A 144,179-nucleotide genomic window follows, 5' to 3' on the forward strand; every position below is an offset into this window, starting at 1 on the left:
CCCCGGTTGCTCGGTAATTTTATGAATAGGAGAGAGTAAATCACTGTTTCTTTATTGTGCGCGGCTTTAAGAGAATAGACAGTGAAAGCTTGTTATGAGCGCTACCGGGGCATGCCCCGGCTAGGCATTCGCAAAGCGAAAACACGGAAGAGAATTCGATTTTCGCAGAGACTTCGCTATATATGGGCATTTACAAGCGAAAGGACAAGAAGAATACGATTTTTGCTGTGATTTCGGTATATATAGATTGCTGTTCGTCTATAAATGGTAAAGAATTGTTATTTAACAGAATTTTAGGTGGGGCAATGCCCCAGTTGCCCTATAGGACGAGCCGCCACTGCAATTCGTCCCAATAAGGTGGACAATTTTCAAGTTGAAGACTGAATTATCGTATATAATATTAGTAATCGCATTATATTACTATTCATTTTTAATCCTCTCTCATCCCCCGATAGTCAGATTTACCTGCGGAGCTGGGGGCAGGTCATTCATAATCATAACATCCGGTATGTAGTTGTATTTACTGTGTTGTTAATTCGTGACCTCCGGTCTGTTATATAATCAGAAGATATTGTGGTCACCAAAACGTAGATGACGAGAAGAAAAACTTTTCGTGAGACGCACACAAAAATGCTTGTAATGTCTTCATTCCTCTGGTTGACCCGGGTGGCATTTCTATTGTGGGCTCAGATTATAAGGATAGGACTATTAGTCACGCACACCCAGCGCGGCTATTTACAATGGACACATGCTGAAAGTTTTGGCCAAGGTCTTTCTTTAGTAATACAGTTCTTGGAGTTGTACGTTAACCGAAACTGCATTTGTATTTTGGTATGTCGTGGCGCAGCACCCAAATGCCTATTGCTGTAAATGATGCATACTTTCTTCATGGGGGTGAGAGGTATGCATTTCAGAATCAAGCCATCAAGAGACATTTTAATCGTGAAGCCCGAAACAAAGTTCAAGTTAATCAAATCTCACGAAAATACTCTATAATTTATGTTAGTTCTACTACTACTACTACTACTACTACTACTACTACGCTCTCACCAACCTGTTTGGGGTGCGACTGTTACGGACCTGGCAAGAATGCAAATCGTTGGATGCGATAAATCGTCCCCTAGAAAGTTCGGCAATGGGTACATCATGACTAAAGCAAGTTTTTGCAACTTTTTTTTACAGCTTCCGGCAGCTTCCTAAATACTCGTAAGATATGTAGAATGCTGTTTTGAGCTGTTTGAAGGAATCTTATAGTGCAACTTTTTGTAACTTTTGTCCATTTCTTTCATGCAACTCCTTGCAACTTTTTCGGTTTTGGTGAAATACACGGCCAAAATCGACTGAAACACCGTAAATCAGCACCGAAGTACGGGTATTTCGCAGTGTTGGGATCAAGTCACTACCTTCGAGTCACGAGTCATTTCGAGTCATTGCACATTTTGACTCGAGTCAAGTCAAGTCAATCGATTTTCGAAGGTGACTCGAGTCAAGTCAAGTCACTCGATTTTTGGAGGTGACTCGAGTCAAGTCACGAGTCAAGTCACAATTCAAGTCAAGTTGCCTTTTCGAGGTATGAGACATGAATAGGCCTACGTCATTGCATTTTACTAGCTGTCTGAAATACAGATTGAGTGGTCATTGATTCTGAACCCATGAACGAATATAGAGTTAAATATACACGCAAGAAGGCGCTGTATTGCTCACATACACGTAGAACTGTTCAACTACGTAAGTAATTGCATAGCCTCAGTTTTTTTGTTACCAGCCAAAATAGAGAAACCAATTGATAAGATGCAATACAATATGCAATACAATTCGAGCCCGCGCCGATGGTTGAGGAGTATATTATAAACTATATTCGAATTCAATTTCAATAAAGCAAGAGGTTTAGGCTAAGGTGAGAACAGAGAACATAAATGGATATTTTGCTATTACATTACTTTATTACTAGTTTACGACAACGTAAACTGTAGGTTTCGATCACTTCGTTTGCGGTCAATTTATTTGTGAGAGAACAATGGAGGATCAGTAAAACACGATCATTGAATGATTGGGCGCTTTCAAGGGTTACACCAGAGTTTCGCGAACAATCCGAACATATGGAAGATACAGTGATTTTTATCGAAACCGATCTTGATGACTTGAAATTGACTCGTGAATTTTGGTTCGAGTCACGAGTCAATCCACATTTCTGATACGCCGAGTCAAGTCAAGTCAAGTCATTTTAGCAAAGTGACTCGAGTCAAGTCAAGTCATACGAAAAAGGTGACTCGAGTCTGACTCGAGTCAAGTCATGACTCGAGTCATCCCAACACTGGTATTTCGGGAGCTGAGCCGGTAAATTGACCTTTTTTTTAGTCAACCGAGCAAAATGTGGTCTTTTAATGCAACTTTTGTCAAAAATAAATAAATAATGCAACTATCCGCGGATTTAGCTGCCACAAAAACTTGCCGTAATTATGACGTAGCAAGCAAATGGCGCATCATTTATTGAGCAAGTTGTTGTTATCTCGTTAGGCCAGTGGTCCCCAACCTGTGGTACGTGAAGGTCGACCAGGTGGTACGCGAGTAGATTCTGTTTTTTTATAGTGACCGAAGGAAGTTGTTAGTTCAGCTGGATTGATTTTGAAGTTTTTTGGCTAGTGGTGAAAAAACAATTCCATGCATCTCATCAACCCGGGCTGGTAATGCCTAGTTTAATAGAATTTGTTATTACTAGGGCGATTTTGCTTTACAAAATTGAGCTTTAAGTAAAAAAATTGTCAAAATTGTTTGCAAACTCCAAATTTTGTGGACCTCTCCATTTCGTTTGTATCGTAGATTTTGATATTTACAGCTTTTTGCCCACTTTATAAGCCTACCGTTGTAGGCGGCCCATTGTCTGCTCATCGTGGATCATAAACTATCAAACGAAACAAATAAGTTGACAATTGATATAGTGTTTATGCTCAGCGTACCGCAATATCATAACTGAAGCAAGACTGCTTGACATTGCATGGTTATTTTATCAAGAAGCGCATGATGAAACATTGTGATGCATGACAACATTGTCAGTATGAAGTAGGGTGGAGTGAAAATGACTTTTTTTTTCAAATCAAAAAAGGCCTTCCTCAATCCTGACAAATGACCTAAAACTTCAATTAAAAGTGACTTCAGGGTGTTGCCCCCATTTTCCAGCCGCCAACCCCCCAATTTCTGCGCGTGGGGGGGTAAAATGGCCCATCTCGGCAACCGCTGGCCGTAGAGTCATGATATATAACTCAAAATCTGCGGAAGCATCATGTTTCTATCTGTCTTCTGAAGAAAGTTTTATCTATTGTGAACACAAAATGAGTTATAGCCAAAAAACAATATATACGCACATTTTTGTTGAAATTCAGCATTTATTCTGACGAATTGTGATCTGTCATCAGTTTTTTTGAAACTAAAAGTAACACACTGACAATACCGAATAATGGGCCCATAATACAAATATATTCACAACACAGTCCTTTTAAAATCGGTTCAAAACATAATGAAACACCCACATTTAACGGCTTATTGAAAATGCATTTTTGTGTCAATTTTTTTCATCAGTTTACTAGACTACATTTTTTGGCAATTGAGAGTCCATCTCGCCTTTCAAATCCCGAAACTTGTGCTGATGCTTCTGTTTCGAGCTTTACATGTCGTTCCACTGTTTGATTGTGGCATGGATGAAACAAATTCAGAGGCTTCTCGCGGCATTCTTCTAGCTCTGCATCAGTTAAGTGCTCAATCGTTGGAGGAAGTTGTTGATAAGGTTCAGTATCAACCAATTCGTGGTATGCCTTGGCTTTGGGACACAGAATAAACGAATAGGACTCCAGTTCAATTGGTTGGAACTGCTATGACTTTCAATGTCCACGAGTGAATTTTATTCAGCGGCATGTTTTCGAAACGCAAGCACCTTGGTCACACCCTTATTTCGTATGTCTTCATTATCATCTACCAGCATTGCAATCATAATATTTTCAGGGTGTGCGGAATAACCGTTTCTTATCACCACATTCGAAGCAATTTTTCGAACGTTTCGGTCAGAGAAATTCAAAACCTGTTTAATCAAGTTGAAGATGTTTGTTTCCCTTGATTTCAAACCAAGTCGGAAAATATACTTCAAGGCAAAAACAAACTGTTACATAATACCGTAAAACTCTGCACTGCATCCTTAAGTTAGCCATCTTGAATACGCAACCGGTGGTCCAACCTCCAAGTAAGCCAGATCATCATCAGCATTTCCTTGAATAATTGCCCAGCACATTTATAAGCATATAACTGGTCCTTACTTAAGTCACTAACAATTTCCGATGGGAGCTTTTGAAAGGCCATAAGTGGTGGCGAGAGCTTTTTGAATTGAGTAACTGGCCAACAAGATACACTTCCACGTAGTGTTTTTCAATTGGGTGTGACCAATGTGCTGGCGATTCGAAAACATGCTGCTGAATAAAATTCACTCCTGGACATTGAGAGTCATAGCCAGGCCGTGTTATTTTTGGCATATGCCAAAACTGCCAAAAATAACTTATTTTTGGCATTTTTTGATTTTTATTTTTGGCAGTTTTGGCATCGTCCTCTAAATAGATAGTTTCAGCCTCGAATAAGTCACAAAAACGCTTTATTTGGGCTAGTTTGTCAAAAGACACCACAACATGTGCAGCATCCACGTATAATCAGTGCCAACAAACAATAAGAAGAAAAAACCTAACGATTTCATAGGGTAATAATATCAAACGAAACACAAAATGTGCAGTATCCATCGGAATCGGTGCCAATAAGCAAAAAAAAAAAGAAAAGCCTAACAAACACGCTCAACAGCTGATTGTTACAGCTGTTGAATAGACTTAAATCGTTTGCACTGTAACAGTGCATCCAAACTCGGGTCAGCTAAGTTTCTCCTAAATTCATTTCTCGCCCAGAGAATTTGGGAAATATCGGTTTCAACAGTAGCCGTTGAGGGAAAGAATGTTGCCAGTCATCCACAAAAGGTTTTCAGAGCTTCAAAATCTTTGGAGGGCCGAACCGGCTTCCATGCATCATGAAAAGAGATCACTTCGCAAGTGCCATCGATCTCATCGCGGAAAGAATTTTCTTCCCGATCCTTTTCCAGGAATTTCCTGTGTTGTCTCTCAACACATTCTATTTAGTAGCCCGACTATCATTTCTCCTTCAGTCTACCGATATATTTTCGGAGGACTTTTGTCACTTCAGGTGACTTTAATATTACCAACTCGCATGGAAGAGTCCTGGGAAGGTTAGCTTGTTTAAGAACATTGACGCAACAAGACTGTCTGGCAAAAACGAGACTATGCAGCCCAGAAATAGCCAGACAGTTTGTTGGGTCACAAGTTCAACTCTATCACAATACAAAAATCGTGGTTGATTTTGGGGGTTCCAGTTCCATGAGCAGAATATAATTTATATTTTAATAATTAGCACTGCGGCAGCTTCTCATTGATACCCGCTTCATCAAATTTAGCGCTCGACAAGCCGATCAAAACTGGTCGTAAAATTGCCTTTGAACAAATGGAAAGTATGACGTAAACCAAATGCAGTCAGCCGTTCAATTTCGCTGTGCCCACACCATTTAGGACACCATGCTTTCACCCCTAATGGGTGGACATGACCCAGATTAAGAAACCTGCCTTTCAGAAACGCTCTTCTCGCTTGTAACGCGGTCCTGTTAACACAACACCATGAACAAAATACACTATTTGGCAGGCCGTGTTATTTTTGGCATATGCCAAAAATTGTTTATTTTTGGCATTTTCAGATTTTTATTTTTGGCAGTTTTGGCATCTGGCTCCTGAAATGCTAAAAATAACACGGCCTGGTCATAGCGGTTCCAACCAATTGAACTGCGGTCCTGTTCGTTTATTCTGCGTCCCAAAGTTGAACTTGGAAGCAAAGGTATACCACGAGTTGGTTGATATTGAACCTTATATCAACAACTTTCTCCAGCGATTGAGCACTTAACTGATGCAGAGTTGGAAGAATGCCGCGAGAAGCCTCTGATTTTGTTTCATCCATGCCACAATCAAACAATGCATGGAACATCATGTAAAGCTCGTAACAGAAGCATCAGGACAAGATTCGGGATTTCAAAGACGAGATGGCCTCATTCGCCGAAAAATTAAGTCTCGTAAACTGATGAAAAAACTTGACAAAAGAATGCATTTTTAATAAGTCGTTAAATAAGAGTGTTTCATGATGATGTTTTGAACCGATTTTAAAGGACTGTGTTGTGAATATATTTTTAATATGGCTATAACCAGGCCGTGTTATTTTTGGCATTTCAGGAGCCAGATGCCAAAACTGCCAAAAATAAAAATTTGAAAATGCCAAAAATAAGCAATTTTTGGCATATGCCAAAAATAACGCGGCCTGCCAAATAGTGTATTTCGTTCATGGTGTTGTGTCAACAGGACCGCGTTACAAGCGAGAAGAGCGTTTGTGAAAGGCAGGTTTCTTAATCTGGGTCCAGCCCACCCATTAGGGGTGAAAGCATGGTGTCCCAAATCGTGTGGGCACAGCGTGATTGAACGGCTGACTGCATTTGGTTCACGCCATACTTTCCATTTGTCCAAAGGCAATTTTACGACCATTTTTGACCGGCTTGTCGAGCACTAAATTTGATAAAACGGGTATCAATGAGAAGCTGCCGCAGTACTGATTATTAAAATATGAATTATATTCTGCTCATGGTGCTGGAACCCCCAAAATCAACCACGATTTTTGCATTGTGATCGAGTTGAACATTGTGACGCAACAAACTGTCTGGCTATTTCTGAGCTGCATAGTCTCGTTTTGCCAGACAGTCTTGTTGCGTCAATGTTCTTAAACAAGCTAACCTTTCCAGGACTCTTCCATGCGAGTTGGTAATATTAAAGCCACCTGAAGTGACAAAAGTCCTCCGAAAATATATCGGTAGACTGAAGGAGAAATGATAGTCGGGCTACTAAATAGAATGTGTTGAGAGACAACACAGGAAACTTCCGGAAAAGGATCGGGAAGAGAATTCTTTCCGCGATGAGATCGATGGCACTGGCGAAGTAGTCTCTTTTCATGATGCCCTCCAAAGATTTTGAAGCTCTGAAAACCTTTTGTGGATGACTGGCAACAATCATTCCCTCAACGGCTACTGTTGAAGCCGATATTTCCCAGATTCGCTGGGCGAGAAATGAATTTGGGAGAAACTTAGGTGACCTGTGTTTGAAAGCACTGTTACAGTGCAAACGATTTAAGTCTATTCAACAGCTGTAACAATCAGCTGTTGAGCGTGTTTGTTAGGCTTTTCTTTCTTTTTTTTTGCTTATTGGCACCGAGTCCGATGGATACTGCACATTTTGTGGTTTCGTTTGATATTATTAACCTATGAAATCGTTAGGTTTTTTCTTCTTCTTATTGTTTGTTGGCACTGCCCAGTAAACACAGTACAGACCAAAGATGTAGAAAGCGGAGTCCGATATAGTAGATATTAGAGCTCGGCAGGTAGTAGAAAGGGGGATTTTGTGTCGACTCAATTCAATGTCTTTTCCATGTCCTTCAATAATGTAAATATTATGTAGATGCTACAGCCTTTAAACATGGTGAGTAGAATGTAGATCCTACATTAGAAGAATATCCTGATATAATAACCTACCACTGGGCATAACCTGATCACGGCTGCGTACACACACACACACCACATTATCTACTACATATTAATCACATTTGCGGTAATTTATTCCAAAACGGAATTGGCAAGTAAATAATGCCGGTGTAAAAAATGAAACGAACGATGACTACTTCAGCAATCTTTGAAAACAGCCACTAACACAAAAAGAATTCTTGACTAAAATTTCTTCACATTCTGTCAAAAATGATCAATTCAACAATCCAAATGAATCAGTTATTTGGCAGCTAGTTGGAGAGATATATACTCAATTCTAGAAAGTGGAATGATACTCTGCCAGGAAAGCTGAAGACCTAACAATATTGCGTACAGAGAACAAAACATTTGAGTGGCTGCACTGGTATGGACATTAACAAATTATTAGAATTGACAGCAAGATAACCAGCAAGACATTAAAATGAGAATTAGTGCAGTTTCTTAGGCTGTAGCGATACTCAGCCAGGAAAGTAATTGACCTAGCAGAGAGCAAAACGTTGTAAGTAAAGCGAGCGAAACCTCCGACAAATGATAAAACATTAGAATCGACAGTCTTACTAGAAGCAGAATAACAATCATGAGGGGTTAGAGAACAGAAGCCGGGAAGTGACCATCAGAAATTACTGAATACTGGCCGAACAGATCCATGACCACTAACAAATGGTCTTTTAATAGACAATATTGATACCAAATGACACCACCCCTATTTCACCGCAACATTTAGCAAATACAGCGCTGGAGTCAACCTTATATAACCGCTAACCAAACGCCCATTAGTTTTCTCACCTACTACTACGCGCTTCGCGGATGGAAATACGCATTAAAGCGAACGGACGCGACTTGTCACACTCTTGCTATTTCTGCTCCTTTTTTTTCTTCGTTCCTCTTCTCTGTCGCTTCCGCTTCAGGCCGCGTTTACGGATCGTGAATTCCCGGCTTAATGGTGATTCTTCCTCCAATGGTCAGCACCTTGAAAATTGAGAACAATGTTGTTGCAAAATGCATGACAATTTGAAAGTTACATCATTCTAATTATTCCAGTTATGGCCGTGAATCGTTACAAGTGCGGTAACCATAAGAATTATTACTATACTTCAACTACAAATACAATATATTGTATAAAATAATTACCAATTCTTTTACGTTGATCGAGTCCCAAATAGATGAAATATGCATGAAATATGTATAATTTGACAGATTCCGAAATCTTCTCAAAGTGCACATTTCAAAAATTTGATATCAAGACTCCCAACATTTTACAATTCGAAGTTGGATGGCTTTACCAATACAATTACAGTTTGTATCGCAATTAACAATTATGTAGAGAACGCTGCGAGACATGAGAGTAGGCCTACCCTAAAACGTTTCTCTGACATGGACATTAGGGCTCTTAAAAAAATGACTTTTTTTCTCAAATCGTTCTGGCTACTTGATAAAATTGTTAGGTTTTTTCTGAAATCGTTCTGGCTACTTGATAAAATTGTTAGATTACCTAATTCAAGCCTACACACCAAATTTGGTTCAATTCCAACCAGTAGCCGCATTGCTACAGGAAAAGAAATTTTATATTTATTATATAAAAATAAATAGAAAAAATTTGAAAATTTTCTGTTCACCCCATGAAAGTGTTAGGTTATGTATAGAAACGATGTTCATCAAATTTGGTTCGATTCAAACAAGTGGAAGCGGAGTTATTGCCATCGAAAAATTTGGACTTGAATAAAATAGTATTTACGGTGGGCACCACTATAATAAATAAATAAAGAATTGTGTCACGCTGTCATACTGTTTTACGCGACCGTTGTTATACACTGCATTGTTGCTGTGCTCTGGCTCCATTGATGTTATTTCTACATTCGACATTAATGCGTCATAATTCTCCATCTGATTTTGAATTCAACTCTGTTTTGCGTCCTTTATCGTGCCGGTAGCTCTTTAATTGGCGCGCGAAAAGTTCTTCGGGTTTCAATAACGTTTATCATGAAGGTACTTTTGAAAGCAGTATTAAAATTTTGTACCACCAACCAGTTATTTAATTACTATTTATCTTCAAAGTAAATGCTCATTGCATGAAGCAGGGTTGTAAGACTCGAGTCACGATTTTTTGTTGACTCGACTTGACTCAGGTCATCTTCTCAAAGTACGGAAATGAATCGACTCATTGCGCATGACTTGAGACTCAGACGGCCAAGACCGACATTTCATGATTATTTCAAAGAATAGTACAGCAAATCGCTATTGGGATTTCGCCATTGATACTGGTATTTGAAAATGCGGCCAGAAACTGCTAAAAGTAAGGAAAATTCGTATATTATAAATGCGACCCACTCGATATCACAAAAAAATATAATAAGTTGGTTTAACAAGACCTAAATTGGAAACTAAGCAGCTAACACAATGACTTATACTCTGGCTCGAGTCATAATACCATAACTCGGACTCGGCCCTCTGCTCGCTGACTTGACTTGACTCGGTGGTGAATTGAAAATGACTCGAGTCAAAACTATAAAAGTGAAATTGACTTGCGACCCGGAGCCTTGTGACTTGGTTACAACCCTGGCATGAAGCCTCAATAGTTACATGAGTGGGGTGACTAGACAAAGAACACAGTCACATTTGCAGCATATCATGAATGTCTTTTACTATATGTGATCTTGTTCAAATGGAGGTTGATGAAAGTGTATTTCCCATTCTTTCCGACTCTGCTATAATTACACCAGACTGGCAACCTTCTTCATGATGCTTCTTGCTGACTGACCAATATTGTCGCCGCCAACGGTACGAGTGCAAATGTCTGATATGTCAATATAGGAACAGAATTAGTTGACTGTTCATGACCGTCCACGCTCAGAGTTGCATCTCAAAGATGCTAAAATAAGCCTAAATATAATCCAAGCAATACGATCGTCCACTTTGACTGACTGAATTTCTGAAAATAATAAACATAACACCTTGATAGTTTCCACATCTTACGTTTATATATACCGTCTGCTATCGGCACAACAAAGTATTTAAAAATAACAAAACAGATTCAACATACCACATATTTTGCAAAGGCTTATGCTTTCATTCAATATGTCATCAAACTTCTTTAAATCCTCCTTTGTGGTGAGTGGCTTTGGAATTCTTCTAGGATCAATTCCGATATCGTTTTATCATATACAATCTATGGCGGAATAAAAGTTTCGGATAAGTTCTAAAACGAGCACAATTTTCCACACAAAAGTCAATTGCCACACGAAATGCCAAATGCTACGGTCCCATTTTACAAGGTATGGCGAGGTAACGTAGTTGTACGTTCCATTATAGCTAAACACCAATGAATTGCGGGTTCGAGCCTGACACGTCGACTCCATAATTCCTACCGAAGTGTTGGCCGTTTATCTAGGCTCCTCCTCGCCATCTGATCCGCATAGCCATGTCTTAAAAAGCCTAGGAGTGGGCCGTGCTATAAGTGGGCAGATGGTTGCCGATGATCTCGGCACTTGGTGAACTCGGCTATTAATATGAATTATTAAACTAATAATAGTATTATCAAGTGATTCATCAATCTTGTAAGGATGTCAGGGCATCCGTAGATCACGCAGTCACGGCGTGATTAGATCACGGATTGCGTAGCCGCAGGAAATGACGCAGCGCTCATATACCGACCACGCGCGGTCTGCTTGGAATCGATGGCGCGAGTGACGGGCCTGTGTCGTGCAAGTTTTGAGAAGATGGATCTTGTCGTTGTATGTGAGATCGAAGCTGTGGAACATCAAGCGGCGCTTCTTCGTTTATCGATCACAAGCCAGTGTTCCTCATCAACAAATGTTTCGCATGATCACGTCAAAATAAACTATTTTTTGCTTTTGGAGAGACGATTCCACTCTGGGTTAGGGTGTCTCGATAACAGGGTTGAAGGATCCCAAGATTACGAGATCTACCGCGAGCCACGACACGTTTAAATTTCCTTTTTGATACTGTTCATTCATTTAAATGCATTTCTAATGCGAAGGTGTTCTAGTGCCAATTCCTCCAAGGGCCGAGTTCACCAAGTGAAGAGTGTCGCGTTATTTCCCCGCGGTTACGCAATCTGTGATCTAATCACGCCGTGACTGTGTGATCTACGCATGCCCTGACCCCCGTACAACATTGCCAACCACTCAAAGTGCCAAGTTCACCAGAAAACAGTCCAGTAACCAATCATGGTGACCGGTACCGCTACGAGATCTACCACGGCCGAATTCACCAAGTGCCGAGTTTGTGCGGCCGAATTCACCAAGTGCCGAGTTCACTGGTAATCGGGCAGATACGGAATAATAATAAGAACCGGCCTGGTGTAAAATGACCAGTGTAGTCGAACCACCACCATGAACACCACAAACAAACAAACATCTAACATGGAAAAGAAATTACCTTTACAGCCTTTGACAAACACAGTTAACATTGAAACCAGCAATTTAGGTCTTATTCGAAAGCAGAATAACAAATGTTTTACCGGACATATCAAATCAAATGTTGTAAAGTTCATGTAAAATAGCCCAAAATATTATCTTACTGTGACCATATTCTATCAATATGGACTGGCTAGCGAAATTCTCTGGGCCAACATAAACAAGCTGCGTTTGGTTTCAACGATTAATAATCTTGTCACTGGATTCGAGGTATAATTGCATTCAAATATCAAATTTTGCTCCATTAATCAACATCAAGTTGAAAATGTCCATTCTTGCACCAACTTTTATAAAATCAGGATGCCAGTACCAAGGCAGGTAACCTACGAATCAGTGTTCTACAGGTATGTATCTATATGACTTATAGGCCTAGAAAATTCAAGCATAAATATTATGATATAGGTATAGAAGGTAGGCCTACCGGTAATTCAGATGTTTGAAGCGACTTGGACAACTAGATAATTCTAGTGGTCTAATTTCACTAAATTAGAGCGAAATGCCAGTAATATAATTGTAATCTAATTCGGAAAAAACGGTTTAGCTCTATAATTCTAACCTGGAAACGTTGAGACTTTTCTACAGTTATGTCTACGCCTGGTTTGAAGAAAGTCAAACAGCTCTAGGCGTCATATACTACAGGCAATTCGAAATACCCCATAAGCTATATGCTACTGCATATATACCTTTTACCCGCTACCTCATTCAGTCACAATTCCTATATATTTACGGCATTTACCATACAGAAAGAGCGAACTATGCCTGGCTGCTACCTGTTGCGAGTCAAATCTTTGTCACGCGCGATGACGTAAATTTGAATCGCCGATATATTCTAGAAGTCACGCATCGATAATCATATTCCTAAACGTACAACATCTCATTATTTAGTTATTCTCTGAATAAAACTATTCTCCATACTCGTTGAACATACGAGATTACCGAAAGAGCGAATATATATCTAATGAAGATCATATATATCAGAAGAAAACGAAACTGTTCGGCCTTAGAGCAACAACACGAATATTCAACACCGGTGACATCCTCACGCAATAAAACGAAGGTAGAACATTGTTTTCTAATGGATATAACGAAGTACCGCTTGAGATCGAACAAAACTGGATAGTGATTTATCGTAATTGAATGTAACACAAACATTATCCTTTCTACATCTTTTAGACATACCCGCAAGCGATAGAAAATTCGCATTATTAGGTTAACAACGCGATATAATGAAGTCTAACGCATGCCATGGAACAACACCGAGTTGGAATTTATTCTGATTGAATATAACCACAAGACAACCCTACTACGTATTTTAGACATTCCCCCGACACTTAGAAAATCAGAACCTAATCGAGATGATCCCGGATTATCCTTTTACGGTTTTGTGTTTGCTGGGTGATTATACGTGGATGCTGCACATTTTGTGGTGTCTTTTGACAAACTAGCCCAAATAAAGCGTTTTTGTGACTAATTCGAGGCTGAAACTATCTATTTAGGGGACGATGCCAGAACTGCCAAAAATAAAAATCGAAAAATGCCAAAAATAAGTTATTTTTGGCAGTTTTGGCATATGCCAAAAATAACACGGCCTGGCTATAACTCATTTTGTGTTCACAATAGAGAAAACTTTCTCCAGAAGACGGATAGAAACATGATGCTTCCGCAGATTTTGAGCTATATATCATTACTCTAAGACCAGTGGTTGCCGAGATGGGCTATTTTACCCCCCCCCCACGCGCAGAAATTGGGGGGTTGATGGCTGGAAAATGGGGGCAACACCCTAAAGTCACTTTTAATTGAAGTTTTAGGTCATTTGTCAGGATTGAGGAAGGCCTTTTTTTATTTGAAAAAAAAAGTCATTTTCACTCCACCCTAGTATGAAGCAACGTGTTGTGTCACCAGCAGTGTACGCACAGCTTCAGTGTTGTCAGACAGACACTTTCGGCCCGAGAATGTAAGAATGTATATTTCGTTGTACTACAATTAATTTTAATTAACTCTACCATAATACGTGGTGTAACTACTGGGCCAGATATCGTTAAAATAAAGTTTTTTCATGTCAAAAGTTGTCGGTTTTTAGGTGAAACACGCTTTTTCGTAAGGACAGGCAGTCCCTACCAGAAACGAATATAAGTAGTACGATTGCGTATGTGAGGTCAAAATCCTCCGATTTTTAGGTCAAAAATCGCCCTACGGCGTGCGTAAATTATGTAGGTGTTACGCGAGCACTGTATAGAACCTCGAAGTGGTACGTGGGTGCAGGCGCGTATCCAGAGCGCGAAAAAGGGGGGGTTGCGTTACAAATTTGGCTATTGTGACGTCATCATTGCGATCACTCGTGTCCACACCGTGGCAAATATATCTAGTTTAATAACAGGGATTTGTGGTGAGTGGGAGATGTACGAACAGACATTGCCTGAAAATCGCGTTTCTTTTACGGTATGATTGAAAGAAATTCGTAAATGCTCATGAGCCGGCAAACGCCGCCCGTCTTCAAGCGCCTAGTTCCGGCCAGAGACGCGCGATTCTGTTGGGTTTTCACGATATTATGCGCACGGTCGGTAGGATCGCAGCGGACGAACAAGCGCGGAATTAGGCGGTAGCATAGACGGCGGCGATCGCGATCGCCACAGAGAGGTGTGGTGTGAACAGTGTACGTCGTACACGAATCTGTGCTTTTCGATGGCTTTACTAGCCGTACGGCTGAGCGTGTAGTACGCGCGAAGATAATTAGACTTTAATTGCAAGCACGCAAGTCACTCAATTAATACGGAGTACACACCGGGATAATAGCTTGATCGACAGAGAAACTTGTCAGCCGATATAATTAGGTTAACTTTACTACTAAGCCTACTCAATTCCCCCGTTCAGCGACAACATAGGCCTGTATTTGGACGACAGCAAGTCACCTAACAATCGGGAACGTGGATTGCTAGACTGGTATTTTGAAATGTAAATGTCAATCGTAGGTCATTTCTCGCCAATAATCGCGAATACAATGTGGATTTGAGAATAGCATTGCCGTACTAGTGCCGTCGTGTCTGCGTCTAGCTGATCAATCAGTCAGACTCGAGTCACGATTTTTTTGTGACTCGACTTGACTCTAGTCATTTTCTTGAAATGGGAAAATGACTCGACTCGACTCGAGTCAATATTTTGATTGACTCGCCTTATTTTATATGACTTGAAGGTGAAGAAAGTTGCGAATCACAATGGTTAGATCAACGCATGTGACGAATTCTGTCGACATCGCTATTTATCACCACTGCTTTCGTTGCACTCGCCTGATATCAGATATGCGCCGCCGTAAAAGCAAAAGACAATGGTACATAGTAGCAAAGAGCAATGCATTGTACAAAATCTTCCAGTGATGAAGAGGTAATAGATCCTCCGCCATCAAAGTACTCAAGACATTTCAATTATACAAGCAAACAATCGAAGCAATTAAGTCCAATTAGCGCCAAGGAAATGACTATCAGATGGTCAAGTAGCCTACTTGGAAGAGACTGATAGCTCATGTGTAGATATGAAGGCGATGATTCCTTGCATTTTTGGCCGACTAGAATGGATGAGTATCTAATGCTCTTCAGTGTGGTTCAAACTATTTTTTCATATCCAAAATATTCCACTCTAATAACTCCGCTTCTTCTAGTTGGAATTGAGCCAAATTTTCTATGAATCATATTTTTACACAATTTAACAATATCATGAGGTAGCCGGTATATTTTGAAAGTCTCTATTTGTAATTAATCCAAAATATTTTCTCTTAGCATTGCTTTCTACTGGTTGGAATTAAGCCAAATTTAAGATCTTTTAGATAATCTAACAATTTTAAGAAGTAGCCTCTTTTTTGAGATTCTGTCCTCATTTTTGGGAATTTTTTTGGTAAATGTAGGGCAAATTCGACTAAGACAACAGTAAATCAGCACTATAGTAACGCTCCGGCGACTATTTCGACAGCTGAGCAGGAAAGTTGACCTTTTTTCTGGTCAACCACCTGATATGATGTGAAAGCAAAACTGTACCTCTACATAAGCGTTTATCTGTTGATTCTTTACCAGCTTGTATCTAGCTAGACGTGAATTCGTAGGTTCTCTATCAGATAGTATGTAGACGTGAATTCGTTTATTCTCTATAAGCTATTTGTGAGCGGTCGTCGATGTGCTCGCAATAAAAACTGAATGCTTTTATTTGTGAAATATCAGACTGACAAGACAGATATTTGATTTAAAGTTCTAAGATTAGTAACGTTATCGTATTGGCGGCCTGTCTCGTCTATCTGTAGCATCGGTATATGAGGCCAGGAACTGCCTGTTATCTGCCTAACTAAATAAACTTGTGCCAACACTATGATAAGGACAAAATAAGCATGTTTGGCAAGCAAGGAATTCGATATCACCCAAGCAGGATTGAAAACATAAGTTGAACATGACTTCAATACTGTGACTTGGACTCGACTCGAGTCATAACACTATGACTCGGACTTGACCCTTAAAACGGTGACTTGGACTCGGACTCGAGTCGGTGATGAATTGAAAATGACTCGACTCGACTCGAGTCAAAACCACAAAAGTCAGATTGACTCGTGACTCGGAACCATGTGACTTGGTTACAACCCTGCTAATATGTATGCCTCTTTTCTTCAAGATTCGCGAGGAAAATAGATTCAGCTTCGAAAGACTCAACCACGCTTTCACATCTGGACCGAAAGATAAATTTGAACATTTCGAAATCTATGGAGTTGATTTCGAGCTTAGTAACATGGTTGAGTGGATAAGAGAGAACGATGTCCTACTTGCAAGCACCGCTAAAATTGTCGTTGTCAAAGTGCTTGAAGCTTTCTTTGGAATTGCTTCAGTCGCAAATGCTTTTACGCGGAAGATGTAGCGTTACGATAATATGTGAACCATATAGGTGTTTAAACAGGTCACTGTTTTCGTTGTCAGAAGTAACGCGAATTTTCTCTCGAATTCGAGTTGAATGTAGAACCAACATCATGAATTTCTACTAGAAGTAGCGGTTTCTAAGTAAGAATTTTAGGCCTAGATATAACAAAAAAACTGAAATGAAAGCAAAGGTAGTCTATAATCTAATCATAACCACTTGAAGAGCTTTTTGGAGGTACATATCTTCGGAATATACAATTGAATAGTATATTCAATATGAACATACTATTACAGTGGCTCTCAATCTTCTTGTCTTCGCGAACTCTTTTGGACCGCCATGGACCCCCCCCCACAGGCTGGTGATAAACAGCAACAAAATGACTTTTATTGAAAATTCATACTATTTCTGCAGAAGTCTGGTGTACTTTTAGTAGGCCTATTTCAAAGTGAATTAGTAAGCTAGTAGTAAGGTTTGGATCATTTGTTAGTAGTTATATAGATCGGTCAGGATGCGCCATTGGTTCTTATGGGCGGGGTCGCATGCTAACGAGAAACCGGGGGTGGCATGCTAACGTTTTCGTCTTATGGCGGGGGTGGCATGCTAACGTTTTCGTCTTATGGCGGGGGTGGCATGCTAACGTTTTCGTCTTATGGCAGGGGTGGTGAGCGGCTATTGCGTCTTATGGCGGGGGTGGTGAGCGGCTCTTATTTCTTATGGCGGGGGTCGTGAGCGGCTGGAAAACCGGGGGTGGTGAGCGGCACTTATTTCTTATGGCGGGGGTGGTGAGCGGCACTTAATTCTTATGGCGGGGGTGGTGAGCGGCTATTGTGTCTTGTGGTCGCACGGTAACCCTTTACAGTATAGGGATCGGTCGCACGCGGCTTCGTTGTTGGTATGTCGTACTTTCGGGTATAGACATCTCTCGTGTGGTGGCTTATGGTTGCGGTGACAAGTCGTACTTTCAGGTATTTAGTTTGTCACAGAGCCGGCGTAGACGGCGATTCGAATATCAACAATAACCGCGTTCGCAAACTAACACTTCAAAAAGATGTGAAATATTTGTAAAATCCTACGATCACTCACAAGATACCACTTCCGGCATATCGATCTATCACTCAATACACAACCGAAGTTGAATTATAATTGAATGCGTAAATTTATCACCTCGACATCAAAATTCGAAAACAACAACTTGATGCTTTATGTTCTCACTCTAATTTCGTGATAAGTGTAATAAGTGTCGAATAACAGATACACCACCGGCGAGACTTGAATACCAACAAATTGTCACTTATTTCTATTCTAGCCGTAATCCTCTGTGAAGTGAACGCTTATTCAAAAGGGCGTGATATAATTTTAAAATCCGACGACCACTCACCGGATAATGCTTCAGACATAGCAATCCCTCATGCCCGCTCACAAGGTAATATTTCGGTAATTAGTTTGTCCCAGAACCGTCGCAGACGGTGATTCGAAAACCAACAATTTTCCCTCATGCCCGCTCACAAGGTAATGTTTCGGTAATTAGTTTGTACCAGAACCGTCGCAGACGGTGATTCGAAAACCAACAATTTGTCACTTGCCCGCGATCGCTATATGTTTCACACCTCTCGAATAGTGGCTGACTTTAGTTGCGTGATAAGATCCATGAAAATATTCAATCAATGTGTTAGTTTGTCAACTTGAGATGTAACTCACTACACAAATCAAGTTGAATCGTATTTGAATGTATTGATTCGACCCAACTCAAATCCTTTGACAAATCCTATAAACGCGATCTGTTGAATCGAACGTAACCTGAATATTACTGACGCCAACATTCACCCGCATCGGATCATTCACACATTCCACGCCGCTGTTTTATCACTTATAGAATCAATACCAACTATCTCTAACCCGATAATATTCAATCATTTTGGTAATTAGCCAACTTTAAATCCATTCGCGGGATGTACTAAAGGTAAATCCAAATAATCCAGAATGAAATATTTGGACTTTGACATTGCGCGAATTGAAATATGTTTGACAAACATGACTACCAACTTTCACCCAGTCACATTTCGAGATTATACGCACATTGATTTGAAACAAGTAATGAAACATTACAACTCTATTCGCGACCTGTCTTTACGTTTGTCAAAGAGAGTTTCAGTAATTACTATCGCGATATTTTAATGTGTTACTACACACAATAGAATCAATCAATGAAATATCGCCCATTGTTGTAAACATTTCCAACTTGACAACCGCTTGCAGATAACACGATCGAGTTGCAATGCGATGAGTTGAATCGGAATATTTCAACCTACTTAGTCATATCGCGATTTGAAGTAGGATTGCCAGACAGGTTGGGTAAACTTTCACTCCACTGCGTTTCAGATTAATTTAATCACACGATCACCATCTCGCTGTCTTCACACTTACACAATCGCGTACTGTTCCCACTCGCAACTTCGGTACGATATTTCAACTTGTCACAATAACTGATTATTCACATGTTGATTTGAAACAAAAGAAACCTTGAACAAGTTATCTGGGTATTTTTTGTCACAATTGAGTTAATGGAAATAGTATTACACCTCGAAATTTTAACATCTTACCATACTCAAAAGAGTCAATCATGAAAACCTTGTCAACTAAATCCGTTGGTAACTTACCAGACCAACTAGACAGTACCCGTACAGAAAGAAGACAAGATTACGCGAGTACATACAATCGCTACAAACTAAAATCCATAGCAAGTTCGGTTGTAGTCATATACCGCCAAATCGTCTTTTTTTGTTCAACTGTAAAAGTCGTTACTATTCTGTAAGATAAAGTAATTACTACTCGGTATATTTTATAAACCAAAGTAAATACTACTCGGTGTGTGGTTTGACATTAACATATTACATTTGAGTATACGAGATTTGAATGTCTGACCAACGTAGTTGAGAATTCATTTCTTGCAATCGAACGCACGCGTTATATTGAAAATGTTCACGATGTAAACATATGAATTGACACATTGATTTTGACATATGAGATTTTGTAATAGTCGATCATGACTTGATTATTAAATTATGACATTATTAGACCAGGGTTGTGTTGAAGGTTATTACGATACCAACAAACTTTTCAGAAACATTGTTATTAGCATATCGATTTGTGAAACTAGATTAACATGTCTGAAATGTTTTGATTGGGAAGATTAAGCCGTGTTCGTAAAAACCACGCAGCGTATTGTGGATATCAGGAAATATTTTACAAATGTAATTGTCTCCACTAACCAAGACTAAAGATGAAACACCAATTTCCTTTGCTGAACAATAACCGGTACAATACTTTATCATCGTAATCTGCGGTGAGAATTGAAACACTTTCGCACATTACCCGGTGTCAAGATATCACACTAGGTGAATAGACATACCGCCGCTTGATTAATACCTAATCCGTTCGCACCATTTCACATACTTTGATCATTACAAAAGTAAATTGGAATATGTTTGCTAGATGCATTCAATTCAGTTAGAAATGTCTGGTACACAACAATCGTAATATCAAGGAAGTACTTGCTACACTGTAATTCACTTAACGTGTTTTGCATTGTTGTTCATTTGTAGTATTGATTGTTTTTGAACCCCCAAATAATAATTCCCGACATGAAACCAAACCGCTGAAAGTCGTTACCATCACAACGAAACAATTTGTACGATGTTTGCCAAATGTATCATATATAGTTAGGTGTACTAGTATTATTTGTCTAACACATACACCGACAATGCAATCGAAAATTTTTCCGTTGTCATTCGCTAAAGTAAATGTCATCGCAATACTCTGTCACTAAAAGACGTTACTTGTATGTGATTGAATCCCTAACAATTATCTCACTAAACCGAACTCCAAAGAAATTTTACTCACTCGACGGATATGAAACAGTGTCGCTTAATCGGTCCATATCGTTTTTCTAAAGGCAAATCATATCCATCCTATAGAAAACAATTTTCACTAGCTTGGTAATGAAACCGAAGTCTTCATTCGATATTTTGTTTGTGTCAAATACTTTGCAATAAACACACTGGAGTGGTTGAGCTTTACATCATCAGACTGTAATCTGTAAATCAAGCTTACATCCGATTTGTAACTGTATTGTTTACCTAACCGAGTTGTATGCACAGTTTGATATTTTTGTCATTTAGTGATTGCAAAACATACACTTCGAATCACTCCATTGATCGTAATTTCCATCATCGTGATAATCGAAGTACATTTTTTTCGAGTTCATAACAACCGGTTTTTCTATGACATGATAAATTTTTGACAAGTTTTGCTTAGAATATTGGTGCATACCGCGAAAAATAATATACCACTCATATTGATACTGTTAATCGGTATTTTTTCCGTTGTCGATTTTCAAACGAGTAAAATTTATTACTTGAGTTGTTCTGCTTACTATATTTAAATGTAAACTCGCCCGTCTTTCAACAACAAACAATGTTAAAAAAGTATGCAATCAAACACAACAAGTTTTACTTTAGGACACTAATCATTATCCCACATAACTCATTTCTTACCGAAGACATATGAAATATATTCATGTTACACGAAAATATTCGCTCATGCTACAAACCTGTACAATGATTGGTGGTGCTTTCAAACTGTTTCGATACCTCAAGAACTTTATTGTCTGAATGGCTGTTCATGTATCTTAACAATCAAGTAGTTCAACACAGAACTAGTACTAACAGAAACACCAGAGTTGTTTACACAAAAGTTTGCATGTGTACAGTATGCGAATACCATGTGTAAGTCCAGCCCAATTGTGGTATCCATCCGAGTTTAGTTAACACAATTTACGACACCGAGGTCGCGTCATCTTTCGTAAGACAACAATCCAACCAAGGCTTCAGGATATGTCCATGTCATAGCAATAAATCAGCTACTCCAACAGCAGAGTACATATGTTTTCTAAATACGGTGCTTACATCTTATACACAATTCATCACATGGTTGTCCTCACAACAAAACAGCTAGAAGATATTATCATACAAAATGGTCGTTATAGTTTGCACACCAATGGTACATCGTACAAGTAACAAGTCTCGAGAATCCAGTTATTCAAAAAACGTGAAAGTATTTCTACGCCAAGTCGTTATGTTGACGAAAGCGTATATTGTAATATCATGATCGATTTGTATTCGTTGACCGCAAAATGTCACTACTCTAAATAATTATTTTTCACTCAAACACAAAAACCTACTTGTCGCCATTCGTTTTCATCAAGCACGAGTTCAATAAACTTACTTACTACGACATGAATTGTTATTTTATGTTGTGTAAATAGGTAATAATTAATTCAAGTAACACTATATCAACATCATCGAGCTGTGCGAATAGATTTACATGTGGTCTTGTGGTTTTAATCGAAGTACACAGTACGGTCTAATGTAGAGTCATCTCTATTGTACAGCAACTCGGTAATCGAAATGCATTAAAATTTAAACAGCGATCTTGTTTCATCACGCGAAAAATATGTTCACTATCGCGATACTCTGCACAGGACGTGTAAATCCTTTTCACACTCGTAATAGTATACCAACGGCTACCGGCGACAACGTTTAACAACACCAACGACACTAAACATACGATACCTACCCAAGTAAAATTTCCATTTTCACCCGGAGGTCAGCCGGTACCTGAGTAAAAAATACCATTGTCCTTTGGAGATTTATCGTTTACCCAGTGTATCAATACATTTTCTCTTGGGGGTCTATCGTTTCCTAGAGTAACAAACCCCTTTTCCTTTGGAATTTTTTTTTTCCCTGGGTAACAAACCTTTTTCACTTGGAAATATATTTTTTCTCTGGGCAACAAACAATTTTCCCTTGGAAATATATTTTTTCTCCAGGTAACAAACCTTTTTCGCTTGGAAAGATATTTTTCCCTGAGCAACAAACCATTTTCACTCGGTGGTCCGTCGTTTACCTGAGTAAAAATATCATTTTCCTTTGGAGATCTGGCGTTTACCCAGTGTAACAACACATTTTCTCTTGGTCATCTAGCTTTTCCCAGAGTAACAAAACTATTTTCATTTTGAAATCTGACAAACACACCTGACAATTTGATATTTTTGTATATTGTTACAACGGATAGCGACAAACTATACACCAACAACAACTCCAATACATTTGTGTAATCGCATATTCACTTGTGCTGATGTAACCCATCAAAATCATCGGTTACCCACATGCAATGTGCTGTTGTACATCGACGTTTATGTTTTTGGAAAATTGGACAATAGGCTTCGATAGTTCTGTGATGTCCGGGTTCGTGCTTTGGATTTTCCAGAGTCAAAATGTCTGAATAAAACACCTCCTTGACGATGGTTGGTATGTGGATAACGGTGTTCGGAAAACGGTTGGATTTATGTCACCCATCGCGATAACAATTCCAGGTCGAGTTTTCCCCCGCGTGTTTACTATATTGTGTCTTTATTGGTCATGTATGTCTCGACATTCAGTTTGAAATCGGAAACCCTGATAAAGTATGTAACCGGATCCGGATATCAACTCTGAATCGATAAACCAATGAACAATATTCAAAGTAAACATGTTACACCCTGTGTTTCCACGAAAAAATACCATCCAGACATACGTCGCGCTTGCTTGCCCACATCAGTATACGCGTAAATGGAGGTGTGTGACACTGCATGCAATGTGTTGGTATACAAACATCGATCCACAGACATTATCATAGCCGGTAGTTTTGATGTAGATCGAATGTCATCACACCCGATAACAATGTCATACCAATAAGCCACATTGCAATGACTCTGAGTCCGCGCTATTACATCGATATTTCCACACCGTTCACTGATTTACTCGATGGTGTTATCGTGTTGTAACATTACAAGATAGTCATGGCCCTATCTCCGGACAGACCACCCAGATCAATTGGATACATCGATCAATATCCGTCGCGTTGTCGACACCGAAGTTTTCTGCTGAGACTGCAGCGTTTGACCAATGTGAACTATCGAATCACGGGTGCTCGAAATGATTGTCTTTCACACGATGCATGGATGTCGCTACTCCCACATAACTACTCCAGATAAATATCGTGAACAGTGATTCTGCAAATCTCGGACTGATACTGTGATCCAATAAGGTGTGTTTCTGTGGAATGAAGACTGCAATCGTACACCACAATAGAAATCATAAAACACATCATCGTAAGGGTCCAGTTCGTCCGGTGACATTTCGAAACGGTCGTCGCCACAAGAGATCGGTATCATTTTGAAACGACATCGTCACAAGTCTATTGACGTCGATTCTGTTGGTCATGTCAATCCGTTTCACAATCCACCGTTTTTCAACTCCCCGCACCATAGTGTTACGACACAGACAAGAAGCGTCGGTGGAAATAATAAAACACGGAAAGCACACTTTGGTGTTATTTGACATGGATTTTACACCCGACGAACCTTACATTCGAGCGATGCATTGGAATGACGCTTGTATCATTGACGTAGAAGGAACAGAAATGTATCGATTTATTGGTTTCGTACATATCCAAGAAAAACCAGGGTATGTGATTGTGCGTGGTTCGCATATTCGACTATGAACGCTCTATTGGTATATGCTGTATAGTTCACTTTCACCGTCGTGCGAATAACGGTTGTTATTCACCGTCGTGCGAATAACGGTTGTTATTCACCGTCGTGCGAATAACGGTTCCATGTTTGTGTGTCTGTATGTCATGCTTCAGATTGACTCAGAGTCATTGCAATGTGGCTTATTGGTATGACATTGTTATCGGGTGTGATGACATTCGATCTACATCAAAACTACCGGCTATGATAATGTCTGTGGATCGATGTTTGTATACCAACACATTGCATGCAGTGTCACACACCTCCATTTACGCGTATACTGATGTGGGCAAACAAGCGCGACGTATGTCTGGATGGTATTTTTTCGTGGAAACACAGGGTGTAACATGTTTACTTTGAATATTGTTCATTGGTTTATCGATTCAGAGTTGATATCCGGATCCGGTTACATACTTTATCAGGGTTTCCGATTTCAAACTGAATGTCGAGACATACATGACCAATAAAGACACAATATAGTAAACACGCGGGGGAAAACTCGACCTGGAATTGTTATCGCGATGGGTGACATAAATCCAACCGTTTTCCGAACACCGTTATCCACATACCAACCATAGTCAAGGAGGTGTTTTATTCAGACATTTTGACTCTGGAAAATCCAAAGCACGAACCCGGACATCACAGAACTATCGAAGCCTATTGTCCAATTTTCCAAAAACATAAACGTCGATGTACAACAGCACATTGCATGTGGGTAACCGATGATTTTGATGGGTTGCATCAGCACAAGTGAATATGCGATTACACAAATGTATTGGAGTTGTTGTTGGTGTATATTTTGTCGCTATCCGTTGTAACAATATACAAAAATATCAAATTGTCAAGTGTGTTTGTCAGATTTCAAAATGAAAATAGTTTTGTTACTCTGGGAAAAGCTAGATGACCAAGAGAAAATGTGTTGTTACACTGGGTAAACGCCAGATCTCCAAAGGAAAATGATATTTTTACTCAGGTAAACGACGGACCACCGAGTGAAAATGGTTTGTTGCTCAGGGAAAAATATCTTTCCAAGCGAAAAAGGTTTGTTACCTGGAGAAAAAATATATTTCCAAGGGAAAATTGTTTGTTACCCAGAGAAAAAATATATTTCCAAGTGAAAAAGGTTTGTTACCCAGGGAAAAAAAAAATTTTCCAAAGGAAAAGGGGTTTGTTACTCTAGGAAACGATAGACCCCCCAAGAGAAAATGTATTGATACACTGGGTAAACGATAAATCTCCAAAGGACAATGGTATTTTTTACTCAGGTACCGGCTGACCTCCGGGTGAAAATGGAAATTTTACTTTGGTAGGTATCGTATGTTTAGTGTCGTTGGTGTTGTTAAACGTTGTCGCCGGTAGCCGTTGGTATACTATTACGAGTGTGAAAAGGATTTACACGTCCTGTGCAGAGTATCGCGATAGTGAACATATTTTTCGCGTGATGAAACAAGATCGCTGTTTAAATTTTAATGCATTTCGATTACCGAGTTGCTGTACAATAGAGATGACTCTACATTAGACCGTACTGTGTACTTCGATTAAAACCACAAGACCACATGTAAATCTATTCGCACAGCTCGATGATGTTGATATAGTGTTACTTGAATTAATTATTACCTATTTACACAACATAAAATAACAATTCATGTCGTAGTAAGTAAGTTTATTGAACTCGTGCTTGATGAAAACGAATGGCGACAAGTAGGTTTTTGTGTTTGAGTGAAAAATAATTATTTAGAGTAGTGACATTTTGCGGTCAACGAATACAAATCGATCATGATATTACAATATACGCTTTCGTCAACATAACGACTTGGCGTAGAAATACTTTCACGTTTTTTGAATAACTGGATTCTCGAGACTTGTTACTTGTACGATGTACCATTGGTGTGCAAACTATAACGACCATTTTGTATGATAATATCTTCTAGCTGTTTTGTTGTGAGGACAACCATGTGATGAATTGTGTGTAAGATGTAAGCACCGTATTTAGAAAACATATGTACTCTGCTGTTGGAGTAGCTGATTTATTGCTATGACATGGACATATCCTGAAGCCTTGGTTGGATTGTTGTCTTACGAAAGATGACGCGACCTCGGTGTCGTAAATTGTGTTAACTAAACTCGGATGGATACCACAATTGGGCTGGACTTACACATGGTATTCGCATACTGTACACATGCAAACTTTTGTGTAAACAACTCTGGTGTTTCTGTTAGTACTAGTTCTGTGTTGAACTACTTGATTGTTAAGATACATGAACAGCCATTCAGACAATAAAGTTCTTGAGGTATCGAAACAGTTTGAAAGCACCACCAATCATTGTACAGGTTTGTAGCATGAGCGAATATTTTCGTGTAACATGAATATATTTCATATGTCTTCGGTAAGAAATGAGTTATGTGGGATAATGATTAGTGTCCTAAAGTAAAACTTGTTGTGTTTGATTGCATACTTTTTTAACATTGTTTGTTGTTGAAAGACGGGCGAGTTTACATTTAAATATAGTAAGCAGAACAACTCAAGTAATAAATTTTACTCGTTTGAAAATCGACAACGGAAAAAATACCGATTAACAGTATCAATATGAGTGGTATATTATTTTTCGCGGTATGCACCAATATTCTAAGCAAAACTTGTCAAAAATTTATCATGTCATAGAAAAACCGGTTGTTATGAACTCGAAAAAAATGTACTTCGATTATCACGATGATGGAAATTACGATCAATGGAGTGATTCGAAGTGTATGTTTTGCAATCACTAAATGACAAAAATATCAAACTGTGCATACAACTCGGTTAGGTAAACAATACAGTTACAAATCGGATGTAAGCTTGATTTACAGATTACAGTCTGATGATGTAAAGCTCAACCACTCCAGTGTGTTTATTGCAAAGTATTTGACACAAACAAAATATCGAATGAAGACTTCGGTTTCATTACCAAGCTAGTGAAAATTGTTTTCTATAGGATGGATATGATTTGCCTTTAGAAAAACGATATGGACCGATTAAGCGACACTGTTTCATATCCGTCGAGTGAGTAAAATTTCTTTGGAGTTCGGTTTAGTGAGATAATTGTTAGGGATTCAATCACATACAAGTAACGTCTTTTAGTGACAGAGTATTGCGATGACATTTACTTTAGCGAATGACAACGGAAAAATTTTCGATTGCATTGTCGGTGTATGTGTTAGACAAATAATACTAGTACACCTAACTATATATGATACATTTGGCAAACATCGTACAAATTGTTTCGTTGTGATGGTAACGACTTTCAGCGGTTTGGTTTCATGTCGGGAATTATTATTTGGGGGTTCAAAAACAATCAATACTACAAATGAACAACAATGCAAAACACGTTAAGTGAATTACAGTGTAGCAAGTACTTCCTTGATATTACGATTGTTGTGTACCAGACATTTCTAACTGAATTGAATGCATCTAGCAAACATATTCCAATTTACTTTTGTAATGATCAAAGTATGTGAAATGGTGCGAACGGATTAGGTATTAATCTAGCGGCGGTATGTCAATTCACCTAGTGTGATATCTTGACACCGGGTAATGTGCGAAAGTGTTTCAATTCTCACCGCAGATTACGATGATAAAGTATTGTACCGGTTATTGTTCAGCAAAGGAAATTGGTGTTTCATCTTTAGTCTTGGTTAGTGGAGACAATTACATTTGTAAAATATTTCCTGATATCCACAATACGCTGCGTGGTTTTTACGAACACGGCTTAATCTTCCCAATCAAAACATTTCAGACATGTTAATCTAGTTTCACAAATCGATATGCTAATAACAATGTTTCTGAAAAGTTTGTTGGTATCGTAATAACCTTCAACACAACCCTGGTCTAATAATGTCATAATTTAATAATCAAGTCATGATCGACTATTACAAAATCTCATATGTCAAAATCAATGTGTCAATTCATATGTTTACATCGTGAACATTTTCAATATAACGCGTGCGTTCGATTGCAAGAAATGAATTCTCAACTACGTTGGTCAGACATTCAAATCTCGTATACTCAAATGTAATATGTTAATGTCAAACCACACACCGAGTAGTATTTACTTTGGTTTATAAAATATACCGAGTAGTAATTACTTTATCTTACAGAATAGTAACGACTTTTACAGTTGAACAAAAAAAGACGATTTGGCGGTATATGACTACAACCGAACTTGCTATGGATTTTAGTTTGTAGCGATTGTATGTACTCGCGTAATCTTGTCTTCTTTCTGTACGGGTACTGTCTAGTTGGTCTGGTAAGTTACCAACGGATTTAGTTGACAAGGTTTTCATGATTGACTCTTTTGAGTATGGTAAGATGTTAAAATTTCGAGGTGTAATACTATTTCCATTAACTCAATTGTGACAAAAAATACCCAGATAACTTGTTCAAGGTTTCTTTTGTTTCAAATCAACATGTGAATAATCAGTTATTGTGACAAGTTGAAATATCGTACCGAAGTTGCGAGTGGGAACAGTACGCGATTGTGTAAGTGTGAAGACAGCGAGATGGTGATCGTGTGATTAAATTAATCTGAAACGCAGTGGAGTGAAAGTTTACCCAACCTGTCTGGCAATCCTACTTCAAATCGCGATATGACTAAGTAGGTTGAAATATTCCGATTCAACTCATCGCATTGCAACTCGATCGTGTTATCTGCAAGCGGTTGTCAAGTTGGAAATGTTTACAACAATGGGCGATATTTCATTGATTGATTCTATTGTGTGTAGTAACACATTAAAATATCGCGATAGTAATTACTGAAACTCTCTTTGACAAACGTAAAGACAGGTCGCGAATAGAGTTGTAATGTTTCATTACTTGTTTCAAATCAATGTGCGTATAATCTCGAAATGTGACTGGGTGAAAGTTGGTAGTCATGTTTGTCAAACATATTTCAATTCGCGCAATGTCAAAGTCCAAATATTTCATTCTGGATTATTTGGATTTACCTTTAGTACATCCCGCGAATGGATTTAAAGTTGGCTAATTACCAAAATGATTGAATATTATCGGGTTAGAGATAGTTGGTATTGATTCTATAAGTGTTAAAACAGCGGCGTGGAATGTGTGAATGATCCGATGCGGGTGAATGTTGGCGTCAGTAATATTCAGGTTACGTTCGATTCAACAGATCGCGTTTATAGGATTTGTCAAAGGATTTGAGTTGGGTCGAATCAATACATTCAAATACGATTCAACTTGATTTGTGTAGTGAGTTACATCTCAAGTTGACAAACTAACACATTGATTGAATATTTTCATGGATCTTATCACGCAACTAAAGTCAGCCACTATTCGAGAGGTGTGAAACATATAGCGATCGCGGGCAAGTGACAAATTGTTGGTTTTCGAATCACCGTCTGCGACGGTTCTGGGACAAACTAATTACCGAAATATTACCTTGTGGGCGGGCATGAGGGCAAATTGTTGGTTTTCGAATCACCGCCTGCGACGGTTCTGGGACAAACTAATTACCGAAATATTACCTTGTGAGCGGGCATGAGGGATTGCTATGTCTGAAGCATTATCCGGTGAGTGGTCGTCGGATTTTAAAATTATATCACGCCCTTTTGAAAAAGCGTTCACTTCACAGAGGATTAGGGTTAGAGCGGAAATAAGTGACAATTTGTCGCTATTCAAGTTACCGACACTGGAGGTCTGTTATTCGTTACTTGTTAAATCTTACCAGCGAAATCAAGTTCTGTGACAAACTGATTACTAAAATTTCACCGCGTGAGCGATCGGTATGGTTATGACACCAAGTCGTGAAAGATGGTTATGTCCGAGATATTATCTTGTCAGTGATCGCGGGGTTTTGCAAATATTTCACACCTTTTTGAATAAGCGTTAACTTCACAAAGGATTACGGCTAGAATAGAAATAAGTGACAATTTGTTGGTATTCAAGTCTCGCCGGTGGTGTATTTGTTATTCGACACTTATTACACTTATCACGAAATTAGAGTGAGAACATAAAGCATCAAGTTGTTGTTTTCGAATTTTGATGTCGAGGTGATAAATTTACGCATTCAATTATAATTCAACTTCGGTTGTGTATTGAGTGATAGATCGATATGCCGGAAGTGGTGTCTTGTGAGTGATCGTAGGATTTTACAAATATTTCACATATTTTTGAAGTGTTAGTTTGCGAACGCGGTTATTGTTGATATTCGAATCGCCGTCTACGCCGGCTCTGTGACAAACTAAATACCTGAAAGTACGACTTGTCACCGCAACCATAAGCCACCACACGAGAGATGTCTATACCCGAAAGTACGACATACCAACAACGAAGCCGCGTGCGACCGATCCCTATACTGAAAAGGGTTACCGTGCGACCACAAGACACAATAGCCGCTCACCACCCCCGCCATAAGAATTAAGTGCCGCTCACCACCCCCGCCATAAGAAATAAGAGCCGCTCACCACCCCCGCCATAAGACGCAATAGCCGCTCACCACCCCCGCCATAAGACGAAAACGTTAGCATGCCACCCCCGCCATAAGACGAAAACGTTAGCATGCCACCCCCGCCATAAGACGAAAACGTTAGCATGCCACCCCCGGTTTCTCGTTAGCATGCGACCCCGCCCATAAGAACCAATGGCGCATCATGACCGATCTATATAACTACTTTTGTTGCCAGCCCTGAGGATATTTAGGTTCAATGTTCATCGCTCACCACTTGTGTATTTAGCACTATGTATTGATAATAACTTGCTTCCGAGAAATAAATAACATTCATTATACTTTAGATGATACCTTTCTCAGATATTCTATTATGTGTATTTAGGACTAAGGCGACTTTATAATATTAATGCGTGCACTTTCGAGAAATAAGGACGTTGATAAGATTCAGATTCTGCGTAAATTTCGCGTGATCAACTATGTATCATATTTTTTGTATATTTCAGATTATGTATGTTCGCGAACACTTCAGTATCGCATAGATAAATGCATCATCACTAATTAATTACTTGAATGCTACTTGATAATATTAAACCCAAGTAACGTAGTCAAACGCATAAAAGAATTTACTCATCTATGAACGATTTTATGTGTATTTGGCACCAGGGCTCTGGAGCCGGAGCCGTGCATTTTCACTGGAGCTGGAGCCGGAGCTCCACTTAAAATCAGCCGGAGCTGGAGCAATTTATTTGAGGGGTAGCTCCGGCTCCGACGTATTTCATAAGATGCTATTTATGCAACAACCATATCTGCTGAGTTCAGATAATTCAACAGCAGGCCATCGCGAAATTAAGAATCTTTTCCTCTTTGGCGCTACCTTTTCCGACCAGCCATGTTCCTTGGGATTTAACAGCAGAGCAGTCATATGTTCAATTTTCATACATGAGTGCTGAACCTCGGCATGCTAAATATGCCTATGAATATTGTGGGTATTCGGCATACCCGCAATTTCATCACCAGCACAACCTTGTTGGCCAATTGTACGGTTCGAAAATAATGATCACTATGTATTATGCGAAATGGGAGAGAGGATAAAAATGTGATTTCGTTGCACATGTAGATATGAAGAGCACGAGCCGAGAAATTCCATCTCATCGTTGCTATGAATCGGATGAGCAAATACTCGTTCTTTTGTGATAGTTCTGTAATCGGGCCGCGAAATTGGACAGTGGTATTGTGTATGCCAGTGCTCTTCAACCTTTTTCGACGTGGTACACCCTTTTAACGTTTGCTCACAACTCGTACACCCCTGTTCATTAGGGGTCTTCAAAAATGACCTTTTTCCTCAAATCGTACTGGCTACTTGATAAAATTGTTAGGTTACCTAACTTAAGCCTACACACCAAATTTGGTTCAATTCCAACCAGTAGCCGCATGGCTACGGGAGAAGAAAGTTTATATTTATTATATAAAAATATATAACGAAAAATGTGAAATTTTTCTGTTGTCTATAAAAATGATGTTCTTCAAATTTAATTCAATTCCAACCAGTAGAAGCGGAGTTATTGCCGTCAAAAAAAATTGGATTTGAATAAAATAGTATTTGGTCACAGAGTTTATTCGCAGCCAGTTAGGCCGCCCGCCACGCAAATTGGAATTTATTTCGTGTCAGCCCCAAAACAGCATGGCATTACGAACGATAATGAACCTAAATTCAACAGTATTGGGGAGAAAGTAAGTAAAGCTACTGCTGCAGAAGCGGTAATTCAGATCAGCGATGATTGCAGGCGCACCAGCCTACTGCGTATCAGGCCTGCCCCACACCACACACAGTCGATAGTAGCACATGGGCTGGAAGAGATGTCAGTAACCTCAGATCGTATGCCGCTATACACAGTCTATTGTCGCTAATTGGCATCACTAGTAACAAAATACTAAATTGCAAATGTATGGCGAAAGATTGGATATAAAATCGGCATTTTAAAACAAAAGGGTTCCGATTTCAACATGGAAGCTGTTTCGACCCTGGCTAGCTACGTCACTTCATTCATGTGCATTGCGGTATTTATTAACGCCGGGTAGGAAGTACCGATTCAAGAAGTTTGAGCTATCGCGGCGGTTTCCTCAAAAATCACTTAAAGACAAATGACTATAGCTCAGACCTGGGCAAAGTGCGGCCCGCGAAGCCATCCTGTGCGGCCCGCGAAAGGTTGCTTGGAATTCTTAACATACAACCTGCTTTTTAAATGATGATGCGTGGACTAAAATTTAGGCTGTATCAACTAAACAGACAATTCGTTTGCTTTGAAGCCTGTTCATTAATATGTCACGACTACGCTTCCTACATACCTTTCATGCGTACTCCAGATTCAAAATAAAGGCATTGTGGCAAAGTATGAGCAACAATTAAATCCATAAGAAATCACTCTTTCCATAGTTTAGGTCAAACCTTCTTAGTTGCGATTGTCACATTACGCATTATACGGTACGAGTTTCAAATCGTAACGTGAGGCGTTTCCAAATCTGTAGTTGGTAAAACCAGTCAATCAGTGCTCGCGACTGCTATATGACTCATCATCATCATACCTAATATCTATCACCCATAAAGGATGAAAGTTCATGTCAAAAAGAGGAAATCGAAAGCTGAAATTCATAGAGGGTTTAGCGCACTAATATTTGTATACTGGAGTTAGGGGTAGACCCGTCATTTTAGTTTTTGCCAATCATGTCGGCGGAAGTAAGGGTTTGAATTATGACAAAAACACAAATCTCTCGGTCAAGAGAGGGCGAACTTCAGGAAAACTGCAAACTTCGCTCAACATCAAGGCTATTCGGAACACTACTCGGAATACAGCGACCAAAGCGACCAAGCTTTGTACTATCCCATATACATTTCAGAGCAGTGGCTCTCGAACTGGGGGCTGCGAAAGTATCTGAAGGGAGGCGCGAAGCCGAAGGTAAATGTATTTTTTTTCGCGCCCTGCGCGATTTACTCCAAGCTCATAGTATAGTTATTGCTCTGTGTATTGTCCAAATTTGATATTATAGAATTCCCTCATCAACAACTATAACCTTCCATGGCATTAAACCATCCGTTGGATTGGGCGTGAACATTTTCACTATCATGAAGCGGGACGTTCCTAAAATAAGTTCGAGAACAACTGTTTTGGTGTCTTAATAGAAGAACGTCGATAGGGGTTTAAATAGAGTTAAAAACATATCATATTTAACATTGTTTCGAATCATGACGGCAGATAGCTATTTCATTAATTAACCGCCACTTTCTCATTAGCTAACATCAACACTGAGCAGCATATATTAACAATATAATTTAGAAATTGAAACACACTGGATAATATAGCTAAAAACTTCCACTCGGCCCGCCAAAGTATTTTCTACTTCTCATTTGGCCCGCGGAGTAAAATAATTGCCCACCCCTGCTATAGCTGAACACATGTTTGTTAACTGCATACTTTTCAACACCAAACGGAACCATTGGTCTGTTGCCGACGGCTAAATGAATAGGAGAAATATTTGCTTATGACATCACAATCAAGCGGTGTACAGTATTACCCAGGGATATAGAAGTCTAGGAGATCTAGATATCCCCGAGTATTACCTTTGAGATAACATCGTACCATATTGCTCATTAACCTGTGCGTCAACCTGTACTGACCCATAAACCTGCCTTTGTGATAGCTAGCCATCGGCTCATTGTAATTCGGATCTGGTACACCCCTGTACACCCCATCCGAGCGGTACACCCTTTGCAAATTCTGGTACACCCTAGGGTGTACGACCACCCCGGTTGAAGAGCACTGGTGTATGCAGTTATACATGCGAATGGGAATTCATTACTGCGCATGATCGTCATTCACTCCAGTGAGGATTTTCGAGCGTAAATAGGGGATGGCAGAAGAGTAGCCCAAAACGCCGTTACACTTAGCAAACAATTGTCGCGGTGCGAGCTACTCAATGCGATATCCGGACCCCATGGTATTTTATGTTGGAGACAAATTACTGATTTGAATCGCGATTTCCAATTTGTAATCATCTGTCTCGTAAATTCATTCTTGATGTTTGCTTGATACTCTAGTATTCCCGCATTATCGCACATTGTGACTTGTAAATGTGCAATGTGCTTACGGCATAGTTTAATTCGTTATGGGCATGGCGCAGTGTTTAATTCGATTATCCGATTCGTTAAAAGGGGAAAATATTATATTCCGATAAACTTCATATACACCGGATGGACTGGTAACGAGTGAGCCAGTATCGAACGTCAAACCATAGGTCATTTGAACAATTTGGTACAAATCGAATTTCTATTGATGATGTCGTGATATCCGCCCACATTGCTCTCACCACAGTTACAGTTGAATAATATAATCGCACATTTAAAGATTGAATTGAGCTGTATGGCTTAATGTTAACGAGTGCAGTGCCAGTGTTAAAACAACCCATCAGAATTTTAATGCTGTACACAGAAATGGCATGGAGTAAAGTGCGTTCTAGTGCAACTGTGATGTTATCGACAATTTCCAAGTGTTCATTATGACGTTACAAGCCGGCATTTTGACACCTATATATTTGTCGCTGCTGCATCCGATGTTACTGACGGCTGACAGATTCTATAGATTACTATAGATGACTAACCTACGGGTAAATTACTAATCTATTTAGACCAGGGGGTCAACCTTTTCGGCTAAAGAGCCACATGAAATTGACGAACGAGTGCGCTGCCCACTATCCGCACCAGGCGCGTAAAATTTTCAAAGTTAATAATATTTTTACTTGGGTATATTGTGGGTCGACTGTATACCGCTTGCTGGGCTCAGTTTGCAAGGACAGGACTATTCGGCATCTGCACATATCGATATCGAAGATTTCCGCTAATACGACAATCCATTTTTGTCTACATTTCATCGTCGACGATCTATCTGCGAGCTAGAACGCGAGAAGAATTTCTCTCGTAATTGCAAATATCAGGGTTGTAATGACTCGAGTCACGATTTTTTTGTGACTCGACTTGACTCGAGTCATTTTCTTGAAATGGGAAAATGACTCGACTCGACTCGAGTCAATATTTGGAATGACTCGACTTGTACTCGAGTCATTACGCATGACTCGACTCAAGTCATTGACTCGGCTTATTTTATGTGACTTGAAGGTGAAGAAAGTTGCGAATCACAATGGTTAGATCAACGCATGTGACGAATTCGGTCGACATCGCTATTTGTCACCATCGCTTTCGTTGCAATCGTCTGATATCAGATATGCGCCGCCGTAAAAACAAAAGACAATGGTACATAGTAGCAAAGAGCAATGCATTGTACAAAATCATCCAGTGATGAAGAGGTAATAGATCCTCCGCCAACAAAGTACTCAAGACATTTCAATTATACAAGCAAACAATCGAAGCAAAGTCCAATTAGAGCCAAAGAAATGACTATCAGATGGTCAAGTAGCCTACTTGGAAGAGACTGATAAGCTCATGCCCAGCAAACACAAAACTTATTAAAGATATTTTTTAAACATCTTCCATGAGTTCAAAAGATGTCCTTCAATGAAGTGCAAAATATATACATTTGTCGACAGAAATGGATATATATAAGATGTCCTGTTGGACATCTTCAAAGATATCCTGATGGAGATCCTCAAAGATATCCTGATAAACATCCTCAACGATATCCTATAAGATATTTTTTGTACAATTCGACCCTGTGTGACCCTGAACCCTGGTTGGCTAAACCTGCTATATGCTGCACTTCACACATGAACGAATACGAATCGTCAGTTTTAAAAATCATGTATGGCTTTTTGTTCTGTATTGTACCAGTTCAAAATACAAAAAAATGCACTTGACTAGTCCTCGACGAAAAATTGGAATAAAAATGGATGAAGAATGAAGGTAAAATAATAGTCCCGGACATAACATACGTTAGCAAGAAGTAGGCAGCAAGAGGTAGGCCTTTTTGTTCAGAAGGAAACTAATTGCCAATTTTAAAAATCAGCATGTATATGGCTTTCTGTTCTGTATGAAATCAGTACAAAACACGAAAAAAAACATGGATGAAGAAAATACGTTAGCAAGAATTGGGCCTTGATACAGAACTGTGCAATCACTTCAGCAAATACTTCTGCCTCCTCGATAGCAGTCTTGCTCCTGTTTCTCCTTTATCGTCGTCCTATAACATAAATGAATTGATTACCTTGATTGATTAGCAGTAGAGCAATAGTCATTATATGTGTTTGTTTGTGAGTAATGTGGGACGGTCATGTCAAGTCACATTCATCCAAGGATTCCGAACCGTCTTTAGGAAGTCACGACGAACTTGGTGGAGTGTGACAGCCAAGTCAAACTTTACCATCTACTTCGACGAAATTGTCGATTTAACTCTGCGCGCCAAATTTGGCTCAATTCCAACATATAAAAGCTAATAAACCAGGGGTTCTCAGCCATCTTTTGGCCGTGGCCCATTTTCGGGTGTGAAAATGTTCTTGAGACCCATCTCTTACGACAGAATAGAGTCGTAGTCCTTTTCAATGTGTGGTAATCGCCACCACCAATTTGCATATTTCTCTATAAGCACCTTTTTATCTTACTAATCATATTTAAATGTAGACCTACAGGGACAAAAAATCGCGCAAAGCACGACAAAAATCTACTTCAACAAACGACAAACAAAGTAATTTTGGGTTCAGTCGAGCTCCCCTAATTGGGTGTTTGAAGTGTGATGGCCCTGGAAGATCGTATAACTTATAGTTATCGTTCTGGGCCAGATTCAAACATTTCTTTGGTGAACGGGATACTATAGCTAGCTGTAAAATGTACCTAATATATATACCAGCGAAGTTTCAAATCCCTAATTTTGTATCTCAATGATTTGACATCTACACGTTGGAATTGAGCCATATTTGCCATGCATCTTGTTCGCCACCGAAATAGCCGACCCAATGCTCCCTCTAATTTTTGACGAGTCTGCACACACTTACCAACTCACAGTAGTGCATAACGACTAAAAAAAAATGACATCACTTCAGATTTTTTCTGTGCGCAGAGACCAACTAAGCACTGTGCAATTGCGCACGTGCGCAGTGCAGCTTAGAGGGAACATGGGTCAGGCAATAGCAATCTGAGCAACCCACGCGGTACGAATGCGACCAGTTGAGGATGAACTTGCTTCCCGTGTAGAAATGTGAATTGAAAGGAGTTTGAAATGAGTGACGGATTATTGGCAAAAAAGTTTTGGAGACATTGGTTCCACCGCTAAATCTGAGCAAGTGTAACGAGATGATCAAAAATTTATGCAAGCAAGACCAACAATTTTGACAAAATTAAATGACTACAATTTTTTTAAAATTACATCACGTCAAAGTTTGGGAACCACTGGTATAGTGTTCTGAAGATGAATGGTAGCGGCCCTGGAGGTAGCAACGATTCACTTACTGTCAAATGATATGATAAAGAACGCAGCTGTCACACAGACGTCAGATTCATAAACAAACTTACCTTGCAAGCTCCAGTAACAGTTAGAAATCGTCCCACTTTAGTTGTAATTGTTGTACTTTCGGCCGTAGGATTAGCCACTTTACATGCTCCTTCAAAGATAATATAAGTAGATCAGGGGCTGCATTACAAAACAATGCGGCAAATCGGAATCTCCGCCAGCGGTAACAATCTCTCTCGAATGTGATCACCCCATAGTGTCAAAATTGGTATTTCAAAACATTCCAGACTCAACACCGAGTTGCGCAATCAACGCACTTGTTTGTGATTTTGCCATGTCGGCAATGTCAGTAGAAGATGACTTCAAATGAGGGCTTATAAGGCTGTGTGGTCAGCAACGATTTGCAATTTAGCTGCGATGATCTTTCACAAGAAGGGAAAGCGAAATACTTTAACTCTGTAAAAATGCTCTCGAAGGCATTGTTGTCGAGGTTTTTGTAATCTTGATTGTAATATCAGTAACAACTTACGTGTAATAGTCTTGTAAAGATTAAAATTTTGAAAACTTCTTTTTTGTCCATTTTTGCTTCTTTGACCTTTTAGGCTGAACAATTGCCACACATCTTTTACAGCTATGCTTGTCATGATATTTCTGACCGTTGAAGTCAATTGTTCACCGTGAAGTCCTTTCAAAGCAGATACCTGTAGTACAAAATACAAATGGCTCTGCCTTACGACAGTGGTGTGTACCAGAATGAAAAATAACTAGATAAGCCCAAAAAATAAGTAGGGTTTCGATATTTTTCGAATTCACTAATATAGCATCAATTCATCATGGTAAAGTGCATGCATAAATGACGATTATACCCCCAAACCCCCCTCTGGCTACGCGCCTGCATAAACATCAAATAACTTGATGGAACGTTGATCTTGACGAGAGGTAAATCAGGGTGGGCAACTTCTCCAGTCGGCAGGCCGGATATAGGAAAATTAAGTACTTGGGCACCGGATTGCTGAATCGATGCATTATTCGTCCATTTATCCACAAGGAATATATCGTATTTAATGAATGTATTTTAACGACAGCCATGTCACTTCAAAGCCATTTCTCGCCGATAATGGCGAATACAATGTGGATTTGAGAATAACATTGTCATGTAGGCAATCTCGATACTGAATTCATGCGGCCTGCGTCCTCTACCAAATTCGAAAAGTGGCCTGCAACCCATTTTGAGTTGGCGCCCCTGGCATAAGCGGTGCCTTACAAAAACCTAGAAGTGTGCCGTGCTACAAGTCGGCGGTTAAGGAATCAAAAATAGGAAATATCAGCCTGCTGACCATTGTAGTCGACAAAAATCATGATTACCACAGACCACATTAGGTTTGATTGCATCGTCAATGCCGATAATGCAAGTCTTCTCGCTTCAACGAACTTACGCGTAAGCTCCACTCTCGCAACGCTGCGCATACACGTATAATATAATAAGATAGTCACTAAAATTTGACGTAGTAAGTAATTAGTGGGGAATCTCGGCAAACTGGGGCGGGGCATTATCATGTAGGACAGAAAACTGTCGGCGGGCCGGACAAAATCACTTCGCGGGCCGTATGCTGCCTGCCCCTGGGTTAGATACTCCGACTAAGTTTGCTCTAATCGACAAAATCATACCAGTTCAGACTTCTTGCAATCGCCGTCAGTCAAGTTCTTTTCCAGTTGTTCCAGCTGAGATACGGTTTGACAGGGGTTTTCAATAAGATCTTCAAGCAAGATTGGGGCTGTTGTACTGTGTTTATTTTTTGAGTCGTTGATGATGTGACCTTTAATTAGATCCATCATCTGGTTCATCTGCTTGGAGCTGAGGTCCATCATCTGGTTCGTCTGCAACTTGATGTCTTTACGCATCAGAGAAATATATAGAGTGGTCACTGTGTGCATATGTTGGAGGTGATGAAGAACATGGAGGAGCTAAAAAATTATTTGAATTCAAGAAAACTGGATTGATCATATGCGATAAACTTACCATTACTTTGTGATAGGCCTTGTTGTTGACAGTCAGCATTTTGCAGTTCAACATTGCTTACAAATGAAGGATCGTCTGGAAAATAGAGCGACTCTATTGCTTAAATTCGAGAATGAATCAAAGTGTTAGGAGCTTACTGCATTGGTTGATTCCCTGCAACTGGCCGCTACATTCAATGTTGGGATCATGCTGTTCTTGAACACTCACCTCACTTGATGATGGCAAACTTGCATTTGAAGCATCATTAACAAGAGCACTCTTGCTTGTCACACTTTCATCGCCAGAATCAGGAGGTGACCGCACTCTTGGAGTTGGTATAGGTGTCTGAATACTTGGATTACGTTTTTTCTTTGAAGGAACAGCATCATCTACAAAGTATGAAAATTATACATATGTCACTTCTGCGTATAACATATTAGGCAGAATAACAGTGTAGGCTATACCTTGATTATCAGATGACATGGACTTGTCAAAAAATCTTTTGGCGGCTGACGTTTTCGGTTAGGCCACTGTAGGTCCTTATCTGAAACGGAGGGCAAGCTACTATTGTCTGCAACTGCCCTCATATCACGAAAGGCCTTGACCCATAAATCTAAAACAGATGGATAATATAGATGGTAAGTTTCCAGATTTATCAAACTACTGGATTTGTAAACAGCGCAACTAGATCTAGAATTACTCAAATTTGAAAACTCGCATAAACTTGAAAAAACGATATTGTATCGCACACGCAAACATAGAACTGCTAATGAAATACTGTACGCAAGTAACTGTATATATAGCTTAGTGGTTCCCAACCTTTTTCGGTGTCAGGGCCAAATTCAGAATTTCAGAGTATATAGTTGGGGCCGCACGAATTCGTGACTGCTTTAGATCAATAAAAAGTTCACAAAATAGAGTAAAATCGAGGAGAACTGCTGCTGGGTTTTGCCTCAGCGTATTCAACCGTGAGCCACGTGTTGTACATCTATTCGTAGATTAGTTATCAATACCTATATACAGTAGTGACATAACGTTAGCACTCTACTCAGAACTTTTCTGCAATCCTAATTAACAACTCCAGACTCCAAGCTAAGCAAGAGAATTTTATAAATATAAATTTTATTTTATATCATAAATCGATTTCTTTAAATTTTTGTGGGGGACGCAAGACGGCTAGCTCTGGGCCGCGGTTGGGAATCACTGGTATATAGCTACATGCTACAGTCTCATTTTTGTCATGACTCAAGTCATCTCAACACTGGTACTGAGTAACGGTAAACCTTCACAAATTATGAGTTGACTTACCGGATGTCGGATGAGCATTTGATACGTATTTTGTACAGAGTCCAATTGCCCGTGTCATATTTCACTTGATGATGATGAAACGATCCGTTCCGTCAAATCGGCGGTTCTAGCTCGCTTGAACCGAGCCACTCTTTTTGGTACTGCCTACGTCTGTGCTTCCCGCGTCTTATTTTATATCTGGGCATTACCACGTTGTAGCTGAGCTCCCACTACACTATTATAGACAAAAGTACAAGAACATTCGATCACAATGAATGATTTTAGCGACCACCATCTGATGATATTATATAATCCAGCACTGCCACAATAGCTTATATGATATTCGCAAAAGTGCAAACCAAGTTCTATACTTTGTGACATTATACCATTCACTATATACCTATGTTTCGTATCAAGCATATATAAATTACCATCTACAGTTCAGTTTTCAGTAATCCTCTGAAGGAATATGGTTGGTTGAGCCTTAATTTACCACGATTAATTCCAGAACGCAACTAAGCCTAACATACGACTGCGTAGCTGTAAGCCTCCATTACGAGAGCGCTTTGTCTGCCAGTATTTCGCGCCGAAACTTATGTGAACTCGCAAGGGAGAAATGGCCTCTCGTTTACACTCCGGATCAGAAGCCGGAGTCGTAGCAGGATTTCAGCCGGACTGGATGCGGATTCTGAATTTATTTCGACAGTCGGATTTTGGCAACATTCTTAATTATAATCTTAAATACGATATCATGATTTTGGCAGAAGTTTTTTGGACGCAGAACCGGAAATTCTTCAGCCGGATTCTCCGGACTTTCAACTTCCCTTCCAAAATTTGGGAACCGACCAATTCCAATCAAATAAAACCCAACCACCGAAAGCAGCGGAGGTGGCGGAGCGCGAGGATGCGGGCTAATATGATATTTAATTTTAGTCTGCAAAATTGCAAGAAAGAGCGTGACACTAGGTGGAACATACGGTAGTGACACAGGTGATTAATCGCCCCATGAGAGTAAAAGTTCAATATAATCTACTGTACATTTATAAACACCACTCTACCATAATAGGAAGCAATAATCGAATTTGATATTCCTAACAAATATATTTTCAGCATTCGACAAAATTTGGCCAAGAAAAGTTGTGGTTCAGCACAAGGTATGCACATAGCGATTTACAACGTAGCTACGTTGCAAATTGCTATGGTATGCACATGATATGATTTGGACTTGACTGGACAAGAACAAGATATATTTAAGTCGTGCTTCAGCACAAGGTATGGACAAGATATGATTTGGACTTGACTGGACAAGAACAAGATATATTTAAGCCGTGCTTCAGCACAAGGTATGGACAAGATATGATTTGGACTTGACTGGACAAGAACAAGATATATTGATGTCGTGCTTCAGCACACAAGGTATGGACAAGATATGATTTGGACTTGACTGGACAAGAAAAAGATATAGTTAATTCGTGCTTCAGCACAAGGTATGGACAAGATACGATTTGGACTTGACTGGTCCAGAACAAGATATATTTAAGCCGTGCTTCAGCACAAGGTATGGACAAGATATGATTTGGACTTGACTGGACAAGAACAAGATATATTGATGTCGTGCTTCAGCACACAAGGTATGGACAAGATACGATTTGGACTTGACTGGACAAGAAAAAGATATAGTTAATTCGTGCTTCAGCACAAGGTATGGACAAGATACGATTTGGACTTGACTGGACAAGAACAAGATATATTTAAGTCGTGCTTCAGCACAAGGTTTGCACAAAGATATGATTTGAACATGACTGGAGATGAAAAAGATATATTTAAGTCGTGCTTCAGCACAAAGCATGCACAAGATATGATTTGAACCTGGCTGGACAAGAAAAAAATATCCTGACAGGTTCAAAAGACATCTAGTGTTTGCTGGGTGTGTAGATATGAAGGCGATGATTCTTTGCATTTTTGGCGACTACAATGGATGAGTATCTAATGCTCTTCAGTGTGGTTCAAAATTGCTTCTCAATTCCTGCATCTAATGCACGAGAGGAACGTGTATCCAGTGGATGTGGATTATTCTAAGGCCATGCCGCCTCAACATATATTAGAATCTCATTTCCACTTTAGTATTTTCCAAGTGTAACTCATTGATTTGATCTGCTGTCTGTGAAAACACACAATGCCCTCCGTCCGTTTGACGTTTTGTTAGGTATGTGCATTGTGCACGTGATAATAATGAATGGCTAATGCTGTGTGATATTTGTACAATAGGGCCGATCAAAAATACCTTCTTTTTTATTCTACTGGGTGGCTACTTGATAAAATTGCTACGTTGCATAAAAAGAACACTGAATCTGGCCTAATTTGAAAAAGTGGAATCAATGATATGAGAGGAGAAAATTTTGGATTTGAAAATACATGGAGTATTTTTAGTGAGAAATGATTTCATATAATATAATTACATACTAGCAGTAAGTCGACTATTTTTTCATATCCAAAATATTCCACTCTAATTACTCCGCTTCTTCTAGTTGGAATTGAGCCAAATTTTCTATGAATCATATTTTTACACAATCTAACAATGTCATGAGGTAGTCGGTATATTTCGAAAGTCTCTATTTGTAATTAATCCAAAATATTTTCTCTTAGCATTGCTTTCTACTGGTTGGAATTAAGCCAAATTTAAGTTCTTTTAGATAATCTAACAATTTTAATAAGTAGCCTCTTTTTTGAGATTTTGTCCTCATTTTTGAGAATTTTTTTGGTAAATGTAGGGCAAATTCGACTAAGACAACAGTAAATCGGCACTAAAGTAACACTCCGACGACTATTTCGGCAGCTGATCAGGAAAGTTGACCTTTTTTCTGGTCAACCACCTGATATGATGTGAAAGCAAAACTGTACCTCTACATAAGCGTTTATCTGTTGATTCTTTACCAGCTTGTATCTAGCTAGACGTGAATTCGTAGGTCCTCTATCAGATAGTATGTAGACGTGAATTCGTTAATTCTCTATAAGCTATTTGTGAGCGGTCGTCGATGTGCTCGTAATAAAAACTGAATGCTTTTATTTGTGATATATCAGACTGACAAGACTGATATTTGATTTAAAGTTCTAAGATTAGTAACGTTATCGTATTGGCGGCCTGTCTCGTCTATCTGTAGCATCGGTATATGAGGCCAGGAACTGTCTGTTATCTGCCTAACTAAATAAACTTGTGCCAAGACTATGATAGGGACAAAATAAGCATGTTTGGCAAGCAAGGAATTCGATATCACCCAAGCAGGATTGAAAACATAAGTTGAACATGACTTCAATACTGTGACTTGGACTCGACTCGAGTCATAACACCATGACTCGGACTTGACCCTTAAAACGGTGACTTGGACTCGGACTCGAGTCGGTGATGAATTGAAAATGACTCGACTCGAGTCAAAACCACAAAAGTCAGATTGACTCGTGACTCGGAACCATGTGACTTGGTTACAACCCTGGCAAATATAGTTCGACTCAATCGGCTAAATCAAGAGTTTTTTCATTTTCAGGAGGGGGTAGACTGCAAAGAAAAAAAACGTGTGACTATTAAACACGCGAAGCGTGAAGAACAATTTTACTTACTCTTTTAGTTTATTGTAATGTAAGACGATTTACTAAAAATGTGACTGGACCCTGGATCTACCAATGCGTCGTAACTGAGTCATCAACATCCCAAGTGTTGAAGTCAGACAAATCATATTTTTGGTTAGCCTTTCAAGTTCACAATCTGAGCAATTCAATTTCGATGATATAATGGGAAGTTGGCTCCCGGGCTACTCAAAGCCTTCTCACGGGCCACATATGGCCCAGACGCCGCGGGTTACCCACCCCTGATATAGACAAACACCTTCGATAGTTTTCAGAGCCGGAGCAGTGATAATAATGCGGCTCTGGAGCCGGAGCTATTGTATGATAAAAGGAAGAGCTGGAGCAATGCAAATTTACGGCGGCTCCGAAGCCCTGTTTGGCACTATGTATTGATAATGACTTGCTTCCTAGAAATAAATAACATTCATTGTACGTTAGCTGATACTTTCTTCAGACATTCTCTCTTTTCCACTGACATCTGCAATATGGAATCGTAGTATGGGGAAATGCATGTACAACATTTTTGTGCAGAATTCGAACCCTGCAAAACCGTGCGATACGGCTGATCTCATCTGTACCTTTACGTACCAATTTATCGCCTTACTACCGTAAGCATCGAATTTTGCGAGTTGATGAACTGTATCGCTTCGAAGTATCAAAAGTTGTTCACAAATATTTTTCCAATAGTCTCCCTCCTGTGTTTGATGACTTTTTCATACCTGCTAAACATGTCCATTCCCATTACACGAGATCTTCGTCTAAAGGAAACGTCTACTTACCCCAACCCAATAGCAACCTAACTAAGAGATCTATCGACTACTCGGGACCTATCATCTGGAATGCATTACCATCACATATCCGTGAATTGCCTTATAATAGATTTAAAAAAGCCCTACTTGATCACCTCTTGTCGTTACACTAACACTGTTGCCCTACCTCGCCCAGACATTGCTTCATTGATAATTTGCTACCATTGTTTAATTTTTTTCTATTTTCCTTTCCTAACTAAACATTTTTTTACAGCCAGACTGTTCTGAGTCAAGTGTACCTGTTTGATGCTGGTGTGATCAGACTAGATGACCTTCACGGTCTTATCGATCATTCCTATCTAATACCGAACACTGTGCACGCATATTTTCTGTATCACATTCACTGCCGTTTGTTATGTATTTTGGTTCGATGAAAATAAAGACTCTCTCTCTCTCTCTCTCTCATTCTATTTAGAACCCCTTTCAAATATCTTTTGTGTATTTCAGACTAAGTATGTTCAGTTCACGAAGACTGTGGTATCACATGAATAATAAATGCATTATCACTAATTAATTACTGGAATGCGACTTGATAATATTAATCCTTAGTAACAGTTAAAGGCATAACAGAATTTACGCAAAAGTCGGTATTGCTGTGTGATGATTTTGATATTGTTCCATACTGATTGGGAGATAGTAGGCCTACACTTAATTCCGTGAAATATATAGGAAATAATTATACTGAACTCTTACACTTCTATTAAAGTTCTCTATCCCAGCGTTATAACGGTAGGGACAAACTAGTCGCATGCACGCCTTTCGAAAAGACTTTTACACTATGAATTTTGTAAAATGAATTCTAATCTTTTTAAACTGTCGAACAGTTTACGTTGAATTTTGTAAAGTAGATAGAAAACTACATTATTCCGATGTACCAAAGACTTTTACACTCTGGATTTGTATAGTAGGCCTATACTAATTTTACCAAACCGCATCGGATTTTATAGAGTAGAAAGAAACGAACTTTTCCAATGTACAATTTACTTTTACACTATTGATTTTGTAAAGTTAATGATAAACTTATGATACTGTCAAACACTTTTACGCTGAATTTTGTAAAGTAGATAGAAAACTTCTCGTAATCCAATGTACTAAAGACTTTTACATTATGGATTTTGTAAAATGAATACTAATCCTACTAAACCATCGAAGTCTTTACGATGACTTTTGTAAAGTAGATACTCTTTTCCGACGTACTAAAGACTTGCACTCTGGATTTGCATAGTATATACCAGAGGTCTCAAACACGCTGCCCGCGAGAGCATTTTGTACGGCCCGCCACGACATTTTGGAATTCCGAGTATTCAACAATATCTTCACGTCCCATATATCTTTTTAAATATAAGAACCTGAAGTTCACGCTAAAACGACTATAAAAATCACTGAAATCCCAAAAAACTTCATCATAACATCACTTTTAAAGCTACCATGCGGTTGAAGATCAGCTATTACGTCACATTTCTAGTTTATGATGATAAAACACGACCCGTTGATGATTCGTGATTGTGATCCGGTTCCCGTAAAATTACTCGATTTCGGATCGACTGGGTGATTAAACAGAAATGACTGGAGTTGAATCGGGTCAAACGTTAAAATCAGGGAAGGAATTCCGACTCGGAACGATGACTTGGTAATCCTACGGAAGCAACAATTAATGAAACTGTCATGAAGAATAGTAATATATCAGAAGGTCGTAGCTTGCGTTGCATTGAGTATAGCTATCTAATCAGATCAGTATGGCAACCATTGGTATTCTGTGACCCCCGTGACGTATGGTTGACTACATGCTGGGGGGTTGTTTGTTCTCTTTATCCATGTTAATATCGGTGGCGAGCAAGGTATAGTAGTACCTTCTACAGCTGTAACACCAATGAATTCTTCACCAATTGGACTTTATTATTCCAGGGGTTCTTAACCAGGGTCGGTAGACCCCATCGGGGTACGAAGCGCCATATCAGGGTGTACGAGATGCATTGTGGAATTAGGCCTATATGTTAAGGAATATTTTTGGCCAATTTATTTAACTGGAAAATAGTCTAATATAGGTACCATTTTGTTGAAAATGGACGGGGGCTGCGAGAAATCTTATTGGCAGCACAAAGGGTACGGTCGCTGCTTTTGTGTGTACAGTATGCGAATACCATGTGTAAGTCCAGCACAATTGCGGTATCCATCCGAGTTTAGTTAACACAAGGTTAAGAAGCAATGATATTACTATGGCTCAATAATGATTATATTTAAGTTGCTATTGATATGTTCCAATAAATCGAAGGCAATATCTAACGCTGATTTAATTTTACTTGGTCAATGACAGTAACAATAGCCGATAGGCCTTATCACGACTATATCAAAACCAGGATTGGGCTACACAGCTCAAATGCTCTGATATCAGATCAATCTTCAGTAGATTTTAAAATATTCTACATAAAATTGTGGCACGTCAAAGGTCCACTAGTTGCAATATTATAACCCGACAGTTTTACGATGCATCCTCTCGCATGATGTCTATCACTCGTTAATTTGAAAAAATTATACCCTGCACACAAACATTGTATTAAAATATTTCAAAATGTTATTTTTTTTCGTGTCAAGCGTGAATAGTACAATAGCAAATTATATTTTCCTAATGTTTGTGGAATGCCTGTCTGCAAGCTCCCGTCAAATAAGTTATACTTGGAAATTATACATTGAAATATCCCTATTATTGATGCTGCGGCCCGCGGCGTCATCAAAACTAGGAAATTGGCCCGCAAGCACAGTCGAGTTTGAAACCTCTGGTATAAACTAATTCTACCAAACCGCATCGGATTTTATAGAGTAGAAAGAAACTAGCTCTTACACTATTGATTTTGTAAAGTTAATGCTAAACGTATGAAACTGTCGAACACTTTTACGCTGAATTTTGTAAAGCACATAAAAACTACTCTTAGTTCAATGCATTAAAGACTTTTATACTATATGGATTATGTGTAGTAGCCTCCTATACTAATTTTACTGTACAGCCGGACATTTTACATCGATTTTTGTGGAGTAGATAAAAAACATTTATTTCAAATGTATTAAAGACTTTTTCTGCACGAAATCTTGTAAAGTAGATAGAAAATGACAACTATTGATACCAGGTAAGCGCTGTAGTCTACGCAAATTTCGATGTCATGCAACTACCACAAACTGTGCTAGCCTTCAGTTTTGGTAAGTAAAGACGTACTCGGAATTCTTTAGAGTACTCAATTCTGAAACTGGCACCGCCCATCGAGGTCAAGTATAGTAGAGATGGGTGCTGATCTGACACATGGCCTAATGCTAATTACCGCATTGCGGATTTCACGCAAAAGCCTGTGTTGGTCTGTGCTAATTTTAGCTGTGTTTCATACTGAGATAGGTGAAGGTTACTAATATTCGCGGTTTGCATTCAAATCTTTACTTTATTTTATATTCTCCAATGTCAATTTTACCGTGAAATTGTGGCCTTCAAGCCATTTGCTGACATCCCTATATCAAGCGCGTTATCTATAGTTCGGTTTCGATGACGGCTAACAGCTGCATCTAGCACGCCCACTTGGTACCCAACTGGAGTTTAAGTGGTTAGGTGGGGTGGAAAAACGGAATGGGTAAGTAACATGTGACCCACATCGAAACCAAGCGGGATTTCCATCCATAAATATGCGTGGTTATACCATACCAATCCCAGGTAGATTGCAATAAGTCTATCAATTTGAACTCGGGGGAGTTTTACCTGTTGAGTTTTTGTTTTCCATTTTATGTTATTATGGTTCAATTGATATCGAATATATGCAATCAAGAAAGTTTATTTGCAATAGCGTGTCATTTGGAAGAAGATGCAGGATTTCAAGTGGGGTGTATATATTGAAATTCCGCCCCAATCAATTCTAATGGCTAGGGTGAAATATTCGATATACACCGCAAGGAATGGGGTGGATTCTGGTCATTCACACCGGCAGGGTTACGTAAGTTCTGTTTTCGTGTACCACCTTTTGGGGGGTGTATAACCACTCTTTTCGCTAAGAGTGTGGACCCTTACGAAAGTGTGTTTTATGATTGCGTGTGAAATCGCGAGGTAGTGTTCTATTGTGGTGAACGATTGCAGTCTTCATTCCACAGAAACACACCTTATTGGATCACAATATCAGTCCGAGATTTGCAGATCACTGTTCACGATATTTATCCGGAGTCGTTATGTGGGAGTAGCGACATCCATTCATCGTGACTGAAAGACTGATCGCAATCATTTTGAGCACCCGTGATTCGATAGTTCAACTTGGTCAAACGCTGTAGTCTCAGCAGAGAACTTCGCAGGGTGTCGACATCACAACGGATATCGATCGATGTATCCAGTCACCAGTGGTCTGGGTGGTCGGTCTGCAGATAGGGTCATGACTATCTTGTAATGTTACAACACGATAACACCATCGAGTAAATCAGTAAACGGTGTCGAAATATCGATGTAATAGCTCGACAGTCATTTGACCCCGCAATGTGTCTTATTGGTATGACATTTAAAGAGACTTTTTGGGGTACAGAACTTTAATATACATTTTAATAATATATTCATACTAGAAATATATCAAAACCCCTGATGAGTGTTGGCTCGAAAAGCTTCGGGTTTTGATATATTTCTAGTATGAATATATTATTAAAATGGTATGACATTGTTATCGGGTGTGATGACATTCGATCTGCATCAAAATTACCGGCTATGATAATGTCTGTGGATCGAAGGCTTACTCCCCGATGTTTGTATACCAAAACATTGAATGTACAACTCGTTTACGTGATTACTTGTGTGGGCAAACAAGCGCGACGTATGTGTGGATGGTATTTTTTCGTGGAAACACAGGGTGTAACATGTTTACTTGAATATTGTTCATTGGTTTATCGATTCAGAGTTGATATGCGGATCCGGTTACGTACTTTATCAGGGTTTCCGATTTCAAACTGAATGTCGAGACATACATTGACCAATAAAGACACAATCTAGTAAACATGTGGGAGAAAACTCGACCCCGAATTGTTATCGCGATGGGTGACATAAATTCAACCGTTTTCCAAACACCGTTATCCACGTACCAACCAGTTACCAAAGTCGACGAGGGGTGTTTCATTCAGACATTTTGATCCTGTACAATCCAAAGCACGAACCCGGACATCACAGACCTATCGAAGCCTATTGTCCAATTTTCCAAAACATGCATTTCGGTGTACAAGAGCATATTGTATGTGGTTAACCGATGATATTGATGTGATACGACTGATGCGGGTATACTCTGAAACCGGTAGTCCGTGTATATTTCCGTCACTGTTCGTTTTAATGTATTTCAAACTGTCGTCAATACAACAAATACCAAATTGTCAGGTGTGTTTGTCAGATTTCCAAATGAAAATGGTTTTGTTACTCTAGGAAAAGCTAGATCGCCAAGTGAAAATGTATTGTTACACTGGGTAAACGCCAGATATCCAAAGGAAAATTATATTTTTACTCAGGTAAACGATGGACCGCCAAGTGAAAATGGTTTGTTGCTCAGGTTAAAAATATATTTCCAAGTGAAAATGGTTTGTTACCCAGGGTAAAAATATATTTCCAAGTGAAAAAGGTTTGTTACCCAGGGAAAAAATATATTTCCAAGCGAAAAAGGTTTGTTACCCAGGGAAAAGTAGATTTCCAAAGGAAAAGGGGTTTGTTACTCTAGGAAACGATAGACCCCCAAGTGAAAATATATTGTTACTCTGAGTAAACGATAAATCTCCAAAGGACAATGGTATTTTTACTCAGGTAACGGCTGACCTCCAGGTGAAAATGGTAATTTTACTTGGGTAGATATCGTATGTTTAGTGTCGTTGGTATTGTTAAACGTTGTCGCCGGTAGCCGTTAGTATACTATTACGAGTGTGAAAAGGATTTACACGCCCTGTGCAGAGTATCGCGATAGTGAACATATTTTTCGTGTGACGAAACAAGATCGCTGTTTAAATGTTAATGCATGCATTTCAATTACCGAGTTGCTGTACAATAGAGATGACTCTACATTAGACCGTGCTGTGTACTTCGATTAAAACCACAAGACCACATGTAAATCTATTCGCACAACTCGATGATGTTGATATAGTGTTACTAAAATTAATTATTACCTATTTACACAACATAAAAATAAAAATTCATGTCGTAGTAAGTAAGTTTCTTGAACTCGTGCTTGATGAAAACGAATGGTGACAAGTATGCTTTTGTGTTTGAGTGAAAAATAATTATTTAGAGTAGTGACAGTTTGTGACCAACGAATGCAAATCGATCATGATATTACAATATACGATTTCGTCAACATAAAGACTTGGCGTGGAAATACTTTCACATTTTTTGAATAACTGGATTCTCGAGACTTGTTACATGTACGATGTACCGTTGGCGTGCAAACTATAACGACCATTTTGTATGATAGTATGTTTTAGTTGTATTGTTATGAGGACAACCATGTGATGACTCAGCACTTTTCGTTATCAAAGTAGATTGATTTGTGTGTAAGATGTAAGCACCGTAACTAGAAAACATATGTACTCTGTTGTTGGAGTAGCTGATTTATTGCTATGACATGGACATATCCTGAAGCCTTGGTTGTTTTGTTGTCTTACGAAAGATGAGGCGACCTCGGTGTCGTAAATTGTGTTAACTAAACTCGGATGGATACCGCAATTGTGCAGGACTTACACATGGTATTCGCATACTGTACACGTACAAACTTTTGTGTAAACAACTATGATGTTTCTGTTAATACTAGTTCTGTGTTGAACTATTTGATTATTAAGATGCATGAACATCCATTCAGACAATAAAGGTCTTGAGGTGTCGAAACAGTTTGAAAGCGTCACCAATCATCGTACAGGTTCGTAGCATGGGAATATCGAGTATTTCCGTGTACCATGAATATATTTCATATACCTTTGGTGAAATGAGTTGCGTGGGGTAATCATACACAACCTACAAAAGTTAAACTTGTAGCGTTTAATTGCCTACTTTTTATCAATGTCTTTGTGATGTCAAAAGACGGCTGAGTTTACATTTACATTAAGCGGAGAAACTCAAGTAATATGACTATTGCAGGATTTAGAGCTTATTGTCTCTGATGATCTGTATAAAAGTACAGCTAACCAATCGTCTTGGTGCTCGGCTATACAATACTTATCTCGAGAAGCTGTTGCCTTGGGTGAAGTTCTTCGTAACAGATATATACTCAATACAATGGTTTATTCAGAACGTTGGTGCAGTAGTAGCGTATAGAGTCTCAATCATAATAAAGTAGTCTCTCACACGTGATACATACACTTATATAGAGTGTCAAGACATCACAACAAGAAGTAGTTTCTTATTCGAGACATAGCGGAATATCATGGACGAGTGATCACAGCGGGATAGCTGCAATATTTCCACTTGAAAAAGGAATTAATTAGGACTAATTAAGGGAAAAGCCAATTAGATTATACGACCATGAATGACAAAATCTATTTACTATGTCGAATACAATTTTGGTACAGAAACGTCACCCCGTCCCCATTAAAAAGGAGATCGGATAGTAACAACACGAGTAAAGACTTAATTTCAACGACCATTTAGTAATTACATGAAATGTTGTCAACAACTACAATGGATTAGGCCTATACAGTTTCCGCTTAAGTATGAGAAGTTGCAAGAGCAAGGTTTTATACTTCTTTTCTAATATACAAGTTATCCGAAATTGGAATAACACAAAGCAATTTAATCCTATAGGCAAAAAAGTAAGCCTAATCAAATACAAATTCATCCACGTGACAGCCCAAATCATCATGAGTGGTACCGCCGCTGTTCACGTGAAGGCAAAATTAACTTCAGTCTGTGGCCGGTATATATACAATAGTGGCCAGTTCAAACATTGCAATATCTCGGTCGATATTGTGACTTAGGGTAACCAACATACCCTTTAAGTCCGCGTAAACGTCAGTTTGGTCATGAATCGTACAAAATCTCGATCGATAATGTACCATAGAGATATCAACATATCTCGATGTTTCCGGCGTACAACTTGTTACTCAACTCATGTGTGCCTGCACTGTCGTGCACGTGCAGGTTCCTGTGGGGTCTGGCATCGTCTCGGGTTGTAAGAACTGCGCAATTTTCGTCCGCGATTCATGGTTTGTCTGATTGACACAGACTTCAGCGTATATATATATAGCTCACTTAGACGCTGTGCGTGGTTGAAGATACGACGTGGCTACGTACGCGTGTTGGCGCTGTCGGGTCTTCCAATGATCGCAGAAGTGGTTATCGTATGTCGCGGTATATCGGTGCCGTTTCGTCGGTGGAATAGCGACGAACTGTTGCTATCGATTTTTGCTGTGCGACGGCACGTGATGTCAGAATCGTCCCGAAGTATATTGCCAGATCGTTGTTGTTGAGTTGGTCGAAATCGTTCCGATGACTTCGCACACATGAGCAGAAGTTTGGTACGCCGGAACGCGGAGCGTGGACGACGGATACGTATATATTCGCCAACTCTGTAAAAACCTCACGACAGCATCACGTCGAAAGGGCATATACTAGCACTATTACCATCAGTACAAAATAACGATACAAGCATGAAAGAAAACACACAATCTATCAATAAGCGACCAGTCTGAGAAGGCGTACCTAAGTAGTACGGTGTTAGCAAAATCAGAAACAATTTTAAAAACAATAAGGCACGCTGTTCCCATACAGCGTTGCAAGCAAGGGGTCAATCACTGGCGACTGCGGAAAAAAATGTAGGGAGCAGACGCGCGAAAAATATTTTGCACGTGGCGAAAGAAAATGCAATATGGACAGGAAGTCTGGTAACTAGCGAACTCATAATGTAAGTCAAAACATGTCTGTTGAATTGCGATCCAAGTAATAAATTCTCGGTGCGGCCGGGGCAATGATATATATACAATGATTGGAAACTGCCACGCCCCTTAACGCTATAAGATAGATTCCCGGCGAAATCAGTCCGTCGCGGGATATGCTTGAGTAGAGGTACGGAATTGCGTATGTCGACTGTGGGGTAGGGCTGTTCAAAAATAACTTTTTTCTTCGGATTCCAGCCATTCACTGATTAAATTGTCAGGTTGCCCTAAAAAACGCTGCACACCAAATTTGGTTCGATTCTAACAAGTATAGGACTCCGCAGATCCAATTAAAATTTTTAATTTATTATGGAAAATTAAAAAAAAAAAAATTCCCAATTTTCCTGCCAACCCCATGAAATTGTTGAGCTGTCTTCAAAGACATTGCAAAACAAATTTGAGTCAATTCCGACCAGTAGAAGCGGAGTTATGTGAGTTTTTCGTTGATAAATCGCGGATTATCCACCAATCAAGGATAATCCGAGAAATTTCAACGAAAAACTCCAATAACTCCGCTTCTACTGGTCGGAATTGACTCAAATTTGTTTTGCAACGTCTTTGAAGACAGCTCAACAATTTCATGGGGTTGGCAGAAAAATTTGGAATTTTTTTTTTTAATTTTCCATAATAAATTAAAAATTTTAATTGGATCTGCGGAGGCCTTTACTGGTTGGAATCGAGTGAAATTTGGTGAGCAAGGTTTTCTACTGCAACCTGACGATTTAAGAGGTGACCGGCTTGAATCGGGAAAAAAAAGTTATTTTTGAACAGCCCTACTGTGGGGGAGTGCTGCAATCGACCTTTCTGGGGTACTAATTCACTGCTTTTCCCCAATTGGTTTAGTTTTTGTTGGATTCTTGAGCATAGTGAGGCAGTGCTGCATACTAGGATCTAATATAACTTTTAACAATGCACATTTATCAAAGTACCGACTAGCTGTGAGGCATTTTCGCATCGGTTGCAACCATGCATGTACGACACAGCCAAAAAAATTAATAGATACTGTGGGTGAGCGTCAATATAGATGTGCAGAACCTAGAAGGATTGTTAAAAGAGGATTTTAAAATATTCTGGCAGCGTTTATGTCACCTGATTTTTTAGAAGAGAAGGGTTGATTACGATAATTGTGTGAGCAACTAAGTTGTTTTATATAGTATATGTTGTAATATTGTAGGGCCGAGTTCACTGGCAACCATAGTATCAGTATAGCGATTGTACCTTCATAATATAATATAAAATCGGAAATAACCGGAAACTAACATTGTACTGATTGGTAAAATGCTAACAGATATAACTTTTTACCGGGTCAGGCCGTTCAATCCACATTCCACATGAATGATGAGAATCGGCATTGTTCCAAACAATATTCCATCGGCAAAACAATGCACTAGAATGACATTGAGGATATAATCACTCCATAGTTGGTATTGTGCGCATCGACCTGGCGTGATATGTCGTACTACTCTCAATAGTTGAATCTTTCACACCGAGGTGTCCGAAAGCGTCTACCAATGCCCATTTATTCAAAATATACCTGGTAAACGTTTTGGCACTTCTTTGATATGAACTACCCGTTGTGAAGTGTTCCCCATGAATTGCCTGTAAACCTTGAAAATTAACATGGAGTACTCGTTAAGATTGATAGCTGGAAGGATTGTACAAACTGGATGATTTATGCATTTGCGAGCAACATTCTATGGTGTCTTATTCATTGAAAGGTTAGTAAATGATTTTGTAACCTTCGTCATTGTATAGTGTGTACCAGACTTGTACAAACTACTGAATTTTCAAAAAGCGCAACTATAACTATAACTAGAACTACTCAATTTTTAAGACTCGCAACTAGAACTAGAACTAGAACTACCCAATTTTCAAATTACGCAACTAGAACTATAACTAGAACTACTCAATTTTCAAAACTCGCAACTATAACTAGAACTAGAACTAACGAAATTTAAATATCGGCAACTAACTATAACTAAAACACAACTAACTAAATTTAATTCTCAATCAACTCATTCTTTTTTATTTTATTCGAATTCGGCGTTCCAGACTTCCACATGAACGTCGGTACAGCGAAATTACTGAAAAATCAGACATACAGAACTTTTCTGTAATCAGTACGGAATAAACTAAACCATTTTCGGCAGCGGTTATACTGATTGCAGCGAATCAACATGAGTCGCGAAAATGATTTTCCGTTGAATTTTGCCCTCTTTGGGGAATACAAAATCTCAGCATGCGAGAAAGCTCTTCCACTGGGCGCAGATGTCGCAGTCGTCCCAAGAAAATCTTTCGCCAAGTTCCGTAATTCTGGCAAGTCGGTCATATTTCGCCAACGGCTTAGCACATTCTGACTCAGGGGTAGTCGCTGTTCCCTGGCATACTTTTTCACCTCATACGGGCCGGATTTAACTTCAAGCGGACGACACTGACTTGGAGATAGAAAGTTGAAGAGTGAGATTTTCGGTTACTTGTGAGTTGGAGAGCCAGGAGGAGACGACCCAGGCAATTTCTGCAATTTCCTTTGTAAAGATACCTTGGGCGAATCCAGATCGTCTTCTCTTTGTGCCTGGGCAGGCGTGGTCGGCATCATCATCACGAATCAAATCTCGTAAGTTTAACAGACGCGACAGCTTAGTTCCGAGATAATACTCGCCAGCGCACAGCAGGAGATCACTAGTTCACATTCCAATTAGTAAACAACCTCAGCGGGAGATCGCGTGTCCCTGCGCACTGTCGATTGTTGTAAATTTGCCAAGTTATCAGTGAACTCGGCATAATCAATGTATTAACTATGATCCAACAATGAGCATTTGATCCTTTGTCATGATCACATTAGTAACCTTCAGTAACCTCACCTGTCACGCAGGGCATGACACACGAGTGTTTTCTAGTTGTTCGGCAACTAATATTTTTTTGAAATACACAACTACAACTAGAACTAGAACTACGGAATTTTCAAAATCTGCAACTACAACTAGAACTAGAACTACGGAATTTTCAAAATCCGCAACTACAACTAGAACTAGAACTACGGAATTTTCAAAATCCGCAACTACAACTAGAACTAGAACTACTCAAAAAACTGTTAGTTAGTTGACCGTCAACTAACTAAATGTTTAGTTTGTACAAGTCTGGTGTGTACGTCTATGATTTTTTATGTATAACCTTCATAACTTTGCGCCATTTGCATCACGCTTTATGACCTGAGCATGAGCATCAACTTGCATTGTATGTGCTGCTGCTTCAAATACTCAGGTTATTTTTCCAGCAATGTAACTCCACAATCATCCAATGCAAAATCTCTCTCTTGAATATGCATATTGCTCATATATATTGCTCATATATATTGCATATGTGGTAGTACGGAAAATACTTGACGGATTGAATAAATAACTTGATTTCAATTGTAGTTGACTGGCAAAACTGTGACATAAGAAATTCCCATTCTGTAAATGTCTAATGCATAAATTTTTTACAGGATCGTGAACATTTTTTTATAAATTATAGTCCATTCAAGCTTTCAAGAAAAGATTGTTCGTGTATTGAAACAGCCGCAAAGCAACCCACAGCAGCGAGGAAATTGAAAAGGATTCAGGGATCTTAATAAAAGTGCAAATCATTATCTTATGGGATTTTGGCACGCCAGGCCGTCCATGAGAAGCAACCATGTCATGTTCCACTTTGCTTCAGACATTGAGATATTTCCAAAGATTGCAGTCAAAATGAATAATACTTTGACGAATGGTGCCAGATTGGATTGATACTCATTGGATCGATTGATGCAGAGAAAAATAATCTTGCTGAACGACTATGAACTGACTGAACGGCTTGAAACATACTAGTGTTCAAATGCCATGGTACTTGATGCTTGAATGCCCTCCGATGTTCAACGTCATGTGAGATCGCTGCTCTACCATCCAACTGCTGTCCTGTTATTGTCATTAAGAGAGGATAAGAAAGCTCGAAAAAATAACATTTGAGAATATATATTTTTGTTACGTGACAAGAAACATTGACGTTATCAACTACCAGGCACAGTTATTCGATTGTTCATAATAGCACAGCACAGTTTCATAAATTACAACAAAAATAGATGCAGACAGTACATTTATCGAATAACTTAAACATAGGTATATCTGATATTGTAATTTGCATAAACATGAAAATCCTCTTTTGCTACATATTCACTTGACTTGAATGCTTTCCGTTGACTAGGATTTTGGTTTTTGTTGTTCTGAATTTAGATGACAACAAGTCTGACATGATAACAAAAGTTGTTTATGCAGTTTTCAAGTGTTATAGTAAATGAAATATCCATACCCTGTATAAAATTCTCAATGATATTATGGTGTTGGTATCCTCATTGAAATTTAGACACGACTAGTATCAGAGCATTTAGGAGTCCATGAAGAGGTGAGGTATTTAAGCTGTTCAAAATCCTGCTTCTGTAATACCCATGCGATGACACATTGTTATGATGCTCGGATTCGTCCAACTTCTTCCATGATCACCTCGACCGTTGAGGGAATAGATGGTGATGTGTAAGTTCGGAGATTTGTTGAGTGAAGTGGATTGTTGGATAGTCTCTATTCCGTCCCATTCTTCGAAGTCACCATCTTGCAAGTCACTGGACTGGACATGGACAACATTACAATTTAATGACCATACAAAGTATATGCTGTGAACAATCATTTATAGATCATTGGCTGTGCACAAGTCTATCAAACCTGACATGGACAGTGGCAGGAACTTTCTACCTATTGTGGGTCGCTCTTGCGCACACATACACTTATAAGATATACCGTCATATCATGTTAAATTGTACTCATGAACAATGTTCCCTCTAATTTTTCACGAGTCTGCTCAAACACGTTAACTCACTGCGCAGGCCCTTGTACAATAGGGCGCAACAAGGCCCCCACATAAGGTGATAAACCGAACTTATCGGGGGCGAAGTCCCCCAGACCCCGTATCGGGCTCTGCGCTTTTTGCCGATATCATCTACATCGGGGGGGCTTAGTGGCTATCTCGCCTGAACTCGCGAAAATTTTATATGATTCATGATTGAATTGGTCAATATGATCGGGAATTACATAGCATAGATCTATTGCTATCCATTTTTATCATCTCTCTGCTCACATAATCAGATTTACTGGTAAAGCTGATCAAGTGAGGTGTGTTAGAAAAGGTAGGTCCTCAAAATATTAATTAAACATCTTCGCGCGCACTCGTTGGTATAATGACTTCGTTATATGATGCTATTTCGTGACCTCCTATCGGCTATGTCAAAAGACATTGAAATCGCTCAAACGTACTAAACTGAAACACGAACACGATTTAAAACTGGCAAATAATGTTCCCTCGACATGGCATTTGTCTTGTTGTGGGACTCGGATCGCCAGCATATGAACATTCGGCGCCAGCCATTTACGCGCCTATGGACAATTAAACTTATATGTATGAATCGAAGTTTTCGGTCAGCATATAGGGCAGTCCTTTTCGGCCAGGCTTTTCTCGCTGCTGATCGTTTTGGCGCACTTCTCGGAGTCGCATGTCACATAGCCTATAACTTAACTATAACACATAGTCTTGGTGCGCCGTGGCATAAGGTAATGGCCGACGCCCAAGATCCCATTTCTCCTAATCACACCTATTTTTTGTTGTGGGTCGGGTACCCAATAATCAAGACATCTGACAAAATTAATTCGCGCGCGGCGCGATAAATATTTTGAAAAATTCCCAAAAAATACACCATGATTTATGTTAATTCACGAAATAATTTTGTGCTCCTTTCGATCTCGGCCCCCTAATTGAGGGTTTGGGTGCGGCAGACACGGTCCTGAGGAAATCTTACGCAATGTTCATGACACGCGGAGCAGACTATGCGCTAGTTTCTCGCAGATTAACTTCGAGCTCGCCCATTGTTATTTATAACTATGTTAAACCATGTTATTTCGCCATTCCCGGAAAATAATGCGCTATTGAAATGATATCAGTATCGCTCACGCGTACGACACCATACTAAAAAAAGATTTTTCGTTAGGCGCTCGTGATTGCAAAGTCTCATTTCTTCACGGAGTGCAGTATTTACCTTTGCTGGCCGCACTTGTACCTCGATGTAAGACTTCAGCGATAACACTATTTGCCCTTGGCAATGTTCCCTATAATTTTTCACGAGTTTGCGCGCCTGCGTGGTGCCTTGGACAACAGTGCGCAACGACTTCAAAAAAAACATCACTTCGGATTTTCTGTGCGCAACTTAGATTTTCTGTGTGCAGGGACCGCTTCAGCACTGCGCATTTGCGCACGTGCGCAGCTTAAAGGGAACATTGCTCATGAAGTACCGTAGTTTGAAAAAGTAGGTTAAGACCAGGTTTTCCAGGCGTTTCTTAGTCAATTGGATATTGAAATCTACTTGTTGAAGCAGAAAATGAACGGTCTGAAAAGTACTCGAGTAGTATGAAGAAATAAGTTAGACTTTACTTTGTATACATCTGTTAGTCAATTGTATACTGTATCTACAAGCTGCTGACGATTACTCCTGATATGTATCAAATAAAAATATTTTTATTTTTATTCAATAGTATATATGAGCATTCGGATCACAAGACGAATCTCCGTAACAAAGAAATAATGACTATTATTACTTCAAAAACGTGATTCCTTTTGCGATATCCTCAAGTAGGTTTTGCCTACTTTCACAACTTCAGAAGGCCTACCTTCAGAGTCAGTTTTAGAACCTGCCTGAATTGACTTGAAAAATTTAGAAATGACTTCGTGACTTGATTAAAAATTTGCAATGCCTTGAAGATAGTGACCTGATTCCAACTCTAGCTCGTACTATGAAGTATCCACCTTTATTTGATACTGCGAGACCACCTCCGATCACAATGTTCATCGCGTAGGCACACTGGTACATCAGTTTCGTCTGAATATTAAGCCATGCTACTGGTATTGGCCAAAACCTGTACAGTATGCACACATTTCACGTGCAAAAGAGGTCTCGATAAAAAACTTTTCACTACGTTAACGCCAGTTCCTGAAGAAAGATTGCTGGCGAACCGTTTGTTTACATCGATTTCATACCTGTAGTGAAGCATGACTCGCGACGCGCTCAAACGCAGAGCTCACTGGAGTTTCCAATCATTGTATATATATCATTGGGCCGGGGTAATGGTTTGCGTAATCTAATTACCTATCAATCGCACTAAACGGATGTGCGATTGATAGCTAATGCTGAGTTTTATAAAGTGAATTCCAAACAACTAATCGCAAGTCAATCAACTGGCTAGAAATGATAAAACAGCGCGTTATGACGTTGTACAGAATTGATATTAATCGAGTCATTATAAGGCTGTTGAAGCACTAAGAAATGTTTCAAACTTGAAAGACACAATATAAGCCTGCTCAATGGTTGTTTATTGAAATTTATATCGAAACTGAAATTTAATGGGCGTTTCAAGGGCTTAACAATGTGGAAATACACGTTTTTCTGATAGTCGTCTTGATGCGGAGTAATTATCTCAGCAATTGCAACATGTGGTTGAAGTACGGGATAACGCTCATAGTTATATGCTAAATGTACGCACGCGATGCCGTGGAATATAAAAGTAGGGTAGCGTTAGTAAGCTATTAATGAAAATAAGCTGAATGATATGAATAATATTAAAAAGCAGATACTAAAGCTAGATCTTGCTACAAACAAAATGGTAAAAGTAGTCAAGAAAGTTACTCAGTAGAAGTAGAAGAAGCGACGGAAAAAATCGACCCAAGTACGAGTAGAAGTACTTCTTCCATAAGCAACCTATAACTACTTGAAGTAGAAGTAGAATTGACTGACTTTAAATCTACTCAAGTAAGTAAGTAGCTGTGAAAACGATCGTAATTCGCTTACATGGATTCTCAAAATTTGTAAATCGAGCTATGTGGAAGGTACCGAGCTTGATTCATATTGATGCATACCAGGAGGTATCCAATTTTTGACAGCATAGGCATTCGTCAGCATCATGGGATTGAAATCATAGTATTGAGATGGAAATGCGATACTAATCCTATGTTTACTCGAACAGCACGTTTTAGAAAACATCATGGTATGACATTATCCCACCTATTATAAGGCCTGCAGTTTAGTCGAAGAGCAATACGGAGAAGCTGTATTGGATACGCTTTAAACACTTTGTGCGATCCGTAAACGTTAATAAAAAAATATAGTTGACCGTAAAAATGCCATATTGTGTAGCTTTATTTCCAGAAATTAAAGGCATTACTACACTTGCTTTAATACTTCAACATGTACGTTATCCAGACAAAAGAACTGATGTTAATTAGAACTCAAAGTATATGATACTGGGGATTGAAAATGAAATATAAATGCTACTTCTAAAAGCGTTTTTAGTCCGGAAAGTTTCGAAGGTTGGTATGCTAAAACATCTTTGAAACTAAAAAAATCAAAGTCCACTTTTCCAGATTAGAACACGTCATGGACTGCTAGATTACTATATGATAAGTAAATGCTAGATTGCGAAACATCCGTTTCAAACGTCATGACGACCTGGGCGAAGTGCGACAACGCGGTGCTTTACTCAACTTTTATGAAAATTAAGTGTTGATACTTCGTGAAAACATCCCCGGAATTTCTCAGGCTATCTTCCTGATTGAAGGATTAAACTACTTCTACTTGACAAACTGATAATAGCGAAAAGTAAGTTAGTAGATGAAAACGATTCAAGTAAATCGTTACTGACCACCTCTGGCTACAAAGCACGGCCTCGGTAATTACAAATAGTCCCGAAGGCGTGTCATATTTCAATCTTGCATGCTTATACATTAATGTGTAACATGTGGCGCAAATTGTATAAAAAAAAATTCAAACAGGGAGTCATGCCCTATTACGTCAGGCCAACAAGCAAACCAGATAGCGTTTAGGAGTGGCGGAATAGATGCTCTGTGCACAAGGTCTGGCGCGTAATCGAAAACAAATGAAGGATTTATTAGAAATGTAAGTGAGTAATTACAATATCTGTCAAACTCACATTGATCATGGCATGATGTTATCATATACAGAGGAGTGAGAGGGCTGTTATGTGTCTGTAAATATATGAAAGCTGAAATGCCTATGAAATCACTTTTTGAAATGCCGTCAGACTACCATTACTCAATGTGGAGTTACGAATGGGTTCTTTGAATGAAAGATGCGTCATTATGGACGATCGGTAAAAGTACAATATTCGGGCAAATTAGCATAATTTCGGTTAGATAATAATGGTGGAGCCGAATAATGATTTCAGGCGATTATGCTGAAGAAGAAATTTGTATTGCGAAATTACACTTCCTTGCTAAAGCGTTACGAAAATTAAGAAACCGTTGGGTTTAGAATCAGCGGAACATGAACGTGGCGATATAGCGTGTATGCCGTATTAATATCGAAAGCTGAAATTCACATACGCGTTATGTGACTGATAAGGTATCCGTTCACGAATAAAAAGAAACGATTTCCGTAACTAGAATATTTCGTAATATTCACGTGTCCGTCATCTATGAATCCAAACCAATGTACGCTGTTCAGTTATTATTCGACTGAACAAGATATGACATATTAAATAGCGAATTTTATAATAGGTCTAGAGCTGAGATAAGAACATCAAGGCCGTAATGTTAATAATATTTAAAGTCACCGATAACACCTTAACTTAGCAGAGGCCATTAAAGCTATGTAGGTTATTGATAAAAATGCGTTGTAGGCATAAAGGATGCCGCTCGACATTACATTCAATGAATATAAATCCGACACGAGACTGCGGTACTGGTCAAAGGTTCTATCGTATAGACACGGGAATGATCGCAAAGAGGCCCGCCTTAGCCCCAGTCCGTTCAATCTGCAGGTTTGTTCGGACCAGGAAGCGTTATGCTCTCAACTTCTTCATCCCGCCTCTACACACCCGGGTCGAACGAATGCCAGCCCCCGATTTCTCGCATCTCAATTCAATATTCAATGAGAGTTGCCGTGTAATTGCATAAATCGGTGATATTTTCTCAGTAAATGTGGGACATAATTCCATTCTTAGCGTATGGTAATCCCATAAGATATAGTGCTTAACGAATTCAACGATTGTGGGATAAGTTGATTTGATCTGTGCACAAGATAAATCCCATATTAACGAATTCAAGCAAAAGATAATCAAGACCTGATTCATATTCGAACATATCTTAGCGTAATATTTTGGTTGGAAATCATAGATTAGTGATACGGCGAGCGGTAGTCAAATGTATTGCGCTCGCATATTTATTCCTCTCAGAAAAACCAGCGTCGGCACGCTGGGCAAAGGTCAACAGTTCCCGTATGATAGTATATAATATGTAGTACATGTAGTATGTAATGCGCTTTATTTTGTCCTCAACCAAAGTCATTTGCCTTTGCGCGTCAGTCATATATTGTCTCAGAAAAGCTGAGCTACCATTTACTGACGGCGCGACACAATGTTGAACGGGAAGGCGATTTGATTCTTGCGGGTCGACGATAGTCGAATTTTTCGCAATGTGCGCTGATAGCCCCGGCTGTCCGGAGAAATTGGCCGCGTTATTTTGACCAATTTTAGCAATTGGATTAACTTTTGCTTTGCCTAAATACACAGGCTCGTTTATAACAAAGCTGATAGGAAAAGCGTGCCCAATTCTTTCATCGGCAATACCGAGTAAAGCAGCTTCGTGCTTAACATCTCTAGCGTGACCGATTTCAGAGTATAGTACCTTCTCAGCTGTTTGTATAGTTTTACTCGCCATTTAGACACTTTAGTAAACACTTGTCTATGACAAATATCGAATATGTTACGACAGAACAACAATAACACTTCAAAATCACTAACACATACACAATTCAATAGGGTCAGCTGTCATGATCGTTTTCAACAGAAATTGACAATTAAAAACGTGTACCGTGTTCGTCCGTGAAGAATGCCCTTGTCGTCGATAGCAAAAACGTCGGTCTCAGTATTGAAGTTGTATACCCGAACGACTTTCTCAGGGCCCATGCAGCAATAAGAGCTTATTGTCTCTGATGATCTGTATAAAAGTACAGCTAACCAATCGTCTTGGTGCTCGGCTATACAATACTTATCTCGAGAAGCTGTTGCCTTGGGTGAAGTTCTTCGTAACAGATATATACTCAATACAATGGTTTATTCAGAACGTTGGTGCAGTAGTAGCGTCTAGAGTCTCAATCATAATAAAGTAGTCTCTCACACGTGATACATACACTTATATAGAGTGTCAAGACATCACAACAAGAAGTAGTTTCTTATTCGAGACATAGCGGAATATCATGGACGAGTGATCACAGCTGGATAGCTGCAGTATCAATATGAGTGGTATATTATTTTTCGCGATATGCAACCAATCTTCTAAGCATAACTTGTCAAAAATTTATCATGTCATAGAAACGCCGGTTGTTACGAATTCGAAAGAAATGTACTTCGATTATCACGATGATGGAAATTAAGATCAACGCAGTATTTCGGAGGTGGATGTGTATCGTTTGGTATGTTCCCCAATCACTAAATTTCGGTTAGTTAAACGATACATTTACAAGTTTACCGAAATCTTGATTTACAAATGACAGCTTGATGATGTAAAGCTCAACCACTCAAATGTGTTCATTGCAAAGTATTTGACACAAACAAAATATCGAATGGAGACCAACACATTGGTTTCATTTCCGAGTGAGTGAAAATTGTTTTCTGCTGGAAATATATGATTTACATTTAGAAAAGCATACATTAAGCGACGCTGTTTCATATCCGATGAGTGAGTGGAATTTCTTAGGGGTTTGATTTAGCTAGTTAATTACCGGCGATTCAATCACATACAAGTAAGGTATTTAGTGAGTGAGTATTGTGATGACATTTACTTTGACGAATGACAATGTGAAAATTTTCCAATTTCTCTGATCGTGTGCGTTGCACAAATAGTTCTAGTATGCAATCAGTCAGGGATATATAGAGCTCCGGGATGGCTGACTGCGTCAATTGCGTCATCGCGGTATTACCTAAGTGGGTCCAGATTCGCGCATTCAATTTTGATGCACGTTCCAGTCACCCGCTTCATTTGTGTGCAATTTTAAGTTTTTGAGAGCGGTAGAGGCATATAATATCCCTGTTTATGTTATTATATAAAGCTAGAGGTTAACTAGGTTATGAGATGTTCAGGTAGTCTGAAACTTTGCGGTATTAGCCCTATTCCTTCAGCAGCAATTTACCGGTATGCCTGTACGGTCATTTACTCGCCTTCGGAATATCTCTGCTTCTGTAGTATCTTATGTAACATGTTTTGCTGCGCTGATAATCGTGAGAAGATAACAAAATGTAGAATAATTTCCAACGTTAACATTGATATCCGCAGTATGATTTTGATTACGCCTTGCGGTATGTTTTTCATTTACCCGTATGTTATGCGAATGTATGTCACCATCCGAGGCTGTTCAATGTGTTCATTGTACAAGGCCCTGTGGATATAAAGCTGTATCAGCTGTATCACCCCGTGGATATAAAGCTGTATCAGCTGTATCACTCTGTGATTATAAAGCTGTATCAGCTGTATCACTCTGTGGATATAAAGCCTATCACCCTGTGGATATCAAGCTGTATCACCCTGTGGGATATAAAGCTGTATCAGCTGTATCACAGCTGTATCAGCTGTATCCCGATCTTATAGGCCGATGTTATCATTAATTATTGAAAATTTTTGCGCTTCACGCTAGCTCACTAAACATTACAACAATAATTTCGTGGCAAAAGCGAACAACGTCATGGGGGACGGTTTATCACCCTATAAGAGCCCAAGATTCCAGGTTTTTTTCTTTTTTGGGGAGCCTGACGAAGTGCTGTTTCGTTCCTGCCAACGGCCGGGTCTACACACCCGGAGATGTTTAATTTTATTATTCGAGGGGTCCTACCTTTTCAAACACACCTCATTCAGTTCTACCGGCCGGTAGCCTAAATTAGATTACGTGAGCAGACAGACGTTATAAAAATTGATAGCAATCTATATACAATTCCCGATCATATATGGACCGACTTAGTCATGAAATATAGAAATTTCTCATTCTTTGCGCGTGTAGGCGAGAAAAGCTGACTCACTAAATGTGTGACAGCCTACTAGACTATTTCGCGCATCCCAGACATAGTATAGACCTGATACTAATTGCAGAGTGATACCTGGGTGAATCTCGGTACGGTTTGTCTATAATATGGGAGCAGCGATGATTCTCAAAGTTAAAGTAATTTAAAAAATAATAATAAAAAAATCAAGAATTGTTTGAACACAAGACACCGATTCCATACAGGTAGAGTGATACAGCTGATAGAGCCGTGTTACAGCTGATAGCTGATACAGCTTTATATCCACAGGGTGATACAACTGATACAGCTTCATATCCACAGGGTGCTACAGCTTTATATCCACAGGGTGATACAGCTGATACAGCTTTATATCCACAGGGTGATACAGCTGGTACAGCTTTATATCCACAGGGTGATACAGCTTTATATCCACAGGGTGATACAGCTGGTACAGCTTTATATCCACAGGGTGATACAGCTTTATATCCACAGGGTGATACAGCTGATACAGCTGATACAGCTTTATATCCACATGGTGATACAGCTGATACAGCTTTATATCCACAGAGTGATACAGCTGATACAGCTTTATATCCACAGGGTCTTGTACAAGTACAAGTGTACATTTACACTGTGCCGTGTCAACTATGAAGGCGACCGTTAGGAGGGACTTCGTCAGTTAAGATCTTGTACTATAGATTAATATGTGAATATGCAGGTAGTGCTGGTATTGCAGGCTTACCGGTATTCCAGATCATTGCTGGATTATTCCTAGTAAGAATTGGAGCCACTGAGTACACCACCGGTGTGCAAGATTCAAGAGGCATTTCAATTAAGGATAACCAAACATTTGAATCTAATACAAACACAACACAACACGTCAAGGTCGTTGCAGTTGTAAGTGTCCATAACAACTGTTGAATCCAATCTCTTGTTACAGATACTATTCATCAGTTACATGTCTGGTAAAACAAGGCGGGCATATGTTTGTTAATGAACGGCACCTCAATGCTACAGTACTGGAATTATACTTCAACAGAAGTGCACTGTTGTGAACTGCCAATGGCTGACTCCCAGTATATGGCCACAGCATTTGTGGACCATTTGCTCTTACTGAAGCCATGAAGATGCCCACTCCCTTGAATGGAGAAGCCAACACAATCGTCAGGACACGATACGACCCTGAGATACGGCCTGTCTTTACCATATAAACACTTATAGCCTATGTAACCGCGAAAGAGGGGTGGAATCTTCCACGTATACACAATGGATATATAACTGTCCTATCCAACACCCCAAGATGACGCGTTTCTGCCTGCTTCGTTGGTTTTTATTTTATACAGACGAAAAACGGTTTTCTGAAAGCATTAATACACAGCGAATTAACACAAATTGTTTAGTACCGGATAAATCAATATATACTTACTTGACGGTGTTTTCTTGAGGACAGTTACAAATTTCGAATCAGACTATTCATAATAATTATTTTAGGATCTATAAAAATTGCGATATAAATACGATTGAATAAGATTGATAGTCGAAATATTAGCATCTGATACAAAGCAGGCAACGAGGGCGAAACTGAACGACAGTGAACTATATAACAGTTACGTCACAAAGGTCATACAAGGTTTATTGAACCGTGATGTTTATGGCTCTTGAAGTCCGAAATCGCGACTTCATCCTGGCCCTTTAAAAATTGAAAATTTGAATTTATGCAAGTTTGGCAATTTTTACACAACTGCAACTTCACAATGAGAACACAAAGAAACGAAAGGTTACAATACTCAAAAAACTGTAACAAATTTCAGCTCTCAACAGTCACGAGCTTCACAGAGAAGCACCAATTTGTTTATGGGTCGTTTCAAAATATTCGTTTTGGTAAAGACTCTCACACTTCTCACCAAACCAGACTTGTCAGGTAGGGTTTCAATCACACGACCTAGCAACCACATGTTACGAGGTAGGTTTTGATCCAACACAAGCACAACATCACCTACAGTGATATTTCTTTTCTTTTCATTCCATTTTTGGCGAATCTGAAGTAGTGGAAGGTATTGTTTCTTCCACCTTGTCCAAAAAAGATCAGCCAAGTACTGGACTTGTCTCCATCTTTTTCGGGAGTAAACATCTTTGACATTGAACACACCAGGTGGTAGCATGGGTTTATCTTTCAACAACAACAGACTGTTAGGAGTTATTGGGGTCAGATCATGAGGATCACTAGACACAGTTGAAATGGGGCGATTATTCATAATTGATTCACATTCGCACATCAATGTTAATAGAGATTCATCAGACAACATTTGTTCATCACACAAAGCACCCAAAATCTTTCGCACTGTTCGAATTTGTCTTTCAAATACACCACCATGATTGGATGCACAAGGGGTCTGAAAGAACCAAGTTATTTGTTTTTGCACCAAAAAATCTTGTATTTTTGTTTGATTCCAAGTTAAAATGTTTTGCCTCAACTCTTTCTCACCAGATGTGAAGTTGCTGCCATTATCTGACCGTATCAAACTGATTTGTCCACGGCGTGCAATGCAGCGACGCAGTGCCATAATGAAAGAATCAGTGTCCAAACTATTCGCAATTTCAATATGGACAGCGCGAGTGGTTAGGCAAGTGAACAAAACGCCATATCGTTTCAATTCAGATCTACCACGCTTTACCAAAAACGGACCAAAACAGTCAACCGCAACTGCGTGGAACGGCGGATCATTCGGAGTTAATCTATCAGATGGTAGATCAGACATTTGCTGAGATTCTGGTTTTCGTTGACGTTTCCTACATGAGACACAATTTTTCAGAACGGATCGTACTTTGGAATTGATTGTGACAATCCAAAATCTTTCTCTGACTTGGGCTATAACATATTCCCGGCCACTGTGGCCACATGAAACATGAGCATCTCGAATGACCAATTCTGCTATTGGACTCTTTTTTGGGATGATTATCGGATGTTTTGAGTCGTAACCAATAGGAGCATTTTGATTTCTGCCTCCAACCCGCAGGGTCCCATTATCCAGAAATGGTAGCAATTTGTAGATCGGGCTAGATCTTTTGATTTGTCCATCAGTCTTCAGTCTTTTTATTTCTTCAGAGAAGTGCTTTATTTGCTCATGACGTATAAGCATTTCTTCGGCATCTTTAACTTCGGTTAAAGTCAATGCCTCGTTTGTCAGCTTTGCATTTGGTTGTTTGTTTCTCGCTTTGGCAAGAAGATTATTTCTGAAGCGCAAGACCCATGCCAGCACCCTTTTCAGTCGGGTCCAGCATGAGATCTTGGAGATAAGTTTATCAAGAACAGAATTTGGAGTGGTAATTGTAAGAAAACACAATTTGTTTGGCTTTTTGATTTCTGGGTCATCACAAGACAACTCCTCTAGAAATGTTGGTTGTTGAGGCCACTCCGAAGAATCTTTCCACAAGAATTCTGGACCGAATTTCCACATGTCGCAAGTCAAGAATTCAGAAACAGTCTGGCCCCGAGAAGCAATATCAGCAGGGTTTTGTTTTGAAGGTACATATCTCCAGTCTGATAATTCTGAAGACTCTTTGATCATATTGATTCTGTTCGCAACAAAGGTTTTGAAAGCTTTGTCTTTGTTTGTGAGATATCGCAAAACAGTTGTGCTGTCAGTCCAGAAGTATGAATCGTCAATAGGCAGGTCCAGCTCTTTTAGCAGAAATTTGTTATTACTGGCAGATATTGTTGCAGCGTACAACTCCATTCTCGGAATGGTAGAACCTTTGATGGGGGCGAGTCTTGTTTTTCCACAAACAAAAGAACAGTGAATCTCACCTGCATCATTCAGATATCTCAGATAAGATACTGCACCATAGCACAACTCAGAGGCATCTGAGAAGTGGTGAAGTTCGATTCTTGTCACCTGTCCAAACTTTGACGGTTTGAAACATCTTGGAATCGTAAAGTTTTCAAGCATCGGTAGTTGAGATAACCACTCGCACCAAATCTTTCTGGCTTCTTCAGGTAACGGGTCATCCCAATTGTAGCTATTTTTGCATAAGTGCTGCATCAATACCTTCATTGGTTGCACTATAGTTTGCGCCATTCCCAGCGGATCAAAAATTGAGTTCACGATACTCAGAATTCCTCTTCTGGTACAAGGTTTGTGTTTTTCTTTGACGCGGAAGCACCACGAATCATCTTCTATATTCCACGCAAGCCCCAATGTCTTCTCCATCGGTAGCTCATCAGTTAACAAGTCAATATTTTTCAGGTTTTTGGCTCTGTTTGATTCTGGTATTGCTGCCAGTACTTCTCTGCAATTGCTTGCCCATTTTGTCAGCTCAAATCCACCTTTGCTTAGCAGAGAGCTGACATCTTCCACACGACGAATTGCAGCAGGAGTATCCTCACAGGAATCAAGAAAATCATCAACGTAGAAGTTCCTTTGAACCGCATTTATGACATCAATGTCATAGGCATTTTTGTTATCTTCAGCGACAGTTCGTAGAGCAAAGTTGGCACAGCTAGGGCTGCTCACAGTCCCAAATAAAAACACAGTCATGCGGTACGTTTCAAGTTGTTGGTTTGGGTCATTATCCTTCCACCACAGAAAGCGTAACAGGTCTCTATCAGATTCATCAACCTTAACCTGGTAGAACATTGATCGAATGTCACCTTGGATCGCAACTTCATTTCTGCGAAAGCGCGATAAAACACCAACAAGGTTGTTTGTTAGGTCTGGCCCCTGTAACAGAAGGTCGTTCAACGCCAGGTTATTGAATTTCGCAGATGCATCAAAAACAACGCGGATAGTCCTCTTTTCAGGGTGATACACACCGTGATGGCTCAGGTACCAGGTTTTACCAACTGGCCCATCATTGTGAACCTTCTCGGCATATCCATTTGTGATCATGTCAGACATGAAAACTTTGTATTCATCGAAGAACTTTGGATCCTTTTGGAATCTTTTCTGCAGATTATTGATTCTTTGTTTTGCTTGATGTTTGTTGTCGGGCAGTGTTAAATCCGGATGTTTCAATGGTAATTCCATTTGGTAGTGCCCGTTCGAGTCAAGTAGGATTGTCGATGACATCTTTTCCATAAATAGTTTATCATTTACAGAGAGTTCAGTTTTGTCATTTGCTATGGAATTGACATCATCGTGACACATCCTGCACAAAGGGTTTGGATTGGTTTGAATGAAATAGGAGTGAGGTTTGAAAGGTTCGGATTGTTTTGGGCATGTAAACATCCATCCGATGGCACTTTTCACTGCGAAGTAATCCTCAGGTCCGTAGATAATTTCCAGAGGCTTATGAATTTTGGGGTTGTTTTTACCAATCAGCAGACCGATGTCTCCAGAAAGATCTGAGATTGGAATGTCTTCAAATTGTCGAAATTGATGTACATCACTTTGTGTTGGCCGCAGGTCGTTGTCTAGAGCGATTTTCTCTGTAGATATCAGTGACTTCAGAGGTACGTATTCTGATCCCTCGTAATCAGAAATCTCTAAACCACGAACAATGGTTGACTTCTTGGTATTTTTAGATGGTTCGATTGTTTGGAAAGTTACGTTTCGCTCGGGCCCAGCGAGACCGAGTAGTTTCACGAGTTCTTCAGATATGAATGAACAATTGCTTGCATTATCAATCAATGCCAAAGTGGCGATGTACTCGTCAGTGCCAACGATCCGTAGTCTTGCCAAGACTACATTCAGAGTAACACATTCATCATCATCATATTCATTGTCATCGCAGGAAGCACTGAAGAAAGAGGTAGCTTCTTTTGAATCAGAAATTTTGCCTTGGCCTTCAATTTGTTCATTTGCCGAATCCAAGGTTTTGTTAGCAACCTCTTTTATCTTTTCTTCAGGTGGGTGAAGAAGTGTTGTATGATTGCCTATGCAACCAGGCCTTATACAAGCTTGAATGCGTTTGCATGCTTTTCCGAAGTGTCCCGACTTTAGACACTTGAAGCAGAGCCCTTTGGTTTTGACGAATTCAACGCGATCAGGATACTGCATTTTGCGGAACTGGACACATTGATTCAAGAAATGCTTTTCGTTGCACATGAAACAAAGTTCCAATGTTGGAGTCACAACTTGTGTGCTGAATGATGCCTTGGGCTTGCCAGTTTTGAATACACCCGTCACTTGCTTCTCGGATATTTCATGATTAGGGTTGGTATATTTACTAGTGATTTCTCTAATTTTCTGGCGAACATAGTCATTTACATGTTCAACAGTCAGTTCGGTTTTCAGGTCAAAAGTGACCTCCGCCACTAAGGTTCTCCAACCAGGCTGCCAGGAAGGGGGAAGTCTCTCGGCAATTTGTTCAACCATAGAGCGTGAAACATCACGAATTCTTCCAAATTTGGTCAACTTATTGGTACAAGCAGTTAACGATGCATGAAATAACAGCAGAGAATCGTTGTCACCTTCTACAAGTTTCGAGCCATTTATAACAGTGTTTATGTAGCGGTCACTTATTTGGAACGGTTGGCCAAAATTGTCTCTCAATACCGCAAGAGCTTCATCAAAGCAGTTTTCCATATCTTCACAAGCTTTAACAAAAGTATTGGCAATACCACGGGTATATTGCAAAAGATGCATCAACTTCTGCTTTTGCGACCATGGTTGACGATTCAAAGTAGCATTTATCATTTCCTTGAATGTATCAAATTCAATTGGGTCGCCACTAAAACATTTTGGTTCCAACTTTAATGGAACAATTTGATCACTGGGTTTAACCTGGTGAATGACATACGGATTCTCACATTGAATCAAGTTTGTCGGTTGGTTAGGCTTTACATTGAGATCAGAGTTTGCAGTTGTTTGAACTGCGCAGCCTGCTGTTGCTGCTTGATTTGAATTAGCTGGCACAAAGGGTTGTACGCTACCAGATGCAAAGGAACTAGGCAAATTAGGAGTTATTTGTGTATCAATCATGGGAGGCGCTACAATAAAGCGACTATTTTTGGCATCAATTACAGGCGATTGATTTTTGGGTGCAATGCATGCGTTCAAACGAGCAGTCACACAGTTACTGTTAGATCTTTCACGCACACAAACATTCTCATTCATAGCATTAGACATTTGGCGAGAACTGTGAGACATGATATTAAAAGGAATAGCCACACCTGCGTATGAAGTATTCGGAGATATCGGTGGAGTTACATTTGGAGCAACACTTGTAGACGCTTCAGCAATTGAAGTTATTACATTGTTCGTAGGTTGAATAGTAGCACTTGCTTGCTGTAGTTGTTCTGGAACATTGCTTACTTGAGGAGCCAGGCTCCTGTTTTCAGATGGCTGCAGTTCTTCCGCTGTCAGTTGAGGTGAACTTTGCGTTGATACACCACGTCTAGTGAGTTCTAGTTCTAGTTCACATGTATTTTGCAAATGTTCTCGTCTTACACGGCGAGCTGTTTCGTCAGCATTTTGCTGCATCCTTTGTTTAATCATTTCACATTGTTGATTTTGCCGTCTTTGTAGTTCTTGTTCTTCTTCCTCCAACTTCCTCTGCTCTTCCTCCAACTTCCTCTGTTCTTCCTCCAACTTCCTCTTTTCTTCATCTAGTTTCTTTCGTAGATCTTCTGCTAACTTCTTTTTTTTGTCTTGTAGATTGGCTCGGGCCAACGCAGTTTGATTTATAATTGATTGTATTTCAGTGTTCATTGAAGCCTGGATATCTTCAATATCCTGTTTTGCTCGTGCAGAGCTTATTTCTTGCAGTTTCCGGTGATAATTTACGACATTTTCAACATTCATTTCACTATAGCGAGATTTAGTTGAATGACTTGATGTAGAAGTACCGGTACCTGTTGATGACCGATGACTTGAACTTGATTTGCTTGAACTTTTCGCTTTCAAGTATTTGTGCTCTAAAGCCTTTGACATGGATCTCGTTTGAACTGATGATTTTGATCTGGCACCATGAGACCTTGAAGACTTTGGTTTGTCTTTTGTTTTGGTGACTTTGTTGTCTTCTTCGCATCTCGGCGTCACATCCAGATCAGGATCTTTGGTTTGGTTGTTGAAATCCATGACAATGACAGTTGAGTTTTTCTTTGTTGATTGGTGCACTTGTTGAGTGGAATCGTCAAAAAACTTTATGTAACCGCGAAAGAGGGGTGGAATCTTCCACGTATACACAATGGATATATAACTGTCCTATCCAACACCCCAAGATGACGCGTTTCTGCCTGCTTCGTTGGTTTTTATTTTATACAGACGAAAAACGGTTTTCTGAAAGCATTAATACACAGCGAATTAACACAAATTGTTTAGTACCGGATAAATCAATATATACTTACTTGACGGTGTTTCCTTGAGGACAGTTACAAATTTCGAATCAGACTATTCATAATAATTATTTTAGGATCTATAAAAATTGCGATATAAATACGATTGAATAAGATTGATAGTCGAAATATTAGCATCTGATACAAAGCAGGCAACGAGGGCGAAACTGAACGACAGTGAACTATATAACAGTTACGTCACAAAGGTCATACAAGGTTTATTGAACCGTGATGTTTATGGCTCTTGAAGTCCGAAATCGCGACTTCAGCCTATAGGCTATAGGCCTGTACGATGGAGGAAGAGAAAACTCTGAAGATTGCTTTCAATTTGCAAGGTTTAGTCAAATCGTCGCAATAACGCATAGACCTCTCCTCAGTCGGCCCAAGGTAAGTTTGGCTGATTCTAGTGATACGCTATTAAATGAGCGATTTACATTAATCCTGATGTGGTTAAAGTAGTCTGCATTGCTACTCAAGTAACAGTCGTATTCCCGGGCGTACTGGTATTTAAACTTCCTCAAGTAGCTGTAGAAAGTGAAATGCCTTCAAGGTACTTAAGTTTGGAGATGGCTGCTTCAAAATTACAAGATGTATCTTCGAAAATAGGCAACACCTACTTGAGTACTGCAATGAAGTAGAAGTTCTTCATTACTGACCAACTCTGCATACATCTATATATATTCTTAATGTTAATTTGTGTCTTTAAATACATCATTTGTTCATTTTTGTTGCAGATTCCGGAAAAACAAACGCGATGTTCCAGCATTTGCATCACGTCAACAGTGGATATCCTGATATATTATACTGGGCACATTCCATTGAAATCTTGGCAAAGATGGCCACGATCTGAATATTTGGATCTCGTGCCTCCTCACCGAGATAATTTTTTGACATGGAATTATCTATCGCTCTATCGGAAAATCTGCAAGACAATGATACTGAATATTTCTTAACTGATAAATGAAATGAAATGCTTCAGGAGGCCCATTCGTGATGTACCGTTAAGCCATGGTGGTAATTTCTTCACTGCGGTCATGAAACTATTTCTCGGTGAACAAAATATCAGCTGAATTCAACAACTGGGTCTACCGAATGCTTCTTAAATTAATAATGATATGTAGGCCTACCAAACTGCTACCTGGCTAAATTTGAACCTGAAGAGAAGTATCAATGGTGTGCTGATTTCTTGATCAACTTTCATTGAGTGACATAGAAGCTGACAATGCTGCTATCACAATTTCGAGTCCTTACAGGCCGTGCTATCTTTTCGTTATTGTAAATGCTCCATGGTAGGGGTCCATTTAAAACAAACGGTGTTTGAAACACTATGTTTAAAACATGCTTTAAACAGTGTGTTAAACAAAGGCCTTTTGAAAAAATTTCTTTTTAAGTTGTAAAATTATGCCATAATTGTGTAAATACTTTCAAAAATACGTGTTGTATGAGCCTACGGACGATTACCACCCGATATAGCCGCCTAATATCGATATGGGATGGCTGGAACCCTTAAAATAGTCGGTTCAACAGCAATAGCACAGATATTTCGTCAAAGGAGCTATATTTACACTATATTTTCAATTGTCAATGTCAATCCAATATGACGTCAGTCACGTCACTATTGAATATTCTTGACGTCATGGCTTAAAAAAAGGATGTTTTATACAAGGGCCTGGTTTTAAACATGCTTGTTTTAAATGCAGCCCTGTACTCCATGGTGATTGTCGATTAACGCGAATTGAAACGGTTAATTTAGTCAATCCTATTAACCCCCCCCCCCCTTTCCAGCTGCAAGGTTTCCGACAATGGCTAGTAAATAGGTAGAAGACGCTGATATTATTCGTTATTCACCCTGTTATTTATGGCCTGATGCAGGGATGGTGTGAACGTGAGGTTCACGTTCGCGTTCTGTGTGTGAACCTCGGAAAATTTGAGGTTCGCGTTCACAACAGAACCTTGGTAGGTTCTGCACTGTGAACCTTTTTCATATATTGCAATTTTCACTTCATTATAATATCTTTGCTTCAAATTTATTGACTTTCAACTGCGGGCCACTCTATGCATGGAGCTGACAGCATAAACATTCAACACTAAACGAAAATGCCCTTGACAATCTCAAAAAATATTGTTACAAAAGTTTGCTCGAAATATCCAGCTTTCCGTTTGTACATAAATTTTGTCAGCGAATGATCCTAATTCAACCAATCAATGAGATTGATATCGTCTTCTGATGTAAAAATCTAGCAGGCGTACGGGGTCAATCTTGACTACATATGTATACTCTATCATAAAAACTAAATCCGTGGGACTGGGATGTTGGCTATACTGCTGTATAACTTGTTAATGGGGTAATATCGGTAGCAAGAATAGAAACCCATTTTACACTCTGCGTAATATACACGTGGCAATACTCAGACGCCGAATACATTGTCAGATCAGGTCGAAATTTATGGCAAAGCGACGCAAGATTCTGATTTTATGGGATTATTATATCATTTGATTGCCTCAGTTGATACATTTGGCGACGTTTAAAACGTCAATATGTATACTTAAGTACTGAGCTATTATGTGGCCCCGAGTCGTCGCTCGGTATCGTGTACAGTAGGTTAATATAGGCAATCACCTAAGTGAAATATGGGGTTTAAATTAGCAATATGACGTCACGTGACGTCATAAGGTTCACGTTCGTGTTCACACAGAACCTTTCAAAAAGGTTCACGTTCACACGAACCTGAACCTTTCAGAGGTTAACACCATCCCTAGATATGATGTGTAGAAATTAAACACATTCATGATTTACTGAAATTCAGAGTTGTCATAGTTTACTTGGTTGGCTATACAGCAGTGTCATGCTTTACTAAGTTGGCTATACAGCAGTAAGGTTGTGATAAGGGAAGAATGTCTAGCTTACTCACTAACTATTCCGCAAAAGGTTGAGGATCGTTATTCTAGAAACAGCTGTATCGCTAGCTTGCAGAAAAGTGGATATTTCAAGGCAGATTGCAGGTAACTTTCTGGACCTACTTAGGTAAAGGCCAGAATGAAGTCAGCCATCCCGGAGTTCTATATATCCCTGGAGTCATTACACATTTTGACTCGAATCAAGTCATGTCACTCGACTTTTGGAGGTGACTCGAGTCATGCCATTGCATTTCGCACGATAATTGAAGTAATATAGTCGCTAATAATTACCGAATATCGAGTTAATTATACCTTTAACGGAGTGTTCTATGACTCAGGTAGGCACAGAACTGCTAAACTATACGTCGGTAACTGTCAACCAAATAGAACATGGAATATTAAACTTTAAACTTCGCAAAAAAGGATAAAGAACGCACATAGTGTCCTAATGGCGTAATCAAAGCGTAGTCAGAATATCTCACGACAAAACTGCACGATGTCGACTTCATAGCGAGTGATAGGATATCAGTCAGGTTTTTGGTTAGTTTCTACGAAGAATTTTCTAGGTCCTGCAGCAACTTCTTCAGCTGTGATTCCTCGTCGTTTTCCTCCTCGATCCTTTTGTGCAGGATCTCCGAGATTTCCTTCTTCACGTTCTGATCGGTCTCAGGAGTGGGAGGATTCATTCGTTGCACGATTTGATCAATTTGCGCGGGTTCTATCTCGATATTGATCGGGTTGCCGTCCGGGTCAAACATCTCGTAGACGACACCACTTGTATTTGGATCTGGGAGAGTGGGCTCGTCTCCATGGGCGACAGTGATGAGCGGAGTCTGCTTTTCGAGACTCCGAGTCCCTCCGACAACTTTGGTCTCTGAGGCAAAGTCCCTCCGACTCCGGGGATCTCAATCCCAGACTCCGAGATAACCCGAAGAATCTTGTCCAGTCCCCGAAACATATTCAGACCATTGTCGAAGAATCCCAATCGATGTTTTCGATAGCCTGTCTGATATTCATACCAGTTTTTTAGTATCCGTGAATTGCCGAACAGTCGCAACATTACTTCTGAGAGTCAAGTTCTCTCCAACAAAATGGACAGTCAAGTTAATAGAACTGCGACCCTTTAGATCGGTCCACATATCTGTGGTGATGCCAGCCAGCCCATAACACTTGGTAGCAACTCTTAGTTCCTCTGACAGCTTCTGCTTCAAAGATAAAGCCTCCTCATCCAACTTACGTTTCACCGTAAATCTGGATGGCAAAACGTCTTCAGCACAACACCACGGCAAACCGGCACTTCTTCGGTATTCTCCACCCGGCGATCAGTGTTCCCCATGATCACCTTCTCCTTTGATTTCTTGCTTACTTTTTTGTTGGAAGAAAGGAACTTTCTTCAACTGCGATCAATTCTTCTTACACGCTTCGATATGTCTTCGAAGATGCGACGTACCACTTGTTAACTTGTGATGCTTTGGCTGAACATAGCAATTTTGACATCTCGCAAACCCAGTATACTGGCCGTTATTATCATGCAGCATCAGAGTGAAATCCTTCCACAATCCACAAGTCACTCTTTTTCTGCGTCTTTGTGAGTAACCCACTTGACGTCGACGGTGCTTCAGCCATTATAATAAAACGAAACGACGAAGGAAGACCAGTCAGTTAGAACTAACTACCACTAACACCACTGAAATCGACGATCACATCACAGGTTTCAGTAAATTAAGTACCGCATCGCAATGAAACAGTTGATGGAACTGCACTGCACTAAACATACATGATGCATCACTGACGCACCGATCGACGCTCCTTGGAGTTGACTAAATGACTAGTGACTTCCAATTTTGAAGCTGATACATGATATCTGGAATTTGGAGTCTGAGACAGACCAGCAGCAGAAACTTGATTGCGGTGCTGATTTTTCTTATCACATCAAAGTCATTTCTCAATCAAACCAAACATTACTTGACGAAAATTCAGAAGAGTTCTGGATGACTGACTACGTCAATCAATATTGAAGGAAGCGCAGTTGAGTTGATGCGAGCAGAGATTAGAGCAGACGGTTGTAGTTATTTAGTGTGGCTGTTCAGAAATGCAATCAAGTCATGTGACATATTGCATAAGTTATTATTGTTTCCATCCAGATACTTGCTTGTATGTATATTTCTTACAGATATAAAGGTAATATTGATGTAACACTTATTATCGATATCTCTCACTGCAAATTGCAAGTACGATAAAAGTTGCGAAAAGTTATCACAAAAGTGGTATCGGATATTATCTTGTTTCAACTGATACCAACGTTGGGAATACATTTTCACAAAATGGACCTATTACTATGTTGAATGTCATCAGGATAATGGGATATATTCCGTTATGATCATGAACTTGCTGGAAGAATCAGGGTAGCTAAAGGCTGTACCATAGGGAAGCCTCGCTGTATGTTGCTGATTGTAAATGTTTCGCACACTTACTGGGGTAGCATGAAAATTAGTCCCGAAACAAATACGCAAGGAGGAATGTAATGTGACTATAGAAGACTGCAATGACAGCAACGTGGAAGATTCTGGAGATCTTATCCCATAATATGGTGACATTCAGCAGTGGATTCAAAGACTGCATCTCAAGGCAGGGAGAAAAGGATGCACTGCGAATGATGTTGGGTGCCTTCAAGTTTGTGAACTACAGACACTGCTCAACGGAAATGCCTTGCTAGATCACTAGGTTACTCTCCAGTCCCCAATTGCAGTGCAGATGGCTGATTTTTATGCACTTGGCAATCATTTTTGCATGTTACCCGTCATATTACAACTTTACAAGGTGTCAAATGTCTGTGTTTTGGTTTGCAATCAATAGTGTCTTCTGGTCAAAGATATCGGGGGCACCGGGCAAAACTTACAATACTCCGTAAAACTCCGGAAAAATATCTGTTGTAAACTCCGACTCCACTCCGGGTATCACAAAATTGGCAAAACTCCGCTCCGAATCCACTCCGACTCCGCTCCGGTGCTCATCACTGATGGGCGACCGGGTTGTGATGAAGTATCTCAATCTCGAGCGGATTGCCATGACGATCCTCTATGCTGATGACGTTAGAGGTGGATGGTGACGTGGTTGTAGTGGTCGCGGGGACGTGATCGTGTAGCGGATGTTCGACGACAATGAATTCTCCGGAACCTTTTGCATTAAATATATGTCTGCATTAAATGTAAGTATGTGTATATGCGCTCGGCCCGCATCATTCGTTTTTGATTACCGTATGCTTATTGCCAGATATAATGATATGGGAATGTATTGTTAACATGAATATTCATATTCTACGCTTCGAAGAACTTGTATATACTCATGATAATAAAACAATGATAAGTATATTATAACTAAAAGATATTACTATATTTATGTGATGACAAAATATTATTAGTAGCCTATTATATAGTAATAATATAATGAATAATAGAGATTAGTTGCCTAGCTATTACCAAATTAGTGAAAAAGCATTCTAGGTCTAGTTTTTTTCTGAACACTGAAAGGTAGAGATAAACTGAAGATTGGAAGTAGAGATAATCTGAAATCACTTTAACTTGAGTAAGTGATGGTCCATGCAAAGCCATATCCCAAAACTATTTTTAACCTTGCAAAATCGAGAGCGCTAAGTGTAAGTAGTTTAGTAACGAAACTATATATAGTATATAGAGGTAGAAAGGCGGAATATCTATCAACAATAAGTGGGCAAAAAGTAGGTCTTGTAAACACCGTAGACTGCCGCAGCTCAAGCTGCGGCCCGTGTAAAATTAGGGCCTTTGAAATATACAAGCATATTCTTGATAAATTTGAGTGTGAATTATTATTAATTAAAAATATTTATATTTTAATGAATAAAGATAACAATGACATGTCACCTTTGAATTGTTGTTGATGGGTGACGTAATCGACGGCGATATCCGAATTCGAATTCGCGCTCGGATATTTACGAACCGAATCGATGATTGCGCGACAAAGCTTCTCGGCCTCCTCCAGCTCTTGTGATGTCATACTTGACGCGTCCATCTTCCCTGTGACTTCTTGTCCATGTATGATCCGATCCGGCATGACGTCGCGGAATTCCCCGATCCCGATCTCTTTTCCTGCGTGTTGCCGCGAGATCGCGCCGTAGAGCCGAGATCGAGTCCCGATAAATTGTTCGAATTCTTCTCTTTCAATTTTTCCGTTTCTGTTCGAGTCAGCGATCGTGAAAACGAGTTCTGGAGCAAAAACACCGTCCGCTCCGAGGATGCTGCGGACAAATATCGGATTTGCATTGAAATTGTTCAAAATTGGAAAAATACATCCAACAATTCGTATCTTTCCGGAATTTATTCACTCTAGGCTTGGGAATTACAAATCCATACATAAAATATACTTGTTTATTATTTTTACTCATTGTGAATGTAAATATTTAAATTTTCCACGGTACTGGGAAACATTTGGTAAAGAGGAAAGTAAATTGGAGCTTCCAGGATGCCGCGGATATACGAGGGTTTATATCGAAACGAATTCCAGATTCCGAAAAATACGACCAATAATACATATATATCCCTCATTTCTTCACGCCCCAGAGTCGGAAATTACATATACAATAAATGGATCCCGGGATTCTGCGGATATAAATAGATTTTTAGAGTACGATAATGATGATGATATTTGCGTCGATATTTACCAATGTTGAACACTACGTGACATGAATTAGGCAGTTCAATCAAGCGTTGCATAAAATGGTTGCATATGAAAATTGGGCAATGAGCCCATATCCGTATCTTGCAGATTAGTACGAATGAGCTGGCCGTTTTCCGAAATGTGTTTGACACTCGTCAGTCAGTACATGGACTATTCATTCTTTTTTACTTCATTCCGTTTTCTTGTTTATGTTGTTTGCATGCGATATGGTATTTTATTGTATTGGATTTACTGATTAGTTTGGTAATTTCATGGATGTGCTTAACTGTTACTTGCCATTTGTATTTCAGTATACCTGTGCACAGAATGAGGGATTCGACACTACTCGCCATACACCTATATATGTAGGCCTATGGTATTTTGTTCCAGGATATAATTTTATTCTGGCTAAAGTCTCATTATAATAACTGACACATTAAATTTGATAAGTGGCCGTATGGGTTTGGGTGATGATGAAAATGGGGTCGTGCACTGCATGCATGTACGGCGTACGTGTATCATGCGCGCACTTCAGATCGCAAATCCTCTCAAAACACACTTCCATCACGCTTGATAGTTTAGAAATGGGTATTCTATTTTGCAGCACACAGCGTGTCAAAACCGGAGAAAGAGGAGCTGTAGCACTTTAGAGAGTGGCGTACCATTGAAGCTCTTTGGCCAAAATTATTCACTTGTACTATCCTTGTTTTCGAAAGCTACAAATTAAATTGTCAGTGTAGGCCTATTGCTTCATCGCGCCATAAACAATTATACTGTTAGTGCTGTGACCTACAACTTTACATGCGCGTTATAAAATATGGGTTGGTTGGTTTGGAGTACATGCATTGTTCATATTAAGAACTGCGTTCAGCATTCCTCAAATTTTTGGCGAACTAAATTCAAAGTGAGCATACGTCTAAACTCCATGTTCAAGGGATTTAAAAGTAGGGTTACCATATTTTGGAATCAGAAAAGGAGGACACTTCTTCAAAATTGTCAAACTTAAATTTTTCCCACTTCGTGTTCGGTTGACTAAAAAATAAAGGTTAAATCTCCGGCTCAGCTCCCGAAATAGCCGCCGGAACGTTATTTCAGTGCTGATTTACTGTATCTCAGTTCAATTTTACTCCATATTTAACCGAAATTCTCAAAAGAGGGGACAAAATCACAAAAAGGTGGACATTTAAGCGTCCTCGAAGGACGTTTTCAAAAATCTGAAAAAGGAGGACAAATCCTCCTAAAGGAGGACGTATGGTAACCCTATTTAATAGTCATATAAAGCAATAAAACAACACCCAATACAATTAAATTCCTGATATCGCCGATCGCAGATATGGATTCGGGATGTGTATAATGGGATCAAACCAAATACGTATGAGACAATACCCGATGGTTGTTATAAGAACTTTGATTTGATCCCGAATATAGCATATAATTAGATTACTTGAGTGGGTGCAATTGAAGCGTGGAATATTTCAAATAGTAGAGTGAAAACCCGGAAAGACCGACAGGACTTCGACCTCTTACCCAATCTTTGAAATGTTAAGGGGTGAGGTGGGGTGCAATACCATTAAAATGTCTGAAAAGGGGCGCTAGAGAAGGTCAAGACCCTCTGATTGAAACGCAAATAGCTATAGGGTATCGCACAGTCACACACTCACACAGTCTGTGAGTAATATCTCGAACCTGTCTTTAGTAGAGCGATAGGAAGAGACGCAATCCTCCATCACATCACGTCCGCCCATCACCTTCCTCCTCACCGCGCGTATCACGTCGCACAACATATTCCTGCCTTCCAGTTCGGTGACGTCATAAACGTCCTGCCAGGATTCTCGCCGTTTTTCGCCAGCCACTGAAAAGCGCGAGGGATTTGAAATTTGAATCTGTTGCGGTGTTGGCGGGAAACTCACTACCGTAGAGCAGCTCGTGAACGAACACGTAGAAATCTTGTTCGGTTAGTTCTGTGACGTCACGATGAACGGTGCCGTAGATTGCGTGACCGAGGGCGCTCGCCACTGATAATGTCTCTGATGACGTCTGCAAATATATCAAATAAAACAAATCATGACATATATTTGCATATGTATATAGGTATGACATAGCATACATATACACATGTATCGTTTATCACACGTGTACATTAGGGTTGTTCAGAATTGACCGACTTTCAAAATGTCGTGGTTTTCAGTCCGATTCCCATGCCTTATACCATAAAAACATATTCTAGGTACTTTTTTTCGTAATTCATCCCTTGCATCCGTGTGCACATTGAGCTGGAAGAATATCGGCTAAAAATAGGGGATTCCCCTAAAATATGAGTGTCGCTATTCGGACTAGGCTAGTAAAACGTCATATATAAGCTGGTTTTATGTAGCTACTGCGGTTGGAGTGCTACATAACCTCACTATAGAAAGTATTGTCAGTTCAGAACACCATTTTCATGTACCACACTGCCTTAGAACTCCTCAAAACTGCCTAAGACTGATAGTCATTTTGTTGGATCACCTGTCCTACACTCCTCAACCCTACCCGAGATTGTTCATCAATTGCCGCGATCACCACGTGCAAGAATACAACTGAAAATTATCATTCACTCACAGCCACATTATAAACATCACATTGTTCAAAGGAAACGAAACAAAAAGGCAAAGAAACAGATCAACTTGGCAAATACTACTTAAATCAGGTCCGGATGAAATGGTTGCTTTAGAGAAATCGGCATATCTGTTTCGTGATCTTCCACGGCTTGTAAGAGGCTCGCTCGCTGTTCTTTGTCATCTGTTTTGAAAGCATCAAAGTCGGTATTCAATTTCACCAAACGCTCTGCTGCGCCGTTAACTATTTCAACGCTACTCACAAATTCTTGAGCAGTCACGAAATGCGAATCAGTATGCGGATGCCATTCCGAAACTGGAAGACTAAACCAATCATGTTCGACATGTATAGCATTGAATAGAAACCATGATTCCGGTTCAATTAAAGCAACCATACCGATTGACTCAGAGACAGAGTCAGAGATTAGACTCAGAGGTATAGCCTACCTCTGCGAAATTGTTCAAGGATTGGCATTTGCAGCAATTTAGCAGCCATCGCTTCCTTCACTTTGTCAGGAATCTTTGGTTTAGCCGAGAACATTGTTGATACCACCGTTTCCTCGGTGAGATGCCAATGATGTTCACGCATCTTTTTATATGCCACATCAGCAACTGTAAAATCGCACAATGAAAAGTCTGTCATGCCATGAAGGAATTTGAGATCAATATACTGTGCTTCACATGCATTACCAGTTTTCAACCAAGCTGAATAATAAAACAGGGCAACTTTCTAATGAACTCTTCAGAATAGCCCATTTGCTTTCTCCACATGAACATTTTTGACAGTACAGCACTTGACTCATCCATCCAGTGCTATTAGTAGCACCAGGCTTGTGAAAACGATTATCAATATATTGGGAAGCTGCAATCGCCAAGGTGCCTGTTGCACATTCTCTGTAGTCATTTCTTATCAAGACTTCTTTCTGCTTTCCATTATATGGCTTCATCAGTGGAATTATTTCTTGCTTAGCTTCATCAGCTTTGATCGCCAACCAGCTGCATTCATCAAACTGAAGCGTTTTAGAGCTTCTTAATTGATCAATATCTTTCCACTTCTTGGAAGGTATTAAAATCTGTGTTTTCAGGGCCTGTGGTCGCAGATCCAAACACACTTCACTTCCAGACCTCCCCGGATGACTAGTTCATGTATATGATGGTGACAAGCAGAAGTAGAAAGTAGAAAACTTTCCTGTTTATCAATTCTTCAAGTAACAGAACCGCACCTTTTTTTCCCCATTGTTTGAGGGTGTTGTGTCAAACACAAGTGCTATGACATTATTTGTTTAATTATAAAGTTCCAGCAGTTCAAATGACAGATCAGCCTGTCACCCTGTGGATATCAAGCTATATCACCCTGTGGGATATAAAGCTGTATCAGCTGTATCACAGCTGTATCAGCTGTATCCCGATCTTATAGGCCGATGTTATCATTAATTATTGAAAATTTTTGCGCTTCACGCTAGCTCACTAAACATTACAACAATAATTTCGTGGCAAAAGCGAACAACGTCATGGGGGACGGTTTATCACCCTATAAGAGCCCAAGATTCCAGGTTTTTTTCTTTTTTGGGGAGCCTGACGAAGTGCTGTTTCGTTCCTGCCAACGGCCGGGTCTACACACCCGGAGATGTTTAATTTTATTATTCGAGGGGTCCTACCTTTTCAAACACACCTCATTCAGTTCTACCGGCCGGTAGCCTAAATTAGATTACGTGAGCAGACAGACGTTATAAAAATTGATAGCAATCTATATACAATTCCCGATCATATATGGACCGACTTAGTCATGAAATATAGAAATTTCTCATTCTTTGCGCGTGTAGGCGAGAAAAGCTGACTCACTAAATGTGTGACAGCCTACTAGACTATTTCGCGCATCCCAGACATAGTATAGACCTGATACTAATTGCAGAGTGATACCTGGGTGAATCTCGGTACGGTTTGTCTATAATATGGGAGCAGCGATGATTCTCAAAGTTAAAGTAATTTAAAAAATAATAATAAAAAAATCAAGAATTGTTTGAACACAAGACACCGATTCCATACAGGTAGAGTGATACAGCTGATAGAGCCGTGTTACAGCTGATAGCTGATACAGCTTTATATCCACAGGGTGATACAACTGATACAGCTTCATATCCACAGGGTGCTACAGCTTTATATCCACAGGGTGATACAGCTGATACAGCTTTATATCCACAGGGTGATACAGCTGGTACAGCTTTATATCCACAGGGTGATACAGCTTTATATCCACAGGGTGATACAGCTGGTACAGCTTTATATCCACAGGGTGATACAGCTTTATATCCACAGGGTGATACAGCTGATACAGCTGATACAGCTTTATATCCACATGGTGATACAGCTGATACAGCTTTATATCCACAGAGTGATACAGCTGATACAGCTTTATATCCACAGGGTCTTGTACAAGTACAAGTGTACATTTACACTGTGCCGTGTCAACTATGAAGGCGACCGTTAGGAGGGACTTCGTCAGTTAAGATCTTGTACTATAGATTAATATGTGAATATGCAGGTAGTGCTGGTATTGCAGGCTTACCGGTATTCCAGATCACTGCTGGATTATTCCTAGTAAGAATTGGAGCCACTGAGTACACCACCGGTGTGCAAGATTCAAGAGGCATTTCAATTAAGGATAACCAAACATTTGAATCTAATACAAACACAACACAACACGTCAAGGTCGTTGCAGTTGTAAGTGTCCATAACAACTGTTGAATCCAATCTCTTGTTACAGATACTATTCATCAGTTACATGTCTGGTAAAACAAGGCGGGCATATGTTTGTTAATGAACGGCACCTCAATGCTACAGTACTGGAATTATACTTCAACAGAAGTGCACTGTTGTGAACTGCCAATGGCTGACTCCCAGTATATGGCCACAGCATTTGTGGACCATTTGCTCTTACTGAAGCCATGAAGATGCCCACTCCCTTGAATGGAGAAGCCAACACAATCGTCAGGACACGATACGACCCTGAGATACGGCCTGTCTTTACCATATAAACACTTATAGCCTATGTAACCGCGAAAGAGGGGTGGAATCTTCCACGTATACACAATGGATATATAACTGTCCTATCCAACACCCCAAGATGACGCGTTTCTGCCTGCTTCGTTGGTTTTTATTTTATACAGACGAAAAACGGTTTTCTGAAAGCATTAATACACAGCGAATTAACACAAATTGTTTAGTACCGGATAAATCAATATATACTTACTTGACGGTGTTTCCTTGAGGACAGTTACAAATTTCGAATCAGACTATTCATAATAATTATTTTAGGATCTATAAAAATTGCGATATAAATACGATTGAATAAGATTGATAGTCGAAATATTAGCATCTGATACAAAGCAGGCAACGAGGGCGAAACTGAACGACAGTGAACTATATAACAGTTACGTCACAAAGGTCATACAAGGTTTATTGAACCGTGATGTTTATGGCTCTTGAAGTCCGAAATCGCGACTTCATCCTGGCCCTTTAAAAATTGAAAATTTGAATTTATGCAAGTTTGGCAATTTTTACACAACTGCTACTTCACAATGAGAACACAAAGAAACGAAAGGTTACAATACTCAAAAAACTGTAACAAATTTCAGCTCTCAACAGTCACGAGCTTCACAGAGAAGCACCAATTTGTTTATGGGTCGTTTCAAAATATTCGTTTTGGTAAAGACTCTCACACTTCTCACCAAACCAGACTTGTCAGGTAGGGTTTCAATCACACGACCTAGCAACCACATGTTACGAGGTAGGTTTTGATCCAACACAAGCACAACATCACCTACAGTGATATTTCTTTTCTTTTCATTCCATTTTTGGCGAATCTGAAGTAGTGGAAGGTATTGTTTCTTCCACCTTGTCCAAAAAAGATCAGCCAAGTACTGGACTTGTCTCCATCTTTTTCGGGAGTAAACATCTTTGACATTGAACACACCAGGTGGTAGCATGGGTTTATCTTTCAACAACAACAGACTGTTAGGAGTTATTGGGGTCAGATCATGAGGATCACTAGACACAGTTGAAATGGGGCGATTATTCATAATTGATTCACATTCGCACATCAATGTTAATAGAGATTCATCAGACAACATTTGTTCATCACACAAAGCACCCAAAATCTTTCGCACTGTTCGAATTTGTCTTTCAAATACACCACCATGATTGGATGCACAAGGGGTCTGAAAGAACCAAGTTATTTGTTTTTGCACCAAAAAATCTTGTATTTTTGTTTGATTCCAAGTTAAAATGTTTTGCCTCAACTCTTTCTCACCAGATGTGAAGTTGCTGCCATTATCTGACCGTATCAAACTGATTTGTCCACGGCGTGCAATGCAGCGACGCAGTGCCATAATGAAAGAATCAGTGTCCAAACTATTCGCAATTTCAATATGGACAGCGCGAGTGGTTAGGCAAGTGAACAAAACGCCATATCGTTTCAATTCAGATCTACCACGCTTTACCAAAAACGGACCAAAACAGTCAACCGCAACTGCGTGGAACGGCGGATCATTCGGAGTTAATCTATCAGATGGTAGATCAGACATTTGCTGAGATTCTGGTTTTCGTTGACGTTTCCTACATGAGACACAATTTTTCAGAACGGATCGTACTTTGGAATTGATTGTGACAATCCAAAATCTTTCTCTGACTTGGGCTATAACATATTCCCGGCCACTGTGGCCACATGAAACATGAGCATCTCGAATGACCAATTCTGCTATTGGACTCTTTTTTGGGATGATTATCGGATGTTTTGAGTCGTAACCAATAGGAGCATTTTGATTTCTGCCTCCAACCCGCAGGGTCCCATTATCCAGAAATGGTAGCAATTTGTAGATCGGGCTAGATCTTTTGATTTGTCCATCAGTCTTCAGTCTTTTTATTTCTTCAGAGAAGTGCTTTATTTGCTCATGACGTATAAGCATTTCTTCGGCATCTTTAACTTCGGTTAAAGTCAATGCCTCGTTTGTCAGCTTTGCATTTGGTTGTTTGTTTCTCGCTTTGGCAAGAAGATTATTTCTGAAGCGCAAGACCCATGCCAGCACCCTTTTCAGTCGGGTCCAGCATGAGATCTTGGAGATAAGTTTATCAAGAACAGAATTTGGAGTGGTAATTGTAAGAAAACACAATTTGTTTGGCTTTTTGATTTCTGGGTCATCACAAGACAACTCCTCTAGAAATGTTGGTTGTTGAGGCCACTCCGAAGAATCTTTCCACAAGAATTCTGGACCGAATTTCCACATGTCGCAAGTCAAGAATTCAGAAACAGTCTGGCCCCGAGAAGCAATATCAGCAGGGTTTTGTTTTGAAGGTACATATCTCCAGTCTGATAATTCTGAAGACTCTTTGATCATATTGATTCTGTTCGCAACAAAGGTTTTGAAAGCTTTGTCTTTGTTTGTGAGATATCGCAAAACAGTTGTGCTGTCAGTCCAGAAGTATGAATCGTCAATAGGCAGGTCCAGCTCTTTTAGCAGAAATTTGTTATTACTGGCAGATATTGTTGCAGCGTACAACTCCATTCTCGGAATGGTAGAACCTTTGATGGGGGCGAGTCTTGTTTTTCCACAAACAAAAGAACAGTGAATCTCACCTGCATCATTCAGATATCTCAGATAAGATACTGCACCATAGCACAACTCAGAGGCATCTGAGAAGTGGTGAAGTTCGATTCTTGTCACCTGTCCAAACTTTGACGGTTTGAAACATCTTGGAATCGTAAAGTTTTCAAGCATCGGTAGTTGAGATAACCACTCGCACCAAATCTTTCTGGCTTCTTCAGGTAACGGGTCATCCCAATTGTAGCTATTTTTGCATAAGTGCTGCATCAATACCTTCATTGGTTGCACTATAGTTTGCGCCATTCCCAGCGGATCAAAAATTGAGTTCACGATACTCAGAATTCCTCTTCTGGTACAAGGTTTGTGTTTTTCTTTGACGCGGAAGCACCACGAATCATCTTCTATATTCCACGCAAGCCCCAATGTCTTCTCCATCGGTAGCTCATCAGTTAACAAGTCAATATTTTTCAGGTTTTTGGCTCTGTTTGATTCTGGTATTGCTGCCAGTACTTCTCTGCAATTGCTTGCCCATTTTGTCAGCTCAAATCCACCTTTGCTTAGCAGAGAGCTGACATCTTCCACACGACGAATTGCAGCAGGAGTATCCTCACAGGAATCAAGAAAATCATCAACGTAGAAGTTCCTTTGAACCGCATTTATGACATCAATGTCATAGGCATTTTTGTTATCTTCAGCGACAGTTCGTAGAGCAAAGTTGGCACAGCTAGGGCTGCTCACAGTCCCAAATAAAAACACAGTCATGCGGTACGTTTCAAGTTGTTGGTTTGGGTCATTATCCTTCCACCACAGAAAGCGTAACAGGTCTCTATCAGATTCATCAACCTTAACCTGGTAGAACATTGATCGAATGTCACCTTGGATCGCAACTTCATTTCTGCGAAAGCGCGATAAAACACCAACAAGGTTGTTTGTTAGGTCTGGCCCCTGTAACAGAAGGTCGTTCAACGCCAGGTTATTGAATTTCGCAGATGCATCAAAAACAACGCGGATAGTCCTCTTTTCAGGGTGATACACACCGTGATGGCTCAGGTACCAGGTTTTACCAACTGGCCCATCATTGTGAACCTTCTCGGCATATCCATTTGTGATCATGTCAGACATGAAAACTTTGTATTCATCGAAGAACTTTGGATCCTTTTGGAATCTTTTCTGCAGATTATTGATTCTTTGTTTTGCTTGATGTTTGTTGTCGGGCAGTGTTAAATCCGGATGTTTCAATGGTAATTCCATTTGGTAGTGCCCGTTCGAGTCAAGTAGGATTGTCGATGACATCTTTTCCATAAATAGTTTATCATTTACAGAGAGTTCAGTTTTGTCATTTGCTATGGAATTGACATCATCGTGACACATCCTGCACAAAGGGTTTGGATTGGTTTGAATGAAATAGGAGTGAGGTTTGAAAGGTTCGGATTGTTTTGGGCATGTAAACATCCATCCGATGGCACTTTTCACTGCGAAGTAATCCTCAGGTCCGTAGATAATTTCCAGAGGCTTATGAATTTTGGGGTTGTTTTTACCAATCAGCAGACCGATGTCTCCAGAAAGATCTGAGATTGGAATGTCTTCAAATTGTCGAAATTGATGTACATCACTTTGTGTTGGCCGCAGGTCGTTGTCTAGAGCGATTTTCTCTGTAGATATCAGTGACTTCAGAGGTACGTATTCTGATCCCTCGTAATCAGAAATCTCTAAACCACGAACAATGGTTGACTTCTTGGTATTTTTAGATGGTTCGATTGTTTGGAAAGTTACGTTTCGCTCGGGCCCAGCGAGACCGAGTAGTTTCACGAGTTCTTCAGATATGAATGAACAATTGCTTGCATTATCAATCAATGCCAAAGTGGCGATGTACTCGTCAGTGCCAACGATCCGTAGTCTTGCCAAGACTACATTCAGAGTAACACATTCATCATCATCATATTCATTGTCATCGCAGGAAGCACTGAAGAAAGAGGTAGCTTCTTTTGAATCAGAAATTTTGCCTTGGCCTTCAATTTGTTCATTTGCCGAATCCAAGGTTTTGTTAGCAACCTCTTTTATCTTTTCTTCAGGTGGGTGAAGAAGTGTTGTATGATTGCCTATGCAACCAGGCCTTATACAAGCTTGAATGCGTTTGCATGCTTTTCCGAAGTGTCCCGACTTTAGACACTTGAAGCAGAGCCCTTTGGTTTTGACGAATTCAACGCGATCAGGATACTGCATTTTGCGGAACTGGACACATTGATTCAAGAAATGCTTTTCGTTGCACATGAAACAAAGTTCCAATGTTGGAGTCACAACTTGTGTGCTGAATGATGCCTTGGGCTTGCCAGTTTTGAATACACCCGTCACTTGCTTCTCGGATATTTCATGATTAGGGTTGGTATATTTACTAGTGATTTCTCTAATTTTCTGGCGAACATAGTCATTTACATGTTCAACAGTCAGTTCGGTTTTCAGGTCAAAAGTGACCTCCGCCACTAAGGTTCTCCAACCAGGCTGCCAGGAAGGGGGAAGTCTCTCGGCAATTTGTTCAACCATAGAGCGTGAAACATCACGAATTCTTCCAAATTTGGTCAACTTATTGGTACAAGCAGTTAACGATGCATGAAATAACAGCAGAGAATCGTTGTCACCTTCTACAAGTTTCGAGCCATTTATAACAGTGTTTATGTAGCGGTCACTTATTTGGAACGGTTGGCCAAAATTGTCTCTCAATACCGCAAGAGCTTCATCAAAGCAGTTTTCCATATCTTCACAAGCTTTAACAAAAGTATTGGCAATACCACGGGTATATTGCAAAAGATGCATCAACTTCTGCTTTTGCGACCATGGTTGACGATTCAAAGTAGCATTTATCATTTCCTTGAATGTATCAAATTCAATTGGGTCGCCACTAAAACATTTTGGTTCCAACTTTAATGGAACAATTTGATCACTGGGTTTAACCTGGTGAATGACATACGGATTCTCACATTGAATCAAGTTTGTCGGTTGGTTAGGCTTTACATTGAGATCAGAGTTTGCAGTTGTTTGAACTGCGCAGCCTGCTGTTGCTGCTTGATTTGAATTAGCTGGCACAAAGGGTTGTACGCTACCAGATGCAAAGGAACTAGGCAAATTAGGAGTTATTTGTGTATCAATCATGGGAGGCGCTACAATAAAGCGACTATTTTTGGCATCAATTACAGGCGATTGATTTTTGGGTGCAATGCATGCGTTCAAACGAGCAGTCACACAGTTACTGTTAGATCTTTCACGCACACAAACATTCTCATTCATAGCATTAGACATTTGGCGAGAACTGTGAGACATGATATTAAAAGGAATAGCCACACCTGCGTATGAAGTATTCGGAGATATCGGTGGAGTTACATTTGGAGCAACACTTGTAGACGCTTCAGCAATTGAAGTTATTACATTGTTCGTAGGTTGAATAGTAGCACTTGCTTGCTGTAGTTGTTCTGGAACATTGCTTACTTGAGGAGCCAGGCTCCTGTTTTCAGATGGCTGCAGTTCTTCCGCTGTCAGTTGAGGTGAACTTTGCGTTGATACACCACGTCTAGTGAGTTCTAGTTCTAGTTCACATGTATTTTGCAAATGTTCTCGTCTTACACGGCGAGCTGTTTCGTCAGCATTTTGCTGCATCCTTTGTTTAATCATTTCACATTGTTGATTTTGCCGTCTTTGTAGTTCTTGTTCTTCTTCCTCCAACTTCCTCTGCTCTTCCTCCAACTTCCTCTGTTCTTCCTCCAACTTCCTCTTTTCTTCATCTAGTTTCTTTCGTAGATCTTCTGCTAACTTCTTTTTTTTGTCTTGTAGATTGGCTCGGGCCAACGCAGTTTGATTTATAATTGATTGTATTTCAGTGTTCATTGAAGCCTGGATATCTTCAATATCCTGTTTTGCTCGTGCAGAGCTTATTTCTTGCAGTTTCCGGTGATAATTTACGACATTTTCAACATTCATTTCACTATAGCGAGATTTAGTTGAATGACTTGATGTAGAAGTACCGGTACCTGTTGATGACCGATGACTTGAACTTGATTTGCTTGAACTTTTCGCTTTCAAGTATTTGTGCTCTAAAGCCTTTGACATGGATCTCGTTTGAACTGATGATTTTGATCTGGCACCATGAGACCTTGAAGACTTTGGTTTGTCTTTTGTTTTGGTGACTTTGTTGTCTTCTTCGCATCTCGGCGTCACATCCAGATCAGGATCTTTGGTTTGGTTGTTGAAATCCATGACAATGACAGTTGAGTTTTTCTTTGTTGATTGGTGCACTTGTTGAGTGGAATCGTCAAAAAACTTTATGTAACCGCGAAAGAGGGGTGGAATCTTCCACGTATACACAATGGATATATAACTGTCCTATCCAACACCCCAAGATGACGCGTTTCTGCCTGCTTCGTTGGTTTTTATTTTATACAGACGAAAAACGGTTTTCTGAAAGCATTAATACACAGCGAATTAACACAAATTGTTTAGTACCGGATAAATCAATATATACTTACTTGACGGTGTTTCCTTGAGGACAGTTACAAATTTCGAATCAGACTATTCATAATAATTATTTTAGGATCTATAAAAATTGCGATATAAATACGATTGAATAAGATTGATAGTCGAAATATTAGCATCTGATACAAAGCAGGCAACGAGGGCGAAACTGAACGACAGTGAACTATATAACAGTTACGTCACAAAGGTCATACAAGGTTTATTGAACCGTGATGTTTATGGCTCTTGAAGTCCGAAATCGCGACTTCAGCCTATAGGCTATAGGCCTGTACGATGGAGGAAGAGAAAACTCTGAAGATTGCTTTCAATTTGCAAGGTTTAGTCAAATCGTCGCAATAACGCATAGACCTCTCCTCAGTCGGCCCAAGGTAAGTTTGGCTGATTCTAGTGATACGCTATTAAATGAGCGATTTACATTAATCCTGATGTGGTTAAAGTAGTCTGCATTGCTACTCAAGTAACAGTCGTATTCCCGGGCGTACTGGTATTTAAACTTCCTCAAGTAGCTGTAGAAAGTGAAATGCCTTCAAGGTACTTAAGTTTGGAGATGGCTGCTTCAAAATTACAAGATGTATCTTCGAAAATAGGCAACACCTACTTGAGTACTGCAATGAAGTAGAAGTTCTTCATTACTGACCAACTCTGCATACATCTATATATATTCTTAATGTTAATTTGTGTCTTTAAATACATCATTTGTTCATTTTTGTTGCAGATTCCGGAAAAACAAACGCGATGTTCCAGCATTTGCATCACGTCAACAGTGGATATCCTGATATATTATACTGGGCACATTCCATTGAAATCTTGGCAAAGATGGCCACGATCTGAATATTTGGATCTCGTGCCTCCTCACCGAGATAATTTTTTGACATGGAATTATCTATCGCTCTATCGGAAAATCTGCAAGACAATGATACTGAATATTTCTTAACTGATAAATGAAATGAAATGCTTCAGGAGGCCCATTCGTGATGTACCGTTAAGCCATGGTGGTAATTTCTTCACTGCGGTCATGAAACTATTTCTCGGTGAACAAAATATCAGCTGAATTCAACAACTGGGTCTACCGAATGCTTCTTAAATTAATAATGATATGTAGGCCTACCAAACTGCTACCTGGCTAAATTTGAACCTGAAGAGAAGTATCAATGGTGTGCTGATTTCTTGATCAACTTTCATTGAGTGACATAGAAGCTGACAATGCTGCTATCACAATTTCGAGTCCTTACAGGCCGTGCTATCTTTTCGTTATTGTAAATGCTCCATGGTAGGGGTCCATTTAAAACAAACGGTGTTTGAAACACTATGTTTAAAACATGCTTTAAACAGTGTGTTAAACAAAGGCCTTTTGAAAAAATTTCTTTTTAAGTTGTAAAATTATGCCATAATTGTGTAAATACTTTCAAAAATACGTGTTGTATGAGCCTACGGACGATTACCACCCGATATAGCCGCCTAATATCGATATGGGATGGCTGGAACCCTTAAAATAGTCGGTTCAACAGCAATAGCACAGATATTTCGTCAAAGGAGCTATATTTACACTATATTTTCAATTGTCAATGTCAATCCAATATGACGTCAGTCACGTCACTATTGAATATTCTTGACGTCATGGCTTAAAAAAAGGATGTTTTATACAAGGGCCTGGTTTTAAACATGCTTGTTTTAAATGCAGCCCTGTACTCCATGGTGATTGTCGATTAACGCGAATTGAAACGGTTAATTTAGTCAATCCTATTAACCCCCCCCCCCCTTTCCAGCTGCAAGGTTTCCGACAATGGCTAGTAAATAGGTAGAAGACGCTGATATTATTCGTTATTCACCCTGTTATTTATGGCCTGATGCAGGGATGGTGTGAACGTGAGGTTCACGTTCGCGTTCTGTGTGTGAACCTCGGAAAATTTGAGGTTCGCGTTCACAACAGAACCTTGGTAGGTTCTGCACTGTGAACCTTTTTCATATATTGCAATTTTCACTTCATTATAATATCTTTGCTTCAAATTTATTGACTTTCAACTGCGGGCCACTCTATGCATGGAGCTGACAGCATAAACATTCAACACTAAACGAAAATGCCCTTGACAATCTCAAAAAATATTGTTACAAAAGTTTGCTCGAAATATCCAGCTTTCCGTTTGTACATAAATTTTGTCAGCGAATGATCCTAATTCAACCAATCAATGAGATTGATATCGTCTTCTGATGTAAAAATCTAGCAGGCGTACGGGGTCAATCTTGACTACATATGTATACTCTATCATAAAAACTAAATCCGTGGGACTGGGATGTTGGCTATACTGCTGTATAACTTGTTAATGGGGTAATATCGGTAGCAAGAATAGAAACCCATTTTACACTCTGCGTAATATACACGTGGCAATACTCAGACGCCGAATACATTGTCAGATCAGGTCGAAATTTATGGCAAAGCGACGCAAGATTCTGATTTTATGGGATTATTATATCATTTGATTGCCTCAGTTGATACATTTGGCGACGTTTAAAACGTCAATATGTATACTTAAGTACTGAGCTATTATGTGGCCCCGAGTCGTCGCTCGGTATCGTGTACAGTAGGTTAATATAGGCAATCACCTAAGTGAAATATGGGGTTTAAATTAGCAATATGACGTCACGTGACGTCATAAGGTTCACGTTCGTGTTCACACAGAACCTTTCAAAAAGGTTCACGTTCACACGAACCTGAACCTTTCAGAGGTTAACACCATCCCTAGATATGATGTGTAGAAATTAAACACATTCATGATTTACTGAAATTCAGAGTTGTCATAGTTTACTTGGTTGGCTATACAGCAGTGTCATGCTTTACTAAGTTGGCTATACAGCAGTAAGGTTGTGATAAGGGAAGAATGTCTAGCTTACTCACTAACTATTCCGCAAAAGGTTGAGGATCGTTATTCTAGAAACAGCTGTATCGCTAGCTTGCAGAAAAGTGGATATTTCAAGGCAGATTGCAGGTAACTTTCTGGACCTACTTAGGTAAAGGCCAGAATGAAGTCAGCCATCCCGGAGTTCTATATATCCCTGGAGTCATTACACATTTTGACTCGAATCAAGTCATGTCACTCGACTTTTGGAGGTGACTCGAGTCATGCCATTGCATTTCGCACGATAATTGAAGTAATATAGTCGCTAATAATTACCGAATATCGAGTTAATTATACCTTTAACGGAGTGTTCTATGACTCAGGTAGGCACAGAACTGCTAAACTATACGTCGGTAACTGTCAACCAAATAGAACATGGAATATTAAACTTTAAACTTCGCAAAAAAGGATAAAGAACGCACATAGTGTCCTAATGGCGTAATCAAAGCGTAGTCAGAATATCTCACGACAAAACTGCACGATGTCGACTTCATAGCGAGTGATAGGATATCAGTCAGGTTTTTGGTTAGTTTCTACGAAGAATTTTCTAGGTCCTGCAGCAACTTCTTCAGCTGTGATTCCTCGTCGTTTTCCTCCTCGATCCTTTTGTGCAGGATCTCCGAGATTTCCTTCTTCACGTTCTGATCGGTCTCAGGAGTGGGAGGATTCATTCGTTGCACGATTTGATCAATTTGCGCGGGTTCTATCTCGATATTGATCGGGTTGCCGTCCGGGTCAAACATCTCGTAGACGACACCACTTGTATTTGGATCTGGGAGAGTGGGCTCGTCTCCATGGGCGACCGGGTTGTGATGAAGTATCTCAATCTCGAGCGGATTGCCATGACGATCCTCTATGCTGATGACGTTAGAGGTGGATGGTGACGTGGTTGTAGTGGTCGCGGGGACGTGATCGTGTAGCGGATGTTCGACGACAATGAATTCTCCGGAACCTTTTGCATTAAATATATGTCTGCATTAAATGTAAGTATGTGTATATGCGCTCGGCCCGCATCATTCGTTTTTGATTACCGTATGCTTATTGCCAGATATAATGATATGGGAATGTATTGTTAACATGAATATTCATATTCTACGCTTCGAAGAACTTGTATATACTCATGATAATAAAACAATGATAAGTATATTATAACTAAAAGATATTACTATATTTATGTGATGACAAAATATTATTAGTAGCCTATTATATAGTAATAATATAATGAATAATAGAGATTAGTTGCCTAGCTATTACCAAATTAGTGAAAAAGCATTCTAGGTCTAGTTTTTTTCTGAACACTGAAAGGTAGAGATAAACTGAAGATTGGAAGTAGAGATAATCTGAAATCACTTTAACTTGAGTAAGTGATGGTCCATGCAAAGCCATATCCCAAAACTATTTTTAACCTTGCAAAATCGAGAGCGCTAAGTGTAAGTAGTTTAGTAACGAAACTATATATAGTATATAGAGGTAGAAAGGCGGAATATCTATCAACAATAAGTGGGCAAAAAGTAGGTCTTGTAAACACCGTAGACTGCCGCAGCTCAAGCTGCGGCCCGTGTAAAATTAGGGCCTTTGAAATATACAAGCATATTCTTGATAAATTTGAGTGTGAATTATTATTAATTAAAAATATTTATATTTTAATGAATAAAGATAACAATGACATGTCACCTTTGAATTGTTGTTGATGGGTGACGTAATCGACGGCGATATCCGAATTCGAATTCGCGCTCGGATATTTACGAACCGAATCGATGATTGCGCGACAAAGCTTCTCGGCCTCCTCCAGCTCTTGTGATGTCATACTTGACGCGTCCATCTTCCCTGTGACTTCTTGTCCATGTATGATCCGATCCGGCATGACGTCGCGGAATTCCCCGATCCCGATCTCTTTTCCTGCGTGTTGCCGCGAGATCGCGCCGTAGAGCCGAGATCGAGTCCCGATAAATTGTTCGAATTCTTCTCTTTCAATTTTTCCGTTTCTGTTCGAGTCAGCGATCGTGAAAACGAGTTCTGGAGCAAAAACACCGTCCGCTCCGAGGATGCTGCGGACAAATATCGGATTTGCATTGAAATTGTTCAAAATTGGAAAAATACATCCAACAATTCGTATCTTTCCGGAATTTATTCACTCTAGGCTTGGGAATTACAAATCCATACATAAAATATACTTGTTTATTATTTTTACTCATTGTGAATGTAAATATTTAAATTTTCCACGGTACTGGGAAACATTTGGTAAAGAGGAAAGTAAATTGGAGCTTCCAGGATGCCGCGGATATACGAGGGTTTATATCGAAACGAATTCCAGATTCCGAAAAATACGACCAATAATACATATATATCCCTCATTTCTTCACGCCCCAGAGTCGGAAATTACATATACAATAAATGGATCCCGGGATTCTGCGGATATAAATAGATTTTTAGAGTACGATAATGATGATGATATTTGCGTCGATATTTACCAATGTTGAACACTACGTGACATGAATTAGGCAGTTCAATCAAGCGTTGCATAAAATGGTTGCATATGAAAATTGGGCAATGAGCCCATATCCGTATCTTGCAGATTAGTACGAATGAGCTGGCCGTTTTCCGAAATGTGTTTGACACTCGTCAGTCAGTACATGGACTATTCATTCTTTTTTACTTCATTCCGTTTTCTTGTTTATGTTGTTTGCATGCGATATGGTATTTTATTGTATTGGATTTACTGATTAGTTTGGTAATTTCATGGATGTGCTTAACTGTTACTTGCCATTTGTATTTCAGTATACCTGTGCACAGAATGAGGGATTCGACACTACTCGCCATACACCTATATATGTAGGCCTATGGTATTTTGTTCCAGGATATAATTTTATTCTGGCTAAAGTCTCATTATAATAACTGACACATTAAATTTGATAAGTGGCCGTATGGGTTTGGGTGATGATGAAAATGGGGTCGTGCACTGCATGCATGTACGGCGTACGTGTATCATGCGCGCACTTCAGATCGCAAATCCTCTCAAAACACACTTCCATCACGCTTGATAGTTTAGAAATGGGTATTCTATTTTGCAGCACACAGCGTGTCAAAACCGGAGAAAGAGGAGCTGTAGCACTTTAGAGAGTGGCGTACCATTGAAGCTCTTTGGCCAAAATTATTCACTTGTACTATCCTTGTTTTCGAAAGCTACAAATTAAATTGTCAGTGTAGGCCTATTGCTTCATCGCGCCATAAACAATTATACTGTTAGTGCTGTGACCTACAACTTTACATGCGCGTTATAAAATATGGGTTGGTTGGTTTGGAGTACATGCATTGTTCATATTAAGAACTGCGTTCAGCATTCCTCAAATTTTTGGCGAACTAAATTCAAAGTGAGCATACGTCTAAACTCCATGTTCAAGGGATTTAAAAGTAGGGTTACCATATTTTGGAATCAGAAAAGGAGGACACTTCTTCAAAATTGTCAAACTTAAATTTTTCCCACTTCGTGTTCGGTTGACTAAAAAATAAAGGTTAAATCTCCGGCTCAGCTCCCGAAATAGCCGCCGGAACGTTATTTCAGTGCTGATTTACTGTATCTCAGTTCAATTTTACTCCATATTTAACCGAAATTCTCAAAAGAGGGGACAAAATCACAAAAAGGTGGACATTTAAGCGTCCTCGAAGGACGTTTTCAAAAATCTGAAAAAGGAGGACAAATCCTCCTAAAGGAGGACGTATGGTAACCCTATTTAATAGTCATATAAAGCAATAAAACAACACCCAATACAATTAAATTCCTGATATCGCCGATCGCAGATATGGATTCGGGATGTGTATAATGGGATCAAACCAAATACGTATGAGACAATACCCGATGGTTGTTATAAGAACTTTGATTTGATCCCGAATATAGCATATAATTAGATTACTTGAGTGGGTGCAATTGAAGCGTGGAATATTTCAAATAGTAGAGTGAAAACCCGGAAAGACCGACAGGACTTCGACCTCTTACCCAATCTTTGAAATGTTAAGGGGTGAGGTGGGGTGCAATACCATTAAAATGTCTGAAAAGGGGCGCTAGAGAAGGTCAAGACCCTCTGATTGAAACGCAAATAGCTATAGGGTATCGCACAGTCACACACTCACACAGTCTGTGAGTAATATCTCGAACCTGTCTTTAGTAGAGCGATAGGAAGAGACGCAATCCTCCATCACATCACGTCCGCCCATCACCTTCCTCCTCACCGCGCGTATCACGTCGCACAACATATTCCTGCCTTCCAGTTCGGTGACGTCATAAACGTCCTGCCAGGATTCTCGCCGTTTTTCGCCAGCCACTGAAAAGCGCGAGGGATTTGAAATTTGAATCTGTTGCGGTGTTGGCGGGAAACTCACTACCGTAGAGCAGCTCGTGAACGAACACGTAGAAATCTTGTTCGGTTAGTTCTGTGACGTCACGATGAACGGTGCCGTAGATTGCGTGACCGAGGGCGCTCGCCACTGATAATGTCTCTGATGACGTCTGCAAATATATCAAATAAAACAAATCATGACATATATTTGCATATGTATATAGGTATGACATAGCATACATATACACATGTATCGTTTATCACACGTGTACATTAGGGTTGTTCAGAATTGACCGACTTTCAAAATGTCGTGGTTTTCAGTCCGATTCCCATGCCTTATACCATAAAAACATATTCTAGGTACTTTTTTCGTAATTCATCCCTTGCATCCGTGTGCACATTGAGCTGGAAGAATATCGGCTAAAAATAGGGGATTCCCCTAAAATATGAGTGTCGCTATTCGGACTAGGCTAGTAAAACGTCATATATAAGCTGGTTTTATGTAGCTACTGCGGTTGGAGTGCTACATAACCTCACTATAGAAAGTATTGTCAGTTCAGAACACCATTTTCATGTACCACACTGCCTTAGAACTCCTCAAAACTGCCTAAGACTGATAGTCATTTTGTTGGATCACCTGTCCTACACTCCTCAACCCTACCCGAGATTGTTCATCAATTGCCGCGATCACCACGTGCAAGAATACAACTGAAAATTATCATTCACTCACAGCCACATTATAAACATCACATTGTTCAAAGGAAACGAAACAAAAAGGCAAAGAAACAGATCAACTTGGCAAATACTACTTAAATCAGGTCCGGATGAAATGGTTGCTTTAGAGAAATCGGCATATCTGTTTCGTGATCTTCCACGGCTTGTAAGAGGCTCGCTCGCTGTTCTTTGTCATCTGTTTTGAAAGCATCAAAGTCGGTATTCAATTTCACCAAACGCTCTGCTGCGCCGTTAACTATTTCAACGCTACTCACAAATTCTTGAGCAGTCACGAAATGCGAATCAGTATGCGGATGCCATTCCGAAACTGGAAGACTAAACCAATCATGTTCGACATGTATAGCATTGAATAGAAACCATGATTCCGGTTCAATTAAAGCAACCATACCGATTGACTCAGAGACAGAGTCAGAGATTAGACTCAGAGGTATAGCCTACCTCTGCGAAATTGTTCAAGGATTGGCATTTGCAGCAATTTAGCAGCCATCGCTTCCTTCACTTTGTCAGGAATCTTTGGTTTAGCCGAGAACATTGTTGATACCACCGTTTCCTCGGTGAGATGCCAATGATGTTCACGCATCTTTTTATATGCCACATCAGCAACTGTAAAATCGCACAATGAAAAGTCTGTCATGCCATGAAGGAATTTGAGATCAATATACTGTGCTTCACATGCATTACCAGTTTTCAACCAAGCTGAATAATAAAACAGGGCAACTTTCTAATGAACTCTTCAGAATAGCCCATTTGCTTTCTCCACATGAACATTTTTGACAGTACAGCACTTGACTCATCCATCCAGTGCTATTAGTAGCACCAGGCTTGTGAAAACGATTATCAATATATTGGGAAGCTGCAATCGCCAAGGTGCCTGTTGCACATTCTCTGTAGTCATTTCTTATCAAGACTTCTTTCTGCTTTCCATTATATGGCTTCATCAGTGGAATTATTTCTTGCTTAGCTTCATCAGCTTTGATCGCCAACCAGCTGCATTCATCAAACTGAAGCGTTTTAGAGCTTCTTAATTGATCAATATCTTTCCACTTCTTGGAAGGTATTAAAATCTGTGTTTTCAGGGCCTGTGGTCGCAGATCCAAACACACTTCACTTCCAGACCTCCCCGGATGACTAGTTCATGTATATGATGGTGACAAGCAGAAGTAGAAAGTAGAAAACTTTCCTGTTTATCAATTCTTCAAGTAACAGAACCGCACCTTTTTTTCCCCATTGTTTGAGGGTGTTGTGTCAAACACAAGTGCTATGACATTATTTGTTTAATTATAAAGTTCCAGCAGTTCAAATGACAGATCAGCCTGTGCTTTTCCTGTAGCACTCTCCAGAGTTTGATTGCCAAGAAGTTTGCCTTTCTCAAATGCGTTGGAATACGCAGACTCTATGCCAGCACTGCCAAGGCCTCAAATTTCCCTCCGAAACGACTTCTAGTGAGCTTTGCATCCCAGTGCAATGCAATGTGCTTTGGTGGATCGTTTGCTATTTTTTCAAAAATAGACTCAGAAATTTTAAAACGATTTGCAATGCGTCGTCGATAGGTTCCAGATCTTGAAAGATGAAAGTCATTAGAGTCACCATCGCAAGCTTTAATCAGTGCTGCAGTTATCATGGTAGCAGCATTATCGCTGACTTTCAAGCGATCAAAAACCTGGCATAGGTCTTTGTCGTTGTATAGGCTTACAGGCGCTTTTAGAGTCACAAATTTAAAGGAATGACCAGATATCGTCTGTGCCACTTCAAAATCAGTGCTGTGGGAAGTGTCAGCTATCTGCGTAGATATAGATGAGCTCTCTGTAAATTCACCTTCACCACTTGATTCTGGTGCACTCTCTCACACTCATGGTACGTCTTTTTTGTTACATGATTTTCACTTTCAACACGGTATCTTTGCCACCAATCGTTGCTAATCACGGACCCCTTTGATCCTGATAAAATGTTATGTATTCGCGGGAAAGAAGTGTACTTGCTTCAATTGTCGCCATCGCGTCAGGGGCTCCTATGCCTATAGCTTACTCGGCTTGGCTTCAAAGTCGCTTTATTTTCTTGATACATATTGCTGGCCTGCAGATTCCTTTAGTGACAGCCATTTGTTTTCTGTTTTCACACTGTCTCTAATCTTTCAATGGCATTGACTTGCGTGATGGTCTTTGTGGCAGCCAGGAACCAAAAACGTATTAGTTCATCTCCTACGTCCAGGATGTGTAACTTTACTGGTTCATTTTTCGCATATGAATGCTCTCTTAGGTGTAACACGTACTGCATAACTTTCCTAACAGTAGGCTGCTTCTGCTTTGATCTTGTAATGTTTCCTCAGATGGCCCAACTACGAAACGTTGTGTCTGCGACCGTGATCTTCTAGTTTTCTTTGATACTATTGCACTAGATGACAGTTTTTTTTCAGACATTTCGCACTAGAGCCAATCCTAGAAAAATAAATATACATCAACTCAATCAAGCAACAAAGATTAGTTGGAAACATTTCAGTTCTCTCAGGTCAAACACATACCGTACTGCACAACTTGTGCAAGAATAGCCGGATTAGATCAAGTTATTGATTCTGGAAGATAAATATTCCTAAATTGGAAATACTTCTACCAGTACATTGCTTTCTTAGGAACTAACATAAAAATCTGAGCAACCGATTGGCTGTTTTGCACAGTCACTGGAAAATACATTTACAAGCTTTGTTTTCTATTCCAGTAGGCAGGAAAGAGTATCAGGTCCATTAGATCGAATAACGCAATACTGCTACAATACTATAATCACTAATCCTGCGCTAGACTCGCTAACAGCGTGAGTCAAAAAGCCACCGGGCAATCCTGCACCTCAATCGCAAACACAGTTCTTCAACAACCAAGCAGCAAAACACCTGACTAATCAATGATTCCCATTTCACTGGCATGCCTAGCGCGTCAACAACGCTAGCACATACGCTTCACGTCAATGAGAACACCTGCAATTCCTGTCGAGTCACTCACAACGGGGGAATCCCCTAATTCCGAAGAATTTTTTGGGTGCATGAAAAAACGGCAATGTGCACACGGATGCAGGGGATGAATTACAAAAAAAAGTAGCCAGAATTTGTTTTTAAGGTATAAGGCATGGGAAACGGACTGAAAACCTAGACTTTTTGAAAGTCGGTCAATTCTGAACAACCCTAGTGTACATACCCCGCCTAGTTTAGTTTAAATCCATAAATTGCTCAAGGATAACTTCGATCTGAGTTGCGACATTGACTTTGATCGGTGGTTCCTATGAGCACGTATAAATATGTGGAAATACGAGAACATGCAGTTTATTTTTGAAAATGCTCAGTATGATATATTTGTTTTGATTCGGCTTTCGAACAATTCTGGCGCTTCTCAAATTTTGCGTGACGTTTGAATAGATTTCGGTCGCCATGCGGTCTGCAACGAGGTATTTTTACTTGCAAAGCGCTTCAAGTCGATTTGCACTACTAGTAGATTTGGTCGCGTACGTTGGACGAGTCGTTAGGCTGATTTTGAGGTGAAAAGACTCGCATGTTTCGATAGCATTTCTAGCTTGCAAAATTAAAAAATGATGCGTTTTGCATGGAAACTGTTTGAGTAACCGCTTAAAGATTATTGTGGCCAAACCTACTTGAGTAGTTTGGGCATGCAGAGACATTTCAATCATCTTGTGTTGCTCAGTTTTATATTTAAAAAAACTAAAAAGTGCCTAGTAGGACAGTCAGAACTCCATCAAATAGTTCAAAAAATGAAAGACTTTTAGCAGTTCATCGCAGATGGTTACTTTCGTGAAATCGTGAAATGCAATTTTGCAAGTGACACGTGATCGTTAATGACACTTTAAATAGGAGAAAAGTTTCTTACATATATTCAGGTGCCGTGATTTAAAGACTATGTTACTAGGTTGCTATGGCAATTTCGCGGTTGTATGTTTGTTGCTAAATCGGCACCTACAGTTTTCTTGTGATTACCTTTCTGTGTTAATAATCATTCGTCGTAATGTACTGGCGTGGTCTATAATGATTGCGGACTGTCTACCTCAGTGGTTCTCAATCTGGGGGGGGGGGGCGAAAAATTGACAAAGTCTGTATGAATTCTGACTAAACATGTGTTTCAAAACCCTTCTGAGACGATAACTGTTGAAGATGAAACTTGTTTCGTGTTCATGAAAGCTCTCCAAACTCAAACCCCAGCAGTCCCGCTCAACGGAGTATAGGCTGACTTCAACTACATTTATGCAAATTCTTGATATTCTTTGAAGATTGAGAGCAATTCTCACGTGCAAGTCATTCATTACCTTATAGCTTTGAAAGTAGCTAAAGCTAGGTGCGCTAGGTAGCTGTTGTTACTAGCTGGCGAACTGCACTGCCTAAGACAGACCTAGATACAATATAGGTTGCCTGGTTTCGCCCTCAATTAGGCTACCCTAAATCAACACACTTTAATTCAATTCCCAAACTGATTACATTTAGCTTGGATTAACATAACGACGATGTACTCTCTGTAGTCACTTCCAGCATTAAGATTAGTCTCAGCGGAACCTACCTTGAAATAAATTGATATCCTGTTCAATCCTGTTTTTTTACTATTTTCAAACAAGTTTGGGGAAATTCGTCCGAAATGCTAAAGATTCAACAGTTGGAATGCGGATTCAAACTTGGCGTAAGACATACCAAATGTATACTATTAGACCAGGGCTGATAGAAGGGAATTTTTCGTCGACACCTAATTCAATTAGACTAGTATGTGTTGGCGGCCGTCGGCATGCAAATTGAAATTACGAATTCGCTCCCAAATTTGAAAGATTTTAATTAATCTTGAAATTTTCCTCGCGCTAGACGCAATTCAACATAACTTCATTTTTCGATTTTTATATAGTATCGCCCTTCGCAATCAGAGCCAGAATCGGAATCGTGTGCTCCTCACGAAAGAAATTTGTTTATGGTACATTTGGGCGATTTCGATATCTTTCTATTACCAATACAATCGACAATCATGATGTGGGGTCAAGAAATAACAACATGCAACAAAGTAATTAATACCAATTGGCATACCGGAAGATGCATTATCTTTTATAACTTGCCCTAAATTTTCGAAAACCCTCACTCTATGAACCCTACCGGTGAATCTGATCACATGGGCTGAGAAAGGATAAATATTTGATAGTAATATGTGGTACTGCTACTATTAATTACGGAATTCATTCGTGAATATGATAAGTTCTCGCGATATGCAATCCCAACACCTATTCATACAATTGCCACTCGCGATTTCGGTGCGTACAATAGGCCGTTGTGAAAGTAGAATAGTCCAGAGTTCACCGGGAATGGATATGGGGTGGACAGATTAACATAGGTATTTTGCGTCCGGTTAGTTCATTACAGCTATGCCCTGGAATGAGGCCTTAGGCTACATAAGTAATCGAAATGCGGCCTTGATTAGCAAAAAGGTTGCCTACCACTGTATTAGATGATGTGTTCTTGTTGACATGACGATAAGTGCAGGGGGGTCAGGGGGGCGCAAATTTTTTGACCATTGCCAAGGGGGGCGCATGTCCAAAAAGGTTGAGAACCGCTGGTCTACCTGTTTCACGTACTGACAACCGTTATGAATTTATGTTGCTCTTGTCGTGACTGTTGGTATTGTGAGTGTCGTAGTCAAGGTATTAGTTCATTTAGGCCGATGTAATAAACTGCTTACGAATATTGTTTCGCGTTCACAACATCTCAATGAACTAATACCTTGACCGATGTAAAATTGTCCAGCCCGCTCATCCACATGTTACAAATGTGGCATAGCGGAGCATACGCGAGAGTTTGCAAAAGTGTGGCGCATGCACCCACTGGAACGACGATATCCACGAAACATAGTTCGTCCTCGTCGTGCGTATACAAGAAGCACCAAGATGTTTACGTTACGCAATCACTGTCGACGTTGGTGGATCCTGGTAATGGCTTAAGCTACACATATCCAAGGACAGTTGAAGCGATGAAATTGCCGGTATTGCCATATACAGATTGCAAAACGATGGCGGCTAAGTCTCTGAAATAATCTATCCCTGGTCAATGCATCATAGAGTTGGTGTTGAACGGGAAGGTTTGCAGAAACGTCTCGCTCGACGCCATGAAAGATGTCTGTTGCGATATAATACTTAGTCAAGACTTTCAGAAAAGACACAACGCGTGGTGTTCACATATGATGGCAAAGAACCCGAACTCGTTATATCATCTCAAGACCGTGGAACCTGTGCTGTTCTAGCAGTTAACACGAAATGACCACAACTCTTCAAGTCCATTACGCTAGGTTTCAAGCAGGTGGGCGCACCATTCCGGCGTTATTGCACTGCAAATACAGCCTTCATCGAATCCGAAGTTGACAGACTGACGTAAGATGGAATTATATGACCAAGTAGTTCACCATGGTTCGCTCAGCAACTCGTCGTAACCAATCACGAGTCCGGTAAAAAGCGAATGTGCATAACTTATTCACAAATTGTGAACCTGTTTACGGTACTCGATACCTACCCGTTGCCTCGCATAGAGGACATCGTACAAAAACTGGCAAAATACAAAGTATTTTCATCTTTCGATTTAAAGAGCCCATATCACCAATTGGAGCTACGAGAGAGCGACAAAGCGCCTACCGCTTTTGAAGCAGTCGGTCAATTGTGGGAGTTCAATCGATTGCCGTTTGGGGTCACGCACGGTGTTCCTGCTTTTAACGAACTAAGGACGCGACCGTCGTAAAACGGATGGAAACTAATTCCAAACCTAATTTAAATTGTTCAAAATTCTAATTTTGAATACTGAGAAGTTTTTGCTATATTACGCCCGAGTAAGAGTTGAAGGATATAAAAACAAAGATGGGTTTCGTGATATAGTGGCTAATTTGCTCATTTGTTATGCTGAGTTTGAATTCAGGTGAAATTTATGATTCTTTTCCATTTTCGTGGACTTTTCCACTTCATTTCAGCTATTTTTGGATTCGGTTTTAGACACGAGACGATATTTACTTTGGATTCAGATATATGGAACAAGATAATGATTTGAAAATACCAAACCCAAAGAGACTAACCAGCTTATGCCCGATGATTCGTTTTAGTTCGTCGATACCGATTCGGTTGTTTCCGTCGTGGTCGAGACTTTCGAACGCCGAGAACCAAGAGTTGAACGAGCCTCCTCCGCTAACTATAGTGAAAACAAATGTTAACTAACATAGCATTTTGATCAAAATACATATTTTGACACATTGCATATTTTTAAATTCAAACCTAATTTTAGATCAAAATAAATCGATATCTAGATTTAAGTTCGTCCACGTCCAAATCCAAAGACCTGAGGTACTTGGACTTTTTCGAAGTATTCAAGGGGATTTGCCTGACAGCACCACTTCCGCAAGCAGTTACGATTGTGTTATGTTGTGTTGTGAGTTATGACTAGTTGACAGAAGATACAGTTTTCAGACGTTATCAGAACTTTCACGTCCAAGTTAATACAATAAGTTAACAATAATCTGAAATCCATGTCTAGTCCAAATACGGCTAAAATCATGAAATCCTGTTTTTCCAAAATCCATGCATCGCGGTATATGAAACATTCGTATGCAGAAATGCAATCAAGAGTCTCGAAAACGAGTGTAACTCTCCAGCTTCAAAATGACCCGCAAATCCGTTTTCCCAAACCCATATTCGTCTCATCTGTGAAACTCACCAAAAGCAGACGACTTCAAACTATTGGTGCAACTTTCCAGTTCTGCAAAAGGTGAAAAGGTTTAACGATGAATTCTGAACTCTGAAATCGGACTTACCTTTCATCGACTCGCGAATGTGTGGGATGTCGAAGGTCAGGATTGAGCAAACGCTCGCGGTTACGTGATAGAAACTTTTTTTAGAAGCTGGTAAAATATTGCAAAATATAATGCAAATATATAGCTACGAGGTTTATCGGAGTGGAATGAATTTGGTGCTATTTCGCGTTAAAATGAGTGTTCAGATTTATAACTTAAATATGCATGTTTAAATATGTGTTAAATCCTGTATAATGTCTGAATCACCGAGCGCTCTGCGAAATGGTTAGGGGGCCAATAAAACGATGCATATCCAATTTCACTCAGGTCCAACCCGTAAAAGCGAAGGTGTTGACAAATTATAAAGTAGTTTTGAAATTTTTTATTAAAGAAAAATAGTATTGACGGTGGGAAAGTCTATCATTTACGAATGTCGAAAAACCGTTACTAAGTATGTGTGAACGAGAAATAACGCTCATTAGCATGTTTTTATCTTTATAATTGGTTTGAAATATGAGGTATTGGCATATATTTGAAATGAATTATGTACCAGTTCTGTCAAAAGTTAATTTTACTGCAAGTAAATGTCACATCAACATTGTGATTAGCGATTTCACCAAAGAACAACCCCCAATGAACGCACTCATTTTGACATATTGAAGTTATGCGCTTCTAAAAGCCTACTTTTCTATTTCCGTGCAAATTCCCGGCTTCTGCGACGCGAAATGAGGAAAATTGCGCGTTAATCACAGGTTTCGTGATGGCCGATATCCTGGCGATCCAAAAATATTCAACACCGAGAATTTCGGAACCAATCGATGGCGTCACTCGGGAGAAAGGATTCGCATTTCAGATTCAAGGCCATAAATTAATTTCGTATCGTGTCTATATGCAATACCAAATGTGTTCAAAAGTCGCTTGACAATGCAAAAATTTCAGAAATTTCATATCCGAATTCACGTACATATACGGCAATTGTTGGACTTTAGTCTTTAAAAGTCCATTATAAATTTTATGTTACGAGAATTTTTATGTCTTATTCCAAAGCCATCTTCACATTAATCTTTTATCCAAACACGGTTAAATTCATCAAATACTATTTTCAAATCAAATCTCTTGTGTTCTCCCTCCTCCTGATGATAGTCGCATTAAACTGGAAAACCATGACAACTTTTATATCCAATCCATGCCTGTCGTCAAATAAATCTTAAATCCACAAAAGCAATCCAGAAATCTTGTAATTTTCTTACCTATCTCACTCTCCATTGACTTTGTGACCACTTCAATGAACTGCGAGGTCGTGAGCGGCCCCATTCCGTGTCCTCCGAATTTAAACCAAGCCCCAACCTCTCCTATTACGTCCATCACGTCAGTCTCGTGAACTGAGAAGAAAAGTGGTAAAAAAACTAAAATGTCTAAAATATCTATTAATATCTTAAACTGTTAAAAATGTGCATAAATACATATCAATATGCCTCCTCCGAACGGCGTCATTTCGGTAAATTGAAATCCAAAAACTTGTAGCTGGCATAATGACTATACAAAAACTACGAATAGATGTAATTTCGTAGAATATTCACTATTCAGTTGTCGTGATGCAGGAGATAATTTCCACAGTTTCTGTGACAATTTTGCTCGCAAACTTTTCCTTAAACTACTTCTCACTTTGCGAAAACGAAGGTCTGCAAATTAAATAGTTTTGTCTAAAAAATTATTTAGTGCAAGTGAAAATAGTCGGAAATTTTTCAAATGGCTTACCACCAAGTCAACCAGTGTTAAATGGGCTATGTAACTCGGTTGTTATGGCTTATGAATATGATACACACGTATTTTAATACACGTTTGCACTTCTTCCAAATTAAAAAAGGTGCGAAGTGAAATTTCGCCTAAAATCTGTCAAAATAGAAAATTTCTCACCGAATCCCTTCGTCTCAAGGTAAAGAGTCAGCTCAGCACTCGTCATCTTGCCGTCGCCGTCCAGGTCCGCGCTATGGAAAAGAAGTCTCCGGATCGTGGCTTTCTCGGAATCGGCTGCGACAGTCGAATATTGGATCAAATATCAGACCCCTTAGTTCTATATCGATTAGGGAAAGATAGGGCAGCTGTGTGTTTCGATTATGAATCTAGTAATATGATTCTAGTCGAGTATTCTAGCATCGCTCATTAGGACATCATAGCGGTATCGGTGATTTGGAAAGTTCAAAACGTACCTTTATTGCCGCAATAAATAATGTATTGCCAGTTCTACATCACGTTGAAGATAATTTGGTAATATTTTTACGATACCTATTTCATTGCACTTTTTGACAATGCTGTGATTTGATCACAACTTCACAGATATGATATTTGCACTAAGGCGCGTAGCTTTGTACCAGAGATGAGTAGGGATTAGGATTTGGGAAAACTGGATTCATGAAATTTTGTCGGATTAAGATTGGATTATGATTTGAGATTTGAGATTACGATTAGTATTGGATTTCCCGATTTTCGGGGTCCTGTGGGAAATGGCGACCAAGTTTTTCGTCCTACCACGATTTTACATAGTTTGCAAAGTTATTACTTCCTGTACTTTCGCACTCATTCAGCCTCTCATTTCCTCTTACAGAAATATATAGGCAGAAGATGCAGTTTGTAGGCTATAGCTCAGGGCCAGCCAATCCGTGGCCCGCGGGCCACATGTGGCCCTCGAGAAGGTTTTGAGTGGCCCGCGAGGTCATTTCCGAAATTTCTAATATCATCAAAAATGGATTGCACAGATTGTGAACTTGCAAGGCTAAACAAAAATTTGTTTAGTCTGGCCGCAACACTTGAGATGCGATGACTAAAATATCAGTTCCGACGCATTGACAGATCCATCAGCCATTCACATATTGTTATATCTTCGTACACTACAATAAAGCAGAATAATTTGCGGTAGATTTATCAAAAGTAAAAATTTTCTACAAGATTGGCGCAACATGTTGTCACTCGATTTCTTGTTTTCATTATTGTTGCCCTTTTGTGAAAATGGAAGAACACCTAATGTATCAGATTGAATCTAACTATATTCGCGATTACGAGACAAAATGTCGTTCAACATATGCGACATTGGTTCTGACCCACTTCTACGTGTCGGAGGTTTCTCTGGGCTCCTCATCGCCGACCTCACTGCAACGGCAGTGCATTGAAAAGCCCAGACTGAAAGTGAGCCGTGCTACAAGTCGGGAGCAAAGACCTCGACGGGAGCGCTTGGGAGCGAGAGAGAATGAAGAATGACTGCGAGAGAGATTGAAAGACGTTCCCAAGAATACTAAAAGCAAAGACCTCTGAACATTATCAAATTCGTGTCATGGAGCACAAGGCCTAAAAGGCAATAAGCTCCACTGTGTTGTACCCAATAATACATACATACATACATATGCGACATTGCGTTTGCGCTCGCAGTAAGACCATCGACTATGAAACCTAGGCACGAAATGATAGACGCATGTTGGTCGCATCTTTCGATATCGATATGTCCAAGCGCCAAATAGCCCAGTCCTCGAAAAATTAGCCCAGCGATATACAGCAGGCCCACAATATATTCAAATGACAATATTATTGACCTATGAACTTCAAAAAAATTTCGCGCTTCGCGCGGCTAGTGGCCCGCGCAATAATTCGTCAATCGAATGTGGCCCGTTCGCTGAAAGGTTGGCCAGCCCTGCTATAGCTTCTGAAGTGGAATTGCAAGTTTGAATCGGATTAGGATTACGATTAGGATTTGAATTTACAAACGTTATGGATTAGGATTAGGACTGGGATTTGAAGCTACAGATTTGAATTGGATTAGGACTTAGAAATTTCAAATCCACTCCTCTCTGTCTTGTACTACATGTTTCGTATTCATCGATGCGAACAATCGAGGTTTCAAGGCTTCCGCCGTGGAAATAGTATCTCAAAACCATATTTTGTCGTCGATAAATTCACTGTTAGTGGCTGGGTTCCATGCTCGGAAAATCATCTTTAACTATTCGACTCGGATCACTAGAATTATTACTCGATTCAGATTAACGTACTCGAATCATTGTGCCAAGCCTAATCTCCAAAACACACTCACTCGATATTTGAGACATGAGGTTCTTGAATGTAGACTGGCATTTGCGCAGATCATCTTCACCTGAAATGAAAGTTCGGGTTTGATTCGCTTCGGGCTATACGCTTCGACAAACACATTCGCACACCTGTGGGTAAACACTTCCCACCAAGAATCAACGCTATGATACTAAACAGCAGCAATAATGTCGGCTTTATTGTCATTTCGTGTTGCGAACTGCCTACTGTTGAACGTTCTGACTCGGAAATGGCAGTATATAGCGATCGAATGAATGCGAGATATAAAATTGGTTGTAATTACGAGCGAACGCCCAGAGGCTTCTGACGATCGAGCGATAAACCGCGTCTCACGTAACGTGTATTATTAGAAGCGATTTTATTTCTCCGTCAGCAGATAAGCCGTACGCAGCTGTCAAGAGTAAAGCCTGACTGATACTAATAAAACCAATCACTAGCACCTTTACTTATTACCCCGATCTATTCAGCCAATATTCAAAATATATGACATCTCGCATTTAAAAAACTTAGCAGTATTTATTTGAAGAGCTTCACGGCCATTGCTATGATTGAACATGAAACTAATTAGAGAGGTTGCATCTGGACGCCTGTAAGCAGAGGGTGTGAGTATCGATGTACTCCTGTTTCGTTTAAGTACTTAAGTAGTATTTGACTACGTGTGCTAATTGCTTAACAGTTTAGACTTCTAGTTTTACTTCACAGTTTTTGATATTATTAGACATAACGAGACTGAAAATACTTACTTTTAATTTAAGTCCTAATTGCTACTACTATACTTGCACTGGATTCTATAAATGTATATATACTTATACTGGAGTACCGACGATGACAACTTTATCATGCCCGGCCTGAAAACTTTTGGTCGAATCTTGGATTCTGCCTTGGATTCGAGTCTCTTGAACTTCAAAATATCTTATTTGGGTATTCTCATGTACATTGTGTATTGTATATCATATCTGCACGGCATTCTGCGTAAACAAACGAGGCTACTCTCGAACGAATGTCTCTGGAGCACGAAAAAAAAATCAAATTCTGTCTGTTGCTTGTCGAGATATTCGTAAAATCGAACTTGGTAATTGCGCTGACGCACACTGCGTCGGATTGACGCAGTCGCGCTCGTACGTCGTCAACAACTTTTCTTCGCGAAAGATTTTACATTTGATGTTCGATGTGATCTTATAAACGGCGATGTAATGAACAGATAGGACTTTGAAACGACCAAGTACGGTTTCTCGATTAAACTATCGATAACCAGCCTACGAATAAATGCAAATTACGTGACTTCACGGTTGGGTAAAAATATAAGGCTAGAAATTTAGGTAGCTTCGTAAACAGATAAGTTATGTTATAAATTGTAAGTCGCGCGTAAAATTTACTAAGAGACCGGTCTTAAACCTCATCTAATGTTATCATATGAATGGAAAAAAGATGTCTGAAACATCATTCCTGCCCTGGTCCGATAAATATTGAGGTACTGCGAGTCGTGTGCATATTGTTTGGGGATCTCTATACATCATTTAATGTTATATTATGAATGATAAAAAAAGATTGCCGAATCATCATTTCCGCCCTGGTCCGATAAATATTGAGATTGATGTACTGCGAGTCGTGTACATAATGTTTGGTGACCTTTACACATTATTTAATGTTATCTTATGAATGAAAAAAAAGTTGCCGAAACATCATTCCCGCCCTGGTCCGATAAATACTGAGAATGAGGTACTGCAAGTCGTGTGCATAGTGTTTGGGGACATCTATACATCAGTTAATGTTATAATATGAATGAAAAAAAAAGATTGCCGAAACATCATTCCCGCCCTGGTCCGATAATTACTGAGAATGAGGTACTGCGCGTCGTGTGCATAGTGTTTGGGGACCTCCATACATCATTCAATATTATAATATGAATGAAAAAAAAAGATTGCCGAATCATCATTCCCTCCCTGGTCCGATAAATATTGAGAATGAGGTACTGCGAGTCGTGTACATAATGTTTGGTGACCTTTACACATCATTTAATGTTATAATATTAATGAAAAATAAAGATGGCCGAAACATCATTTCGGCCCTGGTCCGATAAATATCGAGAATGAGGTACTGCGAGTCGTGTAAATAATGTTTGGTGACCTTTACACATCATTTAATGTTATATTATTAATGAAAAATAAAGATGGCCGAAACATCATTTCGGCCCTGGTCCGATAAATATCGAGAATGAGGTACTGCGTGTCGTGTACATAATGTTTGGTGACCTTTACACATCATTTAATGTTATATTATTAATGAAAAATAAAGATGGCCGAAACATCATTTCGGCCCTGGTCCGATGAATATCGAGAATGAGGTACTGCGAGTCGTGTACATAATGTTTGGTGACCTTTACACATCATTTAATGTTATATTATTAATGAAAAATAAAGATGGCCGAAACATCATTTCGGCCCTGGTCCGATAAATATCGAGAATGAGGTACTGCGAGTCGTGTACATAATGTTTGGTGACCTTTACACATCATTTAATGTTATATTATTAATGAAAAATAAAGATGGCCGAAACATCATTTCGGCCCTGGTCCGATAAATATCGAGAATGAGGTACTGCGAGTCGTGTACATAATGTTTGGTGACCTTTACACATCATTTAATGTTATATTAATAATGAAAAATAAAGATGGCCGAAACATCATCTCGGCCCTGGTCCGATAAATATCGAGAATGAGGTACTGCGAGTCGTGTACATAATGTTTGGTGACCTTTACACATCATTTAATGTTATATTATTAATGAAAAATAAAGATGGCCGAAACATCATTTCGGCCCTGGTCCGATAAATATCGAGAATGAGGTACTGCGAGTCGTGTACATAATGTTTGGTGACCTTTACACATCATTTAATGTTATATTATTAATGAAAAATAAAGATGGCCGAAACATCATTTCGGCCCTGGTCCGATAAATATCGAGAATGAGGTACTGCGAGTCGTGTACATAATGTTTGGTGACCTTTACACATCATTTAATGTTATATTATTAATGAAAAATAAAGATGGCCGAAACATCATTTCGGCCCTGGTCCGATAAATATCGAGAATGAGGTACTGCGAGTCGTGTACATAATGTTTGGTGACCTTCACACATCATTTAATGTTATATTATTAATGAAAAATAAAGATGGCCGAAACATCATTTCGGCCCTGGTCCGACAAATATCGAGAATGAGGTACTGCGAGTCGTGTACATAATGTTTGGTGACCTTTACACATCATTTAATGTTATATTATTAATGAAAAATAAAGATGGCCGAAACATCATTTCGGCCCTGGTCCGATAAATATCGAGAATGAGGTTCTGCGAGTCGTGTACATAATGTTTGGTGACCTTTACACATCATTTAATGTTATATTATTAATGAAAAATAAAGATGGCCGAAACATCATTTCGGCCCTGGTCCGATAAATATCGAGAATGAGGTACTGCGAGTCGTGTACATAATGTTTGGTGACCTTTAAACGAGAGTAACTCTCGCATTAAATCCGAAAATACAATTTTTAATTTCATCAGGACACTGCAACTACCCAAAATTACATAATAGGAAATTCATAAGCATTGTCTCCCTAACTTTTTTCTCGCGACACAATTGTAAATACTTGTTTGACTTACGTCGCACCACTAACAGTAGCTTTTACAATAAATTTTTGTCTCACGAGCGGCCGTGAATTAATATTTGCGCACTATAATTATTACGTAATCAAAAGTCTGGTTTGAAAGCGGGTGTAATTGCAGGCTGGCATATAGAGTGCATCAGAATGTCTAAGCCTGCGACACGCGCTAATGATGACTTCAATATGACGTTCAGCGTCCTTTCTCTGAACAATCATCACATTTTCTTTATAACGGTTCGATTAGTACGAGGCACGAATATGCTATAGTAGTAAATATCATCATCATAAACTCACATTTGCAAGTTACTGTTATTGCTAACTTTTCGCTTTTAAGGGCTCTTAAGGCAGAAACGCAAATCGGAGTTTTAGTTGAATCTCGTGACCCAATCTTCACAATTCGAAAAGGATGCATTTTCAATGCCAGTATGCCTCGTTTGTACGGGCATATAACCTATGACATAGAGAACTCTCAGATAACCCAACAGTTGCTCGCAACTCAATTCCACGCACCATGTCATAAGACGAATTTAAATCGTCGTGCATTATTTTCTCTGTGGGTCGCATTTGTACTGCTCAGATTGCAAGGACAAAGATATTGGGTGCCGACCAGGTTTGTAATTACTCGAGTCACGACTCGACTCGAGTTTGACTCAAGTCACGATTTTCTGATGACTCGACTCGACTCGTGTCAATCTGTGTATTGACTCAACTTGGACGCAAGTCATTGCGCATGACGCTTACCAAGTCATATGACTCGAGACTCAGACGACCAATATCGACATTTCATTGAAATTTCGAAGAATAGTAGAGTAACCCCACTATGCGATTTCGTCTATTGGTACTGGTACTTGAAAATGCGACGAGAAACTGCCAAAAGTGAGGAAAATTAGTATATTATGAATGCGAACCATTCGATATCACCAAATAAAGTTATAAAAAGTTGGTTTAACAAGACTTTAACTGGGAACTGAGCAGTCAACACAATGACTTGAACTCGGACTCGAGTCACAATACCATGTCTCGGACTCGACCCTCTGCTCGCGATGACTTGGACTCGGACTTGACTCGGTGGTGAATTGAAAATGATTCGACTTGACTCGAGTCAAAACTATAAAAGTGAGATTAACTTGCGACTCGGAGCTTTGTGACTTGGTTGCAACCCTGGTGTTGACCCTTTCGACAGCCTGACATATCAGTTTCGAAGGTTTGGGCCAATGAGCGATCTTTTTGAAACCGCACTTTGCCCAGCCGTGTATGTTGGCCCAAACTTCATGTCTTCATATGTCCCGGACATGGACGGACATGACATAGGCCAACATGTGTCTGATAGTCCTACACCATCTCGTTGCACGCCTCTTGCGTATAGCATAGCAACGGTCTGCGGAGGTGATAGACGTTGCTAGGAGTGTGCAGTTCTTTCAAAATTTCGATTACAGTTACATTGATTTCTGAAAATTAGCCGTGTTCAAAATAAATGAGGTGCGGTAGTTAGGCCCCGCTTTTCCCTATCACTACCCTGTCCGAATAATATCCACTCCAGGTAGAGCTGTCCAGTGAAACAATGTCGGAAATCTTACTATAACATAAAATAAATTTGTTTAATACAAGGTTCGGCACATTTTCATGATCAAGTCATATCATCGTAACCACTTTTCTCCGTTTCATTTTTGGCGACGGTACCCAACACTCTTTGACATTATGGCATATCCACAGTGGAACGCGAGAAGCGCGAATAATTCTTTTGTTGCAAGAAATTCAAAAAATATTACTTGGATATTAAATGACATAAGTATTCACGGGTCCTCGCATTTAAGAAGAGCATCAAGACGAACCTACGACCTCCTATAACTAACGAAAGTCTCAAATTTCGAATGAAGCTTAACCTCAACAATTTTATCAATCAGACTACAAAGCCAGCAGGAATACGATGCAACCATTGCAACGAAACACCTAAACCGCATTAACCGTAAAAAAGGTGTACAAAGTAGATTTATACTTTTAATATTGGCTACGTCTGTTGGAAATCTGAATGTTAAAGTTTAAAAAAATATCATATGCCTCTCAGTGACTTGCAAACGATCTATGTAACTCAAATTTCGCATACTCATTACTCAAATAAGGCAACCTGCATGATTAGTACGAGTTTTAACATAGCGAATACGATGCAAACGATGAATCATGTCGTGATTTCGAATTTGCGGTACCATGATGTCACGATTTTCTGACTGTGACGTAGAAGTTGATTGACATGTATGGCTCTTAGGGAGTTAACATGGAAAATATAGGGTCAATATGGCTCTTCGGACGAAAAACGTTCACGACCCTTGGTCTATAGTGCGATCGCGACCCAAATTTATACCCGGGTTTTGCCACTCGGATATCATGTCTTTGGTGAGTTCGTTCTCTGTTCCGCCACTGGGACATCATGTATGGGTAGATACGGTGTTGGATAACAAAATTCCGTACTATATATATCTGCATGATGGCATCTGACCGTGTACCAAGTTTCAAGGCTGTGACTCAATAAGTACAGCAGTAAGTACGCTATGAAAGTCGAGTATCCAGGGTTTGCGTACGCTGATGTGGCATTGAGCCGACCGCATGAAGGATTTTTCGAAGAATTTGAATACTTCTTTTCCATATGGAACACGGTTGAACTCAGCAAAGACCAATAGCGACCTTGCCTTTAATTACTGCTGCTGACGGATCGACAATAACAAAGTAATCAAAGTCATCTGGGCGTGACAGTCACGTGATTTCCCTAGAGTTCACACCACCTTGAGTAAACGCTGGTTTTTGCGACCTTCGTAGCTTACACGCGACGCCCTAACATGCTTTTCAGGCTACCTAATTGGCTACTTTGCAGCATCACCGTATATGTAAAAATACTTGGAGCAAATCTGTCATGTCTTCAAATTGCTTCAAAGATTGTCAAGATTTGTGGACAAGATGTGTGTGGCAAATCAAACACAGATCAATACCGAGTATGCTCGTTCTCTTTCGCTACCTGGATTCGCGAGTTGCCACAGATGATGATTTGGCTGATGGATCCGCTTCTTGTCGTAACCACACCCGTTTATTTGACCTGAAACCACATTTGGTATGAAATCGATATTGCGCACGACTAGCTGTGTTCTAAGGTGACAGACCGCCCTGCGCTCTAATCTCAATGACCTTATTAAAACCGAAAGGTAAATCCAATCACCGAATACATGAACTGAATTATGTATGTAAGCAATTATGCATTGCCTTACAAAATAAAGGATTCATAATATATATTACAATATAGCAGTTAATCATTTCAGCCAAAGCAGTTTATCATTTCATTTGATACTGTATACATATAGCTAGGGTTGAATTTAAAACAAAAATCATTCAAAAACAATAATGTTTAAAACAAGGCCCTTGTTTAAAACATTTTAAAGCCATTACGTCACGAATATTCAATTGTTAAGTCATAGTGGATTGACATTGGCAATTGAAATTATAGGGTAAATGTAGCTCCTTTGACGAAATAGGCTTCAAATCCCGGCCACGGACCAAAAATATCTTCACGGACGCAAGGATCAAAAATATCTTCAACCAGGACTACATCGTCATGCAGCATTTTTACGGTCGGCGGTCATCATCATCAACTGTTCAACCGACCATTTCGAGGGTTTATTCATGCCATATCGTAAGCGCATACAACATGCTTATGGAAAGTATTTACACAATTATGGCATAATCATACAACTTGAAAAACCACAATTTAATTTTAAAAAGGCCTTTTTTTAAAAACTTGTTCAAACAAAGTGTTTTAAACAACCATTTGTTTTAAATGCAACCCTATACGGAGCACTATATCTGCGAAGAGGTGATGAGTATGTTTTGCTTATTTTGACATGCCGCGTAAACAGTGGTTATACAATTATTAATCAATCCTCAGGAAATGATAAATTTTTGAGGCCAACCTCGTCTCTCTGCATATGATGCGAACTCGGCCAATCGAATGTAAAGGTCTGTATAGCTTGCTAAAATATACGATACTATAGTTGGTATTAATTACTAGAATCAGCGTGATGCAGTTCAATCTGTGCATCTTAGAAATTACATTTGTTAAATAATGAGCGAATGAAATTAATTAATTTCTGGGAGATCTCAAATAGTCCACCTTCTTCTCGATTATATCCCTCACGACCTGAAAATGGAATGATTGTCAAGCGTTACTCAGGTGTGCCCAAGAACAAAACGAAGAGGTCTTTAAGTATAGGCCTATGTATAGAATACATTGTATCGAGCATGACTCGTTTATATACGGAAAGTTCGTTCCTTGTTCGTTGTTCATTGTTCGAAGTTGGTTCAGCATTGTGTTCAGCATCATTGTTTATGTAATTATTGCGCTGCCTTATATTGCGTCCGCTGTCGTGGGTATGGTCATTCCTAATTTGCCGAGACGCTGATAGGTTGTACGTCTCTCTAATATTAAAGTAGTGTTATACTCAGCGTTCTGCGTTCCTGGTCATTAGATATAGGGTCTAAGTCGGGACAGTTGGAAAAGACGAAAATAACCGTCCTTGATCGCGTGTTTGGACAGGAGTTATGTTGCTCCAAGTATCAAGGTGTAGTATATTTGTGAAATCGTGCAGAGAATTCCTAGCCCAATAGGAGGAGTGGGCCTAATGCCTTGAAGCACAATTCTTGTAATGCAGTATGGCGTTATCTTGCTCTAATGTCCAAGTTCGGTATCCTACAGCTCGAATTTCTTCATGCACACAGCTACGTCGATAGCGATTGTTACGAAATGGTAATTCTGATCAGTTAGACTTTCGAAGCTGATGCCGAATTGGTGACCTGTGGAATGTCCATAGGAGGCCCATTGGCTCATAAACTAGACCTAGGCAACACTGAATAAAAGCATCGCGACTAAGTATTTACTTATACATGGATACTTTAGAATTCCAATAGTATCCCGAGAAAACTATATTTGGAAACCACAATCTTCGAGCTATTTTCCAACATATTGAAACAAACGGAATATAAAAATTAATGGTCAGATTGAAAAGGCACCATGTCTCCACGACGAAGCCTAAATTATTTTACTCAGATGCCACTGAATACTATCATGGCCATCAGAACCGTCGACACCGATTTAGTCTTATCAACTCGTTTTCACTTTTACTAAATTAATATCGAACATACAGTGATCGGATTATGGCAGGAGTGTTATACGTACGGTCCGCTATCTGGCCTGCAAAGCAATTCTTAGTACACTAAAAAATACTCGTCACATCGACCACATTTGTATCAAATGTTGAGATGAAATATTTCTGTAAGAAAGACTGCCAATAAATAACCCCCAAGACAGCAAATGTCGTACACTTTCATAGGCCACTCTATGAGCAGACAACTGAGATGTTGCGGTTTCACTTTAGTTACCGTAGGATCCAGTCGGTGACATTGACACCCAATTTCAAGAGGACAGAAAAGGGGACTGCACACTCATTTGAGAGCTTCATGGGAAATATTATAATGTAATATACTACAAAACTACAGTGTTATGAATAAACGTTTGAAAACGAGGTATTCAAGTGAATATCAAGAGCAGAAGGTTCCATTTTGAATCATTGGACTTTGACTTGTCCGGCCCGGGAGCGAGCAAAAGGTTACAATTCGCCTTCGAGGCAATTTAATTTTGACATCACTGATTGATAGACTTCTTGTATCCTCAGGAAAAATAATACCGATTCATCAATCGGAGTATGGATGACGGTTCCAATATTTCGCGTGTGGGATACACTAGTTCCGTCAGTACGGTAGCCTATTACTGCAATAGACTAGCCGATGTTTTGTATAATTATCGAAGCAGCAAGAAATTTTCCCGGCAGATTATATCAATGTATTGGATAAAAGCACAGTGTCGATGTATAGGACTATGACAAGGCAAGTCGAGAGCCATGATAATGTAATATAGTCACCATTGAAGTCATGGTTTGACACAAGATTTTACACAGTTCATTTTTAAATGGATTGCGTAAGAAGGCATCTAACCAAAAAGAAAAATGTTTCGCCCCTGCACAACGCCCTCTATCGACCAGCTGGTCTAACAATTTGTCAGGAAGAGTATTAGGGTTGTTCAGAATTAATCGACTTTCAAGAAGTCATGGTTTTCGGTCTGTTTCCCGTGCGTTATGCCTTACAAACACATTCTAGCTACTTTTTCTGTAACTCATCCCTTGCATCTGTGTGCAGGGCTCTTCAAAAATGACTTTTTTTCTCAAATCGTACTGGCTACTTGATAAGATTGTTAGGTTACCTAATTTAAGCCTACACACAAAATTTGGTTCAATTCAAGCCAGTAACCGCTTTGCTACAGAAGAAGAAAGTTTCTATTTATTATATAAAATACATACAAAAGAAAATTTGAAAATTTTCCGTTCACCCCATGAAAGTGTTAGGCTGTCTATAGAAACAATGGTCACCATATTTGGTTCAATTCCAACCTGTGGAAGCGGAGTTATTGCCTCCGAAAAATTTGGATTTGAATAAAATAGTATTTACGGTGACCGTGTCTTTGTTTATTTATTATAGTTGTGCTCACCGTAAATACTATTTTATTCAAATCAAAACTTTTCGACAGCAATAACTCCGCTTCTTCTGGCTGGAATTGAATCTAATTTGGTGAGGATTGTTTCTATAGAAAGCCTAACACTTTCATGGGGTGAACAGAAAATTTTCAAATTTTTTATTATTTGTTTTTATATAACACTGGTCAACACATGTTTTTAGGCAGACAAAGTAAGAGTGGTTTTGGGGGTTCTGAAGGACACTGATTCCGAATATGACCTTAGTTCTTTCAAATTGGCTCTTGTTGTGGAGATAACCCATGGGGCTAATTTGACCAAAATCTCCCATTTTCGCGGTAATGGCTAGATGTAAAATCGGCTTAGTGGTACTATAAAGTTTAAAAATTCAATCTACTTGTTATTTTTACACACAGAAGACGATATTAAATCAAAATAGAGCAACAGCACTATATTTTTGGGATATTAGATTTATCATAGTTACAGACTTTCACGAATATGATGTACATAAATAAACTCCAGTCATGTATAGACGTATTTATCTAGATACTCAAATAACGTGGCATTAATTCAATCAGTTTTACGTCAACCACCTATTGTAAATTTAAAATAATCAGTTGGAATACAATATTATTGATATATTTTGAATCGAAATTGTTTTTTTTTGTGCGATTTTCGCCTGTAAGCTATTTAGTGCAGTTTCTCGAAATGTTCCGGCAACGGTCTGACATAATATTATCAATAGTTCATCTCATCTGCACTGGTATCTTTCTATTGTTATTCTGATGTCTTGTTAGAACCTCTTTCCTTGCTAATCAACATGATGATCGGGAAATATATCAAGATGACTGAACATGAAGTGAACTTTTATGCTCATGTTTGTTCCTAGTTTTCGATATGCAGATACGAATTTTCGGACCAACTGTTTGTAGTTGAGTGCTTTGTTGTCAGCTAAAACGTTTTATTTACTACATTTTAGTAGAAATTACATGCTGTGAACTCCTCCTAATGTGAAATTGGAATCTTTCAGCGATATTCGAATATACCAGATACCAGATTTAAGCTTCTCGTTTGATAGGGTTACTAGGTATACCCACTTCGTTGACTCAGTGGAAAATTATTCATTTACAAGTCAAAAGAAATGAGACACATATAAGTATTGAAGTTAAGCCTTTCAAGGACAAAGTTTATAGTTTTATACTCTCTTTAGTCTTGGTGGAATGACCAATTGATACAGGAGAAGACGAACTTCCGTTTTGGAAAAGTACAATTTTTAGGCCTGACAAACTGCTTTTTTGACAAACAAATATTTCGCATCATGCCATGTTAATATTGATAGAATGACTGAGAATGACATGAGGGTTCTTCATAGTCAATTAACCATTTATGCGCAGTATAAATCTTGACAAAAATACGATTTTCTTCCCACCAAGTGAAATATTTAAGGGTAAATACAGTAATTTGTTTTTTTTAGGAGTATAAATATCTTCTGACAGAGATCCAATCTGACAAAACTAATGTGATATTCGTAATCAGCAACCTCGAAATCCCCATAACGGCTCTCAGATTTTCTGCCTAATTTTTTTTTTTCATTTTGTTGACCAGTGTAATAAATAGAAACTTTCTTCTCCTGTAGCAAAGCGGTTACTGGCTGGAATATTGAACCAAATTTTGTGTGTATAGGCTTAAATTAGGTAACCTAACAATTTTATCCGGTAGCCAGTACGATTTGAGAAAAAAAGTAATTTTTGAAGAGCCATAGTGTGCATGTTGTGCTGAAAGAATATCGGCTACAAATGGGGTTTTCCCCTAAAATTTGAGTACCTCGATCTTACACCTAGCCTATTAAAATTCCCTATATGTCAGGCTTTAAGCAGCTTTTGTTGTTTTGGGTGATGTAAAACCTCACCGTAGATATTTTCCTGAGTTCAGGACACCATTTCCAAATTGCAAATTTCCTTGAAAATCGTTCCTAAAACTGAGCATCATTTTGTACGATTCACCATATAACCGAATACAACTATAAAACACCATCCAATCGCACAGCGATCTTGTAAATGTCTTATTATTTAACAAAACGTAAGAACGTAACAGGGGAATGGATACAGAAGGAAAGCAACGTAACAAAGAAATGGATTGATTTGACAAAAATTCAATACAATCAGATTGATGGGTTTGATCTGCATGAGCAGATATTGATGAGTTCTCTGCATGTTTACCTGACCACTTGCTGCTGCTGTGCTCTAGCAGTTCAGTCTTTTTTTGTTGTTGTCCGAGTTTACCTAACAATTCTTTATCTTCGACACCAATCGTTCCTAATCTGGGACCATCATAAAATGATATGCCTTCAAATTTATTTATCATCTGCAAAAAGCCTGTTTGCATCAACTGTCCCAGGCCGGGGATATGTGGAAAAACATCACGAAGTGATTTTATAGCTGCCTTGTGTAAGCTATGTGATCTATGAAAAGAACCCCTGAAGCGATTCGAAAATTGATGCAAAAATAATGATTTCAGACGATTAGAGAATAAGACATAACCTCCTATCATAGTTAGGGAGGTCTCAGATTAGGAACGATTGGCGGCAAAGACAATGTGTTTAAATTTAAAATCAGACAACAAGAATAAGGCTGAACATAACTAGAAGACAGCCTGAACCAGCATGAAGTAACGAAGGAAAACTTAGAGCTAGAGTACATCTTTATCATCTTAGAGGCAGCTGGCACTTTCCATAGCAGCACAATATTTATCTGATCATTCATCTAAATTTGTGACTATGAAAACTCCTGTAAACCTATATTCAACGACAGAGACCTATGACATGTTTTTATTGTGTATTTGATTAAGACAGAATCGTATTTCATAATGATGATACAGCTGTTGAGCACCATCAGGTTCAGTCTTGCAGTGTCGGAATGGCATAGTACGGGCACTATGATGCTATGATTTAGGTCAGCTTGAGGATTTCCAAGGCAGGGTGCAATATGAAAATGTACTCGAAATAATATCCACAATGAGGTTTTGCATCAACCCAAACCACAACAGCTGCTTAAAACCTGACATATGTGGCACTTTAGTAGGCTAAGTGAAATCGCGGCCCTCAAATTTTAGGGGTATCCCCCATTTTCAACCGATATTCTTCCAGCTCAACACGCGCATTGCACACTGATGCAAGGGATTACTTAAAGAAAAAAGTAGCTAGAATATGTTTTTTAAGGTATAAGCCATGGGAAACGGACTGATAACCAATACTTTTTCAAAGTCAAACAATTCTAACCACCCAAATGAACATGAGTGGAGGCAGAACCGTACACATTAATCAGGACCTTGAGAGCTTGCTCAAATTGCTCAAATATACTAGTACGGTGAGTCATCTTGCGCTGGGAAATGCTTCTGCAGTAGTGTGGGGCTAGTATTCACCTTAATTTGTACCTGCACACTGCACAGGCATTTGTAGTTTGGATTAATAGCTTATGTGAGCCCCAATGTTCTTATTATTATATCCAATGTGGCTTTATTCATTTACGTAAAATTATCTGAAACGCATACATAGTTTACTGGTCTCAGATCGGCTTATTATCTATGACTCACACTCTCAGAACAGATGAAGGAATTTGTTGTTAAATAAATGTTTTCGTTTACATTTTCGAAAAAATTGCTTATATCGTATTGTCAGCCAGATGGAACCAAGCAAAGTTTTGAATATTGAATAACTTTCTCCGTTGACAATTCATAGCTGGAATTCTGTTAATCACCACAAAAAGCCAGCTAACTTTCCTGAAATAACTTAGGATTTATTCTAAATAAAAGTGAACAATTGCCGCCTTTTGCAGATAGATTATGTCGTATGTCGATATGTTAATTTTCACCTTAATGTTTGCTCCAACGTTGTACTTCATTAGCTCTCTCAAGCGATCCACTTCTCTCGGAGTGTATTGAAGTTTTCTGGCTGGATATGTCCCGGGAGTGACGTCAAAGTCATTGAATTCTTCACCATTGTACTCTGCAACAGATGTTGTACGTAAGTCACGTTCAATTATTTCTCATGATTTATTCGTATGCTGAACCGCAATTCACATCATATACCACAACTACAAGCAAAAATCAGAGCAGTGTCATACTCGCTGACGGGTATTCTTCCAACCGGTGACCTTTTTTTAGTTTCCGGAATCCAATGTTGTGGAGAGGGAACCAGATCACGATTGGACAATCAGGCTTTTTGTCGTCTTGAAACACGTAATACTCTTTCGGTTCTTCTCCTTTGATTTTTTCGATATCGATTTCAGGGAAATTCATATTGTTGTCGTACATTTGTTTCTTCGTTTGTTTCAAGCCCTACGTGAAGGGGAAAATGTTAACGGTGAGGAATATATGCCACCGTAGCCATGACAAAGTATCTTACGAGCGAATTTCTCTTTTTTATTAATATTAAATATACTGTAATATACTATAGTATCTTCCCGATATCGGTCCCCTACCCGTCTTGTATGAACAATGAGCAGTACCAGAAATTGTCGATGCTTACTTTCTACTTTGTTCCATTTATTTAAGACACATAAATGTATTAAATGTGTAAAAATATATTCATATTTGTCCCAAAATGATTTTCGAGCAGACACTTATTAGGGATTACCACCAGCTATAATGTATCATTGAAACACGCCAATAAATTTGAAATCAAGTTTAGCTTGCCTGACATTTTAAGCAATCTAGATATGAGGAATAAAATACCAGAGTTATATTGAACTACGCAGTCACATCGCGTGAGAAACATATTCGAAAACTTTACTGAATCGTATAGGTCAGCCAATCCGTGACCCGCGAGATGGATTTAAGTGGCTCACGCGATAATGTTTGAACTTATATATTCGAAGTTATATTATAATAAAATAGATTATCCAGCTAATTTACTCCGAACTTGCAATACCAACCAAAATTTGATTAGCCTGCCCACGAATCTTAAGATGTTGATTAGTGAATATCAGTTCCGATACATTGGCGTAGCCAGGGGCAGTCTCATTATCGTAAATATTTGTGCATGACCTTGACCAGATAGTATAATATCTCGGGGCAGAGTTGTTCGACTTTAAATTTTTCGCAGCACTTCGCGGGATTTGTATCAAACTCATTTGTTTAAACTTTTAGTTTTAAACTTTCACTGTAAATTCCAATTTTCAGAATTGAATGTAACTATATTCGCAATAATGAGACAACGTGTCGACCAGCATTAGACTTCGCGTTTGCACTCGCAGAAAGACCGTCGGTGGTGAAACCTTGGTAGAAAATGATAGACACATGTTTGCGTAAACCTTCGATATTGTATGTCAAAACGCCAAATAATTCTGTCCTTGTCAAATGAGAACAGCAGTATAAGAGGCGAACCGAAATATATTCAAGTAACAATATTATTTACATCATTCATTTATTAACTTTGAACAAAAAAAAATCGCGTTGGGCGCGGCTATAAGACATAAATTCAAACATAGTTTTCATTACCTAATGTGTATCTATTTTCATTCGTAGTAAGGTAAGTCTTGTTTTCAGCGTTACATACTCTGGTTCGCTCCTATCGGACGATTAAAAAAATAACGTCGACATTCGAATGGCCCTAGCAATGGTTCGTGAATCTCATGTGGACCGTTGGCCGGAAAGGTTGGCCACCCCTGGTGTAGATCTATATGACGTAAGTTATATTATACCATTCAGAGGTGGTCAAAGTAGTCAAGAAAGCTACTCAAGTAGAAGTAGAAGAAGCGACTGAAAAATCTACTCAAGTACGAGTAGAAGTACTTCTTCCATAAGAAACCTAAAACTACTTGAAGTAGAAGTAGAATTGACTGACTTTTAATCTACTCAAGTAAGTAAGTAGTTGCGAAAACGATCGTAATTCGTTCACATGGATTGTCAAAAGGTGCAAATTGAGCTATGCAAAAGGTGCAGAGCTTGATTCATATTGATGCATACCAGGAGGTATCCAATTTTCGACAGCATAAGCATTCGTCCGCATCATGGGATGAAAATGATGGATGGAAATGCGATACTAATCCTCTGTTTACTCGAACAGCACGTTTTAGTAAATATCATGCTATGGTGCATTCCCTCATATTATAAAACCTGTAGTTTAGTCAAAGAGCAATACGGAGAAGTTGTATAGGATACGGTGTAAACACTTCGCGCGATTAGTAAACATTAATAAAAAATATGTTGGATTGTAAAAATGCCATATTGTGTAGCTTTATTTCCGTAAATTGAAGACATTATTACACGTGCTGTTATACTTCAACATCTATGTTAACCAGACAAAAGAACTGATATTAATTAGAACTCAAAGTATATGATACTGGGAATTGAAAGTGAAATAGAAATACTACTTCTAAAAGCGGAACAGGTATTTCATATCTTTAGTCCAGAAATTTTCGAAGGTTGGTATGCTAAAACAGCTCTAAAACTAAAAAATAAAGTCAGAGTCCACTTTTCCAGATTAGGACACGCCATGGACTGCTAGCTTACGATATGATACGTAAATGCTAGATTGCGAAACATCAGTTTCAAACGTTATGAACCATAATATTATATACTGTGATGAAATATTTGATATTGCGAAGGGCGACAATGCGGTGTGAACGGAACCACGCCAACCCGCTACCTAAGTTATCTTCACCGATACTATAGTGAAATCATACGGGTTACTCCGTATCCACTGCGCGCGAAGCACGACGGAAATTCTGGGCTTTACTGAAATTTTATGAAAATTAAATGTTGATGCTCCGTGAAAACAGCCACGAAATTCCTCAGGCTATGTTCCCGATTGAAGGATTAAACTACTTCTACTTGACAAACTGAAAATAGCGAAAAGTAAGTAATTAGATCACATAATATTACAAAGTAGAAGTAGAAGTAGCGAAAATCAGATCTACTTGAGTAAGTAGCAGAAGTAGAGGAAAACTACTTGAGTACTTCGAAGACGTAGAAGTACTTCGTTACTGACCACCTCTGATACCAATTGCCGTGGTGCAAAACGTCTTTGATGCGAAGAGCACCACTAAGCGATTTTATATGTAATATTGAGAAGTTAAGATTTGCACTCGACGGGTAAAATAATATAAATATATGGAGCTACAGTAAGACAATATTGATGTTTATAAATGAGCAATGAGCATGGAATTATCATGCACGATTTGAAATTTACGTCACGAAAACAGCGCCTCAAGTCTTAGGAAAGGTGTATCCAAAATTATTTATAGGCCTATCATATCCTATAAAGATATATTTCAGTATGTCTTACGCTGAAGAAATCTTTTGAATTTCTGTCCTTGGATTGCTCTTCACAATCGATAACTATCATGACATCGACATTTCTTTTAGGTCTAGCAACGTGAATAGCTGGAACATTGCATCCCAATCCAGAATCAGTCATCTCAATCGTTTTTTTGTCAACGGAAGATTTCTCTTTAATCCGAGTTGAACAATCTGAAAGAAGCCTCGAATTAAAGACACGTAGGCTAACTGTCGACCAGTACCACTTTAGCCAATGCATATGAAGTATTTTATGGTCGTAAAACTGCAATAGAAAACAAAAGTCCTCAGGTGTGATAACTGATAAACTAGAAATGTAATGGCTTGATTTCATTTTGTCATTGATCAGCAGAACGAATGTACCACTTTTGAGCTATGGCCAGATCACGGGAAGAATGTTTTTACGATTATAAGCTCAGCTTGTCTTACTTTTGAGACGAAAAGTAAACAGTTACTAATCCACGCCGTTCTCAAAATCCTTTCTACTGCTGAGTGCTGATGTTACGCGGTTAGATCATGAGGCGTAATCGCAGGATAATCGCATATGACGCGAGACTTTTTGTTTGACTTGGAAATTATTTAACATTTGAAGAGCGTTCGAAGCAATGTATGTTGGTGACGTGTTTTGCCTGATTCGCTATCGCGTAGCCCCATGAGAGATTATGGTGCTGCCAGCGCAATAGTCGTTCGTTTTTGTATCTGACCTTACCTAGCAAGGATCGTTAGTTTATGGTGTCACCGCTAGTCGGGATATTGTTGATAAAAGCCTACCATAAGTTCATTGGTCTGGTTCATCACAAATTAATTGACAAGTCCCGACTGAGTGTAAAGGCGTAAGACAGGGATGTCGCCTGCTGGAGAGATATTGTATCATGTTCCGACTTCCAAAGTTTTGCCGAGTGCTCCGGGAGCTGAACTGATGTTCAAGCGTTGGAAGGATATGCTTGTTAGTTTTATCAAAGCCGCGGACGATCGCCGTCGTCAGTCTTCTGCGTCAGCCTCGTCTACGCCCGGATCTGAGCAAGGTCCGTCTTGGAGAAGCAAGGAATCATGGTTGGTTACCTATCTCCCGAAGTTTACTCGTATGTGTGCGACGCCGAAAATTTTGAAAAAGCGATCGAAATCTTAGGGGGACTTTATTTGGGGAAGAGAAATATCATAAATGATCGACGTACGCTCACCACGAGCAGTCAGCAGCCAGGAGAAAACGTCATGAAGTTTGCACAAAGACTGTTGTCACTCGCGAAGAATTGCAGGTTCGAGGCCGTATCCGCTGAGGATCACCGTAAGCAATATATTAAAGACGCGGTAATTGTTGGCTTGTCGTCTCATGCGATACGATTGCGTTTGCTGGAGTTTGATAACCTGACTCTTGATAAAGCTGTTCAGGATGCAGATTCACTGGAGAGAGCCCAGAAGTGTTCTGCGATATGAATCCTCAGGCGGCAGCTTCCATCGAAACCGATAAAGGTCGGAAGGTTAGTCAGACCACACCCTCCAAGTCGCCGTCACGATACGAAGAGGACTCTGATATGGGCAATCTTTAGCCGTCTCGCGGAGAAGTGGAAACCGAAACCCGTTTTTTTTTTACGAAACTCTGACGTTCGCTGCGTCGGAGTCGTATTTTTCGTGGCATATAAATCCTTTCCATAGAAAAATAGGATAAATTACAAAAAAAGAGGACATTTAGCCATCCTCCGAGGACACTTTCAATTTGTAAATTTTGATACATACATTCCAGAGCAGTTAACTGGTAACGGTGATCGCTCATGTATCTCCGTAAATATGTAGACTAGCCTGTATATAATCAGAGGTGGTCGAAGTAGTCAAGAAAGCTATTCAAGTAGGAGTAGAAGTAGCGACGACAAAATCTACTTAAGTACGAGTAGAAGTACTTCTTCAATGAGCAACCTAAAACAACTTGAAATAGAAGTAGAATTGACTGACTTTAAAAGTACTCAAGTAAGTAAGTAGTTGTGAGAACGATCCTAATTCGTTCACATGGATTATAAAAAGGTGCAAATTGAGCTATCCGAAAGGTGACGAACTTGATTCATATTGATGCATGCCAGCAGGTATCCAATTTTCGATAGCATAAGCATTCGTCAACATCATGGGATGAAAATGATAGTATTGATATGGAAATGCGATACTAATCCTCTGTTTTCTCAAACAGCACGTTTTAGAAAATATCATGGTATTGCGCACTCCCCCATGTTATAAGACCTGTACTTTAGTCGAAGAGCAATACCGAGATGTTGTGTTAGATGCGGTGTAAACCCTTTCTTCGATTATTAAACGTTAATAAAAAATATGGTGGACCGTAAAAATGCTATATTGTGTAGCTTTATTTCTGGGAATTTAAGACATTACTACAGTTGTTTTTATACTTCAAGATGTACGTTATCCAGACAAAAGAACTGATATTAATTAGAAATCAAAATTTATGGTACTGGGAATTGAAAGTGAAAGATAAATCTAAAAACGGAACATGTATTTAATGTCTTTAGTTCAGAATGTTTCGAAGGTTGGTAGGCTAAAACGGCTCTATAACCAAAAAAAAAGTCCCAGTCCACTTTTCCAGATTAGGACACGCGATGGACAGCTAGACCACGTTATGATAAATAAATGCTAGATTGCCAAACATCAGTTTCAAACGAAATGATAAGTCATATATACTGTGATGAAATATTTGATATGGCGATAGGGTGACAATGCGGTGTGAACGTAACCAGGCCAACCCGCTACCTAAATTATATTCACCGATACTTTCGTGAAATCTCACTGGATACTCCGTATGCACTGCTCGCGAAGCGCGACGAAAATTCTGGGCTTAACTCAACTTTTATGAAAATTAAATGTCGATAATCCGCTAAAACAGTCCCGAAATTTCTCAGGCTTTCTTCCTGATTGGAGGATTAAACTACTTCTACTTGACAAACTGAAAATAGCGAAAAGTAAGTAAGTAGATCACAAAATATTATGAAGTAGAAGAAGAAGTAGTGAAATTCAGATCTACCTGAGTAAGTATCAGATGTAGAGGAAGACTACTTGAGTACTTCAAAAAAGTGGAAGTACTTCGTTACTGACCTCTGTAGATAATGGTTAACAAATGCGGCTATTCCCCGTCAGAAACCATTGAATTCCCACCAGTTGGGAACCACTGGTTTAGACCTAGAGAACTAAATTTTTATATACTCTAGTCAGGGGTAAACCCGTCCGATTAGTTTTTGCCAAGCATGTCGCCGACATTAAGGATTTTGATTAAAGACGTTCTTATGAAAAAACACGAAACACTCGATCAAGTGAGGGCGAAGTTCAGAAAAAGTACAAGCTTCGCTCAACATCAATGCTATTCAAGCTGCACAATGCTCGGAAGGCATCGACAAAGAAAATATGCTTTGTACCATTGCATATACATTTCTGTGCAGTGGTTCTCGAATTGGGGGCGTGAGAGCTTCGTAACGGCGTGATTTTTTTCGCGCTTCACGTGATCTACCCCTAGCTTAAAGTTTTTGCTCTGTGTATTGTCAGAATTAAATATTTCAGAATTCACTCATCAACAGCCATAACCTTCCATGCCATAAAACTATCCTTCGGGATTGCTAGCATTCTGGTTGTGATATCATAATAAGGGGGATGGGCGAATTTTTAACCATCATTCGGGGAGGCGTGCCTAAAAAAGTTTGAGAACCACTATTTTAGAGTCTCAATAAAAGAACATGGACCGGGCTTTAAAGAGAGTTAAAATGTATCATGTTTAACATTGTTTCCAATCACGACGGCAAATAGATATATTTTAATTAACTGTCACTTTCTCATTACCTAACACGGAGCAGCATTTATTAACAATGTAATTTAGAAATAAAATTGAAATACGCAGAAGATAGCTAAAAATTTCACTCGGCCCGCCAACGTAGTTTCTACTTCTCATTTGGCCCTCGGGGGAAAATAATTGCCCATCCCTGCGATAGACGATTCAAATAATAACAGACCAACAAGCTCTTTCATTTATATTTGATAAGCAGCACATAAGTAAGATCAAAAACACCAAGCTGGCTCTGTGGCGATTGGAGTTGAGTGAATGTACCTACGATATCGAACATACACCGGGTTTGGAAAACACAGCAGCTGATGCATTTACAAAACTCTGTTCGGCCACTAGTGATTATGGCCTGAGTTCGGAAGAAATTCATGTCTCTTATGGTCACCCAGGGATTCGCAGACTAATGCATTTTGTACGTTCGAAAAATCTTCCATTTTGAGTCGAAGAAGTGAAGAGACAAAGCATCAACTGTAAAGAGTGCCCTGAGATAAAGTCGAAATTCTACAAACCTCCGGCCACGCCGTTGATCAAAGTGAGCAGACCTTGGGAAAGATTGAGCGTGGATTTCAAGGGACCTGTGGACGGAAAAAGGCAGTACCTTCTCATCATGGTTGATGAGTATAACAATTTTCCTTCCTGTATTTATTTGCTCTGATATGAGAGCATCAACCGTGATTTCACAATTTGTGTCGCTTTTCAGCATAATGGCACTTCCCGAATAGTTCCACTGTAGTGCGGAGTGTATCAACAATTTCTCTGGTTCGACTCCGATCCGGTTTTCCAATTCTCTGGTCCCGGTCCGGCTCCGATCCAGCCCCGATCCGACTACAGCCAAAAATGAAAAAGTACAGCCGGAAATCCTGCCCTACACGGTAGGGTGGTTCCGTGAGTTTATAAATATGGCTCGTTCATATTCGCACTGGCTGGACGGTTACTTGCGTGTGCTTGGTTGGTACTTATTTTGTTACAAGAGTCATGCTTATCCATAAAGATTCTGGCCGTATCAGAAATGTACTGATCCGGTTCCGATCCGGCTCCGACTAAAATTGAAAATATCCTGCCGGATTTACAATCCGGCTCTGTCCATGCTCCACACTGGTCCCCAGTGACCGATCTCAATCTCTCTTTGGAAATGAAGTATCACAATTTCTGAAGGAGAAACGAGTCGCGACGAGTCGAAACCCGCCATGCCACCCAACTGGTAACTCCCAATGCGAGCACGTAAACCAGACAATCTGGCGTACAATCAAGCTCACGCTTGCTTCTCTCGAGCTGCGCGAAAAGATGAACCTGTCTGCGAGCCGGTTGAACTCCTCGAAACCAACCCTCAATACTCGTTCATCCAATATCCAGATGGGCGATAAACAACCCTATATACCCGGCAGACTCTGATACCGTCGATAAGACGCCTATTGAAACCGCGAGTGATGATGCTACTCATGACATCAACGTTGAGGAGTCGACTCCTAAGATGGAGACAAGCAGCGAGATGAACGTAGAAACTGATGATGAGGAACTGCCGGCATCTGAACCCACGGAAGTGCCGTTGAGACGCTCAACTCGTATCAAAAAGGCGCCAGACAGATTTCATTATCAAGTTGAACAATTTTGTAGTGCTTTTTGGTTATTTCATATTGCATTTCATTGTGATGCCACCCTCATTTTCAGAGGGGAAGATTGACGTGTTTTGCCTGATGCGCTATAGCGTATCACGTGAGCGCTGTCATGCCCCATGAGCGATCATGGTGCTGCCAGCGAAGTAATCAGTCGTTTTTGTATCTGGCCTTACCTAGCAAGGATCGTCAGTTCATGGTGTCAGCGCTAGTCGGGATATTGTTAATAAAAAAAGCCTATAAGTTCATTGGTCTGGTTCATCACAGTTGGTGAGTAGTAGGAAGAGGTAGGCTTTCCAGGATTTGCGGCATAAAGTAGGGCGGCAATATCAGGCACAGACATTAACTCATTTTACCGCCGATTTCCGTGGTAAAATACAGTTATAAGTTACAGTTACAGTTCTCACCATGTTTTGCATCTTTCACCTCCTGCCCATTCATCATGTACTTTTTCACGTCCGACATTCCGTATAAAGGATTACCCAGAACTGCCTGCCGGTTGTGATACAGTAACTCTGAACAGGAAACGCACTTACTTAAAAGCATGTGTTTAGGGGTGTTCAAAAATGACTTTTTCAAATTGTACTATCGGCTATTTGACAAAATTGTTAGGTTACCGAAAAAATGCTACACGCCTATTTTGTCTCGATTTCAACCTATAGTGACCTTGCAATAGGAGAAAAAGTGTTTGATAAAAATAAATAATTCAAATTCAAGTCGTACTGGCTACCACATAAATTGTTACATAGTCCGAGAAAACGATGCACAACGAATTTGACTTAATTTGTACCAGAAGAAACAAAGGTATTAATGTAAAAATTTCAGACTTCAAATCATAGTATTTATGGTGGGTAGACCTATAATAAATATTAAAAGAATTTGCCAACATAATTACTATTTTTTCAAATCCAAAACTTTATACTCCAATAACGTAGAATGTACTGGTTGGAATTGAGCCAAATTTGTTGTGCATCGTATTTTCGGAAAACCTAACAATTTCATGGCGTGGCCAGTAGATTTAAAAAATAAGTTATGTTTGTTTTTATTATTGAAGTCCGAAACTTTTTGTCTCTTGTAGAAGTGCCGCTATCGGTTGGAAATGCACCAAAATGAAAATATGGGCTTATGAATAGGAGATAGAGCTTTTGGCAGCGTGTTTGTGGCCCCTGGGATAAACAGTTTCATCCATTACAACGGGAATTGATTTTAAGCTTTTTTCGTGAGTGTGCCACGAGCGTTCTATAAATTTCCTAGTGTGCCACAAGCCGAAAAGGTTTGGGAACCACTGCCCCAGTTCGTAAGGCATGTCACTAGACTTCATCCTCACCAGGGCTGTGGAGTCGGAGTCGAAGTTTGACCAATTTTCGCTTGATGGAGTCGGAGTCGAAATCGGAGTTGTGAAAACTATAATGGCCAGAGTCGGAGTCGAAGTCGTGGAAAAATAGTGACTGGAGTCGGGGTTAGAGTTTGTCAAAATGACCTTGACTACGACTACGACTCCGACTCCAACTTCTTTATCATGAAATCAATTGCTTCCGAAAGATTTTTAATAGGATTTTTATGTAGCAGCAACAACTGTTTTACCAACGATACAGATCAGGTGCGGCCAACCTGTGGCCCGCAGGCCCAATGTGGCCCGCGAGAAGGTTTTGTGTGGTAATTCTAGAAATTATTTATACCATCAGATAAAATTTCATGGCCAACCAAAATTTGATTGGCCTGACCGCGAAATATGATGATGACTAAAATATCAGTTTCGACGCGTTGGCGTAACCAGGCGCCAGCTACATTGATCGCAAATCTTCGTATATGACAGGGGTCGGGAACCTTTTTCGTCCAAAGAGCCATATTGACCCTATATTTTCAATCTCAACTCACAAAGAGCCATACATGACAATCAACTGTTACGTCGCGATTGAAAGTTCATGACGTCATGGTATAGCTAATTCGAACCCCCTATACATGTGATTCGTCGTGTGCGCCATATTTTCTCTGTAAACACTCGAACTAATCATGCTGGATGCCTAATTTGACCAAGTGAATCTTGAGTTACATCTGTTTAATTGTATAACAGTGGGAGCCACATGATACTTTTAGAAGCTTGAGGCAATTAAGATTTGGATTTCCTACAGATGTAGTCAACATTAAAAGTGTGAATCTACTATTGACACACTTTTTACAGTAAAGGCCTCTTATACGAGATCGTAGGTTCGTCTTGATGTTCATTTTTAAAGACAAGGACAGAAGGGTCATATGATCATATGCGTAGATGGAACCAAACATGGTCACTGCAACAGTTAATAGTAGGCCTACATACCCAACGTAAGGTGTGATATTTCAGGGACGCGTGACCAGGGGTAACAAGTGAGGCAGTGGCTCACCTGTCGCCAGGATGAGGGAGCTTAAATTGTGAAACCTTCAATGATATTGGTATTTTCTCTCGATGTTAATGAATGACAAGAGATTCTGAACATTTTTACTCCCAAATCACGAAATTTGCGTATTTATTCTACGAAAAAAAAACACGAAGAAGATAGGTAAGACGCTGGTAAGGCACATGCGGGCTAAGCCTATACAAGCCTATATTTTGACGGCAGTACTACAAAGCTAAACGTGGATAGCTATGGCGATGTTTGTAATTTTATTTTGTAATTGTGTATGTCGCTTCCACGGCAATTCATATCTCGCCGTAGATCAGGAAGACAAGGTGTATCTGAAAACTGCATTGTCATACAGGCGTCGCCATGTCTGCTATTCTCTTTGATCAATCAACGTATCGTGCAAATCAACAAATACGCGTGTTATTGATCGCTGGCACGATAGTAACCTAAATTTGAGTATTTGGAAAAGGGCGTTTCGAGGCCCTGATCCTGAATAGGATGCGTCTTTGTCTTGACCACTCAACACGGATTGTTTAGAATGTCACAAGAATAGTTATTATGGCCGTGAATAAAATTTACTAACAAGTGTCCGCAATATTGATAAATTAAGTAAGAAAATACAAATTTGGCAAAAAGCCACATCATGTACCGAAACGAGCCATATATGACTCGCGAGCCATAGGTTCCCGACCGCTGGTATATGACCATGGAGTAGAATATTTCGTAGCAGATTTATTTCACTTGAAATTTTTCTCGGCACTTCGCATGATTTATTGTCACTAGATTTCTTGCATTCAGTATTGGAGCCACCCTTGAAAATAATAAATACGCGGCACTTACAGAATTGAGTCTAACTATACTCGCAAATAGGAGAAAACGTGTCGTCCAATATGCATCTTTGCTTGTGCGCTCGCAGCGAGATCGTCGGTAACGAAAGATTTGCACAAAATGATGGAGGCATGTTCACCGAGACCGTCGATATTGCTATGTTTAAACGCCGAACGATCCTGTCCTTGCCAAATGAGCCCAGTGCTATACAGATGTGACCACCCATATATGTAAGTAACATACTTATTGATAGAATTCATTAATAACCTTTGCAAAAATTTCAGACTTCACTGCATACTGCACAGTTGCATGACATAATTGTTATCAATTTTTAAGCGTAGTAATACAAGTCCTGTTTGCAATGATTCCTAAGTTGGTTCGATCCTATCGAACGAATAATAAAAACGTTGTAAACATTCCAGTTACCCGCTCACTGGTTTGTAAATCTCATGTGTCCCTTTGTCCGAAAAGGTTGGCCACCGCTGATACACATCAAATTGGAAATTATTTGCAAATTTCAATTCAGTTGCATAGGGGAGGAACATCGCAATATACATCTTCGCGATGCAGTCACAAATTGATGCAATTTTTGGAATTAAATACCATAATCCTGTGACAGAGCAAATGCATCGGATGGATTTGTTAAATTGATGTATATTTAACCAAACGATGCTCCCCATTTGACAAAATTGAAAATATTTGTAGTGTAGCTTAGCTGCTTGGGTCGAACAAATGATTAAGAAAGACTGCAAGTACTATAGTCCAGTGGTCCTCAACCTTTTTGTCTTCGCGGACCACTTTTGGACCGTGACGACCCCCGCGGACCCCCAGAAAGTTTTGGTACAGATTTAGCTCAAATATCGTACAATCGTCATCTGACTTAATGCCTGTAGGCTCAGTGATAAACAGCAACAAATGACTTTTCTTGCAAATGCGATCATACTATCCATGAACAGATTGTGTCAGCTGAGTTTTACTATTCCAAAACGAAATCTGCAATTGAATTTCTTGAAATTCGTGGTCGTGTCTTGGAAATCCGCGCCTTCGATTCGATATTAGCGAGTGCCGAAAATTCATTTCCAAGAGTATAGGTGGTGGCGAATGTAATAATAACGCATTATGCTTCCGACGACACATAATCGCTACAAATATGGCACCAACATCGACAAACATTATTTCAATGAGCATCTAATGTCGAGCCTAGTCAATTTTATCTAGCACAGTGGTTCTCAAAAAAACTTTTTATAGACATGTCCCCCTTATGGTAGTGAAAAATTTCGCGCCCCCTCATCGTCATATCACAAGGCTCGCCCTTCAGTGATCTGGTAGCGTATTTTGAAG

At 39.5% G+C, this 144,179-nt stretch overlaps 6 protein-coding genes and 2 long non-coding RNA genes across 9 annotated transcripts in view; 1 reads left to right on the top strand and 7 right to left on the bottom strand.

The window, feature by feature from the left end:
* LOC145439957 (uncharacterized) overlaps positions 1 to 16,989 on the top strand; it is a 60,173-nt gene extending 43,184 nt beyond the window's left edge. The window contains exon 12 of the mRNA XM_080317625.1: positions 16,750 to 16,989. Within this exon, the coding sequence (XP_080173751.1) occupies positions 16,750 to 16,989 (240 nt within the window). The remainder of the gene's footprint in view (positions 1 to 16,749) is intronic.
* Positions 16,990 to 36,869: 19,880 nt separating this feature from the next.
* On the bottom strand, positions 36,870 to 66,481 carry LOC145439510 (uncharacterized). The gene is made up of 9 exons (XM_080316989.1): positions 66,066 to 66,481; positions 41,815 to 42,028; positions 40,971 to 41,119; positions 40,665 to 40,895; positions 40,528 to 40,602; positions 40,176 to 40,472; positions 39,037 to 39,208; positions 38,570 to 38,658; positions 36,870 to 37,244 (listed from the first exon to the last, which is right to left on the bottom strand). The coding sequence occupies exons 5-9, from the start codon at positions 40,579 to 40,581 to the stop codon at positions 37,179 to 37,181; spliced, it is 678 nt and encodes a 225-aa protein (XP_080173115.1). The 5' UTR covers positions 40,582 to 40,602; positions 40,665 to 40,895; positions 40,971 to 41,119; positions 41,815 to 42,028; positions 66,066 to 66,481; the 3' UTR covers positions 36,870 to 37,178.
* A 3,072-nt stretch (positions 66,482 to 69,553) lies between these two features.
* LOC145439494 (uncharacterized) lies at positions 69,554 to 76,792 on the bottom strand. The gene is made up of 2 exons (XM_080316974.1): positions 76,536 to 76,792; positions 69,554 to 76,467 (listed from the first exon to the last, which is right to left on the bottom strand). Exon 2 carries the CDS (start codon positions 76,264 to 76,266, stop codon positions 70,060 to 70,062), a length of 6,207 nt encoding a protein of 2,068 aa, XP_080173100.1. The 5' UTR covers positions 76,267 to 76,467; positions 76,536 to 76,792; the 3' UTR covers positions 69,554 to 70,059.
* A 5,642-nt stretch (positions 76,793 to 82,434) lies between these two features.
* Positions 82,435 to 86,228, bottom strand: LOC145439958 (uncharacterized). Its single transcript, XM_080317627.1, has 4 exons — positions 86,024 to 86,228; positions 85,800 to 85,965; positions 83,321 to 83,694; positions 82,435 to 82,598 (listed from the first exon to the last, which is right to left on the bottom strand). Exons 1-4 carry the CDS (start codon positions 86,220 to 86,222, stop codon positions 82,435 to 82,437), a joined length of 903 nt encoding a protein of 300 aa, XP_080173753.1. The 5' UTR covers positions 86,223 to 86,228.
* A 443-nt stretch (positions 86,229 to 86,671) lies between these two features.
* LOC145439495 (uncharacterized) lies at positions 86,672 to 87,987 on the bottom strand. Its single transcript, XR_013915243.1, has 2 exons — positions 87,155 to 87,987; positions 86,672 to 86,891 (listed from the first exon to the last, which is right to left on the bottom strand). It is a non-coding gene; the product is annotated as an uncharacterized LOC145439495 (long non-coding RNA).
* A 1,852-nt stretch (positions 87,988 to 89,839) lies between these two features.
* On the bottom strand, positions 89,840 to 97,078 carry LOC145439498 (uncharacterized). 2 transcript variants are annotated; one of them, XR_013915245.1, is made up of 2 exons: positions 89,958 to 97,078; positions 89,840 to 89,889 (listed from the first exon to the last, which is right to left on the bottom strand). XR_013915245.1 is itself a non-coding variant. In XM_080316976.1 (2 exons), the coding sequence occupies exon 2, from the start codon at positions 96,550 to 96,552 to the stop codon at positions 90,346 to 90,348; it is 6,207 nt and encodes a 2,068-aa protein (XP_080173102.1). In that variant the 5' UTR covers positions 96,553 to 96,753; positions 96,822 to 97,078; the 3' UTR covers positions 89,840 to 90,345. The 2 variants fall into 2 exon arrangements, 1 of the variants encoding a protein (XP_080173102.1); XM_080316976.1 differs by having other exon boundaries at positions 89,840 to 96,753; positions 96,822 to 97,078.
* Positions 97,079 to 99,887: 2,809 nt separating this feature from the next.
* On the bottom strand, positions 99,888 to 116,955 carry LOC145439496 (uncharacterized). Its single transcript, XM_080316975.1, has 11 exons — positions 116,781 to 116,955; positions 116,657 to 116,716; positions 114,496 to 114,609; positions 113,829 to 113,960; positions 112,600 to 112,686; positions 112,503 to 112,544; positions 111,868 to 111,980; positions 104,100 to 104,226; positions 103,876 to 104,041; positions 101,397 to 101,770; positions 99,888 to 100,674 (listed from the first exon to the last, which is right to left on the bottom strand). The coding sequence occupies exons 1-11, from the start codon at positions 116,854 to 116,856 to the stop codon at positions 100,256 to 100,258; spliced, it is 1,710 nt and encodes a 569-aa protein (XP_080173101.1). The 5' UTR covers positions 116,857 to 116,955; the 3' UTR covers positions 99,888 to 100,255.
* LOC145439497 (uncharacterized) lies at positions 104,747 to 107,966 on the bottom strand. Its single transcript, XR_013915244.1, has 2 exons — positions 105,230 to 107,966; positions 104,747 to 104,966 (listed from the first exon to the last, which is right to left on the bottom strand). It is a non-coding gene; the product is annotated as an uncharacterized LOC145439497 (long non-coding RNA).
* Positions 116,956 to 144,179: the final 27,224 nt, after the last annotated feature.

Source organism: Botryllus schlosseri, chromosome 5 (genome assembly GCF_051294905.1).
Source record: "Botryllus schlosseri isolate E-star chromosome 5, Bs_hap1, whole genome shotgun sequence".
NCBI classification, from domain to species: Eukaryota; Metazoa; Chordata; class Ascidiacea; order Stolidobranchia; family Styelidae; genus Botryllus; species Botryllus schlosseri.

Bases quoted from the DNA above. Each gene is read 5' to 3' on its own strand.
- LOC145439498 (XM_080316976.1), bottom strand. From the start codon at position 96,552: ATGGATTTCAACAACCAAACCAAAGATCCTGATCTGGATGTGACGCCG.
- LOC145439496 (XM_080316975.1), bottom strand. From the start codon at position 116,856: ATGACAATAAAGCCGACATTATTGCTGCTGTTTAGTATCATAGCGTTG. The intron at 114,610-116,656 runs GTGAGTGTGTTT...CGACTGTCGCAG, and splicing joins CCTCATGTCTCAAATATCGA to CCGATTCCGAGAAAGCCACG. The intron at 100,675-101,396 runs GTGACATGTCAT...TTAATGCAAAAG, and splicing joins CCATCAACAACAATTCAAAG to GTTCCGGAGAATTCATTGTC.
- LOC145439494 (XM_080316974.1), bottom strand. From the start codon at position 76,266: ATGGATTTCAACAACCAAACCAAAGATCCTGATCTGGATGTGACGCCG.
- LOC145439958 (XM_080317627.1), bottom strand. From the start codon at position 86,222: ATGTATGCTATGTCATACCTATATACATATGCAAATATATGTCATGAT. The intron at 85,966-86,023 runs GTGAGTTTCCCG...CGCGCTTTTCAG, and splicing joins TCACGAGCTGCTCTACGGTA to TGGCTGGCGAAAAACGGCGA. The intron at 83,695-85,799 runs GTTCGAGATATT...ATTTGTCCGCAG, and splicing joins TATCGCTCTACTAAAGACAG to CATCCTCGGAGCGGACGGTG.
- LOC145439510 (XM_080316989.1), bottom strand. From the start codon at position 40,581: ATGTTGAACTGCAAAATGCTGACTGTCAACAACAAGGCCTATCACAAA. The intron at 39,209-40,175 runs GTATGATTTTGT...TTTGTACTACAG, and splicing joins ATTGCAAGAAGTCTGAACTG to GTATCTGCTTTGAAAGGACT. The intron at 38,659-39,036 runs GTAAGTTGTTAC...TTATCTTTGAAG, and splicing joins TCTTTACAAGACTATTACAC to GAGCATGTAAAGTGGCTAAT.